The sequence below is a fragment of the Anguilla rostrata genome, chromosome 14, assembly GCF_018555375.3.
Source record: "Anguilla rostrata isolate EN2019 chromosome 14, ASM1855537v3, whole genome shotgun sequence".
Classification (NCBI taxonomy): domain Eukaryota; kingdom Metazoa; phylum Chordata; class Actinopteri; order Anguilliformes; family Anguillidae; genus Anguilla; species Anguilla rostrata.
The window spans coordinates 15,226,907-15,334,866 of record NC_057946.1 but is presented as its reverse complement, the minus strand read 5'-3'; the positions used below and the strand labels follow the sequence as shown (position 1 = coordinate 15,334,866).

The following is a 107,960-nucleotide window of genomic DNA, read 5'->3' as shown; positions in this document are numbered from 1 at the left end:
ATTTTAAATATCCCATTTTCTCTTTGTAAAGACATGGAAGGGTCTGACTTTTGTCATCCACATTTTTATATTCTGTTATAATGAATCAATCCGTTCATCAAAAATTGGATTTAAAAATTCATATAATTTCAAAAATTATTCCTGCGATAATGTAAGTCATTTCTGTCAAACATACATCTTGACTGAGAATTCAAGATAAGATGAATAAAAGCCTTATATAAACACTCAATATAAAACCACAAGCTGCTGGTCGCCTCCCTTCTTGAATGCTAGCAGCAGTTCAGATGAGTTCAATGTGAGCCATACAGAGGAGTTCATTAATGAGCTGTTAGGGAGGAGAGGTTGCCGGAGCTGATCTGACATAATGAAGCCTGGGATTCACCCCTCATCAGGCACAGAGCGCCCTGCATACCACGCCCCACAAAGACTGCAGCGTGGGGGGCCTGCAGCGGGAGAGGTGAAGCTTGTTTTCATATCCCATGGCGGGGGAATCTGCCCCCTGTTACTATGCAGGACTTAAAACCATGCCACTTCTTCCACATGCTCCAGTCTGACCGATTAAACTGGGAACAAACTGCCTAAATAAATAAGGGAACCACAGCCAGTCACGTCTGCCATGTTTTCCCCATTCAGTGCCTGTTGGCTTCCACTTTTCAGCAGGTGCATGTAAAAAAGGAAAGGTTTTATAATAGATTTATAATGCAGAACATACGTGCATGATCGATCAAAGGCTCATAATGAACAGTTCCAAGTATTATAGTACATTAGCTTATCGTTCCTTTCTGAGTTTAAATGGTTTCTTAATATTTCAAGGACTTCTGAAGTGAATTCTTGCTTCTGCGGCCCAGATTTAGTCAGACATTGATCATGGACATCTAGATTGATACTAAACAGGTGGTGCCAGCATTGCTAAATGATCCCCCAGGACTGCAACGGTGTGAGTCCATTGGGGGGTTAAGTAAACAGATTTCCAAATGAGAGAAAACAGGAGAACACCAACAACCTGCCTCCTGCATTCAGCATGATAGAAAAGCATATGATGAGATTTGGAATTGGCGTTGTGTACTTTTCATTTTTGCTATCTTATTTTAGTGAGTGAAGAAACTGCCACACCAACATCCCCCGCACTAATTATACGCCAACCTCTAAATTTGGTTAGTTGTAATATCAATTAAAGCAGTAATAGTAGTAGTAGTAGTAGTAGCAGTAGCAATAGCTACAAAGATCTTTGTAGTGCTATCATGACACATGGAAATATAATTCAATTTAACTGATCAACTTGAAAATCCAGTTATGGAATATACAGACATAGACTACTGCCTAAGCAAGAAAATTTATGATGTGGTTCAGTATGGCATGTGTTTGTTTTTTAGCACTCCATTACACATAGCATTCATTAAAATTATACTGGCTAACACACAGGGTGTAACGAGGCCTTCTCTTGAATGTAATGTGGTTTACATAATTTATGCTGGGTCAGAAATAAAGGTCAGAGTTTCAGATTCAGAAAAAGCTTCATTGAGGTCACACACAAATTTCCAGATGTAAATGCATATGATCAAACAGTTCATAATTAGAAGCATATAATTTTGAAGCATAATGATATTAAGGATGGCAGTGTGGCTGCCCAAGCAAAACTAACTTCATGAGTGGCTGACCATAATTTGGGGTTTCACTGGAGCAGTAAGAGGGGGATAAAAAATATGCTAAAGTGCTGGGAAAGGGAGAATCAATGTGTGTCATGTTCTGTATGTTGTGAGGCAGTATTTTTGGAAAGTCATAGTTCTATTTTTAAATTAGTGGATGAAGGCACTGTTGTGTTTCTGTTAAAAGCTGTATTAATTATCAAGGTATGGCTACACAAAGAACAGCAAATGGAAATTCATAAACAGGGGCGTTGTATCTACTGTAACTGATTTGTTGACCTGACCCTTGGTCCATGATTGCTCCAGCCACCCTAACATCCACCCCCCCTTCTCCCCACTTGACTATGTGTTGTTACTGATGGAAGTGTAATATTGTCGCTCTTAGTGACAGAGTATAAACAAATTATTGTCTTACTTCCTGGCAGTTTTGACTTTCACTTTATAATACAAATGTTTGGAGATTAACACAATGTAAATTCTTCAGACTATTTGCTGAAGATCCAGAATCAGCACTGCTCATCAAGACAGTCATGGATCAGTAAAAAGTTCCTCTCTACCAAGATCCCGATCTACTGGCATCTGAAGTAATAGTATGAACGCACAATATTTTCCTGTGGTCTTTTGCCACCCAGTGGAAATTTTTGGTCATGGCATCAATGACATTCCTTATGATGGCCATTGACATGGATTATTATTATTAATAATAATAATAATAATAATTATTATTATTATTATAATTATTATTATTATTATTATTATTATTGTCCATTTTATAAACTGCTTATTCCTAGTTAGGGTTGTGGGAAGGGGGCTGGAGCCTGTCCCAGCATGCAGTGGATGAGAGGTAGGAATACAATCTGGACTGCTTGTCAATTAGTTCTGACAATGAATATAGTTTTGTTTAAACTATTACATGTCAAAAAATCACATTGAAAGCATTATCTGAAGCTAAGCTAAAAATTCAGAGTGAACAGTTTAATGGGAAAAAAAGTAACATGATGTTGGCCTACTTCAATGGGGAACTGAACCTGAGCCAAATGCTGTAAGGTGCCAATGAGAAAATTATTCATCAAAATAATTAGCATTCACTCTCTCTCTCTCTGTAAGACTGAGAAGTTATCAGAGTAGATGAATTGAGTGCTGGGTAGAAAACCACTTATGTTGCTTCTGCTGAACCACATTACAATTAATGTTCAGCACTCTAGCTCAGCCATGTACTTGCACACCAGTTAACTATATTGCAAAGCTCGCCGTTAGGTTGTTTTATTTGGAAAGAGGCCAGTGACAGAACCCCCTTGAAAATGGTACACTACCTGTTACCTATTGCCACATAACAGTTTTTTCTTGTTTACTTACAGTACCTGTTCAAAGCCGGTTGTATGTGTAGCATTCGGTCCGTCGGAGAAGCCGCTTAGTCTCGGGTGGCCCGCTGGTGGAGAGAGCACACGCACCTGAGTTGCATTAGCTAATCAGCCCAGGTACTTAAAGGTGTGGTGCTCTCCACAGTTCAGGGCCGAGATCGGGAGCTCACACCGAGAGCGCTGTTATGATTTTCGTTTCGTTTTATTTTTGGAATTGTGTTCGAGGAGGGAAGACAAAGATAGTAGCCTAATCCTCAGCTGGGAAGTTTGATGAGCTGGTGCCGGCTGATAGGCGGGCCAGCTATGGGCGGCGCACTGGAAAGTGGTTGCGCGTTTAACGTACTTTTGTCTTTGTTATTTTAGGTTGTTGTTCTAGTTTATTCTATTTTTTTTCCGTTTTTTTGATTATTCAAGATCAAACATGGCAAAACGTCAAAAATCAAAACTGCAGTTATTATATTCACCACATGGTGGTACTCTTATCCATTTAATATTTGTGATGCAATCCTTTCTGAGAGATGGAAAGAGCGATTCTAGAAGACGTGATTGAAGTGTGCCGGTTTCTGAAGTCTATCATGATGGTGGTGCTTGACAATGGTGTGCTTGAATGTCTATCTACAGACACAAATATTACAAGCAAGTGATTTCATTAAAATGAATTCTGAAGTGGATGAAATCTATAAAACGTCAAAAAATATCTATTTATAGGGGATTGTCATTCCACCAACCCCCACTGGTTGATTGGGTGCCTGGGGTCAAGCTGCACATGAAGTTCTATGCAAGCTTGTCATGTGGGCTTCAATATGAAAAATAGCAGGTTTGCAACACCAAATCTTTTGAAGGACAACTATGGATGCCTGCACTCTCCTGAAGTGGCTGCAGTGACTGCAACACAAATGTGGCTATAAATAGCTATCTTGTTTAAAATATTGCTTCTTTGCATAGTTTGAGTTTAGTGATCACCAAAGTTAACTGGCCAGTTGAGTTTATGAATATTAAAACTGAACACTTGCATTTAATTGTGAATTAGTATTAAGGTAACAGGTACTACTGCCACTGAAAAGAGATGGGTCAATAGAGAGTCTTACACTTAATGAACTTCACAAGGGTAAAAAATGTAGATTTTCCATGCTCATTCATGTGGAATAAAATGAGGGTATCATTAATTCACCAGTACACATCCAACCCATCTTCTAATACCTCGTGGGAGACAACATTTTACACATGAATTATTCAGATGTCCACGCTCTTTAACTGAACATCATGTTTACACCGAGGGCACAGACGTTCATGAATCCTAGTGCAGTCTCAGAACCAGGGAGAACTGAACTCCAGTTAATTGCAGTAGCTTGAACAGAATCCACCATCTGTTTCCTGCCAGGTCTCTGCATCGCTGCCAGCAATGTGTGTACATAATAAATTTATCTCCATTAGAAGTTATTATTAACAATGCAGTGTAAAGTCAACTGAGGTGGTATCAACCACATTCACAGAGAGGAGAGAGGCCTGGCTGGCCTACTGGCCTGCAGCATCTCTTATGATGGTAATCTATAAAATAAAAAAAATATGGATAGCACAGGTGTGTAATCAGGGGTGCCCCCAGAGATTTCGGGCCCCATGAAAAGATCTCACACTGGGCCCCACCACCCCAGGCCACAGCATCCTGTGTGTAACTGAACTGAAAATGCAAACACATGATCATATCCTTAAGCCTTTCTTATATAAAAAGATTCAGACTCTACTCCCCATCACTTTGTATAAACAGGGGCATAGGAAGTGGAGGGGACAGGGGAGACATGTCCCCCCCCAGTATTGGAAAGTCCCCCCCCCCCCCCCCCCCCGAAAGCAGCATCTATTTCCTGCATCCCTTTGTCGAAAAAAATGCGACAACAAAATCAGTCCAGAAACGCATCCAGTCCAATGTTTGATCTGCCGCAACGCATTGTATTACTATGTTTGACACACTTGCCATGTTACATATTTACATAACATTACACTCATCAGCATTTCAGCATTTCATCTGCACCCCACATTCTGAGTAAGACACATTTATTATGTATGTATTTAGTTTTGTGTCTAAAAACAGAATGATTGCGATGTATTTAATTAATGTATTTAATTATTAGAGGGTTAAATACGGTTCAATCAAGTTGATTAAACGTGGTACTTTTATTCTTGTGCCCTCGTGAGGGTGTCTACTGTTAGCCTGTTACTGACTAGGAGATATCTCACAAACATGCAATCATCAATCAATCAAACTTTATTTATATAGCACAAGTCATACATCAAATGCAACTCCAAGCGCTGAACATAAAAAGTGGAAAAAAGAGTAAGTTAAAAGGACACGAGTTTAAATAAAAAAACATGAAAATGAATAAAGACCAATACAGACCAATAAAAGAAACAACAAAGCCAGCTCTTGCAAATGAAGATGGATGAGGCTAGCATATGTCTGCATCTTTAATATCCATAGCTGCCTCTGGTGGAACAATGGATGTTCCCATTAACTATAATATTGAGGGGGCGGATGGGGCTAGAGGCTGGGGAGAAAATGTATCCCCCCAATGTCATTCTCAGTCCTACGCCCCTGTGTATACATATCTAATAAATACATATTTGGAAAAAAGTGCCAAACTCACAACTGAAACTATTTACATCTATAATTATTAACTATTTCAACTACACACGAACACACATTTGATTTATTCAACATACTATTATACCAGCATATATGCATGTGTCTTCATATGTAGAGCTCACAATTGCTGAACATTTCTCTCATATAACTGTCCTGTATTTCAAGTGAAGATGAGGAACAAGAATGCGTGTGTCTGAATTTATTCTGATGTAGAAGGAACTTGCAATTAGCTCATTCTAATCACTACACTGATAAGATACATGGGTTGATGAGTCTGTGATGCACAGGCACCTCGGGGAGGATAAGAGAAATGGGGAAAATTCAGATCAGACAGGCACTGAATGAAACAAACATTTTTTTTTTGTTTCCCCAAGATGGGTATTTAGAATTGCAAAAAGAAATGTACAGATTCTCGGGTTTTATAAAAGGGTATTCATACATTTTTTGTTAGAATTACATTAAGGTGTTTCTGATTAGCAATTGAATCAAGCCAAAGCAGTGCCTCATCTGTGAAACGTGGCAGTGGGAATCTTATGGTTTGGGCATTTAATGGCTGCCACAGGTACTGGCTCACTTGTCTTTATTGATGATCTAACTGCTGCTTCATCCAAGACTATGATATGACATACTGTAACAGCGGTAGTTTTTCAAAGCCAAAAATGGGAAAATTTGTGATTGGCAATGTCATTCACCTGATCTGAATCTAATTGAACATCAATTTCATATGCTGAAGAGAAAAAACTTTAGGCAACTAGCTGTAGCTGAAGATGGTTGTGATACAGGCCTGGTAAAATGTCACCAGAGAAGATACTGCACCTGGTGATGTCTATGGGTCCCATACTTCAAGCATGCAAAGGATGTGTGACAGTTCTAAACATGACTACTTTCATTTACACAGTATTAATATGTCCCAAACATTATGGTGCCCTTAAATGGGGGGTGGGAGGTAGTATATAAAAAGTACTGTAATTATGGAGAAACAAAAGTGCATAAAAATACACTTTAAAAAAAAGCTGAGAATGTGCACATTCACCACAGGTGATGTGTTAAAAAATTTACAGTGCATACCACATAATCCTATTTTTGACAATAAAATGCTCTCCCAAATTCTTGACACCCTTGATGAGGATGAGCAAAGAAGGCTGTATAAAAGAAATAGTACAAGTAATGGGCTCTATTGGATGCTAAAAAAAGAAAATTTGTATCCTTTCATACTAAAGCGATTGTTCAGAAAGAAATGTTTGATTTAGCAAGTTTATTTGTACAATTATTCACACCCATGTTTTCTGTATTTTGTGAATAATTTCTACACAATGATAACACTACGGAGCCATTTTTGAAAGTGTTTCATGAAGTGAAGGATGAAGAATATATTGGTGGGAGGGGGGGAGGGGGTGGTTAAGCAAATGTTTTTATCCTAAACTGAACTTTGTCATTAGTGTCTCCAAAAAATTTTCATGATAACAAGGCGTGTTATTGTTTGCTGTTAGAAACATCACAGCTTTTCAACCAGGAAGCTCATTACTGTGAAAGTGTAATTAGGTAGCATGCATTAAGAATCAGAGACAACATTAATAAGGCTCTTTATAGTGCTGAAAAGATCCTCTAATCAAGCCAATGTTTTGCACCAGTGAAGTGACGAGATGTGAGATTCCACACAACTACCTGCTAATTAAAAGATAATGGTTTTTCTGTGAGGCTATATTACATTACATTGCTTTAGCAGAGGCTCTTAGCTAGGAAACTATACTAACCAAGAACAAAAGTACAAATTCTAAATAAATACAGCCTACATCCATTACAAGCCAAAAAGAAGCATAAAACAGTCAAAAATATAACCTGAAATAGTTAAAATAACATAATTATCTCAATTAGCACAAAAGGAGGATGTGTAATGGGGTAGGGATGGGAGCAGAGCCAAAATTAAGTCTGAAGAGGTGGATCTTCAATGTGCATCAGAAGATGATTCTGCTGTCCTGACTTCAGGAAGTTTGCTTCACTAGTCTGTTTCAAGTTTGTTTGTCCATTACATACAGCCATTGCGTGAGGGACGGTACGGCCAGTCACCTCGAGGTTGCAGAATGCACATTTGTAATGGGGGCGTAGAATTTGGAGATTGATTGGAGATATAGAGGGCCTTCTCCATTGCCTGCACTGTGAGCTAGTGCCAAGATTGTAATCTTAATGACAGCTGAGACAGGTATCTAGTGGAGTGCACTTAGGAAGATGAAAGGCAAGTTGTCCGGTTGCACTTGTTACTAGTGGCAGGGGTTTAGTGGCACAACCAGGGAGCATGATTAGATGATAATTGAAATAGTCCAGGCATGAGAGCAATTTTAAAGTTAATACAGATTGAAACAGATTTTAAGTCTGCTTAAAAAACCATGAAAACTATAAATAGCCCACATGCTGCAGATTACTTTAATGACCCAGAGATGCAACTGAGATAGTATACTTGTCATAGGCATGCATTCAGAAGTACATAGATATACTGTATTAGTTGTAAAGAAATACATTTTAAGTGTTGCAGCTGGTGTTGGATTGACCTTGAGTATATGTTGTCAGGCAGACCGGTCAGCACTAGACTTCTCATGGACCGTTCGAAGCAGAAGAGAGTACTTCTGTTTGTTGGATGAGAACAGTGTAGCCCTGGATCCAGTCAGGGAGAAATGCCACCAAGGCTAGGCGGGTTGGAGGACTGAAAGAAAGAGTGGAGTGTTTGAGCTGCCTGTGTACAAGGAAAACTATTTTTCATGCTCCTCAACTTCATGCCACCAACTTTGATGATGAAAATATTCAATGTAGGCTACATCTTTAGGAATAGCATATTTTTAAGCTTGTGTAGCTGGTATTTATGTGCTGCTGTTGTGTGCAAGGGACTTGTCACAGAGACGTTCTTTAAAAAAAATTCATCTGCAGCTTTTCCAATGCCTTCTATGTCAAGACATAGAAGTGCTCAGAACACACATTTTCCTGAAGGCACCTGGAAGGGATGCAGCACTTGTATATAGTAGTTTGCTTTCTCTGCGTCCCATTCTATATCTTTCCCTGAATCATGACAGCATGAGCACGACCGCACTGCGCTCAGCTGAAATACCATCAAAGGACCTGCTTTTCCTAGCTTGAAACACACCATACAAGGCTCGATTCAAATTCTGCATGTATGCCATACATAAGTTCCCAGCAAACAAATCAAAGGAATGTGCAATTGGGAACTCACCACTATGTCAGATGCGAGCTATCAATAAATCATACGCATATACACCAAGATGTTTACTTGACTAATGATGTGCAATATTCAAATGTATGAATGAAATATCTACAGCAAATGTGCATGTAAATACAGTAGACAATTTGAAACCCAAATAAATAGGCAATGCAGCTTCCATACAATACACAGAGCACAGGTTATCGTAGCAGGTCAGTCTATAATTATATTAACTCATGTTGTGTATTATCACAACAACATGATAAATTCAGCAATCGCCAAAATCAATTCCACAAAATGTGATGCGAAAAATACTTATTGAGCAAATCAAGGAGAAAGTGATAAATAAATGATGACCGAATTGCTCCACAGATGCCATGCCTCATCACTTCGCTGAGCCATCTGGAGGAGAAGCAGGATGACCCCTGCCTGCTCAGCACTCTGTCAAAAGCTTTCCATTTTCAGCACTCACTTAAGCAAGCAGCAGGGGTCAGTAAGAGCATTTGGCTCACAGCTTCCAGAACCACAGCCTTTGTCCTTCTCCCTCTCTGCTTTAGTTTCAGGAAAATTAAGCTTGTTGGGGCAATTTGCATCTTAAATTAACTGCAAGCATGCTGTGCGCACATGCATCGTTCAGTAAACGGAGCACATAGCCAGATCCTGTGAGGCAGTATCAGAAATCAGTACACAGGAGAGAAATATATATTCTGATTACAGGTTCATTATAAATGCCGTAGAATAGCTATAGAAGCTTTCAGTAGAAAGCCTATTGAAACTTGTATAAATATATGCAGAATTTGGTTGCAGTAGTTGCAGAGGGCTTCCATGAACTTTTGAAATACTTGAAACGCCATCAAATTCCATATCACCTGATCAGATGTGGTTAAGCTAAGTACTGTCTTCTTAAAAAGGGGCAGTTGAGGATCACATACTCCACTTACTGACATTTTCTTTCTCCAGCCCTGGCCCTTGGTGTATATAAACCGACCAGGCTGTAAATTAATTAATTGCAAGCTTCAGTAATTTGAAACATTGTACAAGCTAACTTACTCATGGGTCCAAATTATTGTTTTTGTTTCAGAAAGCATATGTAAGCTTGAAATGAGGGATTGTGTCATGCATACTCTAAGGAAGGAAACAAATAATGATATGTCAAGCTTAAGGGCTTGATTAAGGTTGCTACCAGAATGATAGTTGTTAACAATCAATGTAGGCCAATTAAACTGCCTGGATGAGTGAATGTGGTTTATCCTGCATCAATATTACTGCTAAAAATGTTTTCATCTCAAGTCAAGGAATCTTCTTGGAGACAGGACTTACAGATATTCATCTCACATGTTGGAATAAATGAAAAAGACATGACCTGGAGGCATCTCAGGAGATTCTCAGGGTAGGAATCATCCAGTACTTCCCCGTGCCCTCCAAGGGAGGTTCATAGCCAGGGAAAGCTTTTTGCACTACAGATACAACCACATATCTTGTGAAATCTACACAATCGTAATGCACTTCTATCTTTGTGTTTTTTTTTTCATGTCTTTTATTTTTAATGAATATAGTGATTTCATGGGAATATCAGGCTGACATACTCCAAATGAATGTTTAACTTAGTTATGACTTCATTATTTATATGGAGCTGTTCTATTCAGGAACCAAATATTTGCTGTGCTCTGCCTCAACAAAGTTTTTTTTTTTTTTTTTACTTTTCATGAAAAAATAAAGGAATCATGCCATTTGAGATTCAATAGTTTAGATAATGCAGAGATCAGAAAAAAAACAGAACATATGGAAATGACAGTGAAACTTGAGGGAAATGATGATTTTGAACTTGTGGAAGAGGAGAATTGGCTGATAAAATTCACGGCCATAATTAGCAGTGGTAACACAACACAATTTTTAAAAAATTTCTTCAGTAAAAATAGTTTAAAGCAGATTAACCAGGTTGTTGTGTCATACCATGTCATATCAGCTGAGGCTAGATAACTAGCTAACAATAAAATGACAAGTCTTAACATGCAAAGGTGTATTTATTACATGTCAAATTTTCATTGCCATGGGAGGCCACACTGGGGAGGCATTTTAAATAATATCTTATTTTTACTGAATGAAAAAAACCCAACTGAGGGGCTATCAGAAAACATAGTCTGAAGTGGGATGGCAGGAGAGACACACGGCGGTACATGCAGGGGTGCACAGTGGTGAAATGGTCTGTGGGACAGGGCAGCCACAGGAATATATTCTCAGCTTCTGCCTCTGGGGAAAAAGCACCGGGGGTTAGCTTTTGTGTGCAATGAATTCCATGGGACTTCACCGTCAGAACAGCTGGACCCTTTTTGGTGTGGAGTCGATGATGGCTTGCCTGCACTGGGCATAGATGATTGGTGGTGGTTGGCTCCTAATAACTAAATAATCATGGAATTTACTGCAGTGCTGCCCATGCTGAGCTGTGTCCACAGGCCTGGTGGTTCGGTGCATTGACAGAGGTGGAGAGAATGTGAAAGAGGAGAGCAATGGGGTGGGGCAAGTACTTCCTGCACCATAAAGGACAAGGTTTGTATAGATGTGGCTGTAAAAATGGCTTTTTGTGCAATAATGAAAACATTTCCATCTATGGAAATATATAAGTCAGTAGATTAAATGAGTATACAATAGATATGTATCTGAAAATGGTTATTGGACAAGGTTTTTGACCCTTCATTTGGACATAAATGGCAAAGGCCCTGTTCAGACCTGTACTTTGTATCCAGATATATCCAGATTGTGTCTAGATTCAGTCGAGATGGATGTCAGTTCACAACTGGCATCAGAATGCGTCTCCACATGCGTCTCGAGTGACCACCTGTGATCGGATCTCACTTTCCCGCTCAATATGCAAATAAACACGTACATCATTTCCATTTGCAAAGACCAAATGCGTTGTTGTTTTTAACGGGCAAGAGGCAGCAATGCACTACCTGTGCCTAGTCTGCCGGAAATTAAAAGAAGAAGAAGTTTGCGAAGACCTTGGCACGGGGGCAAAATCAAAACAAAAGACGCGCAATATGACGTGCGAATGGTAGTACTTCGCTACGCAGAGGGCATCAGTTGACTAGGTGGTCCATCAAAATGGTATTTTCGCCATATATTTTTACGTGCCTGAGACATTAGGTAATTTCACGTCTCGTGCCACGAAGTGGGAGGGCAGCTGCAGCTGGGGGTGTGTCAGTCAATATCGCATGGCGCAGTGCAACTTTGTTAGCTCATCAGAATTTGTGGGTCAGTCCAGTTTGTCATTCGCACTGTTCGCCACCCACTGGCCCAGACCACATCTAAGGTGTATGGCGCAAACCATCGTCAAGCGGATTGCTAATTTTTGGATTTCTAAATTCAGGACAGTTTCCCGCATTCATGTTTCACAGTCCATTCTAAAAGCAATCACCGGTTTTCATGGATCATGTGCTGTGTGAGGTAGAAACCCGGTTTTAAATAATCAAAATAAGTGTATTTAAAACATGGCAAAACCACCACTCATCCAATCGTACTCAGTTCAGTTAAGCCATTCCATTGTTGCGAATTAATGATGGACATTATAATTTGACAAAATAAATAACAAAATGGACCAAGATTTCTTTCCAACCTGTGTATTTTAAACATAAAAACAAATTTTACACTACAAACAAGACATTCTTTCATATTTGGAATTGTTAAAATCCATGTGGAATTAAGCATTAATACACATTCCAGGAAAAAAAAAAACATTAAATTTGGTATAATGTTACACTGCTGTAACATTTAAAAAGTGATAAAAATTCATACTTACTTCCCATACTCACTTTCCTAGAACTTAAACTTTTATTAATGTACATTCTAAATTGAACAAAGACTTTCTATTTTGAATGTAAAAATACACATTCTAAATGTTCTGTAACCCCTTGGTTTTTGCGAATGACCCACTATCTAGACCGTTAGGAGAGTTTTTCATTTATTTACCAGGTTACATTGCTCTGATTTCAGAGTGGACAGTTTGTCTCCTTGTCCTACCACCCTGCCGGTGTTGCAGTACATGGACCATGTTTTAGCACACTTGCTAACAAACTGAGTTGCATTGACGTTTTTATGTGTGTAATAAACACACCTGCATTCTCTTAAAACAGGAATACACACAGGTTACATGTAATTAATTCACACCCACTGTTCCATTACTGGATTTCTCCAGTTGGTAACAGAAGAAAAAATTAATTGAAATAAATGTATAGCTGCTTTCCTTCCCTTTTCCATATAAAACAACTAGATTAATATATCACAAAGTAAATAAAGTGCAACTAACTGCAAAACACACCACATAATATGACTAGTTCTTGCTGTTTAACTTAATTATGGTTACATATATTTATAAAAATGTACAGGTTCACATTTTTGTATCTGAGTGCAAAATATACATTTATTCAGAAATTTATTTTTTTACTTTCTTTTGTTTCATAAACCAAATAAAATTAAATACATACCCCTAGATTCCATCAACATCTGTCCTTGACTTTAACTGGTAAATCCATGTGAGCACAAGTGTCACATTCTTCATTGCAAATACGATTTATAACAATATTATCTGTTTTTGCAGAAATAGCCAAACTACATTTGTCAAGAAAAAATAACACTTGTTATAATAATAGTTGTCAGTAAAGACAAGTGATGATTGAGCCCAAGTTTTAGTTTTTTGGCAAACAGTAAGTAAAGTATACAACAATTACAAAGTCACTATGAATTAGCAGCAGTGTTCACCAAAATTTAAGAAATGACAATTCGTTAAAACAACAGGGCTTCATTGTACACACCAAAAATCAGCATCCAAAATATTAATAATATCCATGATATAAATTATAAGGATATTAAAATAAGATATATATTTTTTTTCTCAATTGACTTCACGTTTCAAATTCTCTGGCTTGTTTCCAAGGTAAAAGAAGGCAATAAACTGTCTGTGGCTGTGAGAGTATCAGCTTGTACAGATGCTGTTGATTGTGACGATGACTGGGTCCACCGGGCCCATCTCTTCATTTTCGTTGATGCACAGCTGGTAGCCGCATCCTCTCCTCCTCTGCATTGGCGGCACCTTTGTGGTTGGCTTGGCGCGGGGCGGGAGCAGGAAGCCCACGCTGCCGGCGATCAGCATGTGCCAGATGCTGTGGATGTAGAAGTAGTTCTCCTCCGTCTCCACAAAGGCGTAGAGGGCCACAGCGGAGGTGGCAATCATGATCCCCGGGAAGAGGTAGAACACCCAACGCTTCCAGGTGGGTGGGTAGCAGCGCCGTCTCCGGATAGTGCGAAGAGTCTGTGTGTGTGTTTGTGTGCGTACATGTGTGTGGGAGAGTGATAGAGGGAGAGAGAGACCAGTGAAATATACTAAATCTGCCACATTAATGTGCATGCATAATGTATTGTATATGCCAACGTGATAAGTAAGTAATATGCTTTTAATTTCCTTTCCTGCACCTTCTCACTTTTGAATGCCACTTTGAATGCTCATCAAGCCTAAACCTGTCACTCATGTGTCTGACACAGATATAGCAGATATAGCTTACTTTTTCATTATCTAAGTAATGTTTACCTCATAGGCCACATGTGGAAGAATGGCTAATTGCTAGCAGCCATTCTGTTGGAATAATTTTAGGGATAATAATGACAGATGGACTCTGTTTTCTGCTCTGAAACATGATGAAAGGTACACTATGACAAGCTGAAATGATTACCTGCATTTTTATTCCATTACAATTTTTCATTGGGAATCAAGTCATCAAGTCACATCTTCATTTTATGATACCCACAGTGCATACAGGTGAATGGATGGGGGCACCACTGCAAGCTAACGCTGATTAATATTTAGTTCAAAATTCCTCCAAAGTTCTCCTTACCCAAGCAATGGTCATGATCCCCAGGGCAAAGAGGCTGGGTCCCAAGAGGTTCCAAAGGCCATGTCTGTCTAGCTGCAGTGCCATGGACAGTAACATTGCCCCCAGCAAGTACAGCACCTAGCGCAGGAAGAGTCCAGGGCCTTACTAACATTGCAAGGTCAGAGCGAGTAGACAGCCTTCCTGACGCAGCCTTAATGAGAAGCTCCCCAGCCTTCTCGAGGAAGTACTTTCCCCTGATCCGTGTGTTTACTCTGCGCCTTTGGCCTATTGTTATAAGCTAACAGGTACCTGTGAATTATCTTGCCAGTATTATCGACCAACGTAATAATAAATGATTGGTTGTCCTACGTGTGTCAGGTAAACGTTGGGTTTGAGATTTCAAAATGCAGATGATAACTCATCTTCCCACAACAGAAGCTTTAGTAAGTGTTTTGTGAGTTTGTATATACGTATCCTGAATATCTGATGACTATTCATTAGAATGTATTAGTTTTGTGCATATTCAGCCTCACATTTAGTTATTGCATTTCTCAATGCTTGCCTGTGAAATATATAAACTAATCTGTTTGTGTGCTGTATAAAGCTTGTTCAAAAGCATTTACCATATAAATTAGACAACCATGAACTGACACTCTGCTCAGACCCATTAGCTATCATCACCGACATGCTTATGGGCTGTTCAATGAAATGTGAACAATTTTTTAAACAATTTTAAAAGAGAAGTTTCAATACAACATAAATTGAAAGTTGTCCTTTGAAGAAACAGTGACCCACCTGTTTGATGACAGACTTGAGTCTAGCCATGGCGATGACTGTGACCCACACTGACATGAGTGACCCCAGAAAGTCACAGAACTGCAGGACGTCATACTCCATGATACAGAAGACCACAATACCTGGCTGGTCACACGCGTGGTAGAACTGCAGAGGAAATGCAAGCAGGACCAAACCCTTCTATAACTATATAGCACATTTCTTAAAGTTTGATGCACATTATTACATTTTGGCATGCAGGAGATGATCTTATCCAGAGTGACTTACACAGTTTCCATTTTTACATGCACTCCATTTCTACAGCTCAATATGTATTGAAGCAAATCAAGGTAAGTGTTTTGCTCAAGGATATGATGAATGGATATAAATTTTAAACCCACACCTGGTACAAGACCAGTCTTTAACCATTATGTTAAATTTCAACTGTACCACAATACATTAACACACTATAAACAAAACAAAAGAAAGAAAAACTACAGTACATATATCTTGTATAGAATGCAAATGGACTTTTATGCAAATGGAATTACTAAATTAAAGAACAATTGAGCAATTGAAAAAAAACAAAAAAACAACAACAAAAAAGCTAATCTGCACCTTACCAATGCAACTGACAAATACTACTTGGTGCTCTGCAAATAATTCAACCCCTGCAGTCAACCTCTCTGAAATTAAAATATCAAAGAAATATTACAACCAAACTCAATTAATATTAATTTCAGGCTCCACCAAACCATTGAGGGTTTCTTTCTTAGAAAGAAGTCCTGCTTTCTTTATGTAAATGTAAACAGCCGCAGCCCTTCTAAATCCCTGCGCTCACAGTAGAGAAGAACATGGTGAAGATGTAGACAGAGGCCTCCAGCAGATAGTGGCTGCGGATGGCGATGGCCACAGGAGGGACGAACATCAGGTTGCTGAGACACAGAAGCAGGGTGGACAGCAGCTGGAAGCCGTAGGAGTATGCCTCCGAATTATCCGTGCATCCCCAGCCTTCCCAGCCTGACCCATGGAGAGGGGAGGGGGGGGGGGGCATACAAATTCAAGAGTTTTTCAATTACTTTTATTTACAAATCAGTCAATTTTGATTAGACACTAATCATATGCTTGTCTGCATCCTATCTATACCACAGTTACTACAGCAAGAACAGGTTAAGTGTGACCGTAGAACTAGAAAACTAAGAACGATTTTTCAAGTCACAAAGAAGACTAATTGACTTATCCTAGTTTCATGAAAGTCCCACTGTAAAACTTGAGCCCTGTTTAATTTGGGTTTAACTGAAAGATCAGAACTGCATTATTCATTTTATTAGAAATGCATTTTTGATTGCATTATTATAGCAATCTTTCTAATTAGGCAATGGTTTGGTTGATTATTTCTATTACACAGGAGATGAAGGGGCAGATTTAATTGCATAATTTGCATTTGCCGGCAATTATCTATACTTGACATTCTGTTTCCAATTACTGGGACGTTGAAACATTGCTGTGATTAAAGACACATCATCCTAAAACTATATGCACCTAAGGTCAATCATTTAGTACACAAGAGATTAAATATTGTATATTGAGCGGTCAGCTCAGCCAACTACATTTATACGGAGGCATATCTACTGTGGACTTCCATCTTAGGTATTATTTTACCTGCTTTACATTCACAAGCTGCATACAGGTAGTTGTTGGTGCGGAGGAGTTTACATTGTCCATACGTCCCACAGTCATTTATACAGGGAGTGAGGTAGGTACGTAGGTAAACCTCTGCTGTTACATTGCGGCATGCTTGAAACCTGGAGGTTAACACGTGACGAGAAGGGTGACATGGTGAGCTGCTGTGTCTCAACTGGATGCTAATGTGAGGCCTCTTTCAAAACTGGAATGTTGTAAAGTGAAAACCATATGGATACATCAGACTGGAGCTCGTGGACTTTCATTTTTGCAAAAGGGGTGGTCCTACTGCTAGAAATACTTTAAACGTGAGCATTGCATTGTGTTTTAATGAACTGATTAGTTGAGTTTATGTCAACTAAAAATTCATTTTCTGAAGATAAAGCATTGAATTGAAGGACTGCACAGGTTCAACTTAGGTCTTGGCAATTATATCATTGCTTAGGCTCTAAATAGCATGTTTTTTTGTATTTTTACAATAAAGGTCTATTGATTATGTTTATTGTAAATGTTCCTTCAACCCACATAAAAGTAGGATGCATATGCATGGTAACAAAAGAACATTTTTTTATAGAAAAGTCATATTTATGTATTGTTCTGCAACTGTTTGTGAGCAGTGAGCAGGTTCCAAGTTCTCAACTTCTGGAAGGAGATGATCACACATCTCCTTCTAACACACTGATTCGGTGCTTCTAAGAAACAAGATAGTAAATGGAAATAAAGGAATAAAGTCTGGAGCACACTCATTTTCAGCTATTTTGAAATCAGTCATAAGAACATTTTGACACACACCATGTCTTCAAGAGTGAAAAGTCAAACTCTGATGAAGATATGGTGTGTGCCAAATGTTAGTCTGTTTGCAGAGTGTTTGCAGTAAATTGCTGAAAATATGTGTGCCCCAGGCTGATTCCATTATCTCAATTCTTGACTTCAGGATCCGAAACTAATCATAAAGGTGCAAGGCTCTGGCAAAGTTCAGTTTGTACAGAGCCATCATCTCACCCATGTTCAGTGGCACAGAGTGAGCGCAGACTTAAGTACCAGGTGCCCGTCTGTGGGTACGGAATCCTCAGTTTTGTAACATTGGAGGTGCCATTGACAGAGAGGGCAAACCCAGTGACAGACTCTGAAACCCCAATTAAACAAGGAGAGAAAAAGAATGTTTATACGAACAATTTTGTGTAGAATGGCAAATATTTGTGCTAATAGCAGGCAGCAAATACAATTTGAGCCCTAAATGGCCCTAATTATTTTATCCATCGGTTCAAAACTAACTTTATGAAACAAGGAAGAAGTTTCATCACAAAAACATGACGACTGTTATGATCTCAAAAAAGATATTGGGTTAAAGAAAAGGGGTAAAAGTCACAGCAGCCAGTACAAAGGATTCAGACAATAATGCAACAACACATGTGAACCCTACCTGATTTGCATTTGGTTGTGGAGTTATCTGGTAATGAAAAGGGCATTCCGTGATTCAGACAGCCAAATACTGTGATGTTCTCCTCTTTCAATGAAGACTAAAAAATACAATTATAAAGCATATCATATCATTAAAATATCACACCTGGCAAAACCAAGCATAATCATCAGCAACATGAGAACCATGTCTAACCAATGTTCAGGAAAATGTTGCCTAAACAAGTGAGCGCTGAAGCAAAGTATGTGATTGTTTCACTCAGACAACAGAGAAGTGACTGTCATTGAACCAGCCCTGTCTCAACAGCTGGAAATAAATGTTTGTCAACTGATTCTCTCATTGCATGCATTATTGACGTCTTTATGCAGAACAGTTCTGTGCCGTTCATGACAAGGAAAATTGCAGGCATCAAGACAAAGAACAGCACAGTTACCTGTCAAAAATGTATCCTCCTAACTAATGATCCATTGGCCTGTGCAGTGGGCTGGGGTGGTGAAAGGCAAATATTCTCAATAATGTAAGTGCTTACGCAGTTATTGCCCCATTACTTCTATCTCTGAAGAAATATGGTGCAATAAGGTACAGTTTACCTTAAAGTTGTCTTTTTGTTTTTGTCTGGGATTTTCTTCTTTTTATTTTATTTTAGCTTATTTTTGTTGCTAACTTGTTCACAGCCCTCTAGTGAGTAACTGTAACTGCGCTGCTTATTTGGTGGATTGCAGAATGAAACGCAAATTAGCATGTGCTAGTGTGCAACCTCCCAACCCATTTCTGTACTCTAAATCGGAGACAAAAAGGTAAACCATAAAAACTGTAATTTTAAAGAACTGATAAAACCTCTCCAGGCATGTTGAAGTCAAGGGCATATCTATTACACTATTAGCATCCATTTATATCCGTGTTTACATCCCCAGTTCAACTGATTCTTCTGAGATCTTTTGTGGACTTCAAGAGGCTAAGGCAAGTATTATAAAGACAAGACATGGGAAAGTACTATGTGTGGTAAGCTGCTGGCTCAGCTGGAAGAATGCTGCCCATAATATATGCATTTGTAGTAATGTCACACTATGAATAACATTTTTGAAGAAACTTTCAAATTTAGTTCATATTGCAGAAAGAATAAATAGAACAGGATTGTTCATCTCTCAAAGAAAACAGTGAATTCCCCAAGTACTGTTAAATTCCTTCCTGCTAAATGACCAATTTGGGTGTATGCATAGATTTTCATAGTTGATAACCTGTATGTGGGTCTTCCTGTCACTTTAAAAGCCATTTTACTGAGCAGAATTTATAAAGCTAAGAATTCCTCCCATCTTCAGATGGCAGCAGTAATGGTTGAGTAACTGCATGCTAATAAACCCCTGCCTGTCCCACTGTCTTATTTCCCAATGCACAAGCAACAATTGCTGTCACCACTTGTAGGCTATGTAATTTAAAGGCACTGCACATTTAACTGAAAAATATATAATAAATAAATTGCTAAAAAAAGTTTCTCCATGATTCTTCCATGAAACTGCTATATTTTACCAATAATAAAACAAATATAAGTATAAATAGTAGGCTTTTATCTATGCCTTTATTATGAAAGCAACAAGCAAAAGAAGATGGTTAAAGCGTATTCCGTCATGTGTAGTGTAGATATAATTATTTTAATGCCTGGAGACCTTTAAAACAACAGGTAATTACTTACAACTTAATGACACATGAGTTAATCTTAACCTAAATGACCTCAGCCTGCCCACTAGCGTCTCTCAGATGGTCCTGCCTGCACAAGCCTGCATGGCTGTTGGCTCAACTTTGCAGAGGGAGGTCTATTTGCATGTAACCCATCACCGTTTGATGCTGACAGATTAAATGAGCAAATAGCCTGCCTCCCATTGGTCAGGAGCTCTCAGGGGTGTGGATTGACAAGCTGGAGCTGGTTTGGCTAAGGACAAACCCACAGCAGTCGGAGAACACTTTGGCAAAAGGCCTGGGCAGTGTATTTCTGGGAAGACGCCACAGTGGCTAGCGCATTTATCGCCCCCACACATTTTAGAATGAACAAAATAAGATGATATGTACATTACATATTTCTCAAAGGATAGAGTTACCACACATTTGGATGGCCTCATCAGGGAATATGATAGCAAAATAAATGCCTCACAAGTTCCTGTACTGCAGAGTGGTGTGTAATAGACTACAGTCTATAACTGGAACACTACCAAACCTAAATAATTTCATATTTGTAAATAATGTCTGATTTGAAAGAGCATTCAGAAATCTTGCAATGTGATAACATTCAATTGAATGGGGAAATAATTGTACTTTCACAAATTAAAGCATTATGCATAATTGCTACACAGATTTAACACACAGACGACATTAAAAATGATTATTATTTAGCCTATTTTAACTGGCCTTATTGAGTCTTGTTGCTGAGTGTCTGCCTTTTTCTCCCTCATTTTTCATGACCACTCATTAGTTTCAGGTAATTGCCTTTTTCAGAGAATAGCAGGCTGGCTTCTTATGGTTGTCGCTTTCCATTTATTGATGTCTGGCGGGGCTAGGGGACATGCAGTCCAGGCGGTCAGTGCTCCCATCCCCCTTCCCCCATCACACCTGCACACAAATACTGACCAACCTGTTCCCCCTCTTCAACCACCCAGGGAGTATCCAGCCACATTGTGCTACAGACTTAAGCCCAATGTCAGCATGCAGCATCTAGTGAACAGGAGTAAACTGAAAGGCAGTTCTAAAAAACCGAAAGACAGGTGCGTAAAGGCTGTGGCCATCCACAGTGTCAACAGCGTCCTTGCATTAGAATGAAAAAGTGAACTTTTCAGACAGCTCAGAGAGAGGACCTATTCAAAGCAAACAGATTTGCTGCCTGCCTATTTCAAACCTGGCTTGAAAGATTCACCTTGGGCATTGGAGTCATTTACTTCCTCTTTGAGCTGTGACAAAGGCCAACCTGGAGTGAGAAAGGAATCCTCACAGGCAAAGAAAGCTGACAGGAGACCAAAATGTTTGACAACATTTGAAAGACTGGCCCCTCAGGTCCTTACAGCCATGCTGACATTTGAGGATTCACATTCCCCAAAGAGGAAAACGTCTGGCTGGACTGGAGCTATAGATAATTCCGCACCCAATTGCAACAATGTGGGGCTTGTTGCATTTGGCAAGGTATGACATTTTAGCAATTAAATTCAGGCAAGAATTACTTTGTTAAATCTATTTCTGTTATGATATTGTTTGTATTTTGATGATGATGATGATGATGATGATGATGATGTGATAATGATAATGATGATGGATGCTAGGTTGAAATTTCCAAGGTTGCAGCTGTAAGGTGTAGGTTTAAAAAAAAAAGAGGTAATATAAAAAGGCCTTTCCTTTTAAGCTGAATCAATCATATTAGCTGAACCTTGCATAATATTTTCCGGAGCCCCCAAGAGAAAAAGCTTTTAAGAACATTTATCAATGCATAAGTAGGCAGTAGAATAGGAATTAAATACCAGAACCAGGAAAGCCAGAGCTCAGGACAAAGTCAGAGTTGAATACATTAAGATTTCAGGGAACACAGGGCGCGTGTGTTGTTCACATTATGGGGAATGAATTGTTCCAGAGTCTGAGGACATCAAAGGAACGGCTGAAATATAACATCTAAAGGGCAATGCTTTCAGACAAATGGTAGAAATGTGGCACTGTGGGAATCAGAAAATATCATTTACTACTGATTTCATATGCAATGTTATTCATAAATATTTGAACAGAGACACAATTTTTGTTGTTTTGGCTTTGTACACCAGCACGTTGGATTTGAAATGAAACAATGAATATGAGGTTAAAGTGATTGTCCGCTTTAATTTGAGGGTGTTTGCATCTGTATAGGGAATCTGTGTAGGAATTACAGTCCAATTACAGCCAACATATGAGCTATTGTGAGAATAATGAAACGGCTTATCTTTAATGTTGGTAAGGTCTAAATATTCTCACTACATTTTAAGTATGATTACAAAAAAAAAGATTTAAGTATATGTATTCTAATTCATAAAATGGCCTAACTGTTGTTTGTTCCCAATCTAAGGTTATAATTCATAGATCCCTCAATATCTGAAGGGACAAGCAGTGACAGTCAGAAGCCACAAGGGAAGCTATCAGTCCAGAGACATGGATAGACCATGACAGACTGTAATCAGCTTCCCAAACACCTGAGAGGCCAATTGTGCCATCAGACACCGATGTCTGCTTGTCAGCTGCCTGCCCAGTTAATGGACACACAAAGTGCAGAGGTCTGAGAGGCCCATGCTGGCTGGATCTGACGTGCTTGTGTGGTGACTACAAACTCATAATGAAGACAAATAACAGACAGGGTTATCAGGCTTGACCTTCACTGTTTTTTTAGAACAGAAGAGCCAGCTGCCAAAGCAGATTTATTAGGAATGTTTCCAATAAATTGCATCAGCTGGACAGTTTTTAACAGTCATGTAAAAAAGTATAAAACTAAACAAATATTATTAGTAAATAAGACATTGATTTGCCAATGTAGTGCATCTTAAGATGCAGCACAGAGGGATATTGTGCCAGAGTGATTAAAGTAATGTAATCAATACCAGCAATTGTATTTAAGACGCCTCTCTTAATACACAATGATTTGAGGATTACAGAGTCTGAGGGTTACACAGTAGATTAAAGATAAATATAATTTATCCAGGAATTTAAATGTGTAACCTTTTTCATCGAAACATGCTTATATGTTCAATTTTTCTGAATAAAATAATGCTATAATGAATTAGTCAGATTAAATACTAAATGATTTACTGTTATTATTTTAAGATAATTATTATTCAAATCTATTAAATGTATTTTGCCTTTTTTTTTTTTTTTACAGAAAACTGTCACAAAGATGCTTTACAGAGTTGTAAAAATATTGCAAAAACCAGGCCTGAATCCCCAAATAGCAAGCACATGAGGTTGTTATTATTATTATTATTATTATTATTATTATTTGCCTTTTGTAAATGAAGATATCAGATTTAGTAACTATTTTTGCAGGAGTCAAGCTCATGCACTTACAGGAACTACAAAAGGGCAAAAGCAGAATATTCAGACAGAGAAAGCCATTCTGACTCACCACGTTGAGGCGGACCTCCATGTTGAGGACTCCTCCACTGTCCAGGACAGGCATGAGGTTAATGGCGAACACAGTGGCCCTGTCAGGGGGCACGGAGATGTTAGGCCCGAAGAAGATGTAGAAGTGCACTGAGAATGTGTCCAGCTCGTTGCGTAGGGTCGGCTGGATGGGCCAGCACTTGGAGGTGTCTGTGATGAGGCCGAGGTAGGCCATGCCGTCCCCGGAGAGAAGGAAGGGGTTCTGTGCTGAGCCGTTCCAGGACAAACTGGGCAGGCCCGAAACGGGCAGGGCCTCTGACGACGAGGTGCCCATAGCGTTGCCGTATGACTGCGGCATATTGAAGGCTGAGGATCCCTTTAGTACGGAAGCTTTGGAGCAATCTGAAAATGAACAAATGCAGAAAAGACAAAGAAAAAGATGAGTGACTGAAAGTGTGATTATCAGTTTCAATGTTTACATGCTTAGCAGATCCTATCATTTGTACACATTGTGCACATTTTATGACCCATTTAAACTAGGTAAACTCCTCTTGGCTTACACTTTATAATATGCATATATTACTATAAAGCCCTGATAAAGCCTGCATTATACATTTATTGCTAAAGCACAGCATCTTCTTTAAACATTTGTATAAATGTACGAAGTTAATTTAGCCTTTATTTTTTAAGGTCTGCTGTAAGTCTTGTGACAGAGAATTTAAGTCCAGAATATCACTTTACGTAGTGAATGTGACACATTCACTTGATGATTGATTTAGAAATATGTTACCTTGCGTTCACGAAAGTGTGGGACACATTTCATGAGGCTTTAGTAATATGCATTGTGCAAAGTCTAACTGAACTTCAAAGGCATACAACCTGAGATTCAGTAACACTCGGGTTCAGGGTCTAATGACTCCTTAATAGCTTTTAACACAGATTATAGCCTGCCTTTCATAATACCTTTCATGATACACAGTCTTGGTAAATAAGACGCAATTTCTAATGCAAAAATGATTAACATTCCGGTCAGAAGATGCTGCCCATGGAGGCTTTTGATGTATCTACCTACCCTTTCAATCATCTGTTCCCGCAGTCACTTAAATTAATATATAATCAAACTGAAACATACCTGTACAGTTTTGCCTATTAATCATCTTGGCTCCTGGCCAACAGTTTCTCATTAACACAAGATAAAATTTCATGACTCAGATTCAAGTGACAAATGTAAAGACTAGAAAGACAGGTTTCTCAAATAAGAAAAACAGCAAAATATGCCATCCAAATAAACAATGTTCATAGTAAATCACTTTACAGGGACATTTATCTTAGCATGATAATTTAAGATTAAAGATTTTCATAACTCTTCTTACGTTGTGGTAGAGTTGTTGTGATAGCAACCTGTCTTCCACTAAATGTGCTCCACTACTGCAAGGATTAACTTCTCAGATAGTGTTAACATGAAAAGGCCTCAAATCAGAGTGTTTTACTGTAGGGCTGCCAGAACAGAATATTAAGACAAAAATGCGTGTCAACATTTTGTCAGGAAAGTTTTTTTTTTTCTTTTCTTTTGCAAGCCTTTAGCTTTCTGGCTTTGTTGCAGCACACTGTCACTGGAGCTACATTTAATAAGCAGATATGAATCATGGATGGATGAAATGACACATCTTTTCAAACTTTCTGTATGTGCTGTTATTGCTGTGGTACACACAGCATTCCTTCCCAGTGACAGATTCTGAAAATCGGTCTTGTTATCTCTGTAAAATTAGTTTATCACTGCATAAACTAATGACATATAATGGCATGTGCTTTGGTGATATACAACACATTGTATAATGGCCCTTTAGCTCATATTCTTCATGAGATATGGAGAAACGAAGCTCAGCATGAAAACAAAATAAAAAGCACTTTCTCCAACAGCATCCAGATAAATCCTTTGATTTAGTGCAGTTAAATGTACAGATATGTTGAAAACATTAGTGTTGAACAGTACATGTGCCATCCCATTCCTATATATACGTCGCTCTGGATAAGAGCGTCTGCCAAATGCCTGTAATGTAATGTAATAATATGCATGTATGCAGGAATGAAATAGCACATGCACTGTTCAACACTGACGTTTCAACATATTTATGCATTTAAGCAAACTAAATTGAAGGATTTATCTGGAAGCTGTTTTCTTTTTGTTTTGTTTTCATCCTGAGCTCTGTTGCTCCATATCTGAAGAACAATATGACCTGAAGGGTCATTACACAGTATACTACTGAGTGTCCCCTGGAAGGCAACATGCTTGTATTGTAGCTCACCAAAGCACATGCCATTATATATCATTATGTCCTGTGGATGTGTGAGCAACACAATTACCTATTATTTCTGGAAATTAAGTGCCACAGTGGCATAATTTTTCACATCATATACAAATGTATTAATATATGTTCAAGAAATATTAATTCATTGATTTGTTTTTAATTGAGGAAGTTGCCATTTGCTTCCCTACCAAATTACTTACTAATCTGTACACAGTAAAATTCCCAGTGTTAATTCAACTTAATTCAATGAGCTACTTGTCAATTTTTACTGCGCATTTATTTAGTTACACCAATACAATTCCCAAAATAAATAAATAAATGCACCCAAGCAGAATACCCCCAAAGTATGCAAATCCAGTTTCAGTTGCCTTTAATGTTAATGTATGGCTTGTGTAATGATTCTAGGTGTATGACCATAATAATAACCACACTAGTACTGTGCACAAGCCTTTGTCAGTAGACACAGTAATTTTACTGTTCACATCCCCATGCAGGAGGTAAATTCCAGCCATATTTTACTTGAACTGACTAATGAAAGTCATGACATGAAAATGAAAACAAAAACTAGAAACACCACAATTTACCAATTCTGCAGCTAGTCTGTGTGCAGGTGGCTGTATCGTATACAGGTGGCTGTATCATATGCGATGTATGATAAACACAGTCTGATGAAAACAAAACTATTTTCTACAATTGTTTTTTTTTCACCCTTTTGAAGATAGCTGTTTTACTCATTTGTGAACCTTTTAGGTTGGATCATCAAGCGAGTGTGCTTTCCTTTTCCAATCCTAATCCGTGCTCACAATTATTATTGGTAGTACACAATACTGAAACCCTGACATTTTGTAATAAATAGGACCATGATGGTGATGTGCAACATGAAAGCAGATTATGCACAGATTCTGAATTAAAAAGCATTTTGCTTGCTCTGTTCCTTGGCAATGCACAACATCTGTCTCAACAATTAGTTACAAATAAGTATAACATTTAATAACCTTTTTTTTCTTTGTACCTTGTCACTGTGTAGCAGGTATATGTAAAACCTGCATTAAGTAGTGAGCCAAAGAAAATTGTTCGTTGGAACCTGCAATCTTGCCAGCACCTTTCTCTGTTATATTTCAGTGAAATTCAGCTTCCACCCACGCATCTTTTTGTGAACCTGTCTCTCTCTGTCCTACCTGGCAGCCATGAGTCAGTTTTTTGTGCCTACAGTCTTGGCTTTGGAAAGCATCACCTCTAGACAAATAGATGTCTTGTTTTTAGAAAAAAAAAAATTAGACATAAAAATAAATGAAAAAACAATTTCCAATTGTGTTATTATTATTATTATTATTATTATTATTATTATTTTAGAGAATACCGTGGTGACAGTCAGTCCGCCTGAGAGGCAGATTGGTCTCGGCTGTGTCGGCTGGTGGAGAGAGCACACGCACCTGGGCTGCGTTGGCTAATCAGCCCAGGTGCTTAAAGGTGTGCTGCTCTCCACAGTTCAGGTCCGTGACCGAGAAAGTGAAGAGAGAGAGAGAGAGAGCAATAACCAGCACGGGTAAAGGCTGGAAAGAGTGCGTAGTTTTGTTATTTTGTCTTTATTATTTTAGTTTGTTGTGTTTCTTTATTATCTTTACCCCATCCCGTGAGGGTGAAGGGCAAAGCAGTTTTGTTTGTTTTATAGAAACTTGAGTCTCTCGCTCTTTAAAAGTGTGAAAAAAAGACCGGAAACTCCCGGTATCTCCCTGTGTCCAACTCTTCTGTTCAGAAAGGGGTGTGTCGCTGTGTGTGACAACAGCTAAATAAGAAACAGGTATACATCATTCTGGAATCATTGTATAAATACACCGCAGTATTGTTCTCTATTCTCACATCACTCCAGATTGTAATGCAATGATTCAGGACGATATTCATGTAATGACACCTGGAAACTGGTGCCACAATAAAAATGTGAGTCATTAAACATCCATTCATCAAGGCAATTTATTTAATGTTCAGCCAAAATTCAAGGCAATTTCAATTCAATTCAGCTGATTCATTTTTCTTCAGAAGAATAAAAATGAATCCATGGCTATTTGTAGTTTTTCCTATTACTCAATTTGTGCATATTTCCCAGAAACAATAAGTGTTTTACAGTGCATGGTTGATGTGATTGTTTCAGAAAGTGACAAAAAAACCATGGGCTGCCAAGCCCACTTCCAAGAGCACAAGGCAGGCTTCCAGGGGTGATGGAAATGCCATGGGAAAAATGAGGCGCAGCACCACTTGTGCCGTAAAAAGATTGTTTTTTCCATAAGTCGAGACTGAAAACTTTTTTGAGACAATTTTTCTCTCTTCCAGCGGTCACCCCAGCCACACAGATTATAAAATCAGGCACAATTAGCGGGGCAGGTAGTAATTTCTTAAAAGGCACTGATGCCAAAATGCAGGCATCCATGGCAACAGCTGTACAGCTGCTACGTAATTCAAGCCCTGTGGTTTCAGAAAAAAAAGCTGAATATGGTCCACTCAGGTAATTCTGGGCATGTCCTTTCTCTGTCCTTATCACACAGACAAATGAAACAGTATAGGTTTATCATTGTCTCTCAATGACTGGTCCTCCTAGCAAAGCCCAGGCAGTGCTCGGCAACGTTCCATTAAAAGCTTGGCAACAACATCAAAATGGACAGACAAAGGAGGAAGGAAAGCAAAGGAGGAGGAAGGAAACACACTCCAAAGCCTTCTTCCTCCACCACAGGAGTAAAACTGACACGGTGCCACACAACCAGCCCTTAGGCACAGGACAATGAGGAAGCAAGCAGGAGCTTTGAAACGCTTGAGAGAGATTACATTGGAATCGATTGTCTTTGCAGACACCAGCGAGATTGTGAATACCCCAGCTTATTTCTCAGGTTTTGGCATTAAACCAAAACAGCACTAACAGGCTGAAGAATCAGTTGTGCACATTGCAGATGCTTACGCATTGTTGGCTGTTGTATTTCTTTTGTTGTCAAAACACGAGTAGGCTTTTGGTGGGTATCCAAATTAAGAACCATCTATAGTGTCTTGTAAAAGCAAATGCATGCAAAGTTCTATACTGGATTTATAGTAATCTTGCATAAGTATACACTGTTGAGTTTTACATGGGAAACAATGATTTGATCATTTATGTTTTTATTTATTTAGCTTTATTTAAGCAGGAATGTCACATTTCCACCTTCTCGGCACCAGAGGCTGCCTGCCCCGTGTCCCTAGTGTTGACCGTCTTGTGTTTTCCGTCTTGTGTTTTCCTAATGAGTTCTTATTGTATTATTATTCAGTCTCATCCTGGATGTGTCTGTTCATTTGGTTATTGTTCTCACCTGTGTTTCTGTGCATATGGGTTCCTTGTTCACCCTTAGTCTTCGCTCAGTCTTTGTGTTTCCTAAAGCACTATTTGCCAGCCACTGGGCCCAATTTTACAAAGCACGATTTTGCTGGATATCTGCAATATATCAGCAGAGTAAAACCTGTAATCTTCCTAAATCTGGAATATGGACTAAAAGAGCTGTTCTGGGTTTTACTCAATGCAGCTATCCAGCTAACTCAGAAATCCTGCTTCGTATACCTCCCTGGTATATTCTCTAGTTCTCCCATCTCCAGGTGATTTTTTTGTTCCTGTGTGCTTTCTAGTTTTGTTGTTTTCCCTAGTTCTATGTGTTTTTCGTGTGCCATTCCTGGTTGTTGTTTTGTTGCCATGTTCCTCTAGAAAAGTCTTTAATTTTAGGCATCTGAATCTCCTGCATTCTTGCTCTGCATTTGAGTCAAGTTGCTTCCTTCCCTGTGACACAGGAAGGTAACTAAGAATCAGTGGTTAATTATATTGATGACCTGTGGGACCAAGGTGGGTAGTGAACTTCAGGGGTTTAGCTGTTCAAAATCATGGGGATGGAAACTTGCCCAGATTGAAAACTTTAAAGGATGACACGTTCCTCTTTTAGTTAGTGCTATGGAATCTTTATTGACCAGATTGAATCATAATTTAGGATCAACCTTGCTTCCAAACTTGCATAAACTCCAGCTCATTTTGATTGACAGAAATCACCGCACTGTACTGTACCAACATGCAAGTAATCATGTTATCTCAGGGAATTATGTATACTTTTACCAACACACTTCCAAAGATCTGAAAAGACTGGTTATAGCAGACCATGAAGTTAATGCTGAATGGCTTTGTGCCAATCAGTGAGAACAGGACAACTTACAAAAAATTATTTTTCAGCAGTCAATTTTTATAGCCTTCAAGGAGTCACTTTTCAAGGACATGCTCTTTAAATGGTCAGTGTACACTGTTGTACCTCTAATATGCATAGATGTTGCAGGCTGAATAGTCTTTACTGTTGTTTGGTGTTTAGGCAAGCCAAGCCTCATTTAGGCAATTGGTTCTTCCATGGATTTAAATGTAGATCAGAAAGTTCTGATGGGCTGATGACAAACAAGTATTTTGCAGTATAATGGAGTAGTTATGCCTAAGAATATAACCAGCCAAATGGGTCTATGTTGTTTCTCCTGACACTATAATGAGATGAAAGGAAAGACAAAGGAAAGACAAATGTTTTAAATGATTGACTTTTTACTGAGGCCATTTTACAAGTTGAAATGTTTATATTTTCCACCACAATGGCCCAACATTTCAAATGAAGTTCGTCACCAGAGTACGACTCATAACCGTAAACACATTTGGCTAACCTCATTCTTTCTTAAAAGCTAGAATAGTTATACTCATTCTCACATATTGCTCACAATTACCAATGCAAAATGTATTTTTTCACTGTTCAGAAAACAAAATAAGATGAAAAGGACTCTCTGAACGAGACATGCAATTATCTATCTTGATAATTTGATGTGAAAGCACTGAGTCTGTCAATGAAAGATGCAGCAAACTTGTTCATTTATATATCACATAAATTCTGTTTCTTTGAGCTCTGGGATTGTTGCTTCTCCAAATTTTATGCATTTGATGTTGAAGCTCTGAGCTCCCATGGACTTAAAGCTCTGATTGTTGTGAAATAGCCCTCTTTTCTTTTTTGCAAACAGTCTCTCCACTGGATGCCATCAACAGACTAAGAAGACAAGCAATGCAAATGTAAAAGAATGCCTTCTGAAGAGAAATACTGAAATTACCTCGATAAAACAATAATATTTCTGGTTGAAATATTGAGTGTCCAAGAAATATTATCCCTGAAAAAGAAGAAAGAGTATTGTAATTCAAATGTAAATAAGCCACACCTGGTTGAGAAACTTAAATAATAAAAATGTGCCCAAATGAAATTATTTATCCCAGTGTCTCATATGTATTTCATTGTTTTGCTTTGTTCTTTGTTGCAGAGATATGTCTTTGGCAAGGCAATCTATTTGTGCAAAATATTTTATGTTTTGTTTTTCTGTTTATTGTCTCTGTTAGTTTAATCATTTCTCTACAGTTTGTACTAGCCAGTGTGATGTGAATTAATTTACTTCAGTCATCTGTCATTTTTACCTGCCAGCTTTGAATATGGTTTCAATTTCTTCCATGGGAAAGATGGAATGAACAATACCCTTTCTGGATATTCACAATTATATGTATGAAATATTTTTCACAAAAATGGTGCTGGACAGGCCACGTACCTCGGTTGGGCTTTTCTGTGTTCTTATATTTTTGATAGCTGATAGTGACAGACAATTCTGTAGAATCCAAACTTTAGGGCCATCGACCATTTCCAGAGGAATTACATTTAGCTAAATGGTGGATGTGCACATAATAGTTTTGTATTTGATTAAATGTTTTTGAAATAACGTAATATTTTATTTCTTTCCATGCATTTTAGTTGCAGCCACGGCATAAGAGCCCTGTTTTGCCATGTAATATTTTTGCATATGCACAGAACATCGTAGTTTGTTATATATACATATATACATATATGTGTCTTAGTAAGATGTTTGGCCACCATGAGCCACCATAACAGCTTCAATGCACCTTGGAATAGATTCTGCAAGTCTCTGGAACACTACTGGATGGATGGAAGATATTCCCTCATTTAGTGTTTTGATGATGGTAGTGGAGAGTGCTGTCTAACAAGTAAATTTCCCATAGGTGTTCAATTGGACTGAGATCTAGTGACTGTGAAGGCCATAGCATATGATTCACGTCATTTTCATACTCATCCAACCATGACCCCTCATGCTCTGGAGATGTGGGCATTGTCATTCTGGAAGAGAGCACTCCCATCATGATAGAAATGTTTTATCATAGAATAGTTGGTCCTCTTTATAACTAATACAATTAAATTAGTCAGAATGGATTATACGTAGCTTAAGATTACTCACTGAACTAGGCCAAGCCCAACATGAAAACACCCCAAACGTGCTGCTTTATTTGTCAGAATGTAGTAACACTGTAAAGTGTCAATAAACCAGAAAACATGCTTGCTTCTAAAACGAATTAGCCGTACTGTACGGTTCGGTTTGCGGCTTAGCAACTTGCATACATTTCATAATTTCACGGAGTTGGTCGTTTAAGATGTTTTCCGTGGTTGACAGTATTACAACTAAACAAAGTCAATTTAGACTGTCATTATTATGGTCTAGTTTTTATATTTATATTTGATTTTGAAACACTTGAGTGCATTTCCTTCCAAGCTTTCTCCACTATGTGTCCCCCTCAGCCTTTCTTGGGAGTATAGCAAGCAAGCACATTTATATTTTACAGTTATTTTGTTGTCCTCTGTTTCTGTGTGAAGTCATGTGATTTTGAAAGTACTGATTCAAATGTGTGGCTGATTTGTAACTTTCAGCAATAAAAAGGCAGGACTGCCGATCTTATCATGGCGTGACGAGTTCTTTCTATGAATATATGAATATCTTTATTGCTTGAGCAAAGTACAATATGGCTGCTCAGTGCAGAACAGTTTGAAAAATGTCAAATTTGTGTTGCATGGAGCACTGTGTAATCAAACTACAATTATGTTTCTATGACCATAAAACTATTGGAAACTCTAAATTGCCCACAGGTATGAGTGTGTGAGGGAATGGTGTGTGTGGCCCCATGATAGATTGGCAACATGACCTGGGTGTATTCCTGCCTCTTGCCCGATGCACACTGGGATACAACCTTTTATTTTATTTTTTTTGTAATTTGCATTAAATACACTTTAATGCTCTTCTATAGTTTGTCTTATTATAGTCAGCATAATGTGCTGTAATAGCTTTACTCAATGTCCTGTGTTGCTGCTAAAATCCTGATTCAGTAAACTAATTTCCTTCAAATAACTCCATCAGCAACTACATTACAAATAGCTGCTGACCAAGTCTTTTCAGTCCAATAAAGCAGAAATTAGGACTGTAAGGATATATGATCTTTTGTCATTTTCATTATTGAAAATTAAAGGAGGGTGTCTGCCTAAATAAATTTGTTTAGTCTTTCACTGCATATCCCTGGGTGTTTGTCAGCAATTCCAATTCTTACTATTTTAATATAGTAAAATCAATTTATGTATTTAATACAGCATTATCAAATATATAAATAAATAAATAAATAAATAAATAAATAAATAAATAAATAAATAAATAAAATCTAAAAATTTTATTAACACAGCATATTTTACAAAACATATCTTTCACAAATTAAGCACGCCTAATAAATAAATAAATAAATAAATAAATAAATAAATAAATAAACTCCTGAGGGATCAGAGACAAGGAAGGCCATAAACCTTGGAAGAAACTGGAGTGGGGGAAGCCCAACCTCCACTGGCTGGCACAGCTTGTAGGTCTGCAGTGATGGAATTATCACTATACTAATTCCAACTCTGTTATACATTTGGGGCAAAGAAAAAAAAAACAGCAACAGATTTTTCAGTCAGTTTTTCTTTTTTTTTTTTTTTTTTGTATGTGTTTCTTAAGCTTCTTATTGACTGATTAATTGCTAGTGGAAACAGCGCAAGTACGACAGTTCTCTCGTGTAATTACATTATAATTGCAGAGATACAAGCCCTTCAGGAATATGTAGCTAAAAAGTGTACTATAAGTTAATTACCAAGTAATCAAACCAGCTGTGAGCTGGGTCTCACCAGGACATTCATTTATATTCACATTTGCCTTTGACAAATGATGCAACAAAATAAGATGCAACATAAAAATAAACTGTCTGCAGTTGACAAGTGCTTTTAAAAATAAATAAATAAAATCATTCTTAATAACAAAAACATTACAAACTGATGTCATAAAGAATGTAACCAATGTGTGTTGTTAGATGCACAGATACTCAGGGTCAATTTTTCCTTCAAAGCAAGCTAGCAATGTTTCTTGGGGTATTATAAAATACACCGTGTCTGTGAGTGTTCAAAGGGGAGTAGTCTGGGAATATGCTGGTAGCATTTGACTATCCATTTCATCTTAAATAGCTTCTGGAATGGTTAATTAATAAATGTATCTAACAACATGTCAAAAAACACATTGAAATGATAGGTGTATTGAACACAGAATCGCGCTAGGTTCAGTTTCAATATCCACAGAAACTTATTCCCAGCTTGCAGATCATCAGTGACAATAAACAAGAAAATCTATTGCTGGGTTCGTAGCCCATACTGATCAGTCCATAACTCTGAGGTTTGCATCTCTGAGGTTCTGCGGTATGAGATCACCATTTTAACATTGAGAACAATTTAGGAAACCAATTACAATAGTACAGGCTCCCTTAAAGCTTAAAAGTAGACCCCATTATGGGGAAAAAGCAGACAAGGCCAGTGATAATAAAGACAATATCTGAGTAATGATTGCAGCTCTCAATTATTTATAACCATTAACGGCATATTGAAAAGCTGAGCGTAATATTTTCCAGAGATGGATTTTCTACGGTAAAATATTCATGTGGATGCACCCTGTGGTAGTTCTGGCTGTCAGCTGAAGTGTTTCCTAATTTAGGAACAACTTTAATGGGATTATAAAGGCACATTTTTTATTAAATTGAATGGCCATTAAATGGTAATATGATGTCTCATTCCTGGATGGAGTCATGGAGACCACACATCCCATTTCTAATAAGAGAGTCCCATATTGTATTTTTATTCTAATTAGAGCTGTCTCAACCAACCGCTCTGTTTCTGCCTGGCTGATGATATATTGCATTAACTCATTCATTTCAAACTGTTTTTATCAAAGTAAAAGTAACAAACCATCGTGATGTCACAATCACTCTAAAATGAGGGAGATATCTTTCCTAAACCTCAAATAATATTCAGCATGTAACTGGGCTATTTTGTACTAGAATGCTCAACTCACATCAGATAAAGTTGAAACTGAAGCGCTAAGGAACTGTTTACACTAAGAGGGATGATGATTAGTTGACATGTTGAAATGGAGCTAGACTAGGAAGGAAACCACAAACACCCGTACTCCAGCTTGTTAGTGACACTATGTATAGTGCTGTATACAGTGACTATATTCCAACTATACGATACCACATCATAAAACAGTTTCCCCATATTGCACTGCATCAAGTGGGTAAAGGAAAGGTTGCCCCCTACAGTTTATTCAGTATACTTCCAGTATACTCCAACTGGTATTCCCAAAATGTGCATTACAGATCATATATCCTGTCCTTGTATGATCTGCTAATGATATTCTCTGGCTAGATATATAAATATAAACTCAATAAATACCAACATACATCAATTAAGACGAACAACAAAAACCTGTCAGCACAGTTGAAATTATGGACGATTAAATAATGTATCGTGGAATTATGGAATTATGTTATATTACTGCTACAGCTTGAACACCAATTTAAAGCACACTCAGCTGAACATTAATTGAAGATGAAAACTTCTAATGTGCCCCAGGCTTTTAGATCACACATCCCATTCATCTGCTGGTGTGCTATAGATCATTGTGTTCATTGTTGGAAAAGACTTGGCTCTGTGAATTGCTCCAAAAACATATTCTATCCTTTATTCTCTTTATTCTCTCCTTTTTTCTTCTTCCCTCATCCTTCTTTCTCCCTTACTATACTACTGCAGGACACAAAACCTCTACAAACAAATAAATGTACTGAGTAAGGCGCAAGTTTTCTATAACAAGCTGTTGGTGTATAAATTTATTTTTGCCATATAATAAAAAAAATGAAATGAATTGAAATTTATTGAAAACCTTTCTCTATCTGAAACATCAATAGCATGCAGTATATTATGGGCTTGAATGAGAACAGTAGATTGCCGAACATTAAATACTGCACTACCAAACGTAATAAAATACATAAACAAGGTGATCATAAAAGAAGATTCACCTTGAAATGTTTTGATCCTTCAGTACCTTGCCTGATGTTTCAATTATGCTGTATGATAAATAACACTCAATACAAGTACACATACAAGGTGTGTTGTCTTATAACAGATGTTGAAAATCCTTTTACAAGCAGCCTCAGTCTATCCAGGTGTCATTCAGCGGAGGCAAAAAATCAGAGGCCTTTTGTTAATGAGCAGTGATCAGCAGCCCAATTAAGAAAACTATTTCTCCAGGCCATTGTTATATTGAGAGTAAAGTCTATGATAAAAAAAATGATATTGATAATGAAAAGTTGAAAATTATATATTAGTTAGTCAATAGTCTAGTAGGATAAATTTGTTATGGTTTTGAAAATTATTATTAAATTGCATTGACTTTAAGCAGATACTTTTCCCTTAAGAATGGCAATATCTGCCCATTTTTGATTAATTAAGACTCAAATGTTTAAAATTCTCGCTCATCAAACCCTTGCTGCTATTCATAAATTTCAACAGAATCAGAGATGGAAGAATACTATTGGGGCACAAATTGTTTAGAGAGGAAGAATTAGATATGCATGCACACACAGAAAAGCAAACACCTCAGCTATTTCTGGCAATGACTCCAATGAGTAATTAAATCAGCTAAGCGGTGTAGAGAATAAGGCCGGTTCCTCAAATTGGAGCTGCAAGCTTGAGCCCTTTATACCATAAAACTGACCAACTGCTTACTAGTACAAAATACACAACAGAAACATCATTATTTGTCAAATGTATCCTTCAATGCAAAGGGTTCATTAGGGTGATCGTATTGCATCATGTACAGTGAGTCTTTATTTATTTATTTATTTTCTGCAAATGTCCTTGATTCCATCAAAGGGAAATATGCCTCAGGGAGACATATTAAAAAAAGAAAGCTGATAGCAGCCTGAATATAAAGATCTTATCCATGGTCAATTTCAAAGTAGCACATAAATGAAATCTATAATTTTTAAGCTATGCAAAATGTGCCCGTGGCTGCAATGCCATGCGTACCCCTCACACTGGAAAAAAGAAGGATTTCATTGAACTTTTTTTGAATTTAAATATTCCTTTAGGGGTCTGGGGAGTCATTGAAAACCACATAAAAGCTAAATGAACAAAGGTTAAAAAACAAACTGAATGGCTTTTCAAGTACAAAATCGACATCAAAAAAAAAAAATAATAATTTTGGGTGGGTTGGTTCAGGCTTTCCTGGAAACACAAGTTTGCAATACATCATACGCAACCCTCATGTTGCCCTTAATGTATTACATAAATGTTGCTAAAATAATGCGCCACTAGTCTTGGTCTGACCTGTTTTCCATTCAGCTTTTGTAAAGTATAAAATATAAGTTACTACCTGCATGTGTCTGCATTTCTAAGCATTGGGAATTTGTGCAGTCTGCACTGATTTCTCCATAGTCGCTCTGGAGATACTGTACCATTCAATAGTGTCCTAAAAATGGTTGCCAACAACTTTTGTTTTGGCCTTTATTTAGAAATATGTCTATTGCAGAGGCATAGCTATGAAGGCTGATTTATTTTACTACCTGTGATAGAAAAATGTTGCTCAAATTGTTTACTCAAGCAATATTGTATATCTTTTGTGTTGGGAAGAGTTAGGGTTGGGGTGATTTTGTTTCATGGCACAAGTGGCAAAAGGCAATTTATATTGTGAATTGCATATTAAAAGCACCAAGAGTTTTACTGTAGGTGGATTAAATTGATTTGTACTGTAAATCTGGAGTGTGCACTAAAAAACATGTTTGCTATATAATTGTGCATGTGTGCATGTTTTAATAATATCAAAAGGTTTTACAGTGCATATTTACATGCAGAACACAACTTCAACCACAATGCTGTGACACCATTTGATATCATTTCACTCATGGCTTAGCTAAATGCTGATGTAGTGGAGCTTCAGGGCACACAGAACTCATTAATGCTTAAGTCAAGTGTCAAGTATCTTTCAATTATTTTTTAATACCCAAAACCTACTCAGAGAACACAAATACACCATATACCATTACTTTTATGGTTTACCTTCAAATGTAGCTGACGTAATGATAAACTAATCAAATTATTATGAAGCACTTGTTTTTTTATTTTTTTTAAATTTTATTTATTCCCGAAACATTCTGAAATATAGCCAGGAAATTCCACAAGCAGATTTTTTCATAATGGACTGACCTTTGACCCGGACTCTGATGCGGAAGTAGACGTCGACATTACCGAGGTACCTCTCCACAAGGATGTAGTACCATTGCTCCCAGGAGTGCAGGGGCATATCCAGCTCACAGATGCTCTGCTCTTGGCAGTCCACAGAAGAAGAGTTGTGAAGTGGGGGTGCCCTGGCTCTGATCTTCAGCAGCAAAGGGCAGCTCTCTGTACTTTTGTTCCTCGTGCTACAGTCAGCCAGCTGCACTTTTAGCTGGGAGATGTAGTTAGGAACGAATATCCTAAAACAAGCAAAACAGTTCAGTTATGTGAGGTCCAGTATGCATTAAGCAGTAATCATACATCCAAAAATATGATAAAAATTAGGTTTAAAAAATGATATGAATGCAACTTAATTCATTTACAGTTGCAGACAGTTGACTCAATACTACAATCCTAAGTATGAGCTCTTCATAGCATTACACGCTTTCATATTAACAGTATTTTAGATCTGTTACCCCAAAGAGTAAATGATATTCCATCACAAAACTGCTTGTAATTGTGGAGATTAAAAATGTTATGGTGTTCAGTGCTATTTAAGTGCACAGTGAGCACATTATGGTAGGTAATGGAGCTGTTTATAATCGGTCAATATTGTTTGGCTTTTGTATTTTTCCTTCTCCCTCAGATTTCTTAGAAAAAAATCTTTTATTTGCTAATTGAGCAGAGAGCACATTTGAAATTAATGAACGCTGGAACCCACCAGAGCAGACAAGGAGAGACAGGATGTGCCTAGAATGAGGAGCAGAGTGTAGGGAAGGGGTGGCATTGCTGTGCTGAAAATACATTACAGTATGACTCTACAGAGCCACAATCATTCTGCTCAGTGAACATGCTTTAAATTCATAGACCATATGAAATATCTCTCTCACTCTGTCTCTCTTTCTCTTTTTCTGCTTTCCTCTCTCTCTCTGCTTCACTCACTCTCTCTCTCTCTCTCTGTCTCACAGTATACTGAGGTGCTGTTTATGTTTCAGTATGGAAGTAATAGCCACTTACTTGTATAGTACTGATCTGTTGTGAACTGGGATCATCTGATCTATGAAGTATCCAGGGTACAGCACTGAAATACCAATTAGCCTCTGGACAATGAGCTGTGGTTGAAAGAGGTATTGACATTCCTCGTAGAGTCCCTACAGATGGAGTGAAGGGAAGAGGAATGTTGAGTAAAAGGTCATGCTTCTGTAGGCTGGTATAAATAAATGAATAAATAAATAAGTGAACAACCAAAACTGTTTTGTGATCAATGAGAACAAGTGCCAGGACATTTTGTTCAGTCAATGAATATAATTTGAAATTTATTTTTAATGTATTTTCTTTACACAAGTTGTTTGTGATTTATAGCTTTGACAACTTTTTTTAGAAGTAGAGGAAAAGATCAAGGAATGAAAGATTAGTAGTCCAGATTTATAAGAATACACATTTTCACCGGGTGATTGCGTCATTCTCTGGTTGGTGGGAAAGGGAAAAGGGAAGGATGTGCGTGTGTATGAACTGTGTTATTTATGACAGCTTAAAACAGCAAATCATAATGAAGACTCCAAGTTCTCAGCTCAGGCTATCCCATAGCTCTGGGAGGTGTCTCTGCCTACAGTGGGAGTCATTGACATCAAACATTCTCAGAGCATTTTCAGAAAACATTATTCTGTAGTTTCGCCAACAATTTTTAAATGTGCCTAAAAATCTGAACATTCATCAGATTTACGATTCAGTTGTGATACCTCACAAGGCACTGTGGAATCTTTATCTTTGTATTTTCTGGTTGACTTTATTGTGCATGCAGTGCTGTCAAAGTATCTTCAAAACAACCCACGTTCCTGGTGAGGTTACTGAGCCATGTTATTACTGCACAGGAAGTCAGTGATTCATTGGCTTCTTTGTCTGTTCTGTGCTGTAAAATGAACATTGTTTATAAACCTTGTTTCACAGCCTACATACACTGTGACTTTTTATATATTTTTTATATAATATTTTTCAAAATAGCACGGAAGGAAACAATCCAAGGGTATGCAATTGATCTCACAAGGCAACAGCATTTGAAGAAAGGTGAAGAAGAACACAAACAAAGAACACACACAGCATTGTTTTTAACCAAATCCCTACATGGATCATTGTTTGTGGTTGCAGTTTATAACATACAGTTGTTAAATACAGATGATGTGAATTTAACCACAGCACAAAAATATTTCAAATTGGTTTTAGCTGGTTACATATTTACATTATATTCATATTAGAATCCTACATGTAAACATTATCTCATAAAAAACATGTTTTCAACATACAAAAATGTCAAGTTACTCACACATACAAGACATACACTGTCTATAACTCATTCATTCAAACTGGCAAAATCTAGGCCTGCCATTAAATGTATTGATGTCAAAATGACGCCAAGTTACTGTACTACAAACAATATATGCTATCTTGCCTCACCAAAATTAAATAAGCTGTATTCCAAAGCAATGCTTCCCAATGTTTCCTCAATTGTTTCAAGTCACTTGGCCTTGTGTGTATAAGCATGCAGTACATGGACAGGCAAACATATGTGTGGATGGGTTTGTGAGAGTCAAAGTTTATTGAATAGGTGTCTATATGTCCAAATTGTATTGGTATGTATGTATTTAGCTACCCAGCCTGGAAAAAAGCAGGTTAAAGAAACTTGATTCTGGCTGGGCTTGAACCTAGTACCCCATAGTCTATAGACTATAACATTGACCACTAGGCCATGAACAGACTAGCTGTTGGAACTAGGAAATTTCTTGGGTGATAACAGAAGAGCTCCTGTGGAATCCATATGGCTTTGCAATATTGTAGCCGGTTAACTGAACGTGTAGATGGTATATATCATAATGCAGTGTATATGTTCGGTGAACGGCGGGTAGGTGTGGTGCAAAAAGCAATAATTGAGAAGTACTTGAAGAACTTGGCGGGATTGCAGGTATGGATAATTATGGATAATTATGGACAGCATAAGTCCAGGCCAATTCTGTCAGAATGGCCATTGTGTATTTATAGCTCATTATTAAAGTATTGTCATCTAGTTTCTTCATGACTCTCATTATGTGGTGATACATTGCGGTATTCATCTTTAATCATCTTTGTGGTGACTCATATGGTGGATGTAACAGACCTACAGTATGGTGCTTACGCTCTGTACCGGTGATACTCATGTGACTGATCATTCCTTCGATTAATTTTAATGTTTTAAAATTTGATTTTCTTCCATTAGTGATTTCCTAATATTAAGAGAAATTATTATTATTATCATTATTATTTACAGTGATTTCATCTATGGTCAGATTTCATCTATCAAAATAACTATTTGGGTTTTCAGGGCAACACCAGTGACATCAGTCCTTCATATTGCACTTGCTGTTTTGACTGAAAGTCTTTTCTGATAAACATTAAAAACATATTCTGTATGTTCAGCATAAAAGAAGTGTTTGATGGTCAAGTATGTTCCCAACAGATGATGGGATGCATCCAAAAATGTCTATGAGGTCAGATGTAGACTTACCTTGACAGAAATCTTCCCCTCATCCTTTGGTAAATGTGCAGCTAAAAACCAGTCCCCAGGAAGGGGACTGGTGACGTTGAAGACTCCAGTTGTCCTGTTGGGTAGCGTCCATGTTAGGGTGACTGCAAACACACTGGGGACCATGGTGTCATGGGGAAATCGAGTATGGAGGGGATTTATTACGGGTGGGGCCCCGGATCGGAAATACCTGCAGATCAAATCAACAGATCACTCATACATTTATGGTGGGAATCGCATTGAAAAAATCCATAACAAATACAAAAAAGCATCATACTGCCGTACTTTTAGGAATAATTTATGTTTAAATTTATGTTTTTTTTTCAACTGGACATTTGACCCACAAAGTGCCATGTTGCACAATTAATCACTGGGTCCACAGTGAACATAACTTGCATCAGGCCATTTGACTTGGTATTTGTTTTTCTTACACATATAATGTCAAGTCAGGCCATTTTACAGCTGTAATCTGGTCTACGGTGACACATTAGTATTGCTGTATTGTTGCATTCATTATCAGAAAAAAGAAATTTTAACATTTAAAACACGATGTGCTACTAAACAGTTACAGAGTTTTTTTTTTATTTATTTTGTTTTGTTATGTCCATTTCTGTCCATTTCATATTTCAGTGCTATGGAAGTATGCAATTTTTATTGAGGAATTTATGAGTTCAAGGCACCTTGTATGGCCTTCTGAGGCTACCAGAAACATTCAAACTTCTCAGAAAATCACGTGTTTGGATTTCTAGAGAAAGACGGTGTAAAGTTTTGGAGAAGTTTGCCTGTTTGCCTCTAAATAGTGTCACTCTAATGTCAGTGCCTTTCAAGCACCATCCTCCAGCTTCAAACCAAGGTACATTGAGGACTCCCAGCACTGAGGCACTCTAAACTGAATGCTGCATTGTTAAATTATGAGAAGCAATTCTCTGCATGTCGCACGAAGACCTTGGGAGCTATACAACTGTTTGGTTCCTCGGCTGAATTGTGCCTAATGAGAATCCTCAGCACTGAGCAGGAAGTTAGCTATTGATCCAGGAGTAGTAAAGCATGGTTGTTATCTTTTGCCTCAGCTGTCCTGCTGTCTCTCCCACACTAATCCTTCTATATATCCACCAATTGCCATACAAGAACCAGATTAATTACATAACCCCGCATTATCTGAGTGCTACAAAAAAAAAAAAAAAACATTTCTCCCCCTAAAAGGAGATGCAGCACCCTTATTCTCTTCGAATATGTGATAAGGACTGGCTATATAAGAAGCGTTTCACTAAGCACTCCATTCCAAGCACAGAGGGATTATGCATTAAACACAACTGTACCTGATGGTCACTATAGCAAATTAACCAATTTTGTGACTACGCTATTTAAAAATATGGCTAAAAGTATGTGGACACCTGAACATCACACCCATATGCACTTTTTGAACATCTCAGCCCATGGAAACCCATTTCATGAAGCTCCCGACAAACAGTTCACGTTGTTTCCAGAGACAATCTGGAACTCTGTAGTGAGTGTTGCAACCAAGGACGGGCTATTTTTACACACTAAACGCTTCAGCACTCGGCAGTCTCATTCTGTGAGCTTGTGTGACCTATCGCTTGGTGACTGAGCTGTTGTTGCTCCTAGATGTTTCCACCTCACAATAACAACACTCACAGTTGACCGGGGAACCTCTAGCAGGGCGGGAATTTGATGAACTGACTTGTTGGAAAGGTGGCATCCTTTGACATTGAGCTCTTCGGTACGACCCATTCTACTGTCAATGCTTGTCTATGGAAATTGCATGGATGTATGCTTGATTTTATGCACCTGTTAGCAATGGTTATGGCTGAAGTAGCCAAACCCACTAATTAGAAGGTGTGTCCACATACTTTTGGCCATGTAGTGTATATGTAGATAGCTCATCAATCATGTGGACATTTCCTATAGTCAGAAGGATTCTTTGAATTAGTTATTAACAACGTTCAACAACTAAATGATGTACACATTTTTATGCAGAACAACTTCAAGGTCAAAACCTTTTTTCTAGAGTAATAACTCCTGTTCCAAGAGCAAAGAATTTTTAAAAAAATGGCTGACTTCCTTGATTTTCCAGTCTCTGAATGTAAGAAAATAAATAAATAAATAATGCATAGAGTATGAGCATGTATTAATGGTTTCTAAATGTAAAGAAGCACATGTGGGCTCAAGCAGAATGAAAACATCCCTTCACTATCTGCACTCAACTTCCATTCTGCCTCAGTTATGCAGCGATATGTCCCCCAAGCCCTCACTGTCTACAGTCCCGGCACAGCCCCACACTCACACGGTGACGTTGCGGTCAGGACAGCTGTCTCCAAACGTGCCACCCTGCTCCTTGAACGTGATAAGGTTCCAGACAGCGACCACAGTGTCGTCAGGCACATTGAAGTGGAACAGCTCCACGCTGGCAAATGACCGGAAAGCATTCAGTTTCCGAGGAGTACGGGTGAAATAGTCCGTCACGTAAAGGCAGTCTGCGGAATGAAAAATGGAGAAAACTAGTTAGGTGACAGGTGATTTTATTTTTGTTCTCAAGGCAGAACCATTCCTAATATGAGTTGTATGACTTTCCCAAAAGTTTTCCTTCAATTATTTAACCTCAAATGATCTTGTTCAGGGTTTGGGACCCGTCCAGGTACTATCCAGATACACTTTTCTTCCATCTTTACCATTTTGAGCTGTGTGTGTTGAAAAGCATTATCAGTTCTTACTGCCACTTAAAACCTTGAATTTTAATCATTTCTGTCAAAATGCTACAAGTCGTGATCTAAAATTTACTGACTTGCTGTGATTTATAGTGACTGATTTATATGAATTAGCTGTGATTGCCTATATACAGTGTATGGATTCTTTGATGGGAGCTGTTGTGAACCTAAGCCAATGCACATTATTATATATATAATCTCCTGCTCTTCTTTTTATTTTTGTTGCTTGCAGTTTTGAAATGTTGAGTGGCAGAATATTTAATGACTCAAGATCAACCCTCCACCAAAGACTTACACAAATCTTCAAAAATAAAAACATTAAAAACAATTTGAAATGCCATTTTTGTCCTAGTCTATGCGCTTGGAGTTGTAGGATCCAATTCTTCAAAGGACACAGGCAACATCTGCATGTGTTCATTAGCATTTCACAGTAAATCTCCTTTTGCTTGAGAGACAGAGCGAATCAGTGCACTGACAATTTTGTTATACACTAATGGACTCTCTCGAGAATTATATTGTGGTATCTATTAGATGCTCTTTCAATTGTTTGGGGGGAGAGTCTTGAAATTTGAGATTTACAGGTAAAAAACTGAAAAAATTGAAAAAATACATACAAAACAGCACATCCAATGTCAGACTGCTTTAAAATTGTAGCGTAAATCAGACAGTAATAAATTCAACAATAATTGAAATACTCATAACTACATGCCAGTGCTAGCATTCATAACAGCAACATAAATAAAAGCATGTTCATGCCTGAAAAGCACAGAAAATATAAAGATCTAGCAGTCGGAGGGTTGCTAGTTCAAACCCCAGCCTGGGCGTATCGAAGTGTCCTTGAGCAAGACACCTAACCCCTAACTGCTCTGGCGAATGAGAGGCATCAATTGTAAAGCGCTTTGGATAAATGCAGTCCATTTTACCATTTAGTGTTCTATCTTTGTTGGAAGTACTGTTTCACTGAGAAGGGTCTCTCCTTCAGTCCAGTACAAGGGTAAGAGTTCACTCACTACCATTTGTCCCCTCTCCATTTATTCTCTTTGTATCCCCTATGCAGTGGTTGAAACCTGTATGTGTAGTTAAAGCAACTCCCTAGCAAGAGTGAACTGTGTCAGTAGTTTGCATCATTTTTAATTTATTAGAATTTTTATCAGTAATAATTACTCTGCAGTGAAAGTCATATTTCTAATTCAGCCATCAACTAATATTTAGATGCACGCAGAACACACTACAGTGGAATTCGCATCAAGGACATATTTTGCTCAAAGGGCTATGCAGTCAATAAATTACTAGATCATTATTAAATCTTATGTCAATAATTTGCCAGCAACAAAGTGTAAGCCTGTTCAATATTTAGCCTTTTGGTTTATTCCCCAGACTAGGGTAACCACATTAAAATGAATAACATCTCTGGCTCAGGGCTACACTCCCTATATCACATTGATAGTAGATCAATTCTAAATGACCCATTTCTCTAAACCAAAGTGTCCTCTCGGGTTGCTTAATACCTTGATGGTATTTGAGATTGATGGCATCCCTTCTTCCTCAATTAGTAAGACAGTAATAATGGGATCATGTGATGTTCATAAAGTAGAATTGTTTTAATCTTGTTTTAATCTCTTCAAACAGATAAACACCTTCTGCATAGTAAACTCCAGAAAACAAGATGGCTTTATGTATAGTCTCTTGTCATATTTCATATTTCAACAAGGGACTTTATAACGCTTCCGTTCCAATTTTAGATTGGTTTGTTTACCGTTGCTGCAGTTGATGAAAACAACAAAAAAAATTCAGCACAAAGCTGGAGTTTCAAACTCAGGAGGTCATGGTATACAGACAGGAAACCTTCCAAGGGAGTGCTGGACAATGGTCCCTGTAGGGAACCCAGCAAGCTTGTATCATGCCTTTCATTGACAGAAAACACCTCTGGTTTCTGAAGGCTTAAAGACAAAGAAATGCAGACAGGACATTCTGAAAGATTTATAAGGAGAAAAATAAATCTTCGTAAAAAGGTCACATCCACATAAAGCAGAAAGAGAAACTATGGATGATTCCACAATTCACTCTGACAAATCCACCAACCCAGCACAAATAAACACTGTCATACCATCCATAAATATCCAGGGGAAGTGTATTGTAACATATGAATGACAAGTGACACAATGCAAAATGATGGCTTTGTTTATTTTACCCGCTGGCGTTCTGTTTGGCTTTTTAGTTTAGTTTTTCTTTTCCCTGGTTTTCACATCAAATCCAGGTGGAAATGCTTTAGTCTCTATTTTTAACATGCAGAGGGAGCTTGAAAATGATGTACACCATAGAATTACCCCTGTGCATACAGGAACATACAATATGTCCACAGAGAAGGGCTTCACAAAAGCTTGCCAAAAACGAACAAGAGGCCTGAGGAGTGCAAAAACAATACAAACAGCAGCCCACATTCACATGCTGGCAAAGTGTGTGTGGGTGTGTGTGTGTGTGTGTCTGTGTCTGTGTCTGTGTCTGTGTATGTATGTGTGTTTATTCATATGTGTGAGGTGGCGGGTGTAAGTTAGGACTAGAAAACTACTTTGACACTGCTCAGGTTCTTTCAAAGGTCTGTTATTAATGTCTGTCTGAGAGCAGTAAAGATAGTAAAGAGAGGTGAGGCATATCTACAACGTGAAACATACTTATTGACTCACTGGCCATCTGTAGGAGATTGTGTGGGTGGTGAGATAACAGAAACCTTAAAACCTCGGAATGAATTTCTGCAAGTGGTATTACTTACAAAGCCGACAGCATTGGAAACGGCAAGCAAAAAAGGCCACGGGCTCCTATGCTCTAGTGACTGCTCACCACAGAGGTGGCACACCAGGTAAGCAATTCACCCTGGTCCTACATAAGATCCTAAGATTATATTCTTCTGATAAAACAGAGGAAAAAAACCTGACAGAGGAGGTTTTTTTGTGTAATCTGTAGACATGCAATCATTTGCTGGATGTGCTCTTTAAATATCAGCTCCTCTTTCTGGAGTAAAATGACTGCAAAAATAACTTCCAGTAAGACAGTTGAGGGCATCCTGTATGGCACTGGCTTATGTATGTATTATGCATGCCACTCTGCTGGCTTAAAACAATGACAGCAGGGGGTAGGGCTTACAAAGATGAGTGTGAGGATTCAGAAATGTAGAGAAGGTTCTACATCCCTGCATTCCACCACCACTAACTGAAAGATTGTTGGTTTAACAGGGCAATGCTTGCTTTAGCTGCGGTCCATCTTAAATGCCAGAGCAGAGATTGACATTTATTTATTATTTAGACATAATCAGCCAGGGAAGACCAGCCCCATGAGCTCTGTGGGGTCCTGTTTAAACAGCGTTCAGTATTTGCTACCACTTTCAATCAAGAACACAGGCTATTTATCATGTGAACCTTTATACTTCAAACTGAAAAGCTAATTATTAGTAAAGCACTCCAATCGTTATACAACCTATGAGCTGTAGAAGTGTGAAACCTTTTCCTGTCAGGTCTGTGTATGGTTACCACAATGTACAATAACTTATAACACTATACTTAAAACAGACTGCTTCTCTTTCACCTCTGTCCATTGCATAATTAATCTGGTACTGAGATGTGCAGGAGAGGACATCACTGAGAATGTGTTTGCATACATGTCAACATGTCTCAGCGGAAAAGCCTTTCATCCGATGATTTATACTGCAAGGATGAAAATGCCTGCTATTTGCATGTAGAAATGACATTGAAGATTGCATTGACAATTCTATGTGCTAACATGACTATTAATTGCAATGTCATGGTAAATGAAAGGCATATTGAATTTTGTCGGGGCATGGTCATTAATAGAGATCTCATGGAGACATCACACAGATATGCTCAGGCTCAAGTGGAAACCGAGATACTAAAGTCAGCAACAACGCTCTCAATTTAAGAAAAAATGCACAAAAACATTATTTCATTTTTACAAAAATGAGCGTTAAATACAATTAGCTACACATAATTGTCTCTCACACCTTAAGTCATCAATATAATTTTGGAGTTTTTTGTCCATGTCAAGCTTCTCAAATTGTTCATTCATTAGTAAACTGAATCTCTTGGTATGTCTAAAGCAATGATTCATCAAACAGCAGCTACTACTACTGCAATCAGTCACACCACATAAACACAAAACCATATCCATATCATTCGAATGCCTTTGGGTGACTTTTTGGGGACAACGTGGTCTGATTGCCCTCAACAAGCCAGTTTCATCAATGTAGACTGTCTGTGAGGATGCCTCTTTCTTGGAGAAGAATACTGGATCTGGGAAGAAGAGCTGGAATGATGTGAATATAGTCATTCACATCATTCCAGCTCTTCTTCCCAGAATGACTATGGTAAATTCAATTTACCATAGCCATTCATCGGATGTCTGTTGTTTCTTTGAGAACAGACTGAAATTGCAGCGATTGCTGACACAGAGGCCTTTCAAGCTCCACGTTGGGAACAGTGTGTGGGAACAAAAAGCATGCGGGGAACAAATCTTTATGAAAAGGCAGGCATTCTCCCTCGAAGCGTTTAGTCAGAAGGCCAAGTTTTCGACCAACATGAAGTCCTCTATATATTGCATCCCTCCATAGATATCACATAGGGCCAAAAAACAGTTTCTTTTCACTAAAGCAACTGAAGCTTCCAAACTTACACTCTACGACAGTAAAAAAAAATGTTGGTGGTAAGTGGTTACCTCATCCAGTTTTGTTCCTTTCACATTCCTACACGTAGGTGATTCCTGTTAAACCTCTTAAGCATTTTTGTTTTTAAGCTCTATTCTGAGGTTAGTAACATAAAAATAATCAACAACAGCATATTTACTGAATTTCTTGCATCATTGTTATTGATCATCAATGGGTATTGTGGTTTCTGACATACTTCAGAAATACATTTTGCAGGTGAATGAAAACGGGGAGCCTGGCATAGGCTGGTCACAATTAAAACTTGTGAAAGTGTGTGTGAAAATGTTTGTGCTCCATTTTGTTTAGATGATTGACTTTCTCTTTGCTGTATTTTGAGATAAATACTTGAGGAAACTTCAATAGTTTTAAGTGCCTAAATACAAAATCAGTGTGCTTGAACTTAATGAATTTCCTTTGCCATTAATTCCATAACATCTTCTCTGACAAAGGGATTTAATTCCAAAGCTTTGATTGTGCAGCATGAAACTCAATACCTTATCTCCCTGCCAGCTTCTTTCACTGGTGGGCATGTAAAAATGTGGCCTTGCACCCTGCTACTGAGAGCCACTTGTTTACAATCTATAATGAATGCAATCATTCTAAAAATGCGCAAACTGTGATTTTCCATGGCAACAAGGCCATTATGAAGGGTCAGAGTGAAAATGTACAGGTCTGACTTTGGACCATAAAAGATAAAAGCATACATAGAAGATCCAGAAATTCATTTTTGTCCACTGTAGAGGATGTGAGTCTTTGGTCTTAATCTCAAGAGCCGTATATTCTACTATGCTGAAATTGACACAACGAGGGGCATTCAATAAAAATAAAATAAGCAATATTTTTGAAAATATTTTCACTCCAACATGTGTTATTTCTGCCAGGTCTCAGGAGGACCTTTTTTTAAAGGATTTTTTAAAATGTGTCCTGGTCCTCTCCCAAGTGCTTACAGGCTGCTGTCACAAGGCGGTTATACATGGAGTATCTGGCAGGGACCTCCTCAACATCCACCTTCACATGCCCTCCTGTGGAGCAGCTAACTGGTCCTTTTAACCACGGAGAGGACATTCTCTGTCTCCATTGTTTTTGCAGTCCTGACAATGCCTGACCTTGTTAACTACAGCAAGAGGATAGGGTGAAAAGTATACTACTGAGGAAATAGCTACACAGCAGATTGTCTGAGTAATGCTTATTTAGCCTGTATTGTCCACTTAAATTGACAATGAAAATAACAACAAGTGAAATATGCACCCAGATTTTTTACATCTCTGTCAAATATGTAAAACAGTGTGTATCCCTTAAGAAATGATACTTCATTCTCATTATGCTCCAAATGCATACCCCGGAAAGCATGATTCTTGAATTACAGCCATATATCAAATATTGATTGCTGTTGCCTGCATGTATCAGCCATTATCATCTCAAGTTATTGATTAACAGGATGTGTACACTCTAGGGCTCTACATAGATTAGCAGAGGTCTTAACGCTAATGTGCACACCTGTAATTAGTGTTTCAGATGGAATTCTAATTAATCCGGGAAACAAATTTAGTAATACATTCTCCTTTAAACATTCTCGTATAACATTGGCTGCAAGACAAATTACTTTAAAATAACAATATTATATTAATATTATGTCTGTGTGTCTGTTTGTTATCAATTCTGATGGAAAATGAAATACTACTACCCAAGCATGTTAAAGCAGAAAAGTAATCTTATTTGGATACCCCTTGCCAGTTTTTGATAAATACTGAAAATGCAATATAGTTTTGATGGGACATTAGAAAATCAAAGCATGCTTTGTAGAGAATGAGGTGATAGAGAAACATAATGTAGGGACCCTGCAGGCATTCTTCAGATTCTGTAACACTGAAACCATTCAGGGAAGCAATGACATTGTGATGTTATACTGTACGAGTCGTGATAACAGAAAGATACAATACTACATTATTTCTAATGAAGAATAATGTAGTATTGTATCTTTCTGTTATCACAACTCGTACAATCAACATTGACATGATGAAGTGGCCAATTTATGTAGACCACTTCATCATGTCAATGTTGATTGGTAGCAACAAGCATCAAAATACAACTTGTTTTTAAACTAGTTTCTTAAGTTCAATTTTGATGATCAGTGAACATGCAAAATTTTGATTGTGAAGAAAAAAATAAAAGGAACACTTGCCTTTATTTGTGAGTCAATGTTTAAGCCAAATAATAATTGGAGGCATCCGACCCATTGTTGGCTATATAATTTGCATTTTGCATGCATGAGGAAGTGGAAGTGAGATCATATTACCATATATCTCGGCATTGGCAAAAATGACCTGTGATGACTGAGTATGTACTTGTACATTTTCTCTTGGTTCACTATCAATTCCTTCCAATTCAACCGATGGTCGATTCACCCTCACTGGGAAATTCAACCATGGAAGCAACGTTAATCTGCCTAATTACAGAGGAAAGCCAAGCACCAGGGCCAGCCTTCAAGATTACAAGGTAATGTGATACAGAGGAACCACAGAATAGATTCACCCTTCATGACCTCTGAGTGCCAGGAGTCACCAAAACCTCTGCGTCCTTGTAAGACTTATTAGAATAGTCTTGTCATTGTACTGACCTAGCATATTTTTTTTAATTTTTTTATTTTTTTAATAGATTTTAATTTTAAATTGCAAGTACTTCTCAAAAATTGAGATTTTGCCGTTTCTGAATTTCTGAAATTACAGTTGTGAGCATTTGCTTTGTGTGTCAGTAAAATGTGTTTGTGACACAGCATGTTTAGAGTACAGTACCGCTGCACTGCAGATTCTATTAGGAATGTGTTCTGTTTTTGAGATCTGTCTTCCATTGAAAACATCCATCATGTCATTATACCACAAATACCAAAGCTGTCAGCTCACTCTGACACTATGATTACAAGAAGGCATAATATTCAAAAGCAAAAATACTTCCAAAACAGCTGCTAAGCAGATATAAATGTGCATGTTACGGACACAACAGTTCAATATCAAGTATGACCTATTGACCTATTGACCTGTTGATATTTGTAGGGAAAAACAGATTTGATACCATCTTATTGGGGAACTATTTTAAACTGAATTCAAAATGTACAAAGCCACTGTTCCATACCAAGCTTCCTTACTGAAAACAGGAGTGAAACAAAAAAGGATAACAATTTTAACTGGGTCAGGTACAGTAAAATCTGTGATACACCAAGAAAGCATGAAATTTCTTGGAATAAAAGTGAAAATGGGACAATTTTGAGCGGGCGGTGGTGAGCCATGTGAGTCACATGGTGTGCTTCCCTGGACTGCGGTGCTTGAGGACGGGTAGTGGCGCAAATCCTGAAAGTGCTCCCTACAGCAAACCACTTCTCACTCGGCCAGGCAATCTAAGGCCTCCCTGGCAATCAGTGACCTTCTCCGGGTAAAGCCCGTCTTCAATACCTTTCAGCTCCACTACTTCTATCACAGACACTCATTCCCTTGCAGCGTTCTGACAGGCACACGTTGGGCAGCCCTTCAGAAGCCTGACTCCTTGAAGAGCAGCCCTAATGCGCGTGTGTGCATGCATGCGTCTCTGTCATCACACAGACGATAAATCGATGGCCCCTGTTCCTGCACATGAATTAAATAGATGTTTCAATCAGCTGCAAAGCCTGCAGTGGCATATCTGCTCATTACCAAGTAAAAGTGACGACTGTGGTGAAGCAGATGCTTACCATCTGCCGAGCTGTTCAGTAGTCCATTTAAAATACAACAAATCATATGCTTAAGCAAGATTAAGCAATTGCTTTGCCCTGACCATGTGAAGAACCAAATGGAGTGGCCGACAGATTAGATTCATTATTGGTGCAATTTTTAATTCTGTCTGTGGTTGTATATAATGTCATCTGTTAAAATGTACTTATTCCAAATGATACTCTCGTCAGGAAATGATAAATCAAAAGGGGATATTGCTTCCTGTTCAGTGTTAACTTAATAGTTAAATATTTACTGGGACTCATTGAGACGATGATGTTACCTTTAGTTTATTATCTGTGAGGTACCTAGGCAAATTAAGCACTTTAAGTAAGCTCATCATTTGTATATATTAGTAAATCTTGTCATTGTGCTATCAGACAATGAAAGCATTGCTAGAATGAAAAAGACTTCAGGCATTTTCTCTTAATACCAAAATAGATTTGCACTCAGTATATGAACATTGGAGTTATGTGGAACCTGAATGAACCAGACCCATTTAATTTAAAAGAAATTCTGAATACAGTACTTTCTTACTATTTCTCAGAGCTTGCATGGGCTGATGGGTTGGTTTACCTGTGATTTATTTGTTGTGGTTTAAAGGCTTATATAAAGTACCAATACTCTGTGAATTGATCTAAACCAAATAGAGGCATGTTTCTTTCAATGGAAAGGTCTATACTGATGCATTTTATGAGAGTTATCATTTTATGAGAGTCATTTTTGTCCACCTTGTATTTATGGGGTTCATTTTGTTTTGTTTTTTTGCATGACTTCAAAAAATAATAGAATACTTATTGCAATTGTTATCCTTTCTTTAGAGGTTACTCGCCGTCGTGTTTGGTCACTTTGTCCCTTTCTTTTATTCTTTCTATATAACATATTTAAATTCACAACATGATATTCATTTTATTTTGGAAATAACATGGAATACATTGCTAAACCAATAATTCAGTCTCCATCACTCATAATATCCTGAAATCACAAGCAAGTCCCTCATATCATATATATTTCCTTAACATATGGCAAAAACACAGTGAGAGGACCATTATTCCTAACATTACCAAAATGACCACATCATTTTACCCAGCACCCGGGAATTAAGAAGATAGGCATTAGTGGGTTAAGATTTCCCCCAGCTACTTCATATCCCGCAAATGACGTTAACTTCACCTTTTCATTTGATTGTAACACCTCCACACTTTTCAATTCATATTTGCACATTTTTAGAACATACTTCATATTAAGAGAACTGTACTGTTCTTTGCACAACTTCCCATTCCTTTATTCTCCTCATTCCTTTATCCCTGATTCTTTGGATCATTCTCTGTAAATGTGATACCAAATAAGAACTAGTATTGGATATTTAAAACCGAAAAAGGAAATAACAAATATGTGTATGTCCTTCATAATCTCACATGGCTTTAGCATCACTGAATTAAATTAACTAACATAGAGAACTTGAGTGGAAGACATTTGCTTCTCAGTTCCTGCACTCAACAGGAACTGGAACCGTAGACTCAGCGGTGCATTTTAACCTAGAGAGTAATCATTCAGAAAGCCCAGCATGAAATATTTTTTTGAGAGGGCCTCTCCAGGCCGATGTAAAACCAAGGGTGAATTTGATTTGCAGTTAATGATGGATCTTAACCAAGAGCTCTGTTAATAAAGTTTACGATGTGGGTGAGTTTAACACCCTGCTTGAATATCTGAAAAAAGTCTCTGATCATTAATCTATCTCTAAGAAAACACCCGGTGTAAATTTCCACTACAAAGGCATTTCGAAGTTTTATGCATCTCTAAAAAAGAGTCTGTCTAAGGGGATAGTGGCATTTAGTAATATCTTAATAACTAATACTATTAAATATTTTGACTAATAACTCTCCATAAAAAATAATTCATAGACTAATAAATGCCTTTTCTCCATGTTTTGGGGCAGTGCCGCTGAAAATCGGTAGTTATAATGGACATGAGCTCCATGCCAGTTCATTATGTGTTAATGTCACATCTAAATACAATTAGAAAAGCAATTTGGCAATGGCTTTTAGTTCCTTTCAAATTCTATCAAGTCCAGTTTTTAGAAACCAGTCTCCCTCGAGGAATATCAAAGTTTCATGAGAGTGCCTATTTGCTGTTTTATTGCCTCAAACGGGTTGGGAAATGTTAGAAGCCTATAATCCTATGGCTGTGGCCCAAGCCTTGTGCTTTACTGTCTGGAGTTATAACACCTATACCTGAAAGCGAGGAACCCATTTGTCCAATTCAAGAGGATGTTGTACCATATACCCGTTAAGACAAACTATAAATACAGTAAACATGCAAAAAGTTCATTTTTGCAATATGTAGTAGTGCAACATGGAACGTTTACTCATTACATTACTTTACTTTTATTTGGCAGAAGCTTTTATCTGAAGTGACACACAATAAGTGCATAACAAAGGTCATTAGTGCTTATACATGCAGTTGTACTGAGTATACCTCAATTTGTACAGTGCTTTTGGTGAAAAGACACATGGACCATGGCAAACATCAAGTCTCTTCTGCACTCATCTCTTTCATATTTTTAACCCTACAGGACCCAGGGCAAGGTCCATAAGGTCATTCCAGGCCCATTGCTGCTGTAAGCATCTGCTGCCAGTCATCAATGTGAAAGTGATTCCCAAAAAGAAGACAAAAATCAGCACATTAATATTGCTGAGCACTGAGAAGACCATGGAAATAAGGAAATTGATGTGCAGAGGATATAGCATGATGTCTGATGACTTATGCAAGTTTGTCTTCAGGGAGTGAAGAGGCTGCAAAATGCCCCAGATCTGTTTTTCTGTGATCTATGGTCTTTGGGAGTTTGAGTCCTTCTCATAAGGTAATTAATCAAAATAAGACCTTTATAAAGGAGATGCCCTAAAACCTTTCAACTTCTTTAGTGAATGAGGAGAGGGCATTTACCTATGGTGGTTAGCATAGTTTATCTCCTCCCATGTGTGATACAGCTTCACCATAATCTAGATAGGTTACGAAACAGATATAGTTATATAGTTAGGAAGGAAATATTTATGTTACGAAAGACAAATGTTCGTATTTGCAACAAATTTACATTCCTGCTTTTGTACATAAGGTGCATTCGATGTGTTTGTTTATAGTGGTCTGCGCAGGTGTTTCCCCCAGCAGGGAGTTGGATCATGGCACAGTCCTTCCCACAGCTCATTGGGCTACATTAATCATTAAATGAATCATCTGGTGCAAACAGCTCACAACAATGAGCAAACACACTGTGAATGCAAGAGCTGGGTGAGAGTCAGGCAAGACAAGGCACAAATGCAAAGTAAACAGCCTCGAGAGAAGAGGAACAATCAACATTTATACATGTCCTAAAGCTCTTCTAATTTATTGTCTTCTTTCTTAAAAAAGACACAAGAAGCCACTTTTGCAAATATAAACTTTTATCTCCACTCTGTCTGCCATTGTTGTTTGCTAAGCAAGAAATTATATATCAAGCAAGCATTAACTTTTACATTTTATTTCAAGAGCCAAATGTTTTTTGTTTTTTTTTTTAACATCTCTCTCAGCGCACTAATGTTTGTTATTGAAAATGCTGTGTCTTGCAGATTAAGCATCCAATAAAGACACAACATTTTTTGATCACACTAAAGAGGCCCAAATGGACAAACTCTATCTCAAACAAACATAATGTGCACATTTGTTACTATGTTTTGGGGATCATGGTCCAAGAGTTTCAAAAGATTTCTTAAAGCAAATAAAAACAAATGTGTATGGTCCATCTTACAAAAGATTTATTACAGTAAGCTTCACAGCATACCCCAACCTAAGCCCTCCCAAAAGCAAGCCATTGGCGACAGTGGCAAGCAAAAACTCATGAGAGGGGAACCATAATCAATAGGGAGTCCATCCTCTTCTGGCTGGCTGTGAGCTTTCAGAAAGAAATACATATAAATAAAAAAAAAAAAATTTAATCTGTATATTCAAGATCCTGCTTAATCACATGAAATACACAAGGGGAATTAGGGAAAGCTGAGGGATGCACAGAGAAGTATTAATATACAATGCAAATGGTGTGTGCCCAGGTAGCCCCCAAGGTACCACAACAAAATGAAGCTGTAAACATCAAGGCATAAATCCAGGCCATTGCTGAATGCCAACTGCAATACATTGCTACAGTGTGTATGTCATTGTGACCAGAAAATGACTAATTAACTTCAACTAGATGGCAAACTTTTGTGTGGCGTTAAGATTTTTCTGTGATTTTTAAAGCAATGTGTGCTGTAATTTATAATTCGTTGCACAGAATGTGTTATAAATTATACAGGTAGCAAATATTAGTGTATTCCTGCTCAGTACATCACTGTTAGTTGTAATATACATTGAGAACTGCTGTATCATGTTCTTTGGATGTGTTTTATCTTGTTCTTGAACCAGTTATAAGGACTATTCAATCACTACTTGGATATTAATAATAATTAATTTTTCAAATGACATAGATTATATTGTTAAATATTTGAGAAAGCTATAATGTCAGTGAATTACTGATCAAAGCATAAGTTGATTAATCAAGCTAACCGCCACCACTCTTAATTAATAGTTATTAGAAGGCTGATGGATTATACAGGTTAAGTGTGCCCGGGAACATCTCTGCATCTCTGCTTTGTTTTTGATCGAGACTGGAGGCTTCATTACAGTTGTAGTTCAGCATGACTGTGGGAAAAACAGCTGTCGGTTTCCAAAATTTTATTCCATTCCCTTTGTTGTCCTCCCAAAAGCACGAAACTTCCATGGGAGTGTTTACAGTGGCAAAAAGAGTGGGGCTGTAATCAAGCCACGCACATTAACCGATTTTGTTTCTGTATCTTTTTCTGTTTCCGTTTCTTTCTGTTTTCTGATTTTTAGTTTGATTGCAAGACCCAAAAGCATAGATGAGAACAAACTCTCTGCATTTTGGTTTACGCACACTCACCTTGCATTGCAAAAGAATATTGGCTGCACGGCAATTGCAGCGGTAACATACCAGTTTTAACAAAAAATAAATAAAATGTTAAAGCACTCAGACAGAAAACAATATGGAAAACAACCATTTTAAAAATTGGACTGAAATGAATTTCTTGTGCCATTTACTGTAATACCCTATTCTAAATTATCTCAATTTTTAGAGTTTCACTGAAAAAAGTCACTGATTATGGTTCTCAGTTTTTCAGAATGCGATACAATCAATAGGTGCTTAAATCGGCATTTAATTTCAATAAGATTAGATTCAATTAGATTAGATTATATTCAACTTTATTGTCATTGTGCAGAGTAGGGGTACAATAATATAATTTTTTACCTGAATTCATAAAATTTCTGTCTCATATCAATAGATTGAACATACTGTATACAGTATATGTGCACAGCTCTATTCATACAAAATAATGTACATTACAATATCCTCTTGAAATCCAGCAGGAAAGTTTAAAGTTTAAGGATTTATTTTTTTATTTTTGGCATAATATGTTGCAGTGAATATATTTTTCAATAATATTTTTTATTTTATTTTTATTTGTGTCTCTTGCTGTGTTTCAACATAATAGAGCAGGTGGCAAAATTAATTGCCAGGTCTCAGGAAGATATGAGTGGGAAGAAAACAGGCTTAATGACATGCTGATTTGAAGGATGAATTCATTCCACATGCACGGCTCTGTTTTGAAAGAGAACACCCTTGGGGTAATAGTCAAAATATAGAGTATACTGTAGGTAGCATAAATTTCACACAGCAAAATGTTCATTGTAGGGCACACCATAATACAGATTACTATGGCCTCATTTGTTTATGGACATAGAATTTCCAGAATTGTATAGAATATTAATAAAGTATTCCCAGTAAGTACTCACGAGCAAGAATCTGGTAACAGGAAAACCCATCCTGCCAGGGGTATTAGTCTTTTTATGATTTGTTAAAGTCTCTGAGCTTTGGAGTGGGAGAGCAGAGATCAGTTAACACGTCCATCAAGTAAACTAATCTTCTCAAAACCGCCACTTGCCAAATTATCAGTCCTCACCTACTGCCCCCTCTTTAAGTGAGCACATACCCAAGCTTCTGACTCACATGCATATATCACACTGATGGACAACAGTACCTAACCATGGCCACCCGCTCCCTTTCTGGAGCACACTTTCGGTACATGACACCCAGCCTCTTGGTGAAGCAGAATGTCCTGCTGCAAGTCCCTCCTACGTGATACTGCGTCGCCTGACAGGCATGATTTCCACAACGTGTTAATGAAAATATATTTCAAAAGGCCTTGGGTCTATATTGCCTGTGCAAAATATGGAGCAACCAAGGAGAAAAATGTGGAAAAGAATTTGTCTGTGTCTGCACAGAAATCATTATATATTTGAAATCTATTCACTTTCTTGCTCAAAAAATATATGGCGCCCAGCAGCCCCCTGAAGATAACTATGTGTGCGTGTACATGCACACTGGGGCTGTTGGGGGGCTCATTCTGTTCGGGCACTGTTCCAGTGCATGGATGCAACTGGCATCAAATCCACATTATGCCAGTGATTGTGCTGGCAGACACGTAGTGTGACACAGACATGGCTTGAGTATTGCCCTGAAATGTTCAGATCACTTATTTGTCCCAAGCAGGGAAATTTGGTTGCAGTCAGGGTTTAAAAAAAAAACTACATAAAAGCACAATAGAACCACATGCAACAAGGTTGAAACACATTAAGACAATGTATTGCATTAGTATATTTAATCTAGTTATGGCTACAACCACAAAAGAGTCTCTGGTGAATTGTTTTCTAAACATGGGCACCCTGTATTGATGGCCTTGAAGGAAGTCTTTCAAACTCCTTGTACAACAGATGGTCAGGCCAATCCAGGATAAAACTGGCCCATAGAATAGAGACATTACTATATACCTGACTATAGAATAGAAATGACTGTCTTTGTTGTTTTTGTCACATGAATCTTTTGCCTAGTTTTGTCTTGTTCTTCTTTTTCACTCAAAGCGATAGCTTGAGACCAGCCTTTTGTGCCCATGAGCATTTACTGTAGTGAAGAAGCACTCCCATTAACTCAAGGTGAAAACAGCGCAAAAGTCACACTTTTACTTTGATGGATTTCAAATCTCTGAGAACCATGCTTATGAGAGCTACTCTGATAATGTAGCCATACTGCGGACACTCTTGATGGCCTGCAACAGGGAGATTATCGGGGATGGTTGCACATGTCTGGCATTAGAATTGTGAAGACAGACTGGCAAATGATTTCACAGGGAGCCAAATACACTCATCTCAAAGTGAAATGTGCTCTGCGAGTTGAAGGGAGGAGAGCCTGGAAGGGTGTTTGTGGCAAAGTCTTCCTTTACAAATCCCCTCTACCCCCATTTGAGGATAAGAAATTTTCCTCTTACCTCTTTTGAACATGTCAACATAAGAGCATGTATTATTTTCATTTTAGTTTGCTGTGCTTTTTAAGGTAATATCTTTTTCATGGGTATTTTTTCCTCTCTTGAGCTTGCTCAAAGTATCCAAAATCCTTCACATTTTCTCAAGTACATGAACAAGCACAACATGCCCATGTTTTGTGGCTCTGAATCACTCCAACAGTTCAAGCCACACAAAAGCATAAAGTAGTCCAAATTTCAACAAAATATTCTGTCACTCTAGTATCAGATATTAAAATTAGATACTAGTATCATATATTTACTATCTAGTACTGGTTAAAGGATATGTTGTATTTCTTTCAGCTTACTTCACACCCAAGCATCACATCAGATATACAGAGCTTGTAGTATATGCTACTTTGTCTTCTTTTACATTTAAGAGGTAAAATACAGAAAGTGAATCAATTTCACCAGATCTTCAAAGGTAGATTTTTCCCTCCATCTGTGCTGTATGTTTATTTACAGTATTCTGTAATATTATATCCACTATATTTGTGCATATTTATTTGTGTGTATTTCATATATTCATTGTATTTTGTATCAGTCATACAGCTTCTAATATCCACACCTCGGCCAGTTATCAAGAAAGTGTGCTCATTCCAGGTTAAATAAAGGTAGAAGAAAATAATAATAAAATTGGTTGAGGTTTTATTATTTTGAATTAAAAAACAGTTGTGTTGTACCATGTATTTAATTGCCTTTTGTCTCTCTCTTACAAGGACTCTCCACCTCCATAGCAAAGCATTATGCAAATTTGTTGAAGTGGTCAAAACATTTTGCAAAGAGTCAACTGGGGGGAAGTCTCATAAGTAGATGTTCCAAACTGTATTGCTTGAACATGCTTTTGCTGGGTCAAGAAAGGAATGGTGTAATGAATTCTTCTCTGACTCGCAATCGAGCCCTCATACCTAGTCTGTCTAAAGAAGACTATCACCTGCATTTCCAAGGCAGCCATGTCTATACCTTTCCCTCAGGGGCATGTGATTGGTTTGTCAATCTATTATTTAATGATTACTTCAAAATGTTTTTAGTTCACATTGATTGCACGATCAAAGATGCATAGCCTAATCGTGTAATGAACAATACATCTGTTGGATAGTTTCCCCTGTTTTCAGATGTTGATCTTGTATTTTGTAGTTTAGAGGTTTAACTCCTCAACTGATTAGCTAATCCCTCTGAATGTCTGTTCACCATTTGGACAAAGTTTGCTTTATTTAGACTTGAAATTATACAAACAGGATTCTTGAGGCCACTAACGGAGAATTTCAAAATGGATATAGCCTATTTCACACCATGCCATAGGTCCTCATGTAGAGGTTAAAGATTTATGTGATATGAGAATGAGAGGACATTCAATGTGTTTGCCCATCCAGCCTTCCTCAAACAAAGTCGATTGCATGTTTTAAATCATCCAACCTTACTAATAATAATAATAATAATAATAATAATAATAATAATAATAGACAAAAATAGGCTATATAACCCGTCGTTTCAACCTGCCACCTGCCACCACAAGGTGTTTTTTTGTTTGTTTTTTTTTCCAAGCAGGAGTCAAATACTTATTTGCTGACGATTTAATCGTCGTAGACAGTACACCGGCTACATTGCTTTATATCGGCTACATCCTCTATACCACCTGTGGAAAATGCAGCCTATTCGTCAAATGGATTTTCAATATGTAGTACTGGTTTTATTAGATTAATATTGTTGAAATGAATACCGCACCAGCCCAAAGCACGATAAATATAAGCTGCTAATGAATGTAGGCGACGAGCAGACGACAGACAGTGTTTGTTTTTATGGAAAGTATTCTGATCATTTTTCTTATTCTGGTCATCCTGGTGTATTTGTATTTACTACTCTGCTTAAAATGTATAAATGTTGCTGCGATTATACTACTACTGGTACTACTACTACTTCTTCTATTAGTACAACTATTACTACTACTGCTGCTGCTACTACTACTATCATGCTGCGCTTATTGCTAAATACTAACCCATATAATACATCGAATTTAAATTACAATAATTATCGGAGAAAAGTATGTGGTAGCTAACTGGAGTCTATTAAGAATCCAAGTGTTAGACGCGTTACGTGGTGTCACTTTTAAGGTACAAAATAGCCCTCATTCATCGACCCAGCACATAATTCGTATGAAATTGCGGAGAAAGATGAATACGTTTGTTTCACAGCCATAGTTCAAGGAAGGTAATTCACCGTATAACACAGTGAGATTCTCCGAAGTGTTTCAGTACCACTTCGAAGGAGAGCTCCACTGCACCAGGACCAGACGGGAATTTCGTTCTTGCCCCCAGTTTATGACTCACCTCCGAGACAGCAGAGATAGGTGTGAACAATCAACAGGAGATGCAATCGGTCCCGATCCAGTCCCGAAGCGTTGAGTCGCCACATCATGATGAACTGAGTGTTCACCTCCGCATATCACGCATGCAATTTTATGTCGCTATGCTCTTCCACATTTTCAGTTATTGCTCAAGCCCAGCTGTTCACGCATGACGTTGTTGAGATGGCAATTCCGAGAATGCCACGCCTTATTTTGCTGTGATTTGCCAATAGGAATCATTCAGATGCGATTCATTGGCGGTCTGTCCTGTCCGTTACTATGCGATGCAGTTGTATGTCTCTCATCTGGGGACATGATTCTGAAAGTTAGACACCGCTGGTATGCAATAGGATGGACTGGAAATACATTTATACATTTAGACAGTAAGTATGAGTGCCAGCTATAGCATAATTCAACGTGTGTAGTCATTGCTCATAACACTGTGTATTTACACTGGACCTCAAAATCTGCTTGTTAAAATTAGTTTCAAGCAGGCTGCTCTACATTAAGCAAGCTTAGTCTTAGATTAAACCACTTTAAGCCTAACGTCTCTTCTTAACCACAATGTTTTCACTGTGCGGAGATGTCTTTATAATCCACAGAATGTAGATAATATAGCCAAGAACACGACTGCAGGTCTACATTGTGTGGTGTGTGACTTGGAAATCAGAACTGTATGTATTTTCTCAGTTTTGTACAATATGCTTATTTTAAAACGAGATAAATGGCGCCCTCTTGTGAACTTATATTATTATTATTATTATTATTATTATTATTATTATTATTAATAATAATAATAATAATATTATTATTGTTACATGAACCACATCCTTCAGTTATTTAGCAATATACCTATTTATTGCACGTTATGAATATGCATCTCATATGGAATCCACCAGTCGAGAATCTTAAACACTTAGGAGATTTCCACTGGGTGCCCCTGCACAGGTTTATGACTAAATTTGCACTATGATGATTACATTAAAATCAGAAATCCCATTCTCCTGCCTTTTGCAAGTAAATCATTTGTGAGTGTTCAGGTAAGATCATTAACACTGTATATGTAACAACCATTATAGCCTACTTGGCAGTCACTGTAGTATGGAATCCCTGGTGTAATGTTATGTTTTTTTTTTTTTTTCTTTCTTTTTACTTTTCTCATAGTGCACTTTCAAATGATTACTATTAATTTATATTATTACAAACTAAATATATAGGGAAGCAGAACTGTACAATGGCTTCATAACTCCTTTCAGATTAAATATTTAATAATATGAACGTGCAATATGTCCACTTGAATCTTCAGTGTTTGTTTTTTTTTTTTTTTTTGTTAAATTAAAGAGCTCATAGTATTAAAGAAGAAATGTAATCAATCCATCACTCACAAAACAGCATTGTTTTCAACCTTATTTCCTGAATGGCTGCAATGTAAATTTGTTCCGGTCAGTTTGTTTCAATTTTAGAAATACACAAAGCAGCCTACTTCATAAGTTCTTAAGTTAAAATTTGAACCAATTTTGTACGATCATTGTGTCCCAAAAAAGATATGATATCATCCTTTATATGGAGTCAAATAATAAAAGATGACATTGTGATGGATTATGAGTACTGTACAAGTGTACTCTTTGTGATGGAAATTCAGAAAGTTCCTTTATGAAGTTTTTATGATAAACTAATACAGATTTAATTCATATTGATAAAAGTTGTTTATTAAAAATACCATTCATTTTGTTGTACAGGCAATCCAGATTTATCTTTTCAATAAAAAATGAAAATTTGTAGTCAGTGAAGTTTTGCAGATTCTATCTACTGTTCATGATGAATGTCTACAGTTGCAGATCTCTTTCTTCTGGCCAAGGCAGATTATTTGTGCTTTTCAGCAGTAATCAGAATCAAGAATCTCCCCTTTGCATGTGCCAGAAGTGAGGCCTTTCGTGTTGCAGGTGCGGGTCCGAGTTTTTCGTCCTCCAATGCAGCTGGTCCAGGAAGACCAGCAGCCCCAGTTCCCCTGCTGGACAACCGTGTTCTGGTGATCTGCAAATGCATTTTATGTTTTATAACAAAAATCAGTGTGACAAAACATGTGTTATCTGACGTGCTGTTTGAATGTGAAAAATATGCTCTGCTACAGGGAGTAATCAACATACAGCTTTGCTGACAAGTGATTATCTGACTTACGTTTCAGCTCTTCGGACTTGATATTTTGACATGCCAGCCCCTCGAACTGCGGGAGGCATAGGCAGAGGCACTCGCCATCAATCAAGGTGACTGTGCCACCATTTTGACAAGGCTGGCATTTGCAAACATTGTACTCAGCAATGTAATCTTCAAAGGCTCTCTTCAAGTTGTCTTTCTTGACATCGGCATGGGGCATATTCAGAGGAATCAGGGACTGGATTGCTTCAGGCTGTGAGCAGAAGAAGACGTAATCAACATAGGATTTCTCCAGCATAGCAGGTTTTACTGGAGCAGTAAATAGGTTTTTTGGTTGAGATGTGAGAACACTGTATACCAGTATATAATTTACTAGCAGGAATGCATTATTAAGGAGGTTAATCTATTAGTTGATCTACCTGTTGCCAATTAAGTTATCTTTTTTTCTAGAGGGCATACTTTCCATTAAAGCTGTGTTTCCCAAACACTATTCTGGATCTACGTTTTTATTGTTATCATTCCATCTGATTTCTCAGGGATTTTGCTGTAAATTGAATCCTGTTCCTTGTTTAATTGCATTTCATCTGCTAAAATAATTTCAGAACATGAGTACTGAAGCTTATACAAAAATGAAGATAACTCAGACCTGATTAATTGAGATGTCACATGAAAAGGTGAAAAAAACAGGTGCTCACACAAGCAGGGTTGGGAAGACCAATTGTGTATGCTATTTTTTGACAGCCTTAATAGGCATAAGCATGTAGTGGATTTGCTGTTAAATGATTATGTAATTTAAGAAGTGAAAGGAGAATTTTAAGTGCCCTCACCTGGCTGTGGACCACCACTGGAGCAACAGCGAGTGACTTTGCCCATGCTACGTAGGTATCCACATCCATCACACCAGTCTTCTCAATTTTTGTCTTCAGAGCAGTTGCAGTTTGGATTGTACCCCCTCTGACAGATGTCATCACCTTGTCAATAAGTGCATGTTCATCTGTAACTCCTGTGTGGAAGTGTCATATATTAAATACACATCATGGGTCAATGAGAACTGTGAACATAGCAACCCTTGTACCTTGCAAAGGAAGGTATATAGATACAAACATTACAATCAGATTACAAATGAGAGAAACTAACCATCATCCTTCATGATTAAGTCATTACAAAAGCCTGGTTTAATTGAAGCTGTTCCTTCAGTGCCAGGTACTCCCTGGACGGTAAGTGAAACATCAAGGCTGAAGCAGTTCTGGACATCCCGTGATGTCACTTCTGCAGACACAGAGTAGATGGAATGAAAACAATTTCATTTCCAGCAACATGGACAAACATTTCCTCATTGTACACTACATTGATTTGACTTGATGAAAGCATTAAATGTTGAATTACATCACCTTTGGACAAAATCATAACCACTTGCACTAGGAGACTTGAAAACATGAAGCCTGAATAACATCTAGTCAACTTGTATGTGCCAAGTATTTAAATCAACTCTAAAATCTAACCATCTAACCAATCATTTTTTCCTCGGAAATTACTTCATATTTATCAAATTATACCATGACATTTTACGCATATATTATGAACATTTTATGAATAAGCATTTTATGCATTTTAAATAATTGATTTAATATGGGTGCTTGTTCATTCAGAATAACCGCATATATCTTTGATATGGTATTTCTACAAAAAACAGTAAACTGTTCATTCAACCCATGATTAAAACTCATACTTTTGGTTTTCATGTATTCCTTGTTTAACACATAGACAAGTTCATATTCGCCTCCTTCCTTCCCAGACATGGCATAGTGTGTGCCATAATCCTCCAGGAATCTGAAGTATTCCCCCTTTGCATACTCCAACGGCAGATATGACACATCTGTCAAGAATGTGTCTGTCACCCTCAAGTCACGTGATCTCATTCTGAATGTGCCCATCTGAACCTGGCCTTTAACTCGCATGAAGGACTTGTTCTGAAATGCAACAAAGAGGATATAATGCATGGAACCACTTTCCTTCATCTACAGCTTAGCAAAAGGAAAAATAGTGCAATGTTTGTTTACAAAAATTCATAAACAAGCTAACCTAGTTTAGTATGTCCTGTGTTTCTGGCTGACATTACTGTACACTTGAGACTTGACAGACTGTATATCACTTTAAATGCATGACCATTTTAGTCTAATTCAGAACAGACATACACCAAACCACACATGCAGTATCAGACATAATACATTCTCACAATTCATTTTGAAATGGAAATGCCACCCTATATGAAATAATATTGTTTATCTGTGAAGCATTTTTGATGGGCGTCAATAATTTGGAGGGGACTATATATAATTGGGATTTCTTACCTTGGTAGCTGTATGTTCAGTAACTTGTTTAATGATTTCTTTCCTTCCATATGCCAGACTTAAACCTGCATTTGTTACATTTAATGAGGTAATTGGAATTTCAGTGGGCTCAAATTTGTAAGACAATCCCACACTTATGGAAAATTTGTTTTCCTCCATAATTTCCTTGAGCAGGGTACTTGTTGTTTCAAAAACCTCTTTTGAGTAGGACTCATCTGCACGTGTCTGGAAATGAATTAAAAATTAAATGAAAATTAAAATCTTCAAGGCACATAAGCAAATTCTCAAAAAGAAAAAAAAAACATAGTTAAAGTAGTTAGTCCTACATACTAAGAATTTAGAAAGTATTCTTATTTGAAGTGCACTTGGGACATATAGTTCAACTCAACATGTTCCTTTGGTTTTATTTCCTTTTTTAAATAGGCCTCAACATTTCCAGTTAAGAACTATAAAAATGATAATTCCAATACTGATGTATAGAATCACATCAGTAATATTTGGATCATGAGTAGTTCCTTTCTTTCTCCAGTTTCCTCCTTCCATCATTTTATCATTTTGGTACAGGTTAATACTCCTCTAATCTATCTATAAGAGTTTGTTCAAGAACAATTTTTTTAAATGTACTTTTTAGAAAACTCTTATCAGTACATTTTGATTTAGAGGCTTAACAGTAGTTTGCATCTTTTAATGATCTCTCTGAGGTTATACAAGTGTGGTCTCTTTTTTTTCATCTTGCAAAAAAGTACAAAATAACCGTATTGTGCATACTGGGTAGTGCTCTTGATCTGTTTGGCAGTTGAAACTGGGTTGTTTGCTATTGCTGAGCTCACTAGTGTGTTCCTGCTTCTTAACAATGTACCAAACTGCTGATTTTGACACGCCTAATGTTTCTGACCCATGTATTCAGATTTTTACACCCAATGATGGCCTGCTTCACTGGCATGGACTCTTCTTTAGTCTTCATGTTGAGAGACAACAGAAATGGAATCCAAATTGGAATTCCACACCGATAATCTACTGTAGACCGTTTATTAGCTTTCTTGTGCATGAACTAATTATGCAACAACATACAACTGGCCATGAAACAGCCAAGCAGCCAATTAATGTATGTCCCGCAAAATGTGTGGAGGGATAAAAATAATGGGCTGCGATTCCTACATGGTTCACCCGATACGCATGTAAATACCCACAAATTAAAGCTGACAGTGTGCACTTTAACCTCATATTCATTGTTTCATTTCAACAATGTGATGGAGTACAAGACACCAAAAACTGTGTCAATGTCAAAATACTTATGGATTACTGTAGCTTATATTTACCAAAACAATTTACAAACTGCACACTCAACACAAAACAATAAGAAATAACACAATATAATGACACAAAAGATGAAAATGGGTCTGCAGTGAAAAGCCACTAATAACCACTATATCCACTAACAGTTTGCCTTCACTCTCATTTCTTTCCAGCCCCAACATTATACAAACAGGCATGTTCTGCGTTCAATCAATTCAACATATGCAACATTCTAAAGGTTACATCTCCAGTAGAAAATATACTCTAAAATGGCTTCTTTGTTAAACACAGAATGAACTCACGTCATAGTTTAGAACTGCGACGTTCCATGGGGTGCGGTGAAACTCTAAGGTGTTGGGGTCCCTCACACGGCTACATGCCCCATTAAAGAATTCATTATTGAAGGCATTGGCTCTGGCCCCTGACCCCAGAATGCTGATGCTGTTTTAAAAACAATAGGAACAATAATTGTTTGCACAGGCAATATGCCCTTCTCAGAAATCCACCACAGTTTAGCTATGCATGCATCATACTGTTAGATACGGTCAGTATTGCTATTATTTCTCAGAACCTCACCCATATCCTGCGTTTCTGGCCAGTTCAGATAGCTCCATTTCTTTTGCTCCACACGGCCGCCGTGGTTCATCATCGCAATCTTCATCAGAGAAATCCCCACAGTCATTGTCTCCATTGCACACCAACCTCTTCTTAATACAAGTGCCTTTTGTGAGAAATGCCCATGAACAATATCATTGTCTGTGGGAATATAAATGTTATTGCCTAAGCCCATGAGTCACAAAAACAATAAAGCAGAGAAATGCAATTGAAAAATCATAAAATGAAAAGATCTGTGTACTACTTACACACACATAATGCAGTGGTTCACAGACTTAGAAATCATTATTCCCTCTATGTCATTCCTTCGGCAATGGGAATGATGAACATGATGATATTGCATTCTTCATTAGTGATTTTCTTTACTCATTATTCAACACAGTCTCTATCCTTTGTTGACTTTTTTGACTTATTGTCTGGTGAAGCCAGACTGCTCCAGCATCAGCCAGACCCCTCTGTTCTGCAACCTTCAGACCTTTGACACCGCCTTCGCCCAACCAGTCCATTATCATTAATTATTCACAGCAGGTCATATTGGTAGAACACAAACAATATGAGTAGCCTACCTGCCCAGGCTTCAGGATAGTCGCATTTTGCCTGCTGATATAAATACACTGCTAAGAAGAAGGCAAGCTCTGATGCTGCGTTCATTCAGAATTCCTGCTCTAGATTTTGTTCAAAATACAATCAGTCCGGTAAATGTCCTGTTTAACGGTTATGATATTCCATATTCCATTTTTCTTGTAACGTTAGGTGAATGTAGCCTATACCTGAAAACTAGAAGCCCCGCTAATTTTATGACCAATCATCAAACACTCACGTGTACATGTGAATTGCTTTAGTTACAAATTGGTGTGCTTGAATCATTTCAATGTAAAACCAAGCAAACTAAATGAAAATATAGAACAGTTACCTACAGTGTAACTCTGGTGCGGACTTTAACAAACAAATTAGGTGTAGAAACAACTTCATTGTACTTTCCCTTCAAACGTGCTAAATACCAGTGAAGTAGAGTAAAGCAAAGTAAAGTGGTACCAATACAATGGCAGCCTATTTATGGTACAGTGACAGTGTGGCTTTTCAGTACCTGATTCACACTGAAATTCAGTGTTTGAACAGGGAGGATTTTTAATCTCGTCGCAAGCGATTTCCGTCTGGCAGGCTCTGCGCTCCCCCAGGGGCTGGTTGCAGACAAGCCCCCCAAATTGACCAAAAACCTCCACGGTTCTCGAGCGGTACTGAAAACAGAAAATACGTAGACGCAGTCGATTACTTAGCTGCTCAGATAGTGCCCTGAACATATCTTTAAATCCTGGCTTCTTACAGTGTTGATTAAAACATTTCAAAAATGAATTCCTGGCTTCTTTGAAAGACATTATAAAAAAATTATCTAAATGTCCTTTAAATAATTTAACTTTAAATGGTAAATGATCTATACAAATCTTTATATGTAGTAGCTATTTTAATAGAATTATGCTCAATATTTCATTTAATTTCACACAATTGAATTTTTTTTTTTTTTTTTTTGGGAATGCAAATTATAGAACAAATTATAAATTATGTGCTCGGAATGCTTAGAATTGCATCAAACTCAAGTTCCTGGAATGTCCAACTGCTTTTCCTAGATTATGTATTGCTATTTCAACTTTGCTACAAAACTTGTGGGAGATTTTTAAGTTCAGACTCCTATTTTTTGGTGAATATAGCATTTGAATAATAGAAATAAATTGAGATTATCGTTAACATAGCCACTCTCCGTGGTCTGCCATTGTCTCTCACCTGCATTTTCGAGCATGGATCACAGGTGCTCCAGTTTGACCAAGGGCCCATCTGACAGTCAATTGCCCCTTGTCCATTTGCCTCCCTTGCTGTTCGTGTCAGCTGATCATCACTAGAGGTGACAAGACCCGTTGTATTATATTCTATTTTAAATTCATTAAGATAAAATATCAAAAATCGTAAATGTAATATCAATGGAAACTAAACTTTAATAATACAAATACAATGGATTAATATTATAAATCAATTACTTCAACATTTTTTTCAACTTAAAAAAAATAAACCATTAAGTTATATGACAAAAAAATGTGCATAATATATATATATCATGTTAAATAATGAATACATACTTTGCAGGTATGGCATCCCCAATAACAAATGCAATATAGTTTAAAATGCCAAATGTGACACAGACAGCAGACATAGGCTTCATGTTAGCAATCACAATATGAGCTTGTGTATCTGAAGGACTTGTGTCCCAGTATTTAAATACAGACTTCTATTAATCATTGTCAAAACTGATGGATTCCTATCAAAGGTCAAGTCTTGAAAAGTTAGATGTGAAATCCCCTTTTATTTAAATACAGAGAAGTCCAATGACCAACTCCTGCCAGTAAATGACTCTCACCACAATCTATTCAACACCAGGCAATAAATAACAGAATCTATGTCAACACAAATGTAGAACACTGTATTCAAAATGTAATGAACATATTCTTATTAATAGTCAATTTAGAACCAATCCATCTTAAGATTGGTTGGTATAGCTTCATACCCGAAATGCATGCACTTCATATTTTAAAGAAAATGTGTTCACAATGGTTCATTTTAACATGGAATACAATATCACATCCATAATTAAACATAATGAGACAGTAAAAGTACACAACCAAATATAATGTGCAACATTTAGTTAGATTTTTAATGTATATTATTTTATAATGAACCACACAAATCTATTATCAATATGTATATTGCAGCAACTGCTGGATAAACATTTCAAATTCAAATTTTATATAAAAAGTAAATGCTTGTTGTTGTGTATCGCATTGTGTGTGTGTGTGTGTGTAAAGTTAGTTTTAAACCCATTTCATGACCTCTTTTCCTCAGCCGTGGCTTACAGGAAAGCAAATACAAATATTTAAGGGTTCACTCAGGTCAAACTAGTGAAGCAATCACATTGGGAACGCAAGGTCCAAAATACCTTTTAATGTTCTGTGAAGCAGATTAGTTCTATGAAGATCTTCTTTGCACATGTGTGTACATATGAGCAAGTGTGTGTAAGTGCATGCGTGGATGTGTGCGTTCATAACCTCCAAATGTATGGCTGTTCATTAAACGTCCAATAGAGAGCAGTGTTGTTTGCAAAACAATACAGGTGAATTGAACGGCTCCATTTGAAGCAAATGTTATCCTTAGAGCTTAGGTTTGAGTGCTTCAGGTGACATTCACAGCCCTTCACAAACAAGGGCAAATGTTGCATTGGTATTTTTCAAAAACTTCAGCAGAGACACATCCCAGGCTATTCACTTCTCACAATGCATTTAGTGCCCCACCTAGGAATACATTTTACTTTCCCCAAAACCAAAGATTAACTTTCCATTTTGTTGGAATAGGCATGCATTGTAAATACCATACGTTATTTTACAACTTAATCCAAATAACTGCAATGGGAACTGTAAAGAACACATCACATCCAGTGCTCTTCCGTGGCTATGTTCTTGTTTGGCTGCTCTGTTGCTCCATGTTTAGTGCCCACTCATGTTCTTTGAAGCCTCAGGTAAGTATCTATTCAGAATGTTGTTTATAAACACATTCTGTAGTTTATAGATGGCAAAATTAGCTGGTCCTTGAAAATAGTGTATTAATCTCCACTTCAACGAGCAGCCCTCCATTATCAGTGAGACGTATTCTCCCTCAGTTACCTTCTGAATAATTAATCACAAATATGAAAAGAATGGCTGAGACTTTTTCTAGTATTCTCCAGATATCAGGTTATTGTATAAAATATCAGGATGTATGAAACAGATAATAAGCAGATGAATAATATAATATCTCATTGGGGACAATGAAGCACTTGTCATCTTCCATTGCCTTCTGATTGCTGACCTCTTCAAGTTGCAAACTCTTCAGGTTGATCTAACTGAGATCTGCCTATAATCTGCTGTGCCAGATTACTGTAAGGCTTGAGACATACCTGTTTGAAGATTAGGAATTGCATTGGGGTTGCACTTTTTTGTATGTTAATGAACACGATGGCCCCATGTTGTTTTTATTTAGCATTGTGTCATTGACCTTATACTGGCTTATGAATACATATTTATTTGTATTATGCACTCTTATTTCTGAATTGCTGGTAGCCCAGAACAAGGTTACATGCCAAATATATAATAAATGAATTGTGCAATTAAGTGCTGGTTGGCTTAAATTCATGTTATCAAAAACCAACAACAAAACAAAGATAACATGGACAGTCTTTCAGTTATCATCTCAAATTTGTGCTGGGCAGATTGATCTTTGCTGTCAGTCATGATGTGTGGTCTTATTAGGCACAAAGATTAAGAGAAAATAGAAAGGAGAAAAAGAAAGGAGCATTGTATTGTGTAAAATAAATTATTATTAGGTGTACATTGTAAGATTTTTTTGAGAAGAAGTATTTGATCTGTATGTCAAACAAAATGTTATAATTGGTCTATAGTTTGTTTTAAGGTTCAATTCAATTATATAATTTAAAGCAGGGCAAATCATTGATAAGCCTTTGAGAAAGTAAGGATTCAAGCTTCTTAGAAACACTGCCAGGAATATGTGTCTGAAAGAGAGGACCACCCATCCAAGCTGCAAGCTGATTCAGCACTTCTCCCTGTCACTTGCTGTCTGCATGTGAGCCGTGTGGCTCGGACTGAGGAAAACAGGAAGATGCAGCTGCCCATCTGTTCATAAGTAGGATGCGACTTGTGCTGACCAAAGAAAACGCTGCCATTGAAGGCCTCATTAGACCTATTGTCATGAGTTTCCTCTGAATTATTGCACTTTTTGCGCTCGTGATTGTCTACCTTACATTAGAGCAACTGGACATACACATACATCAGGAAACAGCTTTAATGTCTTTTTTTTGTTAAGCTTATTTTTTAACAAGCATTAGCTTCATTGATATTTTGATTTTTTAGTTAATTAAACAGACAGAGACATGAAATATTGCCATAGATACCTATAAATAAACATATCAAGGCCAGATATATATTTAGCCATGGGTTATTCGGAGTATCCCTTTATATAATGTATCTCTGTTTCTTTCCGGCTGCAGTGATTTGAATAGAAGTGCATGTTTAGATCTGGAAAAAAGAAAACCAAAACAAAATGTAAAAAAATATATAATTAAATTACAATAATTATTATACCCTCTAGCAAAAGGTGTTGTGCTAATGTAGAATTGCATCTTCAGGTCATCTGCAAGAAAACACAAAGATGGTCAGCGTATATAAACTTGGACAACACAACAGGACCTTATCAGAAAAAGGATAAATACTGGGCATGGACTTAATGCATGCTCATCATTAGAAAATTATAAATAGGTTTTGGCAAGGTCAGAATCTGAATACTTGGAACCATGTTTGTGTTAATCACTGAAAGTTTTCAAATAAAACTTACATTGCATTTATACATTTATACAAATACATAGCTAATTATGACCTGCATTTTTTCTTGCAGTGAAATAAATATTAAAGAAAGAGAAATAGGCATATTCTTCAAGATTCTGAATAATTTAATGTGACAAGAAATGGTGCATCTGTTAAAATAAGATAACAGCCTTCCTCTGAAAGGAAGCTAATACAAATGCAAGGGAAATAAATCTGTCATCTGAGCTTTGACAGGAAATGCAATGTTTGGACAACCTCTACCAAATTTCAAATTTGGAATATTTTAATACCTAATTAATGCCAAATATGACAAAATAATTCATTCTGGTTCAATAAATAATACTAAAGATAGAAACAACATTTTTAACTTTCTTATTTGAAATCTGAATCATCAATTGTGAAGAAAATGCCCCATTCAACTGTCAAACAGATGAGAGCACTCTTCAGGATTTAGGCATAGAGAACAAGGAAGTGGAAAGTGGAAAGTGTGGAGAAAGAAAGGATCTGCTCATGATGATCCAAAGCACAACTCTATGCCTGAAGGATGTGAAGTGGCTTTGACCAACTCAAAAGTTATCAAACCTGATTCTACTAATACAAGGTCCTAGTAAATGACTCAAAGTTTGATTAGTAGAATCAGGTGTGTAACTGCTTGGTTGGAACAAAAGCCTGCACCCACACTGGCCCTTTCTGGTCTAAACTGAAGAATTGTTTATTTTTGGTTAAGGCAAATAATATATATATATATATATATTTTTTTTTTTATTTTTTTTTTTTAACCAAACCATTGGTTGTCAATGTGTGCAAATATTTTATGAAATTACATATTTACCACTGTGAAAAAATATTTATTAAAGCAATTTCCTGTTTAAGCAGCGAAAAAATTTTGCTGATGTAGTGGCAAATGGTTCTTTAACCAACCATTTAAACAAAACGTATATCAAACTATTTTTTTCTTTACTGCCAATAGGAACAATATGGAGATTGCCCTTTCCTGACATGACCTGGATCTTAATTGTATCCATGGTAAAACTGTGTGAACAAGACATTCATGCTTCTGCTCTTTCTGGTTAAATCTAGTGTCTCGGGAAAGAGTATGTGCTGATGTCATTGGTTTTATTCTGCAGTTTCCTGAAACTTGCTCAGGAAGAGCAGGGGATATGTGGAGAACAGAGGCCTGTGCCACTAAAATCACACATCTCTAGAAAGAGTTCCTGTTTTTTTCACCCTCCACACTGGCACCAGTTTTGGGAAAACAAGTCTACGTTCCTGGTGTATGAGGTAAAATACATTTCAAATGTTTATTTTTGTGCACATTTCAAAAGTTGTGTTGATATTATACAGCTTTGTTAGAACTGGTATTGTAGGTTATTTTGCGTGGAATGAGAGAAAAGGTTATATGTGCAATAGTAGCTCAAAATGAATATTTGTGAGGTCGTAACATTTAATGGGGGGCAGTTAGACCAGATCACTATAATTTAGTAATGGAAACAGATACATACTTTTGTGTGACTGCACTGTGGGCACTACCCATCTGATCTACAGGCCCCATTAACCTGACCACTTAGCCTGGACATAATTCTGACTCCTGTACTTCACATATGACAGAATCATGAATAAGCAGCATACTCAGTTATCCTTCCCAATGTGTAAGTTTCTAAATATTGTGAACACCTTGTGCAATATTGTTAATTTGATTTTGTGATATCAATGTATGTATGTGTGTGAAAAGATACCTACCCAGATTTATCCCTGTCAGCTGTGTTCCAGTCTACTTGGTTTCTGTATGTTCACGCTGATATAATGTCTTATGCTTACAACACTTTGTAATTTGCAGATGATAAAAATATACACTATGACACTTGCAAAACATTTTATTGTTTGAACAAATAAAAATGACAGCAATTTCACTTTCTGAGTGTAGTACAATAACTAGATGGAATGAATACTATACAAAGCCATACATTAAGTACAGTAGCACAAGCCATGTAGCCATAATTGACTGGGTAGTCTTGGTTTCTGAAATGAGGGAGAAGAAAAAGCACATCCATATATTTCTCAGCACAATGAATCACTGCCATTATGTTCAGTCTGATCTACAAAAAGGCCCTTCAAAAGTCCTCACTATACATTCTTCAGGGTTGTTTTTAGTATAACTGCTGCTTTAAGAAAATTAAAGTGTAGTTTTATTTTTTTATTTTGTACAAGTACTGTTATGAAGCTATCCTCCCTCTGTGCTTTTGTCAAAATGTTGGCCATAGTCACATTCCTAGTACTATTGTATATGGGGTTAATCCATTTTTTTAAGGGGCTATTTATAACTTGGTGTTGGCAAGTGCTTTTTCTCCAATATTATCCTTGTCTTGTTCTCAGCTGTTTCAACTCCAGCAAATGGAATAACAAGTTCCATATGTGGACTTTTCTGTAAATGTTTGGGGCAGCAAGTGGCTGGATACAGTTATATACCTCGTTCAGCCTTTGACAAGGCAGCCACTGTTCTGCACAGGCAACAAGCCAGCTTTTCCCGCCTAAATCGGGCACTAACTTGGCATAAACCTTCTAGCATTTCCAGCAGTATTGTTTCTGGTGGCACACACACTTAAGACGTTGGAGTCCTTTGTGCTGTCTTGTAGACTTTAGGTATCACACTGGGACTTGGGACTGCCTCTTCAAGGGACAAAAGAAGAAGGCTTTCCAAGCCCTGGGTCACCCACCAAACCCCATAAAAAGAAAATAATAAGGCAAAGGAAGTAAATCATCATCTTTTGGGCTGAAACTTGATCCAGCCACCTTCGCGGTAAGAGAAAAAGTGAGCATTATGCTGCTATTTCGTTTGTATCAAAGGCTGTAATTTACAAAGTGATTTTAGCTTTCTTAACTTTTCTGGCAATGGCAAGGAACTTGAGATGTAGCACTCTCAAGTTCTTCTGAAGGGTCACCCGGCCCTGGAAGCTCTGCATTGGTACTTCTGGTCATGGCTTCGAATGTGGCTGCTTTATGACGTTACACATGTTTTGATTTGGTACACTATGTGAATATCTGTGGATTTTTTTAAGCTCAGTGCTAATGAAATCATTCTTAATCATCAGTGTAGATAGAAAATTGAGGCAGGTCAAAGTCAAAACAAGAAAAACCGGGGTTATATGAATAATATTAGAATGCATGGGTAGCATTCATTAATAAGAATGCTTGAATAGCTTCTGTGGAATATATCAGTTACAGTTCAGTTATGTATTACCAGCAATTCAAAATCAAGACAAAGATTATTAACAGATTTGAGGAATTGTGTATTTACAGATATGGAGAGTATATTCATTATATGTACGTAACTAGCATTTCTTTTTTACACTAAAAATGTTTCTGCTGAGATATCTCATTTTTTGTAGTGTAGCATATATTAGAGGTAGTATTAACATTCATATATTGTTATAACTGTTGTGCTTGCGAAAGCCGGTTTTAGGAATGAAAAAGGGCAGACATGCTTTTCTAGCTGGCTGCACAGGCATCATTTTTAGCTAGGTTAAGAGTTCTTTGTGAGCCCTACAACAGTAAACAGTAATGCAGGATTTATACAAAGTTATAAGGAACTGTTGTAAGATATTGTTGCTGACAGCAATTATAATCAAATTATACAACTCTTTAAGCAACAGTATTGACATTTTGTTTAGAGAGCAAACAAGGAGTTTTTCAAAGGAAAAGATGAAGTTTTTAAATGCCCTTTTGCCTGAAATAGAGTAGTATATGCACATGCTTAATGATTTTTGTTAGTTAGTTGAGGCAGAGTCGGGATTGACCTCCTCTACATGATTGTGCATTGTTTTGTACAGCTGCTATACAGTCATACATATGCGTGCAACTCCCTGTAGTTTTTAATGAATTTAATAATTTAATTTATTCATTTGTCCAAATAACACAAAACTATAATATGAAGTACAATACATACTGTACAGTATCATCAGATTTCTACCAGGATCATCACATGCCTAGGTAAAATGGGCTTTTACATAGTTTATAAAGAGCAATTTCTTAAAGTACACTGAGCACAGTACTTGTGGTCCAAAGAAGGAAGATACTGGGTGACACAGTCTGGACAACCTACAAATCTCCAGTATGGCTGGAAGTTCAACTCTCTGCTGTGACACATTCTACACTGTGATCCAATCTCTTGCTGTGACTCTCTAGATTAAGTGAAATGGGCTTTGATTTTGCAGGTGTTGCACATAAACTACTGTTGCTTTTTTACACAAGGTACAAAACCTGAATCTCATTTCAGCGTATGTCCTCCTATGCTGATCTATGTTATGTAAAAACATAAGCTGCATAAGTTGAAATTAGCCTGATTTTGTATGTTAGCATTGTGTCTCCCCATGTTTAGTCGATGGATATTTTGTTGTCCAAATTTAGAATTTTGAGGTCTCATTCAAATTTAATACGGTCTACAGCCGTGGAAATATAAAAAGTAGGCATGTTTCAAAATGAGCAATATAATGAGGGGTCTTGTGTCAGGATCCATTGGGTTTAAATTTTTTTAATGCAAATTTTTCAGGGGTATCACAGCACAGTAATGGGATAGCTATACCAAAATCGGTAGTTGGCAAGTCTATTGTAGTCTGCCTACATAACATAACATAAAATAATGAGAACAGGCAATTGTAATGTCAGAAACTGATTTTTAAGTTAAAACGACCAACCAATGTGCAGTTTCAATATACTTTTTTTCAAGCATACATTAAACAATGTGAAATATAATTTTTTGTTGTTTGAACCCTACATCGAATAAATCAGCAGAGCTGCCAGTTTTTTTATGATAGTGTTCTTAGAATCATACCGCAGTCATGTCAGTGCAGATTTCTGTCATGGAATAAAATGGAAAAGATGCAGATTTCCTGTGTTGCAGATTCTGTTGCAACTCAACTTACTGGCGTGTTTTATTTAATATGTAAAGATCAGATCCTTGCTGTCCTCAATGGTCACTGCAAACAGAGTATGAGTGTGGTCATAGGCATTGAAACAGGAAGTAAGCCTTAATCTCCAGGACGATGACAGGGCAATAACAGCAGAGTAAGCAATGGGGGTTTGCAGTTGTTTGCAGGTCTTTAAAAAATGGCAATTTGTGCTTAAATACGATAGCTTAAGTTATCACACTCTAGTCTTAAAGTGGCACACTTCTACAACAAGTGCATTACAAATACCAAGCACAGTGTACTTGTAATGTACTCGTGTAATGTGTAATGTAATGTGTAAATGGGTAAGGTACTTGTTAAACGTCCTTTGCTAGCACCATTGCACCAGAGCCACTGCAGTACATATTTCCACATATTTTCATAGCAAGCCTGTTCATGTTCTATCTGTGTATATGAAAGTCATGGATTTGCTCATGGTGTGGAAACTGTCCTTCAACACCTAGTAAAACCTGATGGTTTTTAAAAATGTATTTTATTTATTAATAATAATAATAATAATAATAATAATAATAATATTATTATTATTTGGAAGCCACTTACTTGTTCCTCCTCAGAACATCCAGTGGAATGGTTGCTTTGAAATGAGTGGGCCACCATGTATTTAAGAAGGGGAATACTTGTTAAGCCATAATTTGAGCCCCAATAGGGAACACTTACGGCTCTCAACTTGGAGTCACGACCTTTGCCTGTCCTCAGTGGGTGACACAAAGACTGATTAAAACCCAGGAATGTGCCCCACATTGGTGGACTTTTCTCCTCATAAATGTCTATTGTTCAAGTCTAAAAGAATGAGGGAGGAGAAATATTCTGTTATTGACCATGACCCCCTGAAATGGAGAGCATGATTCTCTCTCTCTCTGAAACACCTTCTGTGAATTCCATGCAGCATTTATGTGCTATAACCCCAGGAATGTCTAAGCAGACAGTTAAAAATATTTACTGGACCCAGATTTACTGATTTTGTGGGGATGTAGTTCACCACAGTATGAAGTTATTGGATAAACAGGCTAATTTTGTGTGAAGGTATGTTTTTTCCCTGTGTTAAGGTAAGGGGTTCCCTCCCAAATCTATTTGCATCCATGTTGGGTCTTTTTTCCTTATACAAGAAAAGCTGGAACTCAAATTAATAATGACGAATTTGGAGTTGGTTCATGTTTTCCACCATACTCTAAATGCAGCAGATAACCTGATGACAATCTTATGTATATTTTCTTGCATGAATATGGTGGAAACAAACATGCCAACAAAATAACATTTTGCCTTCTGAAAAGAAAAGTAGACATGAAAATTACCATTTAATAGCAAACCATTGATACATATTAGAGGTTTTCTATTAGCAGCTGCTTCCATGCATGGCCCCATCCATAATATCAAATGTTTGGCTTCATTCAGTGCTGTAACAAAGGGATTTCAGTGTGGATTGTTGCGTACTCAGTGAATCCACTGTGAACCTTGCGTCCCCTCATATATGCACCATCAAAGCTGCCTGGTGAATGTGGTCTTTATATCGAAACACTTCCCATTTAATGAGCTTGTTAAGAATGAAGACTAAAAAAAAAAGATCTGATGTCATTCTGTGATGTGACGTACACTAAAAAGGAAAAGGATTTCAGACCCACATAGCCTTCCACTGAAAACGAATGAAGGGCATTTCAGCCTTTCTCAGCACTGTCCCTTAAAATAAAACGCAGCATCACCTTGGAAAATAAAACAAGTAGTCCATTTGCATCCCTGGGCTGCTGTTTGCACAGGCAAATGAGAAAGAGTGGAAAGTTGTATTGTGTGCAGGTGTAAAAGCCACATCACCATAGAAATAGAACATTGTATTAGTCTAAATAAAATGGAGCCTCAGTCAGTGGATGGCTGCAATGTTTGCAGAGATGTCTGGAAAGGCATAAGCCATTGGCCAGCTGCAGCTGCAAAGTGAAGGTCAGAGAAGCATTCCCACAACTAGTCATTCAATTATGTCAATTTCAGACAAGATAATGCCTGTCTGCTCTACCATGCATGGACTCTATATATCAGAACCACTTCTGCATGATAATGTTATGGCCAAGAACACTAGAATAGTATTCACTGTAAACAGCCTGCATGAAAATGTGCAGAAAACTGGTGGATTAAACTGATTTGCTTTGTCATTTTAATCTGTTTTATGCTAATTTCCCTTTTGAAAATGCCTTTGTCATTTAAAAAGTTATATCACATTGAAGAGCCCTAGTTCATCCAGTGCACTTACATTGTGTTGGTGTCTATATCTGTGACAAGTTGATTAACATCTTCATTGTGATGTCCAGTATAAACAGATTCCCTGACCATTGTTGATTATGGTGTCTTTTTATTTAGAAATACGTGTATGTATGCTGATGCTTGGCTTTCTATTTTTTTTAAATTTTATTTTACAGGCATTGATCAGCAGATCACTAGTTTATGAGATTCTATTTTGATCCATCATTTCAAATCCCCATTCTACTACTGGTCGATATTGAAAGAAGCATGAGCACAGGACTCAATGAGATGTAGTGGAAAGCTAACTGAAACTTTAACCAGAAGCCTTGAAAGAACACTACTGTTCAAGCTGTAAACAAGTTAAATCTTCCAATTAGGAAATATTCCTTTTCAAAGTAATTTGTTCTATGATATAAAAGTATTGGAATGAATATGGGATGATGCTGAACCAGTTGGGACTGCCTTGTTTCCCACTGAATAACAAGCACTGTCAGCAACATAGAGGAAGTGTGACCAGGAAGGAAGAGCGATTTTTCCAGCACTGCTCTTTCCCAAGGCTAACAAGCAAAAACACATATCCTTCCCATCTCTGATGTGATTCAAAATGTTCTGCTTCTTAACAGATTCCTCATGTCCTAATGTCATCATATCCGTGCAAGGTTAGAAATATGCACCTTCATTAGAACTGTGTGAAATGTTTTTTGTTTCTCATACAAGTGGACAGTGGACACAGACATACACACTTTGAACAGTGATGGATCTGGCAGTAAAAAGAAGTGTATACTGATTATTCCTTTTAATAATGTTCAGTCAGTATACTGCAACATTTTTCAAATTTCTTTTGCAACATTACAAGTAAAACATCACCCCCCTGAATGCTGTTCCTGAACCATCTGTCAGTTGACCTTTTTGTAACCTATTACATTTTTGCAGAAGTAGCATAAACTAAATTGTTACAGTATATTGCAATTTTTCAAGGTAATAAACACATTCATATATGGGAATTACCCATACTTTATCTTGCAAATTGTGGAATGATGGTTTAGATCAGCTGTAATATTATTTTCAAGTTCAAATTCTCATAATATTTTTTTATTAGCAATCATTGTGCACCAAGTATAAAATGTGGAAAACAACCTTTCATGCCATTCTCTCTGATCTTCCCTGATAATCTTTGGCTTTCCCTTCGAAGGACCCACCTCATTGTCTGGGAAATATGCACTGTAACAAAACAAAATGGGTTGTTAGATTTGTTACATTGATAAATCATTTATTTATTTTATTTATTTAGTTTGGGGTTGCCTCCTAAAACACAATGTCCCCGTCATAGCTGCATGTCAAATTAAGTCTGACCCAATACTATGAGTGAATACATATCTTCAAATGAAATAGACATGAGATAACACATGGATGAGCATATTATCTCATCAATATTAATACCTTATGAAAAAGATGATGTCTGTATCTGCACATGACTCACAGGCCTACAGCAGCCACAAGATACAGCAAAGCATTTCCTGTAAATGTTCCAGTTGTTCAACCCTGAACTATGAATCTGTGAAGGTCATGCCTTCCTAATGGGACCAACCATGGGAGAGAGATATTAAATAGCTTATCTCCCTAATTCAATGAAACCTCAATTGTTCATATACTTTCTGCAGATTAGGTTGGGGAGGGGTCATAAAATAATATTCCTTAAGATAAATGAGGAAACACTGCAATGTTGCAGCTCTGCTCTAGCCTTATTGTAGTTTGACAATTATAAAGCACAGATCCAAGGCTATTGCTTGTAGGTACAGGGAAATAGATACAACGCAAAGTGATTGGTGACCAATGAAACCCACAATACACGTTTATCTTGGGGGTGCAGATGTACTGGGCAGATGTTCCTCTCGCTCTCTCTCTCTCTCTGCTGCCATATGCTCAAATCATAACATTTCAGTAGTCCCTCAGTAATTATTTCCATCTGTTTCAAAGCCATGTCTGTTACATTCCACTGTACTTAAAGGACTGGAGTTTAAGTTCTGGATGCTGACTTGTGTGCATGACATTCATCCAAAATGCATACTTAGATGCAGCCTGATAAGAATCCTTCCTCAGTAATACATAAATGCTACATCACCAGGTGCTCTGAATATACCAGAAGAATGAATCCAAGGCATTAACCATTCTGGAACTTTTGTTGTCTTATTATTTTCTCTCTTTTTTATGGATGTACAGTTTCCTTTTTGTCTTGACCTTTCGTGAGACTCAAACTAACTTCTTCAATATTCTATAATAGATAAATACTGCACAAAATATTGCAGGAACTGCTAACATCATATAATCCAGCCTTTGCTGTCACAGCACTATTTCAATGTTTTACATGGGTGACTGGTTTGGTGTGTTGATGGGGTAAGGAATCCGTGACTCCAACCATTGTCTGGGGACACCTCTATGATATTTTACAGAATGATTAATAGAACTTCTGGGAAATTTTCTCAGCCCCTCCTACAGTCTGTTGTGCTGTGAAGCATCAGCTTCTTCCACACCATAATGATATTCTCAAATATCATGTGCTTTTATAGAATTTAGCATCCCTAGAAAGAAATTGAGACTTAATGGTAATAATAATAATACATTTTGCATTTTGCAGTTGGTCAAGATTAAAGTTGAGCCTACGCGTGACATTAAAGTGATGATGATTTATTTGGTACATTCTGACATACAATAAATTTTAATTTCAAGTTTTATACAATCTAAATGAAAACACCGTAAATGAAAGCAGCTGCATACATGCAGAGGTCAGGCGCCCGTAGAGGTGACTGGTTGTAATTACAGAAAAGGTATTTGCACTTCACCGGTCTGGCGCGTGGTGGGTTAAAATCTGAAACAGCAGCTCCATTCTGAGGGGGAGTAACCCTGCCCAGGCATCAGGGCGCATTCCAGGGCAGTTTTTAGCTGCCAACATCAGATTAGAACCCTTTCTGTTAGGTTGAGAGTTTGCTTTAATCTACATACTGCCGGGAAGCAAGTCAACTGGATCTGTAGTGTCATCTTGCCGGTGGGAAAAACTTCAGGAACATGTAGAATCCAGCATGATCTTGATGACGGTGAGTCAGTACAGCTGCATAGCGTGCTTTTTTTAATTGACGGTTTCATCATTGTGAACTGGTTTGTTGAGGAGCAACGCATGTGGCAAAATCTAAGATTATCTACAATTTGGGGACAATTCGTTTGTTTGTTTTAGTAAGCGTTGATTAAAATTCGTGCGATAAATATAGGCTGCAACCAATGTCATGTTGCTAATATGATTTTTCTGCATTTGCGGAGCAAATTCGCTCAATGTGAAACGCAGAGCTTTTTGCAAAATAATATTGTTTTTGAACTTCAAGCTTCGAGATTTTAATGATGTATCGATGTCCAATATATATTTAGAAAACATTGCAATTATGTGGCGTGCAGGTAGGCTACTCGTGCTTGGTCGATAATGGTCAATCTAGTTAGTATACCAAACTAACTAGGCTAGTGTATGTATTTAAGGCATCACATCGCAGTCGCAGATTTATTAGAATTATGCATTAATTTATTTTGTAATAAAAAGTAACAGCTTTCTAAAACTGATAGTAACGTACTGTTCATATTAAGCTACATGATACACGCACAGACACACGTGCGCAATTGCATTGCATTCATACTTTTCAGCATGGATTACGCGTGCCATGTTTCAGTGTTGTTTGCCTGCTTTCTGTAATGTGTGTTATTTCGGGTTTATCAGGGTGTGATTTTCCTTCTGATTGGTGTCAATGTTTTCAAATGATTTGCCTTAGGTTACATATCGCGTCGCTGAAAATTTCTCACTGTCTTCAGTCAGTTCATTATTTGTGACATACTGAATCAGAATAATTTTTTGAGGGTGCTGAGGTTCATGGAAAAAAAAAAAATCCATTCCATAAAAATTATTCCATTTGGACTCTCTTTTCAGGACATTTTCATATTTTGTTTTATTTGGTTATATTTATACAAAGGATGATGACTGATCATGCGAATGGTTGACTATGTGCAATATGCTGATAAATGTTATTGAAATTATTCTGAAAATTCCACATGGCTTTAGTTAATGTGGGCAGTTCTGTTGTAGGCAGGTTAATCTGTTGGGTAAAATCTTTGTTGTTGAGATATTTGTGGAAAATATTTTATTTAGTTAATAGGTGGTTCATTTAGTTGGGTGATGTTTTCTGTGGGGTTTCAAGACATACGGTCCCTATAGTTTTTTTCCCACATGCCATTGTTTTTTCCTCCACTGCATATTTAATGCAATAACCAACACTTTTTCTGTGCTGCATTCTGTAATTCAAAATCCAAGATACTGGGGAATTTATTTTAATGGCTCGAATTCATGTGTCTATGAATCATTCTGCTACTTGGTTTCATTTTTCATTATGACATAAAATAACGGACAGTAGAATTGATAATAGTGCATATTGGACTTTTGTATCCAGACATTTGAAATGGTTTGATGCCTGCGAAGGCATGTAAAATTTGGAATTAAGAATTGGAATTAAGTTCATGTTGCTGTCCTTGTGTTCTGTCATCTAACTTGATATCACAATCCTACTGCCCCTTTGCATGTGCATTTTCACCATAAAATGTTTTCCACATGTAAATTGCATTATATAAAGCACGCACACACAATTTTTTATTTGAGCTTGGCTATTGCCTATTGCTAGACCTGGTAGTTAGCTATCTAGCTAGATTAAAAGTGCTTAACACTCCGTAGCATGCTATATGTTTTATGTTTTATTGTTATATGTTTATGTTAAGTCTCAATCATTATCTTGTGATGCAATACCCAAAACACATGACCTTCAAACAAATTAATGTATTGGTCTTTACAAAATGTCTCATGAGTGGGACATTGGTGTCTTACACAGTACATCTTCAGATTTTCAGATCAGGGGTTAGAGTTGTTTCTGACTTCACACTTCAGAACAATATTAATTTGCATTGCCATTCTGGGACTGTTTAAAAACTGCAATTTAAGCCAATGCAGGAAAGGCGTTTTCAAAGATAGCATCTGTCTGTATGAAGGTTTTTGGTGAAGGAAATCAATGTAATCGCCCTCTCTCCAGACAGAGGGCAGTTAAAAGGTGAGAGGGACCATCATTTTGCTATCTTTCAAGTTGGTTAACCTGTAAACCCTCTTAACTTAAATGACAGCAGGATTGCTGAGGCCTAGGCTTTTGATTTTTTTTATTAGCCTTTTTCAGTATTCGCTGACACAAGCCCTTTAGTGGAGCAAAGTAACAGTTGTTTTGCTTTGGTCTGGGTTACTAAACAGCCAGAATGTAATATTTAAGTCATCACTTGGCTTCGTTTGAAACTGAGGACAGTTCTCTTAATGTTCTGTCCTTCTTTTTTCTCTTGACATGTTCAGTTTTATTTGAAGCAGATGTCAATGCAGTTCTCTGTCCAGTCTTAACTACTTATTTACAAATCAAATGTATTTTCTGAGTGCTTTATAAACAATTGTCAGCAAGTTGTTGCATTTTCTTGTAATGAGGCATTTGCTTTTTAAGTGCTTTGTCTGCTAGTTTCTGGTCTCAACTACAACCTGCCTCTGACTTGATTTTTGTTGAGTGTCCACGTTAAAATGAGAAATTCACTGTCACCTTATAAATAAATGGACTGCATTTATATAGCGCTTTTATCCAAAGCGCTTTACAATTGATGCCTCTCATTCGCCAGAGCAGTTAGGGGTTAGGGGTTAGGTGTCTTGCTCATTCCCTTCCCTACCTTGCTCTTCACTTTCTGTATCCATGTTGGCCATTGGTAGCCTACTACTGTGAATTTGCAGTAAACAAGGAAAAAACAACCTTGAAATGATATGGTTGCTGGTTTGTTCCATTTTCCTTCAAAAAAGACTTAAAATCAAAATGCATCCACCCACTCTTCATTGTGATGGCACAGCAAAAAGGTCTCCCACAGGAGATCAAAACTTACAGGTTCTGATAACTCTCCTCAAGTGGTTTCCTCTCTGTAATATCTCCTGTAGAGAGGTCATCTGACCGTTTGATCTGGCTGGGCAAGTTGCATGGGCTATGCATACAGATGGACTGTTCTGTGAGAGGAGGAGGGGAGGGGAAGGGAGGAGAGGGGGGGGGGGGCTTCCCAGTCAGAAAGTGATGACTTGTATCCCTTGCTCCCCAGTGTGGTCACAGATCCTGTGACCTCTGACAGGGCTGATATCTAGTTAACCACAGCTGAGTCCCCTCTGCTCTGTAGCATTGACCTGCAGAAGGCCAGAGATCCCTCACTCTAAGAGACTGTCAAATGATCTGGCTGGAATGGTGGCCTAGTCTGGGCAAGTCACATCCTTCATAGAAAGGAATGCCTTGTCCTCTAAGATGGATATGTCTTGAAAGCTCAATTGTCAGAACTCACATTGACCTCTTGTTAGGATGGCTTTATATCTTTGTTTGGATGGAAGTCATGTATTAATGCATATGCCTGAATCTGGTGCATTTTAAAAATGTTTTTCTGAAGTTATGTTTAATTTCACAGGACTTAAATGCTTATTGTATGTGAACTCAGTATACAGTTTTTGGCACTCTCATTTGTACAGTTAAAGCACCTCATGCACTAACATGCAGTGGTGAAATTCCAGTCAGCCCTCCATCTGTGTAAGAGGCTGTCACAAAACTGTTTAAATGACGATTAACTTAGCCACAAAACTTGATTTGTCTAGAAAGTAACATGCTCACAAGTAAGAAACATTCTAGTAGTAAGTTTCCCAGGTTTTTTCTTCATCTGGTATAAAAATAAGGTAAGAGAATGTCAATTTTAAATCCAAAGTGAAACAGCATAAACTAATCATCTAGTATTGTGTTGCTAAACTGAGAGAAGCTCCCTTTTGAGGATGCCAAACAGACAGCTAGAAGGAACATAGATGAACAAAAATTTGTGTAAGCTTAACTAGATTTGTCGCTACAATTTATAATGATGAAAAATGTGTTTGAGCCATTAAGCGTGTGCCCCAGCTATCTGGCTGATCATAAAGCCTGTCTGTAAACCTGTTTTAAGTGATATGATAAAATAAAGAGTGATTTTTGTATATTATGAAAATAAATGTTAAATATTCTTGCAAAGATATACATTGAATCATCTTTAAAAATGATGATTTTTCCGCTGGGATGGTGAGCAGGCAGTAAATGTAGGCCTTATTGCCTCTGCTTATCTTCTGTCTTTATAATGAACAGCTATTAAGTTGCTGATAATCATTTCCTGTTTGATAAGTATCTGTTAACATGGATGTAAAGAGAAGAAACATCACTGTGTAATCAAGGTTATTTGTACACACCAGATATGTGTGATATGTGTGAGGGTAGAGTTGGCTTTTATCTGCTTGGCATACTGCTGTGCAGTAGATCAGCAAATGTTGATCTTTACAGTAACTCAGATAATACTTTGAACTTGTCCTTAAATTTAAAACCAAGCAGAATTAGATTTTATAGTTTTATAGTGCAAGTGCAATAATTCTGGTGTGGGTCATAAGTGGTTAGCAAAGCAATGCAAACTTAAGGCCTTGTTTAACTTCAGAAAATTGCCCAGTTGACAAGAAAAATACTTATATTAGAAATAACTTTATGAATACTATGCCTGAAGTTTTAAGTATTATGTTTATGGATTGTATAATTGAATCTAAATTGAATACATTTCTCTGTCATGTTGCTTTAAATGTACAATTTTTGGAGCCGCTGCTGACCTGGAAGATGTGTGGCTTGGCCCAAAATGTTACTTACTAGAAGAGCATAGGTTATAATCATAAACTCATCTCTTTTACTGGTCACAAATCTGTGGTGTTTTAACTCATCCTGGTTTTTTGAACCATTCAGTAGTTCACGTGTTTCTGTTTGATGAATAATTCAGCCATGCCACAAATGTGTTCTATGTCCCTGTTAAAAAGATAGTGTGCTCTGGTTTTAACAACATAATAAATAAGCAGCCTTTCAGTGAAGTCTATCTCTTGTGTCTTTTTCAATTGGTATGTTTTATGTTTGGGAGGTTTTCTGGAGCAACGTTACATTGTGCCAACTGTATTGCCCACAGCATTCAGATTTTTTCAAGGTGGGTGACTTGTTGACTTGTTTCTGAACAATTAAGCCGTCACCATATAGAAGTCAGACATTGATGCTCACAAAGGATTTTTATTAAAGCCTGAGTGAACTGCAGGAAAGCATGTTTTTCTTCTTCCTGCTCTCTAGTGAAAAAACTTTGGTGGGTTGTAAGCTTGGCTTGCATCATTGACAGGAGGAAGAGGCTTTGGTTCTAGGATTTCTGGTTACAGTTAGCTTTTAACTGCTTATGTACTGTAAAACGTGCTCCTAAAAGACCTCAAATTTAAATTATTGACTGGTGTTTTTCAACTGTGAATTGAATCTTTGAACAGCTGTGCAACACAACACAGCACCTAATAATGTCCTTGTTGTTTTCCTCTCTTTTAACCTAACCATAGTGCGTTACCACATGAGTAAATGTCTGGATTTTAATTATTAATGAGAACGGATATAAGGAAAGCTGTTCTGATTTGATACAGTGATGGCTTAATTCCAGATCCAGAATAGTGTTAACAACTGTCCCCATGCCCTGCTGCAGTGCGCAGGCTGAGCTTTGCGCTGGCTGAATCGGGCCCTGGGGTTAAGGAGGCGGTATAGGCCACTCCTCCTCCAGGACCGTGCTGAGTTCTGGCTCCGCTCCACAGCCTGCAGCTCTGCCCCAGAGCTAACCTCTCCAGTGTGAACACTAGTATTTCATTCATGACCGTGTCTCTGAGGCCAGGTCTGTGTCAAGGGACAGCAGAGAGGCCAGGGTTGTGTTTATTTGCATTGTTCTCACTGTCTTAGTTTCCCTGTTCTGGGACACTCTGTCTCATGGAAGTTTTGCTTGCGCTGCACTTTGGCTTCAATGTCCATTTAATGATGGAGGTTGAGGTTTCTTCAGGGTGGCAGCAGAGAGCACTTGGCTGCTTTGTTGTTTCTGGGCAAAACAGTTTTGGATGGGGCAGCAAATGAGCATTTAATGTGCAGCGGTACCCGACAGCTGCTGACCTCATGCTGCCTCCTCTCTATTGGTGACTTTTGAAAGAAACAAGTACTATCCTAAAAGATTCAAGATGGATGAGGAACTGGAGGAATACTTCCAGTAGCCCGTGGAAGTTCTGCTGCATTTCCCAACAGACTGTCAGTTAAGGCATAATCTCTTTCCTGCCTGGATGGTGTGCAGATGTCATCTGCGAAGCACCAAGACGAGTGGAAACCCATGAAATGCAAATGCTGTCCAAATGGAATGCTTTGTACTGTCAACTTTCATGTTTAGAATATTTATAACCAGCATAGTTTAATATAGTATAAGAGTTTTGAATGTGTATGCACATACACATGCATATGTTATGTCAGTCATGTCTTCGCATTTCTTCAAGATTTCTTTTATTGCTTTGTGTAAATGATAGCCCTAGATAAGCACTGCCAAGCTTCACAGATTAAATGTTCTTAGTGCAGAAAATCCCACGGCCTTTATCTTTATCTACCATGTTATCTACTACTGTTTTCCTCTGTATGTTAAATGTATACCCAGGGGACTGACTGCTGTTGCAGAACATCTCTGAGAACGTGGTCACCCTTGCTGTCTTCAGGCAAAAATGTATTTTTTGATGTTTATGCATATCAATAACCTGCAGGAACACCATTGGAATATCAGCCTATAGAGGAACCCCATCATTGCATTATGTTATTTAAATGCTGGCTATGCAAGTTAGCTGTGATGGAGTTTTCCCAAGTTATGGGTGATATGTGATGGCTTCCTAAAAGATTTATAGAATAGTTCCTTCTTACCAATCTATACCAATTTCTCATTGCAGTTTGTTAACTCAGCTGCAAGAAATAAGGACTCTTCACAGAGAAAAAGTTTAACTTTTCCAGCTTTGATGGACTATAAGTTCATCTTAATACCTAGCATTTATGGCACTTTGCCTGGGTTGATATGGTTTTCATACGTTTTAAGGTAGGAGCCCACCAGATGCTTCCCTGGGGCTGCATAGTGTGAATATAAAAATCAGTTTCTGTCCTTGTGTTGGAAGGCTTGGTGCTTTTTTCTGCTGCTGAGTTCTTGAACATTGCTGAGCTGTAGAGTTACCAGATGTTTTCTTGCATGTTGCAAGTCTGGTTATTGCTTTTCTCCATTACAAAAAATAACAGTTACAGTATTACCCATATTGCTGGTTTGGTTGTAAAGCTGATTACTGATATACTGTTTCTGCTTGTATGTGCTGCTTGCCTGCAGAAGCTACAGTCATGGGATCACTGGTATGGATGCATTTATAGGTGCCAAATTATTAACTTTTTAATTGTGCAACCTTTGGACACTCAGCCTTTTACTCTGTAAACTCGATTGTCATTTAGATTTAGTCGCTGAAGAACAGTGCATCAAGAAGTCTCCTCAAAGGTATGTGTCATTTCATAAATTAATACTAGGCCAGTATCATACTTTTGTGTTTTCATGGGGTCATAAGTGTATACAGTTTCTTGTTGTTGCCAGTTGCTAGTTGTCAAAAGGAAACAATTGTTCACCTGTGATTTTCCATTTGAATTGCACTCTACTGTTGTCTTCTTTTAGAAAAATACCAACCCTTGAAGTTCAGAAGAGGGAGTTGTGAATAAACAGAAGCCAATGTGATCTTGTATCCAAAAGCTTCTAAATTGAGTTTTTTTTCCCTGCCAATTGGAGTTAGATGTTGTTTCTCATTGTTCTACATACTAAATATTAAAATGGATCAATACATGCTAACATACTACTTTAAGTGACTCTAGAGCAGGGGCGTCCCGTTTTTTTGTGTGTCCATATTGTGTATAGTTTTGAGTCATTCCCCACAAAGGTCCTGAAATTTGGGTGATAGTATAACAGGTGGGTCATATGATGATGAGGGTGACAGAGCAGATGTTTTTTTCACCGGGAGGGTGTCAATTCCTTGCTGACCTGTACACATTTGTTCCTGCAGTTCTGCAGCTGCTACTTCCCATGCATTTGCCAGTCACCAGCCTCTAATAAAAGACTCCTTCAATACAGTTGATTTTTCCTCTTTAATTACTTGCATGACTAACTCCAGCTTGCTGCCAAGTTGAAGTTGGGTACTGCATATGAATTGTACATGGGCATAGTTCACAGGGTCATTGCTGTCATCCCCATTTCTTTTTGGAGTCCTATTTTGATGGGACATAGGTGAAAGGAAATGTAACCTACTGTCTTGTACATCTGTTTGCATCTAATTGGCTAGGTCTTTTGCTTGTGTCTGTACTCTCTTAATGATTGTGGCAACCAAGAGGCAACTTTTCATTAGTCAACTGGCAGATTCTCTTATTCAGAGTGATCTTTAGTATGACAGTTCACACAGTATCACCACTGTGCCACCACATCTCAAGAGGGTGGCCTTTGTAAAGCACAATGTAAAACATTTTCCAAATATTGAATAGAATTCTAGTTATTGTCCTCTTTTTAAGATGATGAATATTTAACACTCACAACTTTTAGCCAGCATCCTTACGAATGTTGTAAAGACCACTTTGGGTATTTGTTTACAAATACCTTGTTAATTTTTATAATTAGAAAAACATATTTTGCACATTCTAAGAGAACAAACAATGAGCATTTCAATAACACAGTATAATAAAACACATATAAGCTGTAGTCTCTTCATGGTCTGCTACATTTTGTGAATCTGTGGCTTTAGCTTTCGAGATGAAAATTGAAGGGAGGCAATCCTTCTATTTTGAGGGCCTTAAAATTCTTCTGAGAAATTGAATATCCCCACAGTCCTAAATAATTATTTTTAGGTTGTTTTTTTTTTCATTTAGGCTAAGTGAATTCTTTACATGATATGCTTCCATAGATTATAGATTATATGCCATTCTCGCTGCGAAATGAGTCAACCTGATTATTAGAACTATAAATATTAACGTATCACTTGAACTTCTTTTTCCATTTTTAAAAAGAGATGCAAGAAAATATCCCAGGTGTGGTATGGGCAGTTATCCTTTAGGGATCCCAGATGTGTGACTGAACAGAATTCTGCTTCCCCTGGCCACCATACCCCAACTTCCCTCCACTCATCAACCTCTAGAAGAGGTTTTGATGCTTTCACTTTAAATCAAATGAAGGCCATTCCATCAATCTCATGTTTCTCTGAGAAGAAAAGGATGGCTTCCATCCCTGGATGTGTAGAATGGTAGTTCTAAATGCATGAACATTTTTTTAAAGCTTCTGAGTTTGAGATATTTTTATCTTGTTGTATAGTGCTATCACACAGTAACTGGATGACTGTACACTATTGTTTCCTTGCTGCCAAACTTCTTTCCATTCACCAGTGAGCAGACTATATTTGTCAAATGTATATGCATTCCTATGGTAAATAATGGGCTAAAAACTAATTCTGAAATGTGTTTGGCAACAGATTACATCTCCAGGTCTTGTTTGAGAATAGTGTAGTAAAGAATCTCAAATGTTAGCTGAGCTGTTGTGTGGCTTCACCAGCATAAAATGCGATGTGTATACATTCATAGAGTGGGGGCCGTTCAAATGATGTAGGCTAACTGATCTCATGGTGCCTTTTGACAGCAGGAAATGCATCAGAGATCTGACCTGAAATCTGTTTTCCTCTTATTTTTTTCCATTGTGTTGACCGGCAGCTCTCCTGACAATTCATATTGTGTCCTTTAATAATTTGAGAATTAAAATATTGGTACATTTATTTTTATTTTAACCATATGCATACTTATTAAAATAAGGCGATGAATGATTGGTTGAGCCGCACACTTTAATAATGACCATTTTAGCCATTCTGGGCTTGTCTTTGTTGTGTTGAATGTTAAAGACCATTACCCGAGAAGTTAATGAGTTTGCTTTCCAGGAGAGCATGTGACAGTAAAGCTTTGTCCCCACACACGTTCAATTTTCTGGTGACTTCAGAATTTACGTAACTCTTAATACACTGTAATAAACAGAGTAGTGATAATGTAAGACATGAATATTATGTCAAGCAAACAAAAGTAGGCACACGCACTCAATCACAGGCAGTACCTAAAGCCATGTGGTCACTCTCTAACCCTATGGGGGGGGTTCTTTCCCCCTCTCCAGGCACTGTGGAGCATGTGTGACTGCTGAGAGGAGCTGTTGAGAACACTGCAGAGGAGCCACTTGCCTGTTCAGACCTCCCCCCCCACCAATCCTGCAAGGCTGGCCCCCATCATGTCAACAGAAGTTGAGAGCAGCGTAAACAACCAGGCCGAGCCGGCCCTCGTCAAAACCCCCTCCAAGAAAGAGAAGAAGAAAGGTGAGTATTTATTTATAAACCCAGTCCACCAGCAATTGTTAGGGACATGTGGCTATCCACTGAACACTGTCCTCTGTGGTTAGGTTTTACTGTGGTTCCTGACCTTTAAATTTGGCTGTTAGAACCTTTACATTTGGCTGTTAGAACCTGAATGACACAATGGGAATAGGTTTGACATGCTTTGACATTCATTGAATGTGGCAATGCCACATGTAGAGTGTCCTGGATATGCCCTTGTTTGGAAAGAGTAAGATACTGTGTGAACAATGATTTAAGTCATTTTTAATGAGGAGGAAGCATTTTCATTTCGGTCTTGAACACAAGGAATTTAACAAATTCCTGTCATTATGACATCGATGTCCTAGTTGGAAATGACCCAGAAAATGTCAAGATCAGAACAGGACGACCCCCTCCTTTGAGCTGCTGTATGTTTGCTGATATACAGTTAGATTACTTTAGGAAACACTGAAGAAATTTCAGAAATGGGATAGTTGTCGTCATGCTTTTTTGTCCATTTGCAGTGTGAGTCATGAGTTTTATAAGTCATTTCCACAATCTGTTTGTGTAAATACCTTATAGTACTTTATAGCCATTTCTCCTCTATTGATTCAGTACCTTACTGAATAGAATTAATGTTAAAGGCATATCATTTTTCACGTATATTTCTTACTGAAGGAAACCAGTCTCTAAATAAGCAATTGATGCTTATGGATACAAAATGGAAAGCCAAGTGGACTGTCTGTCCCAGCTTTGTTGTTGAATCATGCTGAGCTGCCCAAAACCGTGTGCTTCAGGTTAACTCCTTTTGACCTTGTTCCTCTTGGGTGGATTCTGACATGCCATTAGCAGGACAGTCAGCATAGCAAAGAGCCATAAAACAGTGTGTCAGTTTACAAGGTGCCCCCGGTCCCTGTCTGCTGTGGAGCGTGTGTCCTGAACCCTGTCACCGATCTTTCATCAGCCCCTGGATCATCACAGCGCCCAGGAACTCTGGAACAAGCCGACTTTATGAGAACTCGATTCAAATGATCAGTTCTAATGAGGGGTTAATTACTTTCCCATATTTGCTTTGATCCATTTTCTTTATTTTTAAATTATTACAATCAGTATCTCTGAAAAGTAGGTCGTGTACCCCAGTTGTGTTCAGCATTCCCGGGCTCCCCAGCGTGATATTTAGCGGGATTTATTTTCGTAAGCTGAGCTCGCTCACTGCAGCATTGCTTGCCCTGCACGGAGCTCATGGCGTGCAGTGGCGGTTGATTAGTTGAAGACTTGGTTTATTTTCTCGGCACCTCCCAGCTGTGTCTTCGCGTCTGCTTATCATCCATTTCCCACAGGCCAAGGAGCACAACAGAGACTTGCTGGGTCCTCGTTCTCACACTGTCATGCAAGACTACCAAGGTTCCGCCCTTCTGGAGCAGCCTTGACATTGTGGTGCAGCCGGAGCCATTGGAGCTTTTAGGAGGCTTTAGGTGGCTTCGAGCTTGTGAGTGTTTTATGAAATGCTCAGGAGGAGCCTGCAGGACTTGAGTGATCAAAGTAACAGGGTAATTGGAAGTGAATGCAAGATTACAAGACCCATCTTGCAGAGATTGTGGATGTAGATAGGGTTCAAGTAAAATTGCTATTTGTTTTTAATGAAATGATAACATTTGTCATGGCTTTAAGTCACAGCTTCTCACACAATAGTACAAACATTAATAAAGTGAAACCCTCCAGCAATGTTGAGGTATTTAGTTGAAAATGTTTTGAGTATCCCTTTGCTAAACAGAGACACTAAACATTCCTGGAGTTCAAATGATGGGAGGTCCGATTCCGACTTTTTCACTGAGAAGTAAATGGAAGTTTGGTGTATGCTCATATTATACAAGATGAAAAAACAATTTGTGATGACTAAATTTGTCTCTGCCCACTGTTCAAAAATATAAAGCCAACATAAGTTTGTGTGTTTAAGAGACAATGCTTAATTTTTAGTATAATCAATTGCTGTTTGCATTTGGGGGCTAGCGGTACTATGCCATTATGTGAGGGTGGGTATTGTATTTGGATGGGTGTTGACCTGATTAAATCAGATTTCTGCTTAAAGTAGCATTGGTGGGCAACAGATGCCACTCTTCTTTGTGGTCGAAGTATAAAACCAATGCTTCAGTGCGGTAACGGCACAATAATGTATGGCCAATGGTGCTTGTGTACCAATGTGTAGGGAGTTCCCCGTGTTCTGGCCAAATATGATTCCAAAAAAAGGTGGGGAATATAAAGTCAGAAAGAACGAAGAAAGCTATGCAGCAACAGTGGTACAGTAAACACCTATAAATACCTTGAGTGGTTCTGTTTAGGTACTGAATAATTTGTGGTGCCTAGTCATTTCTGAGCATATTCATTGCAACGATACCAAAATATACAGCATAATGCACTACATATACCAGACATACATGGATTATGATGGGCTATTTCTATGCATGGTAAAAATTTTTTTTTAAAAGTGTAGGTGTTGTGGGGCTTGTCATTTGACCCTGCAGTTACTGACGGGAACCTTTTTATGCTAAGTGCTTCTTTTGAGCCTCCTCAGTCACGGCTGTGTAATTAAAAAGATTCTGACAGCTAAATGGTGGGAGATATCCAGGTAAGCCCCTTTAAGAATAGGTTTCAGCGGAAAGGCACAGGAGAAAATAACTTGCAAACATCTGTGCCCATATGAGGGCCACCTTAGGAGGCAAGAGAACTTCGTAAGCTGTGAGAGGATATTTTCAGGCACAAATCAGTGAGTCATTATAGCCAGGAAGGGGTGCATCTTGTTCTTCTTACTGTTTGCTGAAAATCCATAGACGAGCCATTCTCTTGACTTGATGATATTGTAACAATTGTTTTATATTTTATTAGGGCAGGAGCAGATGGAGGGGAAAATTGTACGCCAGATATTCAGGTTGCTTATTGATAGTTTACATTTTTGTCTGTGCTGCATTGCAGGCCCAGAGAAGACCGATGAATTCCTGCTGGCCAGGTTCAAAGGTGATGGAGTGCGATATAAAGCCAAACTGATTGGCATAGATGATGTTCCGGAGGCCAGAGGGGACAAAATGAGTCAGGACTCCATGATGAAACTGAAGGTAAACCGATGTGCTGTGGCAAACACACTTGCAATCCAATGGACCCAGTATATAGTTAGATTGTAAAGTGTTTTTATGCTGGTTTAGGGCATGGCAGTCGCTGCTCGCTCCCAGGGAAAGCACAAACAGAGAATTTGGGTCAATATATCTTTAACCGGGATGAAAATTATTGACGAGAAATCTGGGGTGAGTGCATATATTTTTTTCTCATGCAGCAGCTGCAAAAATAATTTTGTGATTACTGAATAAAAGTGCTTGTGCTTTTTGAAGTAGCTGAACTGTGTTTATGGGTGGATATTATGCTATTGTTCCAATATCAGTGTTCTGTTACTTGATGTTTAATGTGCAACATGTTCTCAGTGTTCTTTTGGGGGGGGGATCTTCGCCAGGTAATAGAACATGAACACGCAGTGAATAAGATCTCCTTCATTGCGCGGGATGTAACCGACAACCGGGCCTTTGGCTATGTGTGTGGTGCAGAGGGCCAGCACCAGTTTTTTGCCATAAAAACTGCCCAGCAAGTAAGAAGCACCATGACATGATGATTGTTTCCCAAACACAGAGCATTGATGCCATCCCCACTTGCTCTGCACATCTAAAAAACAACTCCTACCTCACTCTTTTCAAAGTTTACAGAACGGTATTTGGCTGTCCTGAGTAAAAAAAGAAAATATAAAAAAAGCATTCATTTGAATGAACAGTTTTGTTCTGAAAGGGGGGAAATATGCTGAATCCAGTTGTCCCTTATTAGCATCAGCATTGAGGATTGGGATTAAATTGTTAAATGTGGCGTACTTGCAGTAGAGTATACAGCACATGTGGAAAAGGTACATTGATTTGCTAACAAGCCATCTGTCTTTTATTGTAGGCTGAGCCTCTTGTTATTGACTTGAAGGACCTTTTTCAGTTAATTTTCAATATGAAGAAGAAAGAAGCAGAGGGTCCTAAGACGGTAAGTGCAGTTGGAGAGACATCAGTTTAGTTTAGTTTATTGGCCTCTTAGTTGCGAGAAATTTTTATTTTACCTGCAGGGTGCATATATTTATTTTTATGTGGCAGTTTAAATGTATTTGTCTTTCATTGGACTGTTACATTGAATGTATAGTAATGGCCCATTTAGATGTGGAATCTGATTGATGTAGCTATAGCGATGTTCCCCACTAAGCAGGTGAATGATGGCACGCACATCACACTTTGTAAGAGTTCAAAACTCAAACATGGAATCCAGGTTCAACCCAGGGATGCTTTTTTGTGCATTTACATCTAGTTTATAATTAAATTGCATGCATCTGGTGTCTTTAATTGTAATTTATAGCTTATTTTGACATCTGCTATCGATTTATACTGGTTCTTCCTTCACTGCCAAAGATTACAGTACTGCAGCCTAGATTTTGGATTCTGTTCAACAGTAACTCATGTAATTGTAGCATGACTATAACACACCACATAAACATTGCTCTCTATTCTGATTTCGCTTTGGTGTGTGTCAGTCTATGCAGCTGCGTTTACCCTGTCCTTCGGCTTAGTATTTTTTCATTTTCATTTGCTAAATTCAAGTGCTTTTGGTTTTTGACTTCTCTTGGTTTCATCCCATTCCTGGTCAAAGTACTAAGCTAAGTCACATAAAGATGTAACTCTGATGTAACTAAAAATGTAAAAATGTCAGATTCTAACACTCTGCTCGATATCCGTTTGGTTTTCATGTTTTATTTGTTTACTTTTTCCTCTTAATTGTATGACCGCGAGTGCCTGTGTGAGCGGCTGTTTCCTAGTCAATAGCCCTTTAAGTCTTCTGCAAACGTTTGAATGCTGTTGTCTTGTGTGGTTCTTTTTTAGGATGAAACTGGTAGCAAGGTGATAGAGGTGAGTTTGAAAGTCTAAATTTGGTTTCTGTTGCTCATATTTTCGCTTGTTCATATATGACTTTCTGATTATTGCATTTGTGTTTTCAGAATGGCGGTGATGCCTTGCTTAGTACTGAAGGACAGGAGAATAAAGTAAGAATACGTTTTCAGAATGTGTGTGCCTAGTGTCAACTGCATTAGGAGATCTAATTTGGCCTAGAAGCCAGAGAGCAGACTTTAGTTTCATATCTTCTGTAAATAGTCCCTGGAGACTATTTACCCCCTGGAGCTTGGTCCCCTGGAGATGTGAAGTTTACTGGCAGGAAACTAAGTAGACATGCTCCATACTGACTGTTGCCACTCTACATACATGTGCCAAACTCCACCCCCATGCCTCCGCCCACCTCTCCAGCATTATAAGGTTAGAAAAAAATGATGTCTTCCAGGTCTGCCCTTCACATGGCTCTCTTCAAATGTCGTCATAAATCGCACCGTCACATTCCAACCCTGTATGTTATGCAGGGTCGACTGATTGAAACGGTTGTCAGCAAGAGAATCCAAGCCCATTTTTCTCTGTGAAGGAGAATGATATTAGTATGAGGAAGGTTGTCTGGGATGTTCTTTCAGTCATACCATTTTGTTTTGCGTTTTCTCCACTTTGCAGAGCGTTGAACATCTGGACCTGTTTGGAGACATGTCGACCCCACCCGACATACACTCTCCTTCAGTAAGTCACACGACTAGCTCTGAGCATGACTGTCTATTCGAGATACACCCAAAAAAACACCACTCTCTAATGTACCAATTAATTCCCAAGGTATATTTTGACAGGTGTTTCAAAAGTACTATATGGCAAGGTTGGCCAGCCCTGGTCCTGGACATCTACAGGGTTTACTGTTTTTGTAACTCAGCAAACATTTGACCTAGGAAACCAGGTAAAGAGAGTAAATTCTGTAAAAAAATAAGTAAATAAAACTGTGAAAAAAATTAAATGCTGAGTAACAACAAAAAATAACCCCTGCAGGTCTCCAAGACCCCTACTAAGGTATGATGAATCCTGGTGTTTATGGCTGTTCGAAGGAATGTCCTGAGCTCCTGTGATAGTGTATGGGAATATGAGGGTTTGCCAAAAGAAACCCATACATGATCTCATGAAGTAAAGGGGCTGGCTGGCAACACTGTATAGTGACATATTGGTCTTTTGTAGGTGTTTGGCCAGGGATTTTTTCTATCCGTTCATTCCGAGCAGAGTCTGAATTTTAACGTTTCTGTTCTTTCGTCCCTCCTGCAAATTCCTGAACCAGTTAGAACGAAATAAAAAAAGTAGTTTGTTTCTTTTCTCTCACCTCCCAAACATTGAAACCAGCCAAGTAGCCTGTCGTAAAATCTATTGTAGTTCTGGACATGTTTCCGAAAATATGAAACTAATGGGTATACTGAAGTTATTTTTTTGGTTGTGCAGAAGTCATTCTTTTAATAATTGGCATGGCTAATAGTGCACGGAACAAAAAAAAAAAAAACACGTTATTTGCAGTTACGTAAATTTTCACTTGATGTTTTTGTCACTTTGACGTTTTTTTGTTTCAGTTTTCGTTTTTGTTCCTGCAAAAATGCCTTTTGTTACTGGATTTCATTTAGTTTCCGTTTTCGTTTTCAAGCCCTGTCTGTGGCTACTCCAACTAGTCTAGCATGACAAAAGAAACAAAAGTAAATTTGGTAATTCTGAAAATTACTTTCAGCTGGGAAGACTTACACACACACACACAGCAGTCACATGTGGTTATACTTAGATACAGTTGAACACAAAGAAGAACAGGAGTTCCCAGTATTGCCTTTTCCGTATGAGCTGTTGGATAATTCTTCCATCAGGAAAAAAATGTATAATACTGTTTTCTCTACATTCCCTTTTTTCCTGTGCTGTCAAAGAAGATTTCAGTATGCTTTTGAACTAAAATACATTGAGCACTGTGAGGTTTTGCTTGTGATTTTGGGGGTGATTTATTTTATAGCAGAATAATGATATTTAATTAATTTGATTTCAAATTAAAATTATTCTTCAAGGCTCCAATTGTCCTTTTTTCTCATTTTCAATTACAATTTCATGAACTTGTGAAAGCACAACCAGGTATAGTTTTTCAAATGCTTTTTTAAGCATGTTTGTAAACTGTGATTGAGCATCAGCTCATTTCCATTATGTGCAGACCTCTCTCTCTTCCAGCACCAGGCTTCAATTCTTCAGATCATCTCATGCAAATCATCTTGAATGCCAAGTATAATAATAATATATTGCATGTCTCTGTATTGTTGTCTCATTAGCAATGCTTTTTAATTTCATGGCATGTCTGAAATTCATTTTTGCTCTCTGCCTTATTTTAGATTGCTTCCTGCTTTGTAAACAGAACTGATTTTGTCCATTTCTCTTTCTCTTGATGATCAGGAGACAAAAGATTTCCTATTGCTGGATCTATCCACTGACATTGACAGCAATCAGAACTGTGTAAATGGAAATCCCTTCGCCACTTCCTGTTCCTCTGTGCTTTGGGCCAGGCCTCAGCCCAGCTCCTCGCCTGAAAATCCCTTCTCCTCCCAGCCCAACTTCTTTCCCTCTCCCATTCCTGACCCTTTCATCGATGATCCCTTCTGCAAAAATGGCCAGTCTGCACACCCCAGCTCTGTCATAGGCTCTCTCAGTCTTGGGCAGGAGAGTTCAAATCATTTCCTTAGCAAGCCAAAGGTGAATGGTGGTCAGAATGGCGACTCTGACTACTTTGGTCAGCGGTTTGATCAGGTATCCAGTAGGACTGTCATCCAGGCACTGACTGACGGCCAGTGGCCGCTGGGTGGTAAGCCATCGGAAGCAGCCCCCTGGACTGAAAGTGACGTCCCTGTGAAGGAGCAGAGTGGTATGCTTAGCAAACCCTTTTTTGAAGCCTGTGATAAAAGCCTGCCCTTGCAAAACGGTGAGAAACACGAGCTGGTGGGCATGCCGGAGCCCTCCTTCCCCCCGGCCAAGGATTCGGTGATCATTAGCCCTCCTCCGCTCAACACTAAAGCCGGACGAGGACGGAGGAGTGCGAAGGTGAAGCGACAAGCCCAGCTCCTCAGCACATTGCATGCCTGCGGTGGACCTTGTAGACCTGCAGATTAGTGTTTGCTCCTAATTTTTTTAAAAGGACACCTGGTGCAGTTCCCTGAAAACCAGATGATCTGAGTGTATGTGTGTGTGTTTGCATGTTTGAAAAGGACTTGAACATGCAAGGCTGCAGGGTGGCTCATCATGTTAAGATTGTCTCTCTGTTCTAGTCTGTGGATGAGCCCCACATTCTGGTGTTCAGTGCAGACAGAGCCACCCTTATGGAAATGCAAAATACTGCAACGTATTATAAATATGTAATATAATTACAAATTGAAATATATTTTTATTTTTGAAAACTAAAGTAAAACTTATGTGGCTATTATCCCATGTATTATGAAAATGGCTGCCAGTTTGTCTGCCCTTATTTTGTCACATGGTACTCCAGTCCTCCATGAGCTAGAGGTCCTGATAGCCTCTTTGTCAAGCCCCTCCTCAAACAATTATTGCATTTGCACATCCTCAGTAATACAAGTTGATAATGTAATTGCCACTACGTAAGCACAGGTGATGGCTGACAACGGTGTTTCCTACTGACACGTGTTAAATTCAGTTTGATTACATACTACCGTGGACATGCTGCATTATTTTTAAGTGTTGTACAGGGACATGGTTTTGTTAGAATCAGTGGAAAATGCCCAAATTAAAAATGAAAGCAGTTCTATAACATTTAACTTGCACAAAAAAGTAAATTAAATTTAATCATGATTCAAATAATTAACTAATCATGGTATTCGGTCAATACCTTAAGTAGAATCAGATGTCTTAGCGCTTGGCTAAAACAAAAAACCTGCACCCACTCAAGCCCTTTTTAAAAAAATTGGACACCTCTATGGTTGCATTTTTTACTGCAACAATGCTCAAAGATCCTAAAGATCAATGTCAGATTCAGACTCAAGAAGCCAGGTGACCTGATTAAGCTGCGTAATCCACTGCTTTAACCTACCAATTGCTGTGCTATTCAAGTGCTGAGTAACATTTTAACTTCCATCTATTTTCACTTTCCTTCCTGAATCTCCCCATATTAGATCAACTAATTGTATTTGTAAATGTCTCAATTAGAAACTAAATTATATGACTAGTCGCTTGGCTGTGCCATTTGAGTGCCTATGGGGACCCCTGGAGGATAACCACTGAAATGCAAGTTTAAATCCCTGCAGGTCACATGGTGGAGACAAACTGGTGGCCCTAATTATGAAGTTTTGCAGTACAGAAACTTTGGCAGCCTGAGAAGGCAACATATAATTGGTCACAATTTCTCCCCGGGATAGGTGGGATTCAGTTGGCAAGATGACAGTCCCATTCCACACCTGGCCTGATATTGGTCCTAGAAATGTTATCTTTATCCTATATGTATATTTCATTTCAAGCTGCCATTGATATATAAATGTCAATAATTATACAGGAAGGTAGTGATCGTTTTCTGAGAAATACCAGGTGTACTTTTAATAAAAATTAAAAAATAGCTTTTTTTTTCTTTCGTTGAATGGGCCTAATCCAATGGTGAGATGTAAACATCTGGTGGGTTTTTCACTGTTTTAGCGGTGTCATATTATAACTATATGTGTTGAGCTTATCTAATCTCCATCACATGTCTGTTTTCTGCTTTTACCTATCATCTGCAAGCCATGCTTGGTTAACATCTTTTTATCATTAACATTTATGCTTCAGTGGTAAAGTCAGAGGTAAGTGCTGATACAACTATTTGCTCTGAAAAGCATAATTCCTGTGTATCTCTCTTCAGTTTTGGTTTATATAACTGTTTTGTTAGACTGTTTTCATGGCATTACCTGTTCATTTATATCTCCAACCCTCTACCCCAGCATCCAGGGATCTGAGTAATCGGAGACTGATCTGAGGATAGCTTGGATTTATGCTCCAGCACCTAATTTTTAAAAACATATTTACTGAACATATAGTTTCACCTTAGATCAAATCATCTACTCAGGGTGCACAGGCTTCACTTCCTGGACTGTAGACTGTAGTATACAATACTCATATCAAATGTATACATTGTTGTGTACACATCTTCCTCAGGTTTATAGTATGTACTAGATGAGACATTGCCCTCATCTGATTTATATGGGGTGTATTTTTTGAGACCATACTCTTTATATGTACATATTGTGTACAGTATTTGGTGTGTCATTGACTTTGAAATTTATATAATGTTTATTTCATGTTCAACAGTCTCCTACAAATGACCTTTTTGGAGCAGACCTGTTTGCTTCACCCAGCCAGACAGAAGCCCAGCCTGATGCTGCACAACCCAATCCAGTGGATCTCTTCAATAGTGGCCCAGTCAACCATACCAACCCCCTGGCCGCTCTGGGTAAGGCTCGATGCATTTGTGTTTCATACTGGTGCCAGTGATTGATTCTGCCAAAGCTAGCAGCCCTGTGTTTAAGAGAGCTTATTGGCCCTGAAGTAACACTAGATCCCACCTAAATCTGTCATTCTGCCACTCTGCCACAGAGAAAGATATTTTGCGAGAAGCTGTCTTCCCTCAAAACTAAGGATTTTTGGCAAGTTGAGTTAAACAGCTATAGCTTGATAACTAGCAAAATGGCAAGCTAACTATAAAGTATCTATTGTAGTATAAAAGTATGGTAGCATTGTTATAGTTTAAGGAGAAAACCAGTTATAAAAAAAGTGCAATCAAGTGAGTACCCTGGCCTGGCACAATTATACAAGACTGGATAATTGCTCAAAACGGATTATTCATTAAATGGGCAGCATTAGATGTATGTTTAAGCTCTTCTCCCAAGTGACTCTTCTTTGTCCTGTAGGTACCATGCAGCTGGGACAAGCCTCTGTCCCCTCTGCCTCTGGGACAGCCCCTTGGAGGCCACCTGGCCCCACCATGTTCTCCATCCCAGGTGTTCCACAGGTCACAATGGGAGGTCCCCAACCGTCACCATTCGGAGGCCCACCTGTGCCAGCGTGGGGACAGACTGCTCCAGCCTTCGGTGTTCCACCTGGCCCCCAGCCCCCTGCCTGGGGCCAGAGGCCTGCCCCAGGGCCTCCCGGAGCCTGGCCCCAGCCCTCTCCCCTGACTAACCCTTTCCAGCCAAGCATGTTTCCTGGTGGCCTCCCACCAGGCCCTATGATGCAGCAGATCTCCAGTCCGCCACCACAGCCACCGCCCCGGCCAGCACCACTGAAGGAGCACCCCAGAGTGGAGAACAGTGCTTTCTCAGCCCTGGACCCCCTGGGTGAGAAGGAGAAGAAGACTGGCAAGGACATGTTCAAGGACTTCAAGCTGGCCAAGCCACCTGCAGTGCCTGCTAGGAGGAGTGAACAGAAGGAAGCTCCCAGCACCGACGGTGGTGCTTTCGACCAATACTTCTCCGCCAAAGTGGGCCTTGCTCAGGATGTAGCTGATCATGATGACTTTGATATCAGTCAGATATCAGGCAATGGTAATGAAATAACACCTTGTAAAAATGTTAACAGTTTAAGAACAACACAAATGTTTGTTGTATAACCTGACCTAATTAATGATTAAAAAACACTTTCTTTGCTAGTTCTGTGTAGTCACTCTCTTATAATTTATACAATGGCTGTATGTGGAGACTAGAACATGTCAGTGGCATGTAGATGTGTGTTTCTAATTAATCGCTACAGAATTAAGCATTCCTTCCTTCTATCTCTACACTTGCCTTGGCAATTGGTAACCTGTTCATTCCTAAATTAAATTAGAAATAAGGGAGGGGAGGGTGGTAATCAAGTGTGTTTTCGTGTGATAGTGGGTTTTGTAAATATGGACATATTCCTTTATCCTATGGAGTTCAGTATTGTACAGGTATTTGAAATGTTTGTACTGAATGCATGTTACATGGTGACCTGAGGGTGTAGAGACTTCGACCAGAGGTTTTGCTGTAATGGTTGCAATCGCTGTGTCTCCAGAGCCGCCCAAACCTGCGCCCCGGCAGTCCCCTCCAACCACTGCAGCCCCCGCCCTTGCGCTGGCTCCCACCCCTGCACTGGCTCCAGTCTCGGCTCCGGCCCCAGCACCAGCGGTAGCACCAGCCCAGGGCCTCTTTGATGACCCTTTTGGGGCGCAACCGTTCGGAGCGCCTCCCATCACAGTAAGCAGGGCTTGCCAGCTGTAAAGGGAGGGCAGAGTGAATGTACAGTTAGAAATCCTCTATTCCAAGTCCCTGCTGCAGTCAAGCACGGGTTCTTTCTACAGCCTTGAATAAAATAGGATGATGAGAGATTATGATTCTTTCTTAAAACTAAGAAAAGAAGAATAAAAATGAAACTGTAGGTTGCAGTCATCGCATTCTTGGATTGCAGATGAATTTTCTGTTTGCTACATTGCCTGCATAATGGGGACTTTTGTTCTGCTTTGTGTCAGAACACTCAGGCTTTCCAACCCGCTGCTGTCACTGACCCCTTTGGAGATCCCTTTGGTAACCCCTTTGCCTGAGTGCTACTTGCCCTGCTCCTGGTGTTAATTCCCATGTGAGTGCCCCCAAGTGATAATTTCAAGTTATTGTGCTGAAGCATC

At 38.0% G+C, this 107,960-nt stretch overlaps 3 protein-coding genes and 1 long non-coding RNA gene across 11 annotated transcripts in view; 1 reads left to right on the top strand and 3 right to left on the bottom strand.

Moving 5' to 3' along the window:
• The window catches only part of LOC135239479 (uncharacterized), a 4,046-nt gene extending 803 nt beyond the window's left edge, over positions 1-3,243 (bottom strand). Inside the window, exons 1-2 of the long non-coding RNA XR_010325380.1 lie at positions 3,008-3,243; positions 1-649 (exon numbers count right to left, since the gene is read on the bottom strand). The exon at positions 1-649 is cut by the window's left edge and continues 803 nt beyond it. This is a non-coding gene — a long non-coding RNA (uncharacterized LOC135239479). The remainder of the gene's footprint in view (positions 650-3,007) is intronic.
• A 9,224-nt stretch (positions 3,244-12,467) lies between these two features.
• On the bottom strand, positions 12,468-63,152 carry LOC135239708 (transmembrane protein 8B-like). The gene is made up of 13 exons (XM_064308580.1): positions 62,961-63,152; positions 44,320-44,509; positions 41,997-42,204; positions 39,479-39,612; positions 38,453-38,721; positions 23,711-24,090; positions 18,598-18,694; positions 18,177-18,300; positions 17,154-17,296; positions 16,333-16,511; positions 15,513-15,659; positions 14,739-14,855; positions 12,468-14,158 (listed from the first exon to the last, which is right to left on the bottom strand). Exons 1-13 carry the CDS (start codon positions 63,046-63,048, stop codon positions 13,823-13,825), a joined length of 2,412 nt encoding a protein of 803 aa, XP_064164650.1. The 5' UTR covers positions 63,049-63,152; the 3' UTR covers positions 12,468-13,822.
• A 1,516-nt stretch (positions 63,153-64,668) lies between these two features.
• On the bottom strand, positions 64,669-71,681 carry c9 (complement component 9). The gene is made up of 11 exons (XM_064308284.1): positions 71,523-71,681; positions 71,173-71,284; positions 70,481-70,631; positions 69,355-69,499; positions 69,081-69,219; positions 67,483-67,707; positions 66,861-67,101; positions 66,269-66,400; positions 65,959-66,134; positions 65,156-65,384; positions 64,669-65,011 (listed from the first exon to the last, which is right to left on the bottom strand). Exons 1-11 carry the CDS (start codon positions 71,603-71,605, stop codon positions 64,854-64,856), a joined length of 1,791 nt encoding a protein of 596 aa, XP_064164354.1. The 5' UTR covers positions 71,606-71,681; the 3' UTR covers positions 64,669-64,853.
• A 4,255-nt stretch (positions 71,682-75,936) lies between these two features.
• LOC135238864 (disabled homolog 2-like) overlaps positions 75,937-107,960 on the top strand; it is a 33,198-nt gene continuing 1,174 nt past the window's right edge. The window contains exons 1-15 of one of the 8 annotated variants that reach the window (XM_064306995.1): positions 75,945-76,091; positions 77,444-77,607; positions 95,165-95,360; positions 98,328-98,467; positions 98,555-98,653; positions 98,857-98,988; positions 99,336-99,419; positions 100,304-100,330; positions 100,420-100,464; positions 100,976-101,038; positions 102,749-103,390; positions 105,635-105,776; positions 106,234-106,866; positions 107,354-107,535; positions 107,808-107,914. In XM_064306995.1, coding sequence (XP_064163065.1) covers positions 95,276-95,360; positions 98,328-98,467; positions 98,555-98,653; positions 98,857-98,988; positions 99,336-99,419; positions 100,304-100,330; positions 100,420-100,464; positions 100,976-101,038; positions 102,749-103,390; positions 105,635-105,776; positions 106,234-106,866; positions 107,354-107,535; positions 107,808-107,879 — 2,346 coding nt within the window. In that variant the 5' untranslated portion in view covers positions 75,945-76,091; positions 77,444-77,607; positions 95,165-95,275 and the 3' untranslated portion in view covers positions 107,880-107,914. The other 7 variants (XM_064306997.1, XM_064306994.1, XM_064306993.1 and 4 more) reach the window with 7 other exon arrangements.

Bases quoted from the DNA above. Each gene is read 5' to 3' on its own strand.
- LOC135239708 (XM_064308580.1), bottom strand. From the start codon at position 63,048: ATGATGTGGCGACTCAACGCTTCGGGACTGGATCGGGACCGATTGCAT. The intron at 24,091-38,452 runs GTCAGTCCATTA...GTTCATTTTCAG, and splicing joins CATCAGAGTCCGGGTCAAAG to ATTGCTCCAAAGCTTCCGTA. The intron at 15,660-16,332 runs GTGAGCGCAGGG...TTTCCTCTGCAG, and splicing joins TCACCATGTTCTTCTCTACT to TTCTACCACGCGTGTGACCA.
- c9 (XM_064308284.1), bottom strand. From the start codon at position 71,605: ATGAAGCCTATGTCTGCTGTCTGTGTCACATTTGGCATTTTAAACTAT. The intron at 71,285-71,522 runs GTATGTATTCAT...TGTCACCTCTAG, and splicing joins GGGGATGCCATACCTGCAAA to TGATGATCAGCTGACACGAA. The intron at 65,012-65,155 runs GTAAGTCAGATA...ATGCATTTGCAG, and splicing joins CAAGTCCGAAGAGCTGAAAC to ATCACCAGAACACGGTTGTC.